At 32.5% G+C, this 115970-nt stretch overlaps 12 protein-coding genes, 1 non-coding gene and 2 pseudogenes across 24 annotated transcripts; 9 read left to right on the top strand and 6 right to left on the bottom strand.

Annotated features, from left to right (window-relative positions):
* Positions 1-9980: 9980 nt before the first annotated feature.
* LOC114410477 (transcription factor TGA3-like) lies at positions 9981-14851 on the top strand. 6 transcript variants are annotated; one of them, XM_028374435.1, is made up of 10 exons: positions 9990-10085; positions 10363-10455; positions 10784-10945; positions 11049-11129; positions 11344-11403; positions 11480-11557; positions 11670-11736; positions 12706-12977; positions 13467-13694; positions 14448-14851. In XM_028374435.1, the coding sequence occupies exons 3-10, from the start codon at positions 10820-10822 to the stop codon at positions 14598-14600; spliced, it is 1065 nt and encodes a 354-aa protein (XP_028230236.1). In that variant the 5' UTR covers positions 9990-10085; positions 10363-10455; positions 10784-10819; the 3' UTR covers positions 14601-14851. The 6 variants fall into 6 exon arrangements, with proteins under 6 accessions (XP_028230234.1, XP_028230238.1, XP_028230237.1 ...); XM_028374433.1 differs by lacking the exon at positions 10363-10455 and having other exon boundaries at positions 9981-10085; XM_028374437.1 differs by lacking the exon at positions 10363-10455 and having other exon boundaries at positions 9981-10085; positions 11025-11129.
* A 512-nt stretch (positions 14852-15363) lies between these two features.
* Positions 15364-18478, top strand: LOC114410475 (pre-mRNA-splicing factor cwf23-like). Of its 2 annotated transcripts, none has more exons than XR_003666302.1 (5): positions 15364-15743; positions 16147-16221; positions 16618-16757; positions 17370-17639; positions 18029-18144. XR_003666302.1 is itself a non-coding variant. In XM_028374432.1 (5 exons), the coding sequence occupies exons 1-5, from the start codon at positions 15503-15505 to the stop codon at positions 18239-18241; spliced, it is 807 nt and encodes a 268-aa protein (XP_028230233.1). In that variant the 5' UTR covers positions 15368-15502; the 3' UTR covers positions 18242-18478. The 2 variants fall into 2 exon arrangements, 1 of the variants encoding a protein (XP_028230233.1); XM_028374432.1 differs by having other exon boundaries at positions 15368-15743; positions 17370-17507; positions 18029-18478.
* Positions 18479-19181: 703 nt separating this feature from the next.
* LOC114410474 (phosphopantothenate--cysteine ligase 2-like) lies at positions 19182-23587 on the bottom strand. Of its 2 annotated transcripts, none has more exons than XM_028374431.1 (10): positions 23462-23587; positions 23121-23271; positions 22930-23041; positions 22791-22835; positions 22629-22714; positions 22297-22349; positions 22100-22159; positions 21725-21826; positions 21001-21123; positions 19182-19926 (listed from the first exon to the last, which is right to left on the bottom strand). In XM_028374431.1, exons 2-10 carry the CDS (start codon positions 23260-23262, stop codon positions 19687-19689), a joined length of 963 nt encoding a protein of 320 aa, XP_028230232.1. In that variant the 5' UTR covers positions 23263-23271; positions 23462-23587; the 3' UTR covers positions 19182-19686. The 2 variants fall into 2 exon arrangements, with proteins under 2 accessions (XP_028230232.1, XP_028230231.1); XM_028374430.1 differs by having other exon boundaries at positions 23121-23268; positions 23462-23581.
* Positions 23588-24102: 515 nt separating this feature from the next.
* Positions 24103-24174, bottom strand: TRNAW-CCA. Its single transcript has one exon. It is a non-coding gene; the product is annotated as a tRNA-Trp (tRNA).
* Positions 24175-24275: 101 nt separating this feature from the next.
* LOC114410473 (RHOMBOID-like protein 8) lies at positions 24276-27156 on the top strand. Its single transcript, XM_028374429.1, has 6 exons — positions 24276-24562; positions 24655-24818; positions 25492-25655; positions 25737-26008; positions 26134-26260; positions 26726-27156. The coding sequence occupies exons 1-6, from the start codon at positions 24303-24305 to the stop codon at positions 26843-26845; spliced, it is 1107 nt and encodes a 368-aa protein (XP_028230230.1). The 5' UTR covers positions 24276-24302; the 3' UTR covers positions 26846-27156.
* An 11336-nt stretch (positions 27157-38492) lies between these two features.
* Positions 38493-40311, top strand: LOC114410472. Of its 2 annotated transcripts, XR_003666301.1 has the most exons (3): positions 38493-39087; positions 39158-39841; positions 39980-40311. XR_003666301.1 is itself a non-coding variant. In XM_028374428.1 (2 exons), exons 1-2 carry the CDS (start codon positions 38740-38742, stop codon positions 39776-39778), a joined length of 969 nt encoding a protein of 322 aa, XP_028230229.1. In that variant the 5' UTR covers positions 38493-38739; the 3' UTR covers positions 39779-40311. The 2 variants fall into 2 exon arrangements, 1 of the variants encoding a protein (XP_028230229.1); XM_028374428.1 differs by having other exon boundaries at positions 39158-40311.
* Positions 40312-40965: 654 nt separating this feature from the next.
* On the bottom strand, positions 40966-46163 carry LOC114410471 (annotated as a pseudogene).
* A 2415-nt stretch (positions 46164-48578) lies between these two features.
* On the bottom strand, positions 48579-52890 carry LOC114410470 (auxin response factor 17-like). Its single transcript, XM_028374427.1, has 3 exons — positions 51663-52890; positions 50115-50777; positions 48579-49041 (listed from the first exon to the last, which is right to left on the bottom strand). The coding sequence occupies exons 1-2, from the start codon at positions 52752-52754 to the stop codon at positions 50172-50174; spliced, it is 1698 nt and encodes a 565-aa protein (XP_028230228.1). The 5' UTR covers positions 52755-52890; the 3' UTR covers positions 48579-49041; positions 50115-50171.
* Positions 52891-56980: 4090 nt separating this feature from the next.
* LOC114410469 (beta-1,3-galactosyltransferase 7-like) lies at positions 56981-62312 on the top strand. 2 transcript variants are annotated; one of them, XM_028374424.1, is made up of 11 exons: positions 56981-57280; positions 57430-57529; positions 57638-57690; positions 57794-58011; positions 58158-58221; positions 60247-60319; positions 60416-60536; positions 60662-60749; positions 60841-60966; positions 61330-61439; positions 61739-62312. In XM_028374424.1, exons 1-11 carry the CDS (start codon positions 57189-57191, stop codon positions 61885-61887), a joined length of 1194 nt encoding a protein of 397 aa, XP_028230225.1. In that variant the 5' UTR covers positions 56981-57188; the 3' UTR covers positions 61888-62312. The 2 variants fall into 2 exon arrangements, with proteins under 2 accessions (XP_028230225.1, XP_028230226.1); XM_028374425.1 differs by having other exon boundaries at positions 56987-57280; positions 57803-58011.
* Positions 62313-63570: 1258 nt separating this feature from the next.
* Positions 63571-68131, top strand: LOC114410468 (vacuolar protein sorting-associated protein 9A-like). Its single transcript, XM_028374423.1, has 5 exons — positions 63571-63750; positions 63853-64000; positions 65107-65277; positions 65802-65981; positions 66993-68131. Exons 1-5 carry the CDS (start codon positions 63659-63661, stop codon positions 67797-67799), a joined length of 1398 nt encoding a protein of 465 aa, XP_028230224.1. The 5' UTR covers positions 63571-63658; the 3' UTR covers positions 67800-68131.
* Positions 68132-72722: 4591 nt separating this feature from the next.
* Positions 72723-74194, top strand: LOC114410467. Its single transcript, XM_028374422.1, has one exon. It carries the CDS (start codon positions 73281-73283, stop codon positions 73902-73904), a length of 624 nt encoding a protein of 207 aa, XP_028230223.1. The 5' UTR covers positions 72723-73280; the 3' UTR covers positions 73905-74194.
* Positions 74195-80352: 6158 nt separating this feature from the next.
* Positions 80353-91864, bottom strand: LOC114410465. The gene is made up of 19 exons (XM_028374421.1): positions 90306-91864; positions 89155-89240; positions 88583-88954; positions 88384-88467; positions 87902-88285; positions 85888-85927; positions 85494-85611; positions 85257-85348; positions 84742-84987; positions 84363-84604; positions 84056-84286; positions 83762-83974; positions 83608-83661; positions 83429-83494; positions 83181-83321; positions 83045-83098; positions 81784-81843; positions 81145-81546; positions 80353-81006 (listed from the first exon to the last, which is right to left on the bottom strand). Exons 1-19 carry the CDS (start codon positions 91603-91605, stop codon positions 80839-80841), a joined length of 4353 nt encoding a protein of 1450 aa, XP_028230222.1. The 5' UTR covers positions 91606-91864; the 3' UTR covers positions 80353-80838.
* Positions 91865-97365: 5501 nt separating this feature from the next.
* LOC114410464 (transmembrane protein 50 homolog) lies at positions 97366-100074 on the top strand. The gene is made up of 4 exons (XM_028374420.1): positions 97366-97552; positions 97641-97728; positions 98874-99026; positions 99595-100074. Exons 1-4 carry the CDS (start codon positions 97420-97422, stop codon positions 99626-99628), a joined length of 408 nt encoding a protein of 135 aa, XP_028230221.1. The 5' UTR covers positions 97366-97419; the 3' UTR covers positions 99629-100074.
* A 3523-nt stretch (positions 100075-103597) lies between these two features.
* Positions 103598-105187, top strand: LOC114410929 (annotated as a pseudogene).
* Positions 105188-108477: 3290 nt separating this feature from the next.
* Positions 108478-113919, bottom strand: LOC114410463. 3 transcript variants are annotated; one of them, XM_028374418.1, is made up of 6 exons: positions 113507-113919; positions 112512-113394; positions 111555-112306; positions 111367-111456; positions 109538-110287; positions 108478-109206 (listed from the first exon to the last, which is right to left on the bottom strand). In XM_028374418.1, exons 2-6 carry the CDS (start codon positions 112639-112641, stop codon positions 109066-109068), a joined length of 1863 nt encoding a protein of 620 aa, XP_028230219.1. In that variant the 5' UTR covers positions 112642-113394; positions 113507-113919; the 3' UTR covers positions 108478-109065. The 3 variants fall into 3 exon arrangements, with proteins under 3 accessions (XP_028230219.1, XP_028230218.1, XP_028230220.1); XM_028374417.1 differs by having other exon boundaries at positions 112512-113919; XM_028374419.1 differs by having other exon boundaries at positions 112533-113916.
* Between the last annotated feature and the right edge of the window lie 2051 nt (positions 113920-115970).

The following is a 115970-nucleotide window of genomic DNA, read 5'->3' as shown; positions in this document are numbered from 1 at the left end:
GGTATTTATAGAATTGGAACATTGTAGAGGACTTTAAAATAATATTTTAAATTTGATGGTTTAACTGTGATTAAGTTAAATATTTAATATTCTTTCACAAGCTAAACATGGGGACATAAAATTAAAAGCCATGCCAAGGTTAAAATCAACTCCTAATAACTCTCTCCTTGTGAGAGTTCTCTCCTCCCTGTGGGAGTTTCATCCATCCCACGAGTTTTGAGCCAAAACTTTCCTTTCATTTCTTAGTGTTACCCAAATCTTTCCTTTCCTTTCTGAATGTAACCTAGAATCCCTATTGACATGGAAGAACCTAAACACTAATATTAATGTTGATACTGAGATCGAGTTTAATCTGGATCCTCTCATGAAGAAGAAAATAGCAACTACTCCTTGTGCTTAATTGGCAGATTCTTGACTGATAAAAGCATAAGGGTGCTATCATGAAGGAGCGCATTGCAAGTGTTTGGAGGCCACTGCAAGGAGTAACCATATCTGAATTCAAGCCAAATTTGTACCTGTTCAGATTTCCAGAGGCTCCTGAGAGACGGTCCTTGGAATTTCGACAAACACCTCTTGATCTTGGGTCCAATCAACGACAACGAAGATCCAGTAGTGCAAGTGTCGTTGTTCCACATTCCTTTATGGGTGCAAAAAGTAGGCGAAGGACTAGGGAATTATGTTGCAAAGTTCCGAGAGTATGATGATAAAGGAAACTTGAATTTTCTACGCGCGTTTATGAGGATCAGAGTTATGCTGGATGTGACAAAGCCAGTCATCAAATCTAAGAATGTGAAGAAGATTGAAGGTAAGGTCAGAGAAGTGAATTTCAAGTATGAAAGTATGGGATCCTTTTGCTATATTTCTATGTGGATTGATGGGCCACAATGATGAGTTTTGCCCTAATTAAACTAATTAATATGGGTAAAGATGATAGCTCAAGAGGGTGGAGCCCTGATCTGCGTGCAGAAAATCGCTCGACAGGAGGCTATGGAGGGTCAAGATGGCTGAGAGACGGCGGAGACACCAGTGCATGGAGGAGCCCAATAGCTTCCGGCGACATTAATGGAGGCAATTATGGTGAATTCAATGCCAACATCAATAACGGATTGCATGTTAATGAGGAGGATCTCATTAAAAGGTCTGAAATAATGGTTGATTTATTTAGGAAATCAAAGCAAATAGTTCCTAAATTTAATAATCACCAATCATTATCAGTTACAGATGGGTGATTGATAATTCTGGAGTCAACCTTTTGATTGTCACCTTCTAAATTTCTCCTCCAACTTCATAAATGTTAAATGTTCATCAAAATGGCTACCCTGAACTCTGAAGGATGATCTCATGGGATCTTCTCAGATTTCTATCCTTAGACACATCCCTCCCATGGTGCATCTTTGGTGACTTCGATGACCTAATGTCAAATGACGAGAAGATTGGTGCTATATGATCAACCTTCCTGGCTTATGAATGGTTTTCGTGAAGCTATCACAGATTGCAATCTTCATGATATTCCTATGGAAGGATACCAATACACATGAGCTAGACGGAGAGAAAAACATGATGCAACTAAGAAGAATCTTGATCGAGGTCTTGCAACATGCATGGTACTAGTTCAAAATGTTTCCAAATTTCAGAATGGAAAACGACATAGCCTCCAAATCTGATCACTCTCCCATCTTGATCAGATTAGATGTCAAGAAAAAGAGACACTACTGCAAAATTTTCAGGTTTGAGATTTCTTGGCTCCCTTGATCCAGATCTTGTTGATGTTGCTACTAATGGATGGACTAGAGCTACCCCAATCTAACATATATTTTAATTTATTTTTATTCTATTTCTATTCATATTATTTCTTTTTTCTCTACCAAACATAGCCTCAAGGAAAGAGGACAAGACCACATTATTTATGTCCTTTCTACCAAATAGAGCCTTCAAGGAAGAAGGAAAAGACCACTTAGTAGATTATCAATCAGATAATTAAAAAATAATAAATCATATTTATATTAAAATTCAACTAAAATCTATTAAATTTTTATGATAAATCTACTACTCACGTAGATTAAATATATAGTCATTTGAATATGTTTTTTACGAACTTAGTAGATATTGTGAGAAAATAAGTCACATGTATATATTTTCTAGTAATTCATGTTTTGAATGGTTTAGATGGAAAAAGTGCATGGATATACTAATTTTCTCAGACTTTTAATGTAGGAAAAATTATCAATGTAAAAAGCTTCAGATTTTGAATTCGAGCTTCAACACTTCCTTTTTATTTAGTTCACAAATCATACTCTAGGAATGTGATAGAGGTGATTTTGGCTTCTATAGTAAAGCTTAAACATAGACCTATACTTTTCATGGAGAGTATGTCTTATCATATTAAAAGTATATCGTACGGAAAAATTTGGATTTTAAGTTGAAGTGGACGTGTTGTCATGACATAAATGCAGTGTATACTATATCTCTAGCTGTAGACATATAAATGAGAAGGAAAATAGATCAATTTTTTAAGGATAAAATCATCTACAAGTTTTATTAAGTCATCAAATTGAAAGTCATAGAGCGCATGGTGGATGAAAAATCAAGAACAACAAATATTGCACGCACGTACTCCTACTGGAGGACTGGAGGCGAGAAAGAGCTTGAGAGTCATTTTTCATCAATGAAGATTAAAGGAATTAACAACAATTCTTGAAGATTTATGGCCCAATCCCTATTCTTCTCACGTTTTGCATCTGCATTGTTAATAAAACATTCAAATCAACTAACTTAATAGACACATTAGGTTATAAATAAATAATATAGTTATATATAATACTAAAATTTCTAATTTACATTTAATGTACATGTAAATTTATATAATAAATTTTGTGATGATTATTTTTTATTTAATAATTAATTTATTTATATATATAAATTATAAATAAAAATCATAGATTTAATAAGTGTTTATATATGTAAAAAAATATCAAATTTATTTAATTATCAATTATTATAAAAAATATCTAAATACATCATTCAATTAAATATCATATTTATTTAATTTTTAATCATTATAATAAATATCTAAATACATCATTCAATTAAATATGATATTTAATTGAATGATATATTTAGATTTTTTTATAGCAATTAATAATTAAATAAATTTAATATTTTTTTACATATATAAATACTTATTAAACCTATGATTTTTATTTATAATTTATATATCTAAAAAAATTAATTATTAAATAGAAAATAATCATCATAAAATTTATTATGTAAATTTATATGTATATTAAATATAAATTAAAAATTTTAATGTTATATATAACAATAATATTTATTTATAACATAATATAATTATTAGCTTAATTTGTTTAAGTGTTTTATTAATAATTAATCTAGGAGACACAAATTTGATTCATACTTGAACCATTAATTTTAAATTAAGTAGTAAATTATATTTTTCTTAAAAAAAAAATTATCCGCATTGGTAATCCGTAGGCACAACGAATCCACAATCATATTGTGTTTTATTTTATGATATGCCTGACTCCACAATTCACAACCTCTCCTTTGTGGCGCTATGTGAATTTGTGACAACACTAATAGACTAATAGTACGTGCTTTTTACACACTTTTTTTCTTTTGCAACACGCGTTTTGCATAATTTGTTATTACGATATGATATACGTGTGACACATATGTTAGCTACGCAACACACGTGTTCAAACCATTCCAAGCCAATTATATGTTTTTATTAGCATTTTAATTAATTATATAAATTTGGTAACCTTTGTCTTTTCACCAAGGTTCAGGAAGCTACGTTTACTTATTTTATAAGTTATCCCAGTTTTGAGAGTAATGGAGAGACACCTCAGTAAGTGGGGATAGTAAGCCACTCGTCCAGAGAACAAATGGATAAAATAAAGTGCAATAGCAAAGTAAAAGTTCCGCAGAACGACCTACCTAGTTTTATCATATGTTCATGTTCCCCAACATAGATCTTTTCGTTTGCACACTCATATATGATTCAAACAAAGGTTTTGATATTACCAAGTGCATCAATAAAATGATAGTAGTTTTGACTTTCTATTTATATTAAATATATTTTTTACGGCTATAATAATTTTACTTCACTCCAAATATATTTTTTTATTATTATTATTTTCCAAATAAAAAAGATATCTATAGTCTTTTTTTTTTTGCATTACTCGTATTATGGACGGATATTGCCTAAAACATCGAGTTATTAAATTTTATCTATTTAAAGTTTGATAGTTTTTTTGGCATATTTTGTTTATATATATATATATATATATATATATATATATATATATATATATATATATATTGAATATAAAATATTAATAGTATAATATCTTTAACTATTTTAATATATTTTTAGTATAAAAAATGTCTTTCGAAAATAGTCATTTGTTTTTCGTTTTAAATCCATTTATTTAATAAAAATAACATGTTTTTAGTATCTACCAAAAAAAATTTATAAGGGCTAAAAATAATAAAGATGGATTAATAAAAAAAACCGCACAGTTTCAGCAATACAATATATATCTAAATCATTTTTCAAAATACAACATTTTAAATAAATTAAATAAAGGTAAAAGTGAAATTATTATTTTTAATTTAAAATAAAAGTCTTGTAAGAAATTGAAAGAAAGGGAAAAAAAAGAGAGTACTGGGGATGAACAATGACACAACCACTGTGAAGGGGACGTTGACTTCTTTTCTTTTAAGTTTTAAAGCTAATAGATATACTTTGGAGTACAGCATGGACTTTCAGGCATTACGATTTATTTAATCATATCAGGTTTAGCTTCCTCACAAAGAAATTATTGTGTTCCTAAATAAATTGGCCAAGTAACCTGAGCAACCCACAAGCTACATTGCCTTCTCATAGTGGAGAATTTTTTAAAGTGCTTCTGTAACCATAAAAGATTAATTAGCATTAATTGTCAAGGACATGCATAATATAATTAAGAATTAATTAACTTACAAATTTGTAACTACTGATGATAAAATTAAAGATTTATAATTTTTAAAATATTAGCATTAACATAACCCACTACCGAACTGTGATACTGATTACTGATACATTTAATATTTTTCATCAGAAATTATATAATTATATATACTTTATTGTTCTCTAAATTGATACTACTATATATACTGTAGTCACTTTACACCATAAATCCGGTTAGCACATGACCAGGTATCATATATGCAGTACCACTTGAAAAGAAGTTATTACTTTTCCTTTTTAATCTTTAAAGAGTGTTTGATGCAATCCTTCCTTTTCCTTGTGTCAGCTGTTTACACATCCTACAATATTATATATACACTTGGATTTGTCTAGAAAGTTTGTAAATTAACACGAACTTTATTTATATGTGTCTATGCATATGTTTGTTACTACATTCATTTTCTTAAAAAAAATATTTTAATAAGCTATATTTTAAGTATATTTTTTTAAAAATAAAATTGTAACTAATATTTTATTATATGTACTGCACTGAATAAATATTTATTTTCATATAATCAAATTCTATAATAAATAAATATTTTAAATGTAGAAATTATATTATAATTAACATTAATAAAACCAACATTTTTTAATATATAAATTATATTTTAGAAATACAATGCCAATAAAAAAGAGTTATTATTCCATACCAATAAACAGATATTCCTACTCGATGTCAAAAAACTTCGTCAAAAATTATTAGATATGTCATTTTACAAAATTTGATACTTGATATATAAACATTAAATTTCATTAATTATTGATTCGGATATATTAAATTAAAATGTGAAATAAGGTAAGTCTATATATATATATATATATATATGAAGAATAGTTATACCACTTACGGTATCATTCTTACTGAAAATTCACACTTATCAGTTATCACATATGAAACTCTCTTAACCTCAGTAAAGATATTTTGGAGATAATATAATTAAATAAAGTGAAATTAGTCGATACTTGTTAGTATTAGCCCAGAAAACATGATTTTTGTGTGTGTAATTCAGTGAAGTTGATGAAAACAAAACTCTAAAAACATGCATAAGTGTCAGCATTAAGGCTACGTGAGGGAGGGGTCACAAATTCAAACTTGTTGTTCTTCGCGGTGGTTGTCTATGCATGCAGGGCTTTTGGTAGCAGAATAATAAAAGGTGGGTAAGCAATATAAAAATAAATAAATAATAAAAGGTGGGTAGGCTAGCTAGCTAGTAGAAAAAAAAATGTAAATCCACATGAAATGCCGATGAAATACGAGCTTGATAATTGATATCATAGTTGAAGCCAAGGGAAATTATTGGTTAAAGTTGAACACTATAATCGCTTTTTTTTTCGGTGATGGAAAAGGGAGAAAAGTAAGGACAAAAAAGGGAAGAAGATGGAAACTGCTTACTTTTGGAAAATCGTCGTTTATCTTCTCTCCTTTATAAAAGCATAATGTGGATGTCGTTTATGAAGTGTCATACCTTTCCCTATGAGGTCGGAAGTGGTAATCTTGAACGAATATACGTGTTGATCAATTGGAATGATCAACTAGGCTATTATATTTATATAGGACTTCTTATTATCAAGGTTGAGGTGTAACTGTGTAAGGTATCTGATACAGGCATGCTTTTTTTTGTTAAACAACGTATTAGCTATAACTAGAACTTCTTTTGGGGAGACAAAACAAGATAAGGTTCATTGGTTTTTCCTTTTCCGAGTTAGAGGATAAATATGATTAGGAGAATGAAAATCAGATTAAGTTGACATTTTTTATAAAATTTGATCGATGTATATATATATGCTTCCATCTTAATTAGTTCAGAGTGAAGGGACAGACCATATTTATAATTAGATTACGTATAAATTACTATAGTGAAGGATTCTTGGATTCAAACCTTATACACGTACACACATGTCATGAGAGGAAAGTTAACCGATAGAGCCAACTCCTGTCAGCATTTTGCTTTAGTCTACTACTATATATATATATATATATAGCTAATTAAGGATGAAGTTTTCTTATTTTAAAATCTTTATAAACCATTAATCTAAGAATTTACCGTTCGGGTTAGATATCATGTTCCGGATTAAACTTTATTGGACCAATCTATAAGTTTAAATTATTTTGATGAACAAAATCTTGTAGTCAATATGGGCCAATATCTAGCAGAAGTAACTTAAATTACAAGGCAAATTCGCTTCATCCTACAATAAGAGGCATATATACTTTATAGGTAGGAATAAACTAATAGCATATTACTACTTCCAAACAGGTAAAAAATTTCTACAAAGGCCTCTTGATCCTTACAGCATTTGTCTCTCCTCATCTTAAGGCACCCTTATATACAATCTCTCATTGATCGACTAAGAGTAAAGTCATGTCAAGCGTCTTTAAGGTAAAAATATAAGATAGGTTACATACTTAATTAAGGAAGAATGAAAAGGGGAAAAAATCATGAAAAGGGGAAAAAATCATGAGCTCGATTCTCCATATATACTAACAATTGATAACTAATATTGGTCGATATAGAAAAAAGCGTCTTTAGATACTTCAATTTACTCAATCGTGTCTAAAAAGAGAACTATTGCAAAAATATCTCAAATATAAAAAGAAAAATAAGACATCTCAAACCATGTAACTTTAGATTGTAATGACTCTTCAATAGAAAGTTGATCGCTAGAGTTATCATTTATCAACTCCCCATTGTTATGACTACATGTTTGATTAGAAATTCAGTTGAATGCAACATAAATCAGTATGAGAACTCAAAATAATTATAAAAAAAATAAGTATGGGTCTCAATAATAGATTTTTTAATAACATTCCTGATTGTTGATTTTTCGGTAGTTCTCACATTATGACATTTCACATGGTGACACTTTAGTCAACATCCTTGTTGATCAAAATCCTCTGTATGTAGCCATTTGTAAAACTTCGACAACCAACTTTGATACCGCTTGACTGCTCTCAAGATCATTAACTATCTCCACAAACCACAATGTATTTTGGCCTCACTCACACACTTTCTAAGAAATTTCCCAAAAAGTCATTCATCTTATAACTACTCAAAGTCAAACATGCTTAACTATGAAGTTCTTAAATGATAAATTACTAAAAGTAAATGCATCTTAGTGGTATAGATGATACCAATTAATTTCTTTAAGTCATCATCAACTATACATCTCATAACTGTATAGTCTTTGAATCTCTCTCATTCCAGTGTGATTTGTTCGGGATGTTACATGTTCATTAGCTTCTACCTGATTTGTCCTCGAACCATACTCTACTAGAAAAAATGTTAGCTCTAACATCATTTGTAGCATCCCTGATTATTGACTACTCGACGACTCTCACACTATAACACTTTACACATGACATCTCACTCAATATTTTTGTTAGTCAAAACCATTTACTGATAAAATCCTTCATTGGTAGTCCTTTTTAAGACCTCGACAACAAGCTCCAACACTGCTCAACTACCGTCAACATCATTAGCTGTCTCCATAAACCAATATGAGACTTTTCAGATTGTTTTGTCCTCACTCACACACTTTTTAGGAAATTTCTTGGAAGATAATCACTCATCTCATAATTACTTCAAGTCAAACACGCTTAATTGTGGAGTTCTTAAGTGATAAACTACAAAAAATTATATGCATCTTGTTGGTATAGGTAATACCAATTAATTTCTTTAAATCATCCTCACTTATACATCCCATATATGTATAACCTCTAAATTCCTCTCTGTGTGATTCGTTAGGGGTGTTACACTAGTAAAAACCTAAACTTTTTTTTTCCCAAAAGTTTCTATTTACTTGTCATTTATAAAGTTTAATATTACATCAATTACTCTTTTATCAATTATATCCTTATTTATTTTATAATAGTTAGTTATTTTACACATATATTTATTGTAGATTGAGAAGAAAAGAAGATAAAAAAATAAATCCATAACTATTTTATTATAATCAAGAAAAATTATTATTTTTCTCGATTTCTATGTAGTAACCTTAAACACATAAAAATGAAATGGAAGAAGTATTACAGTTGATTTTACTTTTATGATAAAAAAATTAAATACTGTTTCAAAAAAGAATTTAATAACTATACAATGTTAATATAAAAACTTTTACATTATAAGCTAATTACTATTATTATAGTAATCCCTGTTGGTATAATTTGTATAATTGTTATTATAAAAGTTAATAAATTTATCATATTAGATGATAATATATATAAAATTATTTCTAGTACATAAAGTATTTTCTTTTTTATAAAAAAACTGAAATAACATTACTTATATTTTTCAGAAAACAAATAGACGTTTATATATTCATTGTATATATTGGCACAATCTTAAAAAATTATTAAAAAAAAACTAACTCTCACTAAGTCGCAGGCAAGACCAGGAATGAATCACAATCATGTTAAGAAAAGAGGGACTTGTGAGCTAATAAAGTTCTTTCTTTCTTCTCCCTTAAAAAAAAAAAGTTCCTTCTTCTGTGTAACCCTTTTCATATGTCGTAGAGAGTAACGTTATTTTTACATTATATTTTTTACAATAATTGTTATAATAAAGAAAGAAATGAAAAAAAAAATGAGATAAAATAAATGATGTGACAAAAAAAAGTTGTCGTAAGAATAGAACAGAGATAACATTATTTTATTTGTAATGCATTATACTGATTTTTTTAATGCTGTCGTCGCACTCACTATTTGTGTTGGAGACTTGGAGAGGGAACGTAACGAAGTAAGCAAGTTGACGGTTCAAAGAGTTTTTTCTATACAAAGAATGAAAGAAGAAAAAAAAAAGTAAAAGTTGTGATTAGTTTTATTTACTGTAGCTTTTAAATTTCATTTTGTTATCTTTGGCCCAGCATTGCTTTTATAATTTGTTTGCATGCGGGCGAAGAAAAATGATATTATTAATCAGACAACTTAGCTAGTGAGTTTTCAGATGTATATATAAATATATTCAATATTCAATTCTGAGCATCAACAGAGGGACTCTCGTGGACTAATAACCAAATTCCAAGTGACAGATTCTATCAAGCTAGCTACCTATAGGTTAGTTTTCTTCCATCTGTAGCAGTAGCAGTAGCAGTATCAGTTTCAGTGTTTCGTTTGGTTCCAAGCTTGGACTACAGTGTGTCAAACACTATTACTTTGGCTGATTTCTGTTTATGTCTAGAAAATTTTTCAAGTCATGCATGACGTTGAATTTCCCTTTGACTGAATGAATATGACGGTTTTCATTATTTGAGTTGAAACTTTATTTTCATTATCTTTTTATTATGTGGTTGTTCCTGTTGATCTTTTTTTCTATTTTGGCCTGCTGGAACAGATGTTGAGAGCTTTATTTTACTTGCAAGATTTTAGTGCCATTCCTGCAAAGGGAGGCTTTGCAATTCATCCTGCAGATAAGAACAAATATGCGGTATATGTTGCTGCAAACAGCTGATACTGGCTATTAGTCAATTACCTTCATTTCTTTTCTTTAGTTTTTTAGGCAGAGTGGCCGAGACTAATCTTCACATTCTTTCTCCTAAGTTGTAAAATTTAAGTATGTACTATATAAACATTGGTTAGGGCCATGGATAGGCCGTGGTTTAGGATCACCAAATAATTATTTTTTGGGGGGGAGGATTTGAACTTTTTGAGCTATTGGAATCAGAATTAGGACTACAGCAATAGCAGAAAGTCTCTTGTTTGGTGATCAGTGGCATCAAATTAATGTTGTGTTTTTTAATATTGTTATTATGTAGAAAACTCTTTTATTATTTGGGCGTTGCAAGAGATAAATGAAAATGGACATATACGAGCCATTTCAGCAAGTTAGCATGTGGGGGGGCAACTTTAAAGTTGATGGCGGTCTGAATTCAATTGCTTCCCCAATGTTAATGGTTGGCACTAATGTGGAGAACAAGGTGAGAAAGTGTGATTTCTAGTTTTTTGTTGGGTCAACTTCATTTTTATTTGGAAACTAAACTATAAGTCCTATAATAGTATTTTCTAATTTGAATTCTCCAGTCAGAGTATATTCCTCGGGAACCAAGAGAGCCTTCTGGTTCTGGAGCCGATCAAGAAACTACAAATAAAGATGTTAATAAGGTGTTGAAATTTCTTCAGGACATACCTCTTCTATGCATAGCTATTGAAATGTTTTCTTATCTCTTGTTTCATTGTAAATTATTGTTAGTATTAAGAAGTCTGAAGTGTGACCTTTTGTCAGCGACATTGAAGATTTTTCTCAAACATGAATGATTTTGTTGTAGTATATTTGTCTGTGTCGCTGACAGTATGGCTGCTAAATATTCATGTGTAGATGCTAAGACGCCTAGCTCAGAATCGAGAGGCTGCCCGGAAAAGTAGGCTGCGGAAAAAGGTAGGACAAGTGAACTTACAACTTACAAGAAGGTAGTCAGTATCTGTCATCTGATTTGTACTTTTGTTATACATAGGCTTATGTTAAACAATTAGAATCAAGCCGTTTGAAGCTCATGCAATTGGAGCTGGAAATTGGGAAAGCAAGAAAGCAGGTGAACCAAAACTCAGAAATTATCACCTTTAATTTTGCTTTTTATTGTGAACTTTTGATTTATATTCCTTCTTCTGTCATGTTTAAGTATATACCAAAATATCTAATTGCAGGGTCTATATATGGGCACTGCATTAGATGCCGGCTATATAGGATCAACATCAGAAACAATAAATCCAGGTTTGTGATTCTTTTTCAAGTTTTAATCTTTCTTAAGATTTGTTCTTCTTCTGTTAATTTATATATCACTTATTTGTTCTTCTCTCCATGCATTCGAAAATCTTGAACTATGTTATTTTTCCTTTTATGTTTCTATATTGGATGTAAATGCATATTTTTCTTGTATTATGCAGTAATGAATATATCAGGCATCTGTTTGTGATTACCCTTATAACGAATCTACATCTCATTTAACTGTGTCAGATTGTTTTTGCAGCTGAAAGGTCTCAGTGATTTAATAGAAATACATCAATTAATCAATGGAAATTTCTTTTCTATTTTACTGAATGTCATGCTTGATTAACTATAGTTTTAGACCTCTGTTGAAAGAAAGGTGTTTCATTTCTTCCTAGCCCTTTTGTGAATCAGAGAGTTGAGGAGAAGATCCCAAAAGATTTATGTGCAACGGCTTGAGATGATCTTGCTTTGTGATTCCTCGGCCTACCCTCTTATGGAATTATGATTCTTTTTTTTAACTTCATGTCTTAGAGCAAGATATTGTCAATTATCCTCCCTTGCAAGTCCTTTTTTTATTTCAAGTGCATAATTCACCTTCATTAGTTCCTTTTTTCCCCCTTATGTTTTACCTTTTCCAAGTGATAGAATTTGTTGATTTATATACGTCTACATTTTTACGCAACAGATTATTTACAACTTTGTTTCTTCAACAGTAATTAAAAATCCCTGCATCTAATATTGCAACATGTATTTTGTCATATATTCTATCAACTGTTTTTCCCATGCTTCAAATAGGAGAATGTTTAGTAGCAAGTGTTTAGTTTCATGACGAACAATTTTAATGACAACATGGTATCATAATTATCAATGTTTGTTTAGATGTTAATTTTTGTGCCACACTAGTACCTTTGGGTAAGAAGCATTGTGCTTATAGCTTGTTGCATTCTTCTAATGTCCTGTTATATGAAGCAGGGATTGTTGCTTTTGAAATTGAATATGGGCAATGGGTTGAAGAGCAAGAAAGGCGGAATGAAGAACTTAGACATGCATTTCAAACACAAGCACCTGATGTACAGCTCAACGTAGTGGTTCAGAGTGTCTTAAATCATTACTCAAATCTTTTCAGAATGAAAGCAGAGGCTGTAAAGGCTGATGTCCTCTATTTACTCTCTGGTGCGTGGAAACCATCAGTGGAGCGAATTTTCCTTTGGATTGGAGGCTCCCGTCCATCGCAGCTTCTAAACGTACATACTACATACCATAGACTAAATCTGATTCTGATAACTGCTAACACTTTCTCTTTACTTTTTTATTTTATTTTTTATCGGCAAATGTTAATTGTTAGATTGCTAGTTTTTGTTAACAGGAGGGATCGAACCCGCGACCTTTTCTTCCTTCCCTTCCTTCTTAACCACCCAACCAATCTTATATCTTCACACTTTCTCTTCACTGATTGCGAAGAATGAGAGTTCTATATCAATTTTGATTTTTCTCAAACTATTATCTATTTGAATTTCAGTTAAATTTATTTCATAACAAGAGTTCAGTTGGTATGTTTTCACTATGATGTTTAGAACAAAAATATAATATTTTTACGGAACAAATAACATCTTTTCATCAGGATTTGTTGCTCGAATTGCTTGCTGATAAGACTAGTATTTTTCATGTTATTGTCATGGTACATTTTACATAATGACTCAAAATAAAACCAATCACTTGACCTTTTCTTACAGATCATCGTGCCTCAACTTGAGCCTTTGACTGATCAACAAATTGTTAGTATTAACAACCTCCGCCTATCGTCTCAGCAAGCTGAAGATGCTCTTTCACAAGGATTGGAAAAACTTCAGCAGAGTTTGGTCCACGACATGGCAGTTGATCCATTGGGTGTAGGAAACTTGGGACTTCAGATGGCTCGTACTATGGAAAAATTTGAGGCACTAGAAGGTTTTGTAAACCAGGTAACATAACACCAGATATTGGTATTCAGGATTTGATCTTATTCCCATTTATAATCTGAGAGCCTTGGAACATTCAGCGTGTCTATACAGTCGAGAAAAGTTTTTTTTTGCAAACTACAAATAGAAATGCATGCCTTTTGTTTTTTTCTTTTAATTATTTTGATCAATGCCTTTTGTTTTTTTATAATTCTATTTAAGATAGTATCGTCATTTGAGAAATCAATTAATTAAGGATAAAACTTAAATGTAGTTCTTTAGGTAGGTGTTTTTAATGTTATTCTTCAATCAAAATTAGAGTTTCGCCTTGATGATCCGTGTTATGTATAGGCTTGCATTAAAAATTAGTATAGACTACCAAAATCAAACTCAAATTTTGATTGGAGAACAACACAATAAACATCTAATAATCTGTGGAAAATTTTGCCATTAGTTAATTCACTTACCTGAAAGACTGAAATCCTATTAAACTTCAACTGGACCAATTCTCATTATCAGGATGCCACTATACATTCAAAGTACTTTTTTATCATCCATATTCAGTATTACATTATTTAATTTGGTACATTAATACATTGGAAATTGTTAGCACAACTGAAAGTTTAGCATTTCTACTCAAATTTCCACCCCTGAGCACCTCAGCTACACCAAGTGGCTTCATCATTTCATGCTAGAAAACCGTACTTGCAAAATGCAATATATTTGCTCCTTTGTAACAACACTGTTAACAAGTCAAATGCACTCTCCTCTTCACAGGCAGATCACCTTAGGCAACAAACTCTGCTGCACATGTCACGCATCCTGTCAATTCACCAAGCTGCTCGCGGCTTGCTGGCTCTCGGGGAATACTTTCATCGTCTTCGTACCCTTTGCTCTCTCTGGTCTGCTCGTTCATGTGAACTTGCCTAGGCTCCTTAGAGGAAGAGACCTAGCTGCTCTGCTTCAACTGAATCATCTCTTCTGTGCTTTTCAAAACAGTTACTCGATTTTGGATATGAATGAGTTAATGCCGTGTACCAGCATGAAGCAAAATTATGTGATTTGCTGCTCTTGTGAGTGTGCTTGTACATAAACAGTGTATCATCTTTAGTACTATATTATATATTATGTAAAACTTTCTAGTATCTTTCGGAATAAAATGTCCATTATGTTACTTTAAACTGGTTACTTTGAGTTTATTGTCAATGAAAAGAGAGGGGAAAAAATCATAAATTAAAAATAAATTTGTCTATGCTCACAAAAAGAGAGACATGCAGTGGAAATTTCATGTTATAAGTTATTGGTTGATTTGGCACAACAATGTAAATTGATAAAGAAAGTAGTGTATACATACTGTAAAGCATATTTACACTTAGTCGCCTAATTTTAAGTTCTCATGGTAGGTTTGTTTATTTTCATACAACTAGCTTAAAAAGTTATACTTATTATTATTATTTACTGTGTGACAGTATATAAAAATTAAACTTAATTCATAAACGCAAAAACATTAAAATTCTCAATGAGTATGCCTATATATATATTTAAAAAAAAATATTAAGAAAATTCAAATGAGTTATTTTAGCTTATAAAAAAAAACAGTTATTTTGGGAGATGGACAAGAGCATAACGTAAACACCAATCAGTGTGATGACTCATGACACAGGGAAAAAAAGATTCGCGGCTCTTATTCATCAAAAAAATGAAAGATTCTGTGAGATTGATGGTGTTAGTTATCGTTGAGGGGCCCACCCAGAAGCTCTTCTCTCCGTTCACAAGGAAGGGTTTGGTACTTTTGTAACTCTCGAATTGGCTTCAAAAATCAGAGGGAAACTATGAGCAATCTGAGAACCCTATGTAGACCTCAGACGGTGTTCTCTTTCATTACTTGCAGACACCAATTTCTTTCTAGGGTTTCGTTTCGAAACCCTAATTGCAAGCCCCGTTTGCCATCTTCGTTTCTTTATTCTACAATCGGTTCCTGGGTTTTGAATCCCTGGTTTCGCGTGAAGCAGAGGAGAACCGTGGCCAAGGCAACAAACTGGGCTGAACAAAAATCCCCATATGAAACTCTTGGTAATTTTTACTTTCAACTTTGTTGACAACTCTCGTTACTAAGAAAATATGTAAAAGAAGAACCCACTTTTAGGTGAAATGATGGGTAATGCTGAAATTGAAAATTGCTAAGGTCCTAATCAAATTAACTTCTTTATAAGGAGGTAAAATGACTTAAGCTTCTTCTATAAGCTAAAATCAACTTATGCACCTCAGCTTTTGGAGAAGTTAAGTGCATAATTTGGTTTTAGCTTACAGGAAAATCTCAAACTTATTTTCTTCTCCTATAAGTGCTAAGGGGGATCCAAGCCTTAGAAGGAGAGGAAATGAATGTCCTGTTTTGTTGGAAGTGAATAGAGATGGAAAATTCCCCTGCATACTTGTTTTGACAGTTCCTTCTTCAATTGTCTGCACTGAACAACAGAATTGGAAGGAGATGCTGATGAGGAGCAGATAAAGAATGCTTACAGACGCTTGGCCAAATTCTATCATCCAGATGGTGTGTATCTCCATCTTAGCTACTTGCTTTCTTAAAGTGTCATTTGGATTGTGTCTGTCAACTTGATATTTAACTATGATGGTTGTGGTGGCCTGATGCTATATCTAGCAGCAATATATTATTATGTTCATTGAAGATGAAGCCAAGCAATTCCAACTACTTTTCAGTTAGGATTTTGAGTTTTTACATCTTGTTTTAAATGCTAGTCTGCTGGAACGTGGGAGATGTTTTGTTTTTCTTTACAAGAATGTTCGTATGAAGCAGTTCATGGCTAGTGAGTGTTTCTTTAACTGTGTGCCATACAACTTAGTTGTGATACAGCTCTTCTGTGGTGGTATTGTTTGTTAAAGATGAATATAACCTCTCAATACATATTAACTCTGTTTACTCTTCAAGTCTATGATGGCAGAGGAACACTTGAAGAAGGTGAAACAGCAGAAGCTAGATTCATCAAGATTCAAGCTGCTTATGAATTGCTTATAGATGGAGAGAGGCGAAGACAGTATGATATGGATAACTGGGTCAACCCCATGAAGGTAATATTTTCATGTTTTTGATTATCAGTAGTTGACTGACCATTCTTGTTGTTCTAATTTACATTTATTTTTACTTTAACATGTAATTTGTCATATGAGATTTTAAGTGGATCATTATATGCTGTTTTTACTAGTATCAAGTGTGAACAAATTCTTTCCAGAAATGGTGTTGTAGTATCACTTTATATTTCTTCTATTTTGAAGGTGGTCAGTAAAACAAATATCTACTATATGAACTGTTCGGCAAACATAATGTTAAGATGGTAATTGATGCTAGGACAATGAGCAATCAAACCACTTCATTTTCCAGTCCTGTAGGAAGAAACGAAATAGTAGGAAGAAACGAAATACTAGGATTTTCTATGCATTGTATAAACATGGCAAACTGAAGAACTTCATCAAACAACTGATGTTTCATCTTTGTGCAGAGAATACATTTTGCATGTTCTACTTTCCAATTTCTCGTCAGTGTTACAGCCTAAAACAAAAGTGCCTATAAGCATTGTTTTGTAAACTTTTAAAATGGATAATAACGAATTTATACTTCTGCTGTAATTATAATACTTGTATTTTTCTTATTCTTGACCAATGTGCTGCTTTTGTTTCCTTCAGGCATCTCAGGCATGGATGGAGTGGCTTATAAAAAAGCGAAAAGCTTTCGATCAGCGGGGTGATATGGCAATTGCTGCTTGGGCTGAGCAGCAACAGCGCGAGCTAAATCTTCGCGTGCGTCAACTTTCTCGTTCAAAGGTATTGCGGTATGCTTGAAAATGTTGCCAGCTTACTGTAGGCTTGAATGGTTGTGTCAAGAAGAATAGGTCATAGTTTTGTCAAATTTTCTTCCAACAATGATCAACATGACAACCTGGTTTTCTTGCTAGAGTAAGTCTTTGTCACTTCCATGTTTGAGTGAATTTCAAAAAGAGAAATACTAGGGTCACACACATTCTTTTGAACACGTCTTCTCTCATTGGTTAAAATTTATTGGAAATCACAAAATTCAATGAGTCTCATATCTAATTTAATGACTCTCTCCTGATTTTGTAGTTTTCAATACATTTTAACCAATAAGAGAGAAAGTGTGTGGAAGAGTGTGTTGCTAGCACTTATCTTTCAAAAAATACATGATCCTTCATATATAGCATCACACAGTTATTTTTCACCCAAGAATGGGTGTTGGAAAGAGTCAGTATCACATATTTCATCTTGTCTCTGAGTCGTGTTCCATTTTTTCCCTTGCATCTGATTGGAATTATTTTACGAAATCTCAGATTGATCCAGATGAAGCAAGAAGGATTCTGGCAAGAGAAAAAAAGGCTTCGGCTGAATATTACTCGAATACCCTTAAAAGGCACACCCTTGTACTGAAGAAAAGAGATTTGATGCGAAGAAAGGCTGAGGAAGAAAAGAAGAAGACTATCAGCCGGCTCTTGGCAGCAGAAGGTCTTGAGCTTGATGATTCAGATAGTGATGAGGCACTGTAGTCAACATGGGGCTTTGTTTCCACATACCAATACCAATACCTAATATTTGATCAATACCTTGATGTCTTCCTCAGCGAATCTAATTATTTTTTATTATTATTTACAAAAGATATATGTACATATATTTTGTTATTTCCATTCTCAAATGAGATTTTAGATTTTCAGTTATGGCTCAATACAATGATGATCTGAAATTTGGAGAAGCCTGAGATAAAAGATCTAGTAACGTCCACGTAATTTCTGCGGCGCGATACTTATGGGACAATTTCTTGTTGAATATTGTGCAAGCTAAAAAGGTTAACCTATTTTGTAAGGGTGTTTTGGGGGGAAGAAAATGAAACGGTGAAGGATTTTCTTTTTGTGCCGACAATAGTATTTACTGAAGTGACTAATAGCATTTTTATGAATTGTTCTTTAATTTATTTAAATAAATTCCAAACTTTGACCCCCTTGTGCCAAGTTTGGTCCTTAATAATAATTCTTATTTGCCTATAAAAAAAGTATTTAAACAAATTCTATAGAGAAATTTATTTAAAAAATTAATCCATTTCTATCTAGCAATCAAGTTTTCGTTTACAAGTTTTTTATTTAATAAATTCTGTAAAGAACCTTGCTAAAAACTATTTTATACAGTCAACACAAAATGAACAAGGTTTTCTTTACAAAGAGCTTATCAAATAAATATTTATTAAAAAAGTATTTAATTAAACTATTTATTCAAAAGCAATAATAGATTAGTTTGTTTTATTCTTTAACCCCAAAATCCCAATACTAAAGATACATTATGAGGGAATCCACGAGTGGTAGACATCTGCCTCCCTGGGCTTGAGAAAATTGTATATACTCATATCTTGATCCATTCGAAATATGTAGTAATTACATATGAACAAACTGTATAGTAAAATAACTTTCATAGCCAGAAGTGTCAACACGCATCATGTATTCGGTGACAGCACATTCCAGTGATCAATAAAGTAATAAAATTCTTCTGTGGTTTTAACCTTACAAATTACAATACATTACAACTTTGTGTTCATAATGGTAAATTACACATCTCAGACCCTGGGTTAATATTTCACTATACATCATCCTTTTGCTGTTGATTAATGGTATCTGTTCATCTTAAACTACCAATTCCAGTAAAACCAAAAAAACGTACCAAAGTTTCACCACACACATCTTAACTTCGATATTATAAATTAATATGACAAACGGGGTATCCCAATTAACAATGATAAGAAGGACAAGTGAAATACAACATTCATATATGGCCTAAGTCTGTCAAAGGTATGGTTAGAACTGTCGTCTCTGCTCATTTCATTTCTTCTACAGCCCTGTGTCCATACTGTCTAATTCTTCTCCTTTTTATTCATGATCATGACTTATTGATGCAATTAGTTGCAGTGTCCAAAACTGCAACGAGAAGCCAAATCCATTCCCTAGATTCATCTACCAGAATCCTCAATGTAAGTGGCATGTTTCTCCGAAAGAAGTTTAATCAGGGGATTCTCTACATCATTATCAGACAGACTCTTATCACGCTGAACAGTAACCTTCTCAGCACTAGTGACAACCACCACTTGCTCCTTGCGAGTTGAGAGTTCATTTGCAACAACTGCATGCATCTTGTACTTTTCAAGAGCTGCACCAGCTTTATTTAGAAGAATGTTTGAATCTGTCTCTAACTGCCAGTCAAGGAGGAAAGGTAAATCTTAGTCAACCCGGTTACTATTTGTCATTACATCATTTAATTTTATATTTGGACGCCTGTTGGCAAAAAAACAACAAAATAACCTCTCACTAACTTGAATACCTAATCACTATCAATAAGTATTTTGATACTCTCACCAGGGATGATATCTCAGATCTCCAACAGCTTATATTCATTTCTACAAATTCTTTAGTGAAAAACATAGAAAATGCAGTTCCTTTATAAAATTAGTACTCCCTCTGTCCCTAAATATAAGACTCTTTTAACTAATTCACACTCTTTAAGAAAGTTTGTTAATATAATTAGTAACATTAAATTTGATAACAATTTGTACTATTTTACCAAAATTACCCTTAAGTTTATTGGGACTGAATTTCTCTTTTTTCAATTAATTGCTTTCACACCTAATTAATTAATGTATGCTATGCTTCTTATCCTATCCTTATAAGAGAGATAATGTATTTATCTTTTAAACATATAGGATTTATTGTAAAATAATAAAAGGGTATTTGAGTCAAAAAATAATTAATGTAAAAGACAACTTGAAAAGAGTCTTTCTATAAAAAGGGACAAATAAAACTGAAAAAAGAGTCTTATATTTAGGGACAAAGAGAGTATTAATTGTGTTAGTGTATTTTCTACATCTTCCAAAAGGACACTTGCTGATATGCAAGGTATCATCCCATGCACAGTTAGACTAAAGTCATTTTAACCCATGTTTTTTGAGCAAAACTCTAAACTTTCCCACATCAAGACATTGTTGCCATGTTAGTAATCACTACAATTTAGTCAAAATGGTATAGGTCCATATAGATTTTTTAACCGATTTGTTAACCACTACCTAAAGAATAAAAAATGGAAATTACAACTTTCAAGTCAAGAGCAAAGTTTTTCAAGTTTCCATGCATTAGATGTTGTACTTTGTACTTGAAATCCCATTTCTTGATTCCTTAACTATCCAGGGCAATGATTAGCAGAACTGTTTTTCAAAATCAAAAGGAAATAAAAAAGTTTTTTATCCTTTTAATTTTTCTAAATATATCAATACCTTGAAAGATATGCAGAAAGCCAGAGGAGCCCAATCTTTCCTAAGCACTGACAACATTTTTGGCACTTGAACTAGTTTCACATCCAAAAGGTGAGATGATCCTGACTGAATTTTGTGCTCTACCTGCAGGACTAATATATATCAAGATGACATTGCCTGCTTAAGTAAATATTTTCATTGAAATGTTATAGCTACAACCTCATAGCATTATAGTGCAACTTTTACATTTACAATCAACCATATGAAAAACTTCTATTTTTTTAATAAATGTATGCCTGCCTATTTTGACATCTCTCCGCTGTATTTATCAATCCAAAGCCTCAAGAATTTTAAAGTTCCATACACTTTTGGTACATGAAAACAGTTCCACACATTTTGGTACTTGAAAAAGAACCCAATAGCATCTAGAAAATGCTTCCAGTTCTAGGGCATTGCAAGCTATTGCCTTAAAAGTTGTACTACTAGTGTAGAACATGGCCACCAGATGGAGCCTTACTGACATAGAAGCAAGAATAGTGATGTGACATTTTTTATGTTTAGTTGTTCACACATGAAGCTACAGGCAAATTCTCTAAATATATTTGATGCAAGCAGCAGTGGAAAATTATTCATAAACCCTTTCCCCTTAGCCAATTGCACAACCAAGTAAACCAATTTTAAAGACAATACAGCATTAAAACTTTCATGAAATGAAGAACTAAGGAAGCATATTTTGTATTTATACCATTTCCTTCCAAGGAACATAATAGTCAGACACTGCAGCAGCAAGATAGAACATTGCACGGGGACCAATACACCTCATTGACATTGCAATTGTTTGTAACATCTGCAAAAACAAAAGGCAATTAACCATGACTAATCAGCACTGACAAATCTACTAATTAAACACCTAAAAGTTACAATAAAACAAGAAGTGGCTCAACATCTTGCAATCAACGAATACATGAAAATCAGGAGATACAATAATTTTATCCACCTCCATGGTCAATTACCAGTAAACACCCAGACAGACAGAATGAGAACATATGCAGTATAAGATATTTCAGTATTTGTTGCATCAAATGAATACATACAATTACACACATCGACTAAAGCCAACCTGGAGATACTCAAATATGGTGTTGAATGGAAGTTTCAACAAGAGACCACCTGCCACTGCCTGCAGTAGAATGAAAACCCCAATGAGACTATAACTATATCCAAATATAACTAATGTTCCATTAATTAAAAAAGACAATGAAATCACAGAAAGAGTAAGATAAATGTAGAGCACAAAATCCAATTTATAGATCATACAGTATGATGATCAACGATAGCCCTCTTCACTGTTTCAGAATAAGCCTCGCAAACTGAAGTATAGAACAAAATTCGTCAAAATCAAGACAAGTTTAGGTGTTTGCATAAAATAGCAACCCAAGAAAAAAAATGAAGTAGGCATGTTAATTAACAATGTCAGTATGTCACAAAAAATAGCCAATTAAATAAAAATCTGAGTAGTCAGAGGACTAGCAAAGAAAATAGCAAGCGCATACTTTATAAGGAAAATATACTTTTGTTAGCCTTCATGAATCATTATTTTATATTTTTTTTTAATGGTGTGAGAAGAGAAGAAAACAGAAACTTAAAACCTTGAATGTTGGACTCATGGTTGGGCTTGAAGCATTCAAGTAAGGGATCATCAGGAAGGGATCTACAAAATGGCTGGAAACTTCTCCTGTACAAATTATTTATAGTTAATCACCACATAAATAAAGCATAAGACAAGGCTACATTGCAGGTCCAGAACTCACTTCCGGTACAGAAAGATAACAGCATATCCAGCCTTCAGAAAATACCTACGACAGAACCACCAAACTATTCTTCACAAGAGAATTAAAATAAAGATTTGCAGAAGTTTTATTCAACATTAACAAGGCAAGTGCAACATACTCGGTGGATGTGGCCCCTCTGTGACCTGAACTGAAATTGTCAACATAGCGAACGCATCGTTGTTCCAATGGCGCGGTGGTGCCACCAGAAGTCACACAAACAATTCTCCTAGCTGGGAAACCAAAACCAACCAACCAACATCATTTATAAAAAGTGAAAAGCAAAATTGAATGTTGTAGGAGGAAAATTACCTGAAGAATTGCGTTGAATGAACTGATTCAACTTCTGAGTTATCTCATCACTGTTCTGCAAAGGAGGAGCAGAATCGAAAAAGGTTTTCACTTCTGCACGAAGGGTCTCCCCAGAAGCTTCCAATCCCTTTGCTGCATCCATCAAAATCTACTAAATTCACAAGTCACTTATCAGAAACACGTGCATCAACATAAACCTATCCATGCAGAGATTATCATTTATGACACATTCCCCATCATCCAAAAATCTTAAATTGAGTCTAACAAAATAAGAATGAAGTTGGGAAAAGGGGTGCGTGATTATCATTTTGAAAAGTTCGGAGTTGGGATAGATAACTCACCTAAAAGAGTGAAGGTGAAGAGTTCACAGAACGTGGACCAGCATCTTGTAGTTGTGGCATTTGCGTGGTGTTTATTAATCACAAAAAGAATCCAAGCTATAAATTATAGATTGATTTGTGGGCTAATAAATACATCAAGATTAATTCAAGTTTTCTCTATTAATAGCATTTTTTAGGGCTCACCCTACCCTATATTATTTAGTTTTCATTAAAAACATATAAGTATTTACAAATTAAGAAAAACACTGGTAGGAAAAAATTATTTTACAGATTAAGAAAATTTTGAATCCAATTATAATGATAGAAAATAAATATTTAGCATTTCACTCTTAATTTAACTAATAATAAAGGAAATACCCCCATTTATTATCCACATTTCATTATATAATTTTATTTTTAAATCACTTTTTAAACTTTTCTTCTAACCTACAATCACTACTTCTATATTGTTAGTTTTCTATTCTGTTACTTTTTTTATGAATGGTACTTAAATTCTGTTTTATTTATTTATTATTTAGAGAGGTTGGTGACTTTCTTTCCCCTAATAATAAAAACATGGGTAAAATAATACTAAGACTTTAGAATTTGTTTATTTGTTAGGACTACTATAGCCCAAAAGATTAGAAAAATAATGATCCATTTGAACCCGACGTGAATCGAACACGCAACCTTCTGATCTGGAGTCAGACGCGCTACCATTGCGCCACGGATCCAGTTGCTAGTAAGCATAGAAAGTATACTATTAATAGCATTAAAGAGAAGGAAAAAAAAGAATTGATTTCCCGCCAAAGTGAACGAACTAATCTGGGGCGCCTTGGAGAGAGAATCTTGAATTTCAGCGATGGCGGAATGCATTGACGTGAAGCTCTCTCCTGCACCGGACCAAAGGATTCCGTTGATGAGATCAAGAAGAGGACGGCGGCGCGGCGACACGTGGGTGGTGTCGGTGTTCGTCATAATCCAAATCGGTGTTTTCATCGCCACCATGCTCGTCAACGATTGCTGGAACAATTCTCACGGCGATTGCGTTCTCCAACCCCTCGGAAGGTTCTCCTTCCAGCCTCTTCCCGAGAATCCTCTCTTGGGCCCTTCTCAGTCCAAGTCAGTCACTCCCACGCTAATTTCTTTCTCTTCTCCTTAATCCTTGCTTCTAGTGTGTAGGATCGATGGTTAACGTGGAGTTGTTAGTGCAGGTTAGATGAAATGGGAGCTCTTCGATGGAACCTTTTGACAGAGCATCATCAAACATGGCGCCTTTTCACATTTCCATTTCTGCATGCTGGACTCTTCCACCTGCTCCTCAATCTCTCCAGTGTCATCTATGTGGGAGTTAACCTAGAGCACCACTTTGGACCCAGTAATTCCTTATTTTCCTTTCTAGTTTAGAAATTTAATTAACACATTCAACACTATATCCACTTCTATGCTCTAACCAATTACAAATCGCGTCCTGCATAATACTGTTATTCAATCAAAATCATACCAGTATTATTTCTAGTTAGTAGAAAGTGTAAAAACTTTTATAACAGAGAAATTAATCTCTAATTAGAAGAACTCATTTACACTTTTATCTCATCATAAATTGACATTTGACATGTACGGTAAGATGATTCACTTTTATAATACTTTAAAACTCATTTAAGATGTTTTCTAATTTTTGGTTGTTGGTGTAAAATTTTTTATACAAACATTGTCTAAAAAATTCAACTCGTATCGTGGTTATTAATTCTTAAATTTTAGTTTTAATTCTTATATTTCAAAACTTAATTGTAAGTATATATACTTTTACAATTGTTAAAAATTAATCCCAATCATCGTGGTTGCATTGATTTTATTTGCTACAGGTATCAATTCTTAATTTATAGTTCTGAAACTACAGAGACTCTAAACCAGAGGTTTAAAATGTACCGAGTAAAACCAAAATCAAGAACAATTGTAGAAATTAAAAAATGTATTTAAAAAAAAAAAAAAAGATTTCTGAAATGGTTTCATTATGTTCTAATTTGTGAACGTTTCCTTTTGTTTTACAGTAAGGATTGGTATAATCTATGCATTGTCTGCCTTTGTGGGTTCCTTGGTGGCTTCTCTTTTTCTCCAAAACATCCCCGCTGTTGGTGCTTCCGGTGCTTTATATGGATTACTGGGAACATTGCTTTCGGAACTTGTTTGGAACTGGAAATTCCATTCCAATAAGGTGCATCTCTTCTTCCTCTTGTTGCCTTTTCTCACTGTTCTGCTTGAGTATTGATTAATTTTCTTGGTTAATTGGATGCAGATTTCAGCAATAGCATCATTAGTCTTTGTCTTTGTGTGCAACTTCGTCCTTGGTTTTCTGCCTTATGTAGACAATTTTGCAAGCATGGGAGGTTTCATATCAGGATTCCTTCTTGGATCTGTTTTTTTACTATGCCCTCAGATCCAACCTGTAGCTCCAAATAAAGGAGGCCTGATTGATTATGGGGTCAAAAGTTACGTCAAGTTAAAGTTGAAGGAAAAGCTGGACAGACCAGTTCTCAGGATTGTTTCTCTTATCCTCTTCAGCCTTTTGTATGTTGTTTTTTCCTCTTGTTTTTATTCATTAATTTATTTTAATTTGCATGGCTAGCTGTCTTCTATAACTCGTGCTTTATGGCATGCGTCAAATCTTTAGATGATAACCCTTCTTTTCGTAGATTGGCTGGTTGTCTTGTGGCTGTTCTTCATGGAATCAACATCAGCAGTTATTGCACATGGTGTCCATATGTCGACTGTATCCCTTTTACAAGCTGGCACTGCAAAGACACAGAAACCTCTTGTGAGGTATATACAGCTTACTTCTGGCATTTCTCAAATTAAAAATTCACAAATAAAATATCTATCACTTAGATGAATTCTCTGTTACAACTTCGTATCAACAATAATATGAATATGAATTCTTATAAACGGAATTCCGAAATAATTTTGGCATTATTTGCCAATTTCTTACTGTGAAGACAAGTCAATTGTTGGTTTGTTTACATTATTGCTAGGTGATCACATACTGCAAAAAAGTTAGTTAAATAGAATTAAACCAAAAGGGAATGCCAACTCACTAACATAGACTTGCTGAGTCGAACTTTTGGCAATGAACTAGCTATTTATTATTTACCGGTGACCCAATATTAAATATAAAAGTCACCGCCCAATGGGCATTGACCGTATTAAGTTTAATTGAAGCTATTATTATTTCCTGAAAAGTAATGCTTCATAGTTCATACTAATGCTGGCTATGTGCTATAACTGCAGACAATGGTGAGCAATGCTCAGCTGACAATGACCTGTATTGGGAATGGCAATTTCCGAGTATTTCCTTTTACCAACATCTCTCGGGCAAGGTTTAATGATTTGTGCAATCTGATATGCTGATGAGACTAGTTGTTTCAATGATTCTTTTAGCACCAAATTACCAGGAAATTTGGATAGCTGATTTAGCTTTATGTCTTACCAAGCTGTTGTTTCTTTTTTTCTGAATGTAAAGAAATTGGAGCTCAGTGAGAAGCTCAAGGAAACTGATTAGACCCAAATTGATGAGTCTGTGGACCATGTCTTTGGTTGTAAATACTCTACTACCTGGGTGTAACATTTCTTGTTCCTGGGCAAGATGAATCCTTTTCATGCTTGTAGAAAATTGAAGTTGTGGAAAATAACAAGTGATTTCATGTCTTTGGTTTTTCTTACTTTTCCTATTACTGGGATATTGTCATTTTCATCCTACTAGTATTTTATTAAATAAATCTGAGTGACAGCTGTGACACTTGGAACCACTTTTCCAGCCCCTGAATTTCGGCTTCGTCTGTTATATACTATAACTGCTCAGTATCTAACTTCCGCCGTAACAGCATAATTACATCTGTGACCAGTGAGCTGTTATTGAGTATGCATGCCCTCGCCGCCGCAGCCACCGCATTTACAGTTAAAGGCCATCAAGCCAGAGATGAGTGCACTGACACTTAACAATCCACAGTGTGGGTCTATGCCTGCCAAATATGCATTGGGTTCAAAGTTACTGTACATTAAAATGCCAAAATCTTCTGAGCAAATTGGAGTATGCCTGTACATCGTACTCATTGCCAAACCAACCAAGCAAGATGAATCCAACTTAAAAGAGACGTGTAGAAAATGTGGGAAAGAAAGCAAGCTGCCTCTTTCTTTCTTTCTTTCTTTCTTTTTTAGGTAGTTCTAAATTTTGGAATATAAAACAGTCACAGGGCTCCACTTTAAAAAAATAAAATTGAAAATTTCAAGTCTTTTTCATTGGTCCGTGGTACTGTCGGCTAGGGAAATATACAAACTGGACTAGTGTACCTCAGGCAAAATCCATTAATATCCCCCACAAATACTTTAACTGTGCATTTATATATGTGGTCTATACTTGAACTGTGCATTATATGGTGGCAGCAGTCCTAGCCCACTTATTGCCCACTTTTTATCTTATGCACTGAACCAGCTGGTTGCATCTCCTTTTCAATTGATCCGTTAAATTTTAAGTGGAAAATCCAAACAAGAGAAACAAGCTTGATGGGTCTAAACTCCAAACTAACTTACAAGTTATCACTGGGACAAATACAATTTTGTCTAGAAGTACTTGTGCCGAAGTAAGAAAAGGTCAAAAAATCAGGCACATAAAAAAGGCAATATTGTAAGTTCTATTGTCCAAGAAATCGTTGGGTCCCTGCATGTCAAGATCAACTGCAGTGTGATCTATCCAAGTTGACCCTGATAACTGAAGCACCTCCACAAGTCACAACCTCGTGCTTCATCACCATTCGGTGCAACCATTAGTTTTTGGCGACATGTGGCATCTTCTCATCACGGTGAGGTAAAGGAAGTTGAAGGTAAGTAAAATCACATTCTATCAGAATCACAATCATGAAAAGGGTAGTTCCAACACCCTCGCCTTGCCTCCTATGTTGCCGCATTCACAGAACCTATGAGCACTAGCATTCCTTTGCATTACCATAAAGAGAAATGCTAGTTGATGGTTTTAAGCTTTTCCCAAAAATTTAAATAATTATAGAACCCTCCCCTTTTTAGGGGATGACAAAATATAACAATAGTGGGAGGGAATCCTGAAGTGGGTGAACGTCTACTACTCCTGTTGAAAAAAAAAAGTATTAATCTATGGTTTTAAATATATAATTATGTTAAATATTTTGAAGTGAGAATTTTATCATATTTATAATAATTTTATCCAATTCTAATAAGATTCTTTCGAATACAAAATATATGTCATCTAAACCACCAAAAGAAAAAATCATCTGACAAATAAAATTAAAAAAATAAAGAAAGCCTCCTTACATAACCTTTGGCCATCATTGTTAGTCAAACATGGCAATAGGTTTTATATCATCATATACCCTAACCTATGGTATACACTAAAAAACTTGATCATTGGGTCCTTTCCTCTCATATAATAATTTCAAACCCTTTTACTTGTTTCTTAACAAGTAATATGCTAATTCGTTGACCCTTAACGAGTTCCATTCCCTTTTGCTTCTCTTGTGTCTCACACGCGTTCTCAAGCACACAGGCAAAACTAGTCCCACATACACAAAGTGACCCATAGATATCAACTAGATGCTACTTGAAAGGTGTGGAAATGATGGATTTTTACGTATATGCTTAGGAAGCCATGAGAGGTAGATGATAGTGGACGTGTTTGCGCACAGTTACTTATCCTTCTCTTTAATCTTCTCTAATCTATATGCCTCCCACTGTGTCCTTCATAAGTATTCAAGTAATTAGACACAAAGATGTTGGACCAAAAAAAATTATTCTGAGTACATCATAAATTGTGATTAATAATAATAAATAAAGTATATGGTAACTTTTATTATATATCAAGCGTATATCTTTCACGCTATATCTCACTTCTTTTTTTACCACTCCAAAATAAAAATACGAAATAGATCAAGTTTTCTAATTTCTTAACTATTTACAAATTTTATAAATTATTATAACGATTAACAATTTTGGCCTGAAGAAGAAAAGATCTTTCAAATAATTGCACTACATGATTGGCTGCAGAATATTTATTTTGTTTTCATTAATTTTAAACTGTTTCGTGAATGAAATATGAAGTGAAGTGAAGTTTTTTATAATAGGCCCAGGCGAAAAGAAATCTGTAACTTTAGAAGGTTGAGAATATAATTATCATCCAGTTGTTTAGTTTGTGGATCCCACTTGCCCCATAATGCTAGATACATATTACACTTTTACCTTAGCTTTAGAATACTTTTTCCCTTTTCTCAAACCGAGCAGGGAATAAGTTGCTCATGTTAGTGGTGGGAACATCTTCATCCTACAAATACAAAAGTGCCCTTTTATGAATTATGATTAATTAATTGAAAAAAATAAGTCTAGTAAATATTTTCATTTAATTTCGTAATTTAATAGCTATATTAAAATGAGTCATGATATGCATAAATGTTCTAAGTACATGTGGAACACTTTGGCTCGGAGTTCGAAATTCGAATCTTATTCGAAGTACATGTGTCTAAAATTAATCATGCTACCTGATGTCCCATAACACAGATTGAAAAAAAAAAAAAAATCAGACTCATCAATTCAACTGAAAAATTGATAAAAACTACTTAAGTGTTCGATCAAATTAATTTAAAAAATCAAGTAATCCAAAATCAATATAAACTTAGATATAAAGAACTAGTTTAAAGAGGGTTATTTATTTATTTTTTCTTTTGTAATTTTTTATATTTTTATTTTATCAGAAAATATTTTCAACCAATGAGACAATATAAAAGTTCACATATGAGACTCGCTTATAAATTATAATTATTTAGTTTAATATTATTAAAAATTATTTTATAAGGCATATAATATGATAGTTTTATTCTAATTTAACATTTTACCTTTCTTAATTTTATCTTAATTTATTATTAATATTATATGATATTGAAATATATTGAATTATTTCATGTTTGATCACAATTTAATTACAGCTAAATTAATAAAAACGTAATTTAAATTCCTTAACAATTCAACAATATATCTGTTCTAAAAAATACCTTGTAGCTTGAGAAAATTTTGTGGTAGGCAAAATGAAATATAAAGTGACCGTTGTGAAGAGAAAATGAATAAGTTGGTATATTATGACCCAATAGATATGCTCCCGCTTTTAGGTACCGGTTGGTGCCATTGTGCAAAAGAAAGCGGTTAAACAGATACTATTGTTGAAAATGTTATTCTGATTCTACAATTTAATAGTAGAAATAAAATAAAATGTTAAACTTAAACTGATATAAACTATATACCCCTATTCCAGCTAAAGTATAATCTCATGAAGTAGGTTTAGAGGTGTTGTGTTTTTTTTAAGGGTATTTCAAAAGGTAAAGTCTTATATTGTCTAAAATAATTTTGATTTAAGTGTTTATATATCATCTTGCCTAAAAAATTAATATACTAAAGAAATTATTTTAACTAACAGTTTATATAAAAATATAATAAATATATAAAATATTTTGGTTCATGTTACCTTTTTTATTAATGTGAAATTTTGGTCCATGTAACTAATATAAATAAATTAAAATTAGAGTTAATCATAACAACAAATTCCTTATTTTTATTTATTTACATGTTCTAGAATATACTAATTAATCTACGCATTAATTTGTTTACCTTTGTAAAAGCAACATTTTTCAGTTGCATATGTAGCTTTACTCCAAAGTTAACAATCATGTAAAGAAAGAGTGTATATAAATACATGATTTGTCATAATACATAAGTACAGCTTAATTAATTTCTTCAAGCAACGTACTAATTCATGGGAAGAAAAAAGGGTAATCAGAGTAGCATGATGATTTCATGGTGTCAAGCTCTCCTATCCTATCATCAGTTGCCTGTTGAATCTATTTTCCTCTCAAGTAATTTTGGCTTTAGACTGACCTGAAGAAAAATAAGTTTAAAGAGAAGCAGAAATCATTAACAATCATGAACACAATTGTTCGACTAAGCTTCAGCATGAGTGCATAAGAAGCTATTATAATTTTTTTATGGGTAATATTAGTTATTAATTTTTATTAAACCAACTTATAAGTTATAACTCCTGAGTCTACTAATATTTTAATTTGTATTGCAACGTCTTGTGACTGAATTTCGATTCTTATAATCTCTTGCTATTATTATTTTTTTCCTAATAAGTGTCGATATTCCTACATGTAAGCACATTAAAACATGTGTCACAAGATTTTAATTGAGATTTCGACGGTCCCAATGAATATTTTGCTTCTTGTCTTGATGTTGAACTCTACATTTTCATGGAATTTAGACTTTATATTTATTTCAATAGTCATTTTTTTTAAATTCCTGCCAAATATAAAATCTCTATAATTGTTAAATTAGCTAAGATTTCTTAAAAGATTTACAACAAAATCTATATGCATATTTATATAAAGAGAATGACTAGTAATTAAGACACTCATTTAAACATATTTTTTATTGATTAAAATTTATTAAAAACTATAAAATAAGAAGAGAAAAATATTAAATGAGATGTGAAACTTATAGAATTTTATAACTTTTAACAAATTTTAACCAATAAGATGAAATATGTTTAGAAGAATGTGTCGGGTATTGTTAGCATTTTTCTATCTTTAAATTGTATAATTTTATTAATCAATTAACAACAAACAATACAATATAATTTATGGTCTAATAATTTAACAATAAATTTTTTAAGGGCTTAAAATAATTTTAGGAATTTTAGATGATTGCGTGTCATAGGCATAGGTGACCAACTAATTTGCCTTGAGAGACAGCCATGGCTTGTGCTGACTAATAAATTTAGGTCTACTAACTTATTTTAGAAATACTTTTTTTAATTTATTCAATAAATCTTACTATTAAGTAGATTTTTAAGTTAAACCAATTTTTTTTTAAAAAAAAGGGTAAAATTGGACCTTGAAAAAATTTGTAATACTTAAATAGGTAAATTCAAGTTAATTAAACCAATTAGATCTAAGTCTTAATTCAAAAGGCAAGTTAGATTTAAATCTTTTAAAATTTAACCTATAACTCAATTCATTTCTATCCTAAACATAGGTTAATCCACTAGTCCAAATCGAAATCACAGTCACATTAATAACGATATCCCCTCAAGCATGCATTTACACGGAAAACCAAAAAGAAAATTGGTAAGAGATTTACCACAAACTCTAGCTACATTAATGAACAGCCACATTAAGCTATGCCTATCAACATAGTTGAAAGTGATGCACAAGCACAAATTAGCAAGCATTTTAGGGTTGCTTTGCTGCACCCTTTAGAATTGTCCTAAACGAAAGTGGGCTTTAGTAGAAATTCTCTTGTCGGAATTTAAGGCCAAGAAGAATGAAAGAAGTGTCAAGTGGTCCCCTAGAAACCCATTTAAATTGAGAATTAACCTGATAGATTGGAAATTGAAAAAGATAAAGATCATATAAATTTATATCAATAAGTAATGATTCAAGTGAATTTAATATTATATTTTAACTTAAAACTTTGGCTCAAGATTTATAAATCTTATTCTTACTTATATGATTATCAGCATTTTCATTTTTATTTGACGTGGGTTTTATCTCATACTTTATTCTAACAACAAGAAATCAAGGTTAGACTTACCAAGTTAAAGCACAACCTAAGTGGCTGAAATGATTGGATGTATTTTATGCTCTTATCCCTTTGTTGTTTTTATCAATAAATATAATTTATTAGTTTTGTTAGAAATATGAGTAAAAGAAATTTAAATTCATAATTTCTCTCATCTCTCTGAATTATTTTCAATCACTAAATCAATTTTATATCTTCTTATATGATATCTTTTTGTTAAATTTTCCCACTGAATTTTCTACTATGTAAACAATCATTCCTCTGTATCATTTTCGATTCTTTGAAGCTGTGGACCATCCAGTTGTATCCATCTAAGAAGAGCATTAAGGGCCAAATGAAAATATTCTTCTAGAGAGAGACTTTTCTAGGTAAAAATCATGATGAGGATGAAAGAGATTTTGACACCCAAATCCATCCGTTCAATGTGTTTACTTTGGGTCAATGAATGGACCCACATGAGGATCGCCAACGTTTATTACATTTGATTGGCTATTCCTTCCACCATGGGATATTTAAAGCAATTCCAATAACTTTTGCTTATTTTCATTGATTCCCACATGCCTCTTATCTCGTTGAGGAAATGGAACCTTTACCCTAGACGAACAAACAAGCCCTTGCCCACAACTACTGCTTTTGACTAAGCAACGTTTGGATTCTCATCCCTGCTTTTGTTTCACACGCAAGAATGGGAGCCTTCTTTAATTTTTGGTTTAGTATCAAAATGGTAGCCTTCATATTTGCTGTTTGTAGGACTACTACCACTAGTTTGTTTTCTTTTTCATTTTAGGGAGGTTAAATGTGACTAGTTGCAAAGCCCATATTTCATTCCTATAACGTGGAAAACAGTGTGAATTAATGAATTTTCCACCTTGTTAAGGTACTCCGTATTAGTTATTTTGAAATAATGATTTGTTAAGAAATTGGATATCCAACCGTCAATATATAAACGTATTTTTTTTAAAAAAAAAAGATAAATTTCTATCAAGTTTTTTTTTTATAATTTATAATGAAAAACATTCCATCTAGTTTCTTAAAATAAACATGTCATTATAGTAACCTTTATCAATTGTCAACAACATCAAATTGATCATTCATTCAATGTCAAGCGAATCTAATTCATTTAATTGAGTAAGTACCTGTGAATTATTGTAAATCTTCTGTCAATTCTAACAAATAAAAAAAATTGATCCTTCAACAATACTGTAATTATTTTCATCAATTATATTTTTAAATAACCAATTTAATATAATTTTAAAAACTAATTTATATGGCAAAAATGTGCATTTATTAAAAGCTATTTTTTTAATTTCTTTTATTGTCAAAACAACATCATATAATCGTTTTTTTACTAAACCAAAAATATATATAATCGTTTTTTTAAAAAAAAAACTATTTCGAACAAAGCCATTTAATTAAAAAGAGTTCAATGGAAGACTCAACTGCAATTAGGCTGAGATCAGCCATTTCACATAAATTTGGCCTCATCATAAGGATCTTAACTATAAAAGAATCACAATTTCTACGCTGATTTTTTTAATATTTTGGTTAAATGTTATTGGCAAAGGATTCCCTTTAAAGTGTAAGCAACCAAATCAAGTCTTTATTTAGAAGATTTTTCTCTTGAGCTTGTTTTCTTGTTCAAGGACTCGAACAGCTTCTGAAGTGAAGACGTATTCTTATTATATGGTTGACAATATTATCTTTATATATATTAAAGTTTATACAAATTATGTTAGTTGAAAGTTAAATTCGTTGCCTACTCTGATAAAAAAAAAACAAATTTGTTGCATACATTATGCATGTAGTTCTATTAAATTTTTCTTTATCTTTTTGTCTTTGATGAACACTCCTTAAACAAATTAATATTCTGGCAATGGCCTGCATGCATCTCCTTGCTCCACCGTTTTAAGTCATAGGAAAAGAATTGGATCACTCATTACGATGGAGTCCGACATGCAAATGGAATGTGAAACGATGAATACTTTCATCATACCTTCAATTAATTTGATTCACCAAATTAAAGTATGCATTCCCGTAAAATAGTGGACTATATTTTGATGGGTTTTTTTTTTGGAGAAAAAATTACTTTCAATGAAAAAACACTTTTTTATGATTAAATGTCCACTCACTCCATCCTGACATCATTATTTTTATAGCAAAATTATCACATTGATATTATTCGGATTTCTTGCAGACATGTTTTGGACATTCTTAGGGATGATTTTGTTGATTTGAATGCACAACGTTACTTACGCATGAGAATTTGCAAGTGGCAAATTCATCTTCATAAATGAAAAAGCTCAAGTAGCTTTGAGGGTTTTAGCAATATGCGGTGATTTATGCTTAATATTCAAAGATGTATAATGATAAAAAAGGAAATGACTCGTGTCATACATGTAAAAACATTTTTAATTTTAATGTAAAAAATTCAAAAACATCAATTGTTTGGAGAAAAAATAAATGACTATAACATAAAAGTAAAAAGAGATAATATAAGCTAACGTTAGTTCACACAAACAATTGAAAATCTTGCGTTAACTTCATTGTATTTAATTAATAACATAAAAGTTTTACTGTAACTATTTGTTTTTGAAATGACGTCTTCAACTCACATATACCATATTTACGCGTAAATTAGAAAAAATTTAATAACTATATAGAATAGCTTCACTGTTTAATGTTTACACAAAAAATCATATCCAAATCAAAATAGTAAATATAAGTTAATGCGCTGGTTGACACAATAATTAAAAATACATAATTAAGTTAACTCTCGTTTTTTAAATGAACACGGATTTCAATTTCTCTTTAGACCGCTAAAATTTCACTTGTTAAGAAATCCTTCTCCAGAAAACTATTCATTCACAAGTGATAATTTATTTGGTGGTTACAATTGAACATGATTATGTGTGATTTAGGTCTATGCAATAATCTTTTGAGTAAGCTTTATTGTAAGTCCAACATGTTATTAGTACTCTATCTAGTAATACTAAGGTGTACTAATTTTTATTAAAAAAATATTAAACAGGCACACAGTTTATATACATATTACCCTCCATGATAATAAACCAAGAAAAATCAAATACATTTTTCTACTTCAGTTTCTCTTCGCATTTCGTTCCCCCTCCCCCTAACAAGCTCAAGTTAAGTACCATAATACTCCTAATTCATAAGAGCGTATAGCTTTTACTTAGAAAATTAGATTACTTATTTTCTTCAACACAGGTGCTTACTGGTGAAATATAATTTCCGACATGAATAAGAAAAAAAAAAGCGAAAAGACTGATTTACGGTAATTTTTTTTCTAAATTATCAAATGAGAATAAATTTTAAATAAATACCCGAAAGAGATAAGTCGTAAGATAATTTATGACTTCTGAGTTTAAAATCGGAAATCATGTTACGAGTCTTGCTTTTTTTTTTCTTTTGTACTTCTTAACTTTTTTTAAATACAACTTCAAAGTCATTTTTATATATTTTTGATAGAATTACGACTATAAATTTGTATATATTTTTATTTAAATTAATGTTTTTATTTTTAGTTTTAATTATTATTTTTGTATATTTTTTATAAATGAAACACTAATAAAATGAAATTATGATCATACGTACGACTCTAAAGTCAAACTTGTTGGAATGTTCTATAATTAGGAAAAAATCCATAACATTAGAAAAAAATAGAAAATATTAAATAAAAAAAATATACAAAAATATAAAAATATTAAATAAAATTAAAAATACTAATTTAAATAAAATTATTTATGACTTTAAAGTCATAAATAATTTACTACTTCTATAAAAAATATATATATAAAAAATTTAGAACTTCAAAGTATTGTTTAAAAAAAATTAACAAGTTGTATTTTTTTTATAATTTCAGTAGAAAAAAATAAAAATCATGATTTACAATTTTAAACTTAGAAATTGTAGAATACTACAGGATTTAACTCTTTTGGGGTATTTATTTAAAATTTATCTCATTTGATAATTTTTTTTAAAAAAAATACCCCTAACACAAACAGTTGTTTTGGAAAAAAAAAAAAGAAAAAAGTAAAAGAAAGGCACCCTTTGTGACCTCATCTTTTTGTAAGCTACCTTTGTTGTGACGGGTGCCCGTATTAATGCTCTTGTGCAATCTCTTCTTTACCTATGTCCAATTCACTATTTACTTTCCAATGAAATCTTTGAAGACCAACATACTTCTAAGATGTCCCATTCTCCGAAAACCCACGAGCACTCGTTTCAACCAAAATTTAATAAGATGTTACATTACCCAATGCATAATTTAGATTGTTCGGTAATGGTCCCCCATTCCCCTCTCTTCCATCTACGAAAAAAAAAAATAAAGTCATCCATATAAATAGCAATTAGAGTGTCCTAGTTAGTATATATGTAGGAAAAGGGAGGGAAATACATACATTACATATACTTTTGCGAATAGAATAAAGGAAAGAAAACATTTCGTGGCATTCAATTAGTGACTTGAAACGATCAATCAATTAAAACTCATTCAGTATGATGCACATATTATGGGACCCAGTTGCAATACTGAGCAATGATGAAACTATGCAGCTCAAAATCTTTTTCCTTTTTTCTACAAATATATCTGTTGCTTGATGGGTAGTAAGGTCTTTTCAATCAATGGCATGGATAGTATAATTTAGTTTGCTAATGGCTTGAACAATATATGCAATTAAAATTATAATACTTCAGATTTGGATTATGCAACTTTGGAGTTAGTGGTCGAAATTAAATATACTCGATAGAGGGGATTGAGAGGAAGGTATGAGGAAGCATCATTCTTTTTTGTCCAAAACCTAAGGTAATGAAATACTATTGTAGTTATAATAAAAGAGGTAAAAGAGCATATATATATATATATATATATGACCTCAAAAAGACTGATTGATTATATGTATGGTAGAGGATTACGAAACACATAAGTAGAAGCAGCCTCGTCATTCCATTCCACCAGTTCCTCCTTTTGGGAAAAACCAACAGAACAATACCATAGTCTAGGAAAAACAAAACCGCAAATTTCAATAGAAAAGAGTTGAACAAGAGCCAGCACATTTCAGTAGCTCGAGGAAGAATTTGAGGATAGAAGAAGCCAAAACAAAAGCGTGACCAGCTGCATCATGAAACGAAAAACTTATGTTTATACAAACAACCCAGTCAAACCTTGCATCACCCTACCCACCAAAATCTCAACCTTTTTTAAATGAAAAATATCAAAATCTATCTTACTTGCTGCCTCTTCCACGGTTTCTCCCCTTTTATATTATACAAAAAATGAAAGTAATTTTAAAGGTTTTGGAAAATTGTTCAATTAAAGGTTGACCGAAAACACAAATTGACCAGACTATTATTATTTATTTATAATAGGGAAAGGTCTTTAATATAGATTTGATACATGATTTTTAACTTGGTGTGTTGCTTTGTGTCCATTAAACAATGAAAATGGCATATTACCAATCATGGTTTCCCCTCTGTAGGAAACACCCCATCATTGCTCCCAACAATCCTTTTCAACCTTAGAAACCTGAGCTTCCAAGATATTCCATTCTTCCATTCTTTTCACTTTTTGGGTCCTCTTCTTCTCTCTCTCTCAATTTAAATATCACTCTCCTCTCCCCTCCACCACGACTGGTAAATAAATGGATCCCTCGTCCGTGAACGGCTTCTACTCGTTCCTGACGCTGGGAATCGACGATCTAGAGAGAGTGTTCCTGAGCACAAACTTCATGTCAATCCAATTCCTCCAAAGAGTAGTCTCTGTTCTAAGATCGTTCCACACCCAATTGACCCTCCTGGTCCAGAAACTCCAGCTCCCAGTGGGCGACAAGTGGCTGGACGAGTACATGGACGAAAGCTCCAAACTCTGGGACGCCTGCCACCTCATCAAGTCCGGCATTTCGGCCATGGATAGCTACTACTCCGCCGCCCTCAACATCACCTCCTCCCTCGACTCCCATCGCCACATCACCCCCCAAGTCTCTCGCCAGGTCACCAATTTCCATTCTTTCTTTCTTTTCTTACATGAATATTAAAGTTGGAGACTTTTGTTGGAAGCAGGTAATAAGGGCCATTGCCGGGTGCCGTCGGGAGGCGGTGGGGCTGGAGGAGGAGAACAGGGCGCTGATGGAGGCGCGGATTGAGGCCTTGTCGCTTCGGTTCCAAGAGAGGCTGTCCATCGAGTCCAAGCTGAACGGCTTCAACGGCTTCAGAGGGGTGCTGTACGCAATGAGGAACGTGAGTTCGTTGCTGCTCATGGTACTTCTGTACGGACTCGTGTACTGCTATGGGGACTCCTCGGACTTCGTGTTGGGCGGTTGCGGGTACGAGGGGTGCCTGTTCCTGGGATCGGCGTTCATGATGTCGACGGCCAGGTTGCAGCAGCGGGTGGCGGCGGAGATCGGGCACATGGGCGGCTCGCCGGGGATGCTTCTGCACGAGTTTCGGAGGTCGAAGGTGGCCATGGAGGAGCTGAGAGGGGAGTTAGAGAGAAGAGGGTCAGGGTCTCAGGGAGTGGAGTGGGAGAGTGAGGTTGCTATTAGAGAGAGAGTGGAGAATCTCAGAACGTGTTTTGGGGTTCTCAGATCTGGGGCAGACAACATTGTTGCTCAGCTTGATGATTTCTTTGACGAGATTGTGGAAGGGAGGAAGAGGCTTTTGGACTTTTGCAGTCATAGGTGACTCAGCCAATTCAAAATGAAATAGGTGTCTTGGCTGCCTACAAAAAATAGAAACAAAGACAAGGTAGAAGAATAGTTGATGGGGTTGTTGTACCTTTTATTAACCCTTTCTTTAATTATTATTATTGTTATTATCACTTGGTGTCTCTCTTTTTTTGGTTTTCCACAGTTTACCACTACCAAGCCTTTTTCTTCCCTGCAGAAGCATGGTTCTCTCGAATTGAATGTGGTTCTGGGTTTGAAAGCAACATTGACAATGGATTAATGAATGAAATGAAATTACCTTCTTGCATGAGAGCTAAGTTAAACTAAGTTCTTTGGGAAAGAAAGAAACTTCGATTCTTCCTCTAATTGCAGCCAGGGAAGAAAAGGACAAAAGTGTACAAGAAAAGTTAAAAAGGAACTTATGACTGCACACAGTGTGACAGTGTGTATGCTATGGGGGGTTAATTTTAAATTGGTTTTCTTTGGAAGTGATTGATTATTATTTATTCTCTTTATTAAGAATGAATTTGAAAGGAGTTTTGGTTGGCACGGAAAATGACTAATCATTCGTTATAGTCCTGAAAAGGGCTTAGGACTGTAGAGAAAAGAAGCACTCTGAGATTCCTGAACTGCTTTAACGTCAAAGGCAGCTTCTTTTGCTCTTGGGAAGCTTTTGTCTGATTCGGTTTTCACTTTGAAAGCAATGGAGATGATGAAAACTTCATCTCACCACATTCTTCCTTTGCCTGACAACAAACACTCTTTCTCTCTCACAATTTTGTTCTGTTTCAAAAAAATTCGACTTCCCCTTTTTGTTGGGGTTTTGGGATGTTTAAATTATTATGCCACAAAAAATTTCAGCGGTCACTTTCTCACTTCTAACCGTATCTCATGCTTTTTGTCCCTCGCCGCAAATTCATGCTTTGCCTCCTCATAAGGGTTCCACCGTTCCACATGAATGATGCTTTAAAATCAAACAATAAAATAAACATTGAAAGTGCGCGCGCACACACAGACAAAAAAACAAAACAAGAGTAATATATTGGATATCATCCAGCATGCCTCATGCCAGATGGGCAGAATTTGTGTTTAAAGCAATGGTTAAAAGTACAGTGGTTAATGTACAAACAATGACAGCTTCTCAATAAACTTTGGTTGAACATGAAGATGCCTATATGATAGGAACAAGCACAGAAAAACATATCCAATGACAGACTGTAAAATAATTTCATGGTCACTTCAAATTACATGAAATAGTAACATTTGTATTACTGGAGTTTCTTCAAAAGTTGTGGTTGAAGAAAAAAGTATCAAGCTTGAACAATTTCTACAATCTCAAGGTCATCAATATGCCAAGTGTTGCTAAGTATGGTGTATAGCCACCGCATGATGGTTTGACTATACCATTTTCATTCGTAATTTACACATAAGCTAAACTAGTAACTTGATAAGTATAAGACCAAGGGGAAAAAACCTATGGGTTACTATGCTAAAATAATTCAAATGATGGTAAGCCAAGACGCATCATAATGATGCAATAGAAGTTTTACACTTTCAAATCAAATATCGAAGCCTGGCATTGCAAACTGGGAACTGAATGTCTCAACCCGATTTCTGAGCTCAGAAATATCTTTGTTATTCTGAAGACCCTTGAGGAAATCTTTGCATGATTTCCCATGTTCTCTTTGCACAATGCTGGTAATCTGAGCTGCCCTACGAAGAAAATCAGCTATGGTTTCAAAATCTTCCTCTAAACAGCCTCTAGATGTCATTGCAGGAGTACCTGAATACCAATGAAATACAGCAACGTGAGAACAAGAACAAAACATAATGGAGAAGACTCCACAGTAATTTGATTTAACATGGAATACAATTGGCTTGAAGTGCACAAGAATATAAATGTGACTTAAAAAATACACAATCGTTTATGTTCAACTGCACAAGGAAATGGTAGTCTGTAAGCATGATAAATACACATTTATTTCTTTCCACCAATCAATTCTCTAGAAAATAGGACTTTTGAGGACCATTTGTTAAATATGTGGAAGTTGGAGCTAACATGAATTGATGATAATTAAGACTTGCTGCTTAAAAACAATCACAAGACAAGGAACAAGCACGGACGCTTAAATGTTAAACTAAAGGGTAATGCAAACATAAGATATTTGCTGCACTAGCAATCATATTCAACAGGAGAAATTAAGTAGATTGAAATTGAAGCTTTTTTTTTTTTAAATTGAAGCTTTAATACTATACTAATAGTCTAATAGTAATACCATACTTCAGTCGTACTATATGAGAGGTACTCACCAATTCTCACTCCTCCAGGAGAAATCGAACCATAAATGGCACATTTATTGAGAGTGATGCGACACGCCTCACAGACCTTTTCATAGTTTCTGTCTGTAATACACAACAAAATTATAGAGAGCATGTTCATGTCAATTTCAAGGACATAATTTATAAGAGAAGGGAAAAGGGGTGTGCAAAATCATGAGTAGCACACACAGCACATGCCTAATGGTGTTTAAAATTTCAAATAACCATTAAAACTATATACAGTGCCATCTTTACCATCTAATACTTCATATCTATTTTTTGTTTTGTTTTCTTTTTCTCTGCCCCTTACTAGGAATGGATACTCTCACATACATAGCAAGTCATGTTAAAATATTGTTTTTATACAGATACAGTTACAGTGGGGGAATTTCAAAACTTCCCATATTAAATTCAAGCTTGAATTTCATGCAACATATGCTAAATCTAACCATGATTTATTATTTAATAAAGACAACTTCAAGTTTATATATTTTAGTGTTGGAAAGTCCCTCGTCACCGGCCTCAATTCCCAGGGTGCAACTTATAAGTTTACAGGGGTACTTTAATACAAATTAACAGTGTAAACATCTTTATTTTCTTAACTTTACACATCTATTCACTATATGGGGGGGGGGGGGGGGGGTTGGTCAAATCTATGCATGGGCTTCTGCTCACAGCCCATAGATTCTCTTGATTAGAGCCAACCAGAAAAAATATACAAGGATGGCTGATTATCAAAGCAGATGATCTAGCAAACCATGCATACCCCATAGCATTTTTAAATGAACAAAATTTTTACACAACCATTTTAACCTTGGCCAGTTTAGATATGTTATGCATGAACATCATTAAACTTCTGATTTTAAACTTTTTTTATCCACCCAAGTCTCTTAGCCTTAACTTATCCATAATTTTTAAATCTTATACTAATCTCTTGAATCATAGTTGCTGTCAGAGAACAACTAAGGATTAGGAAACACCTAACAAAAGGAACCAAGTATGCAATCAAATTATCCAAAATACAAATGAAGTTTGATGTCCAGCTCAACATGATATTGCCTTGTCCCACTAAAACTTGGTGGGGCGTGTTTTACTTTGTCTTTCATGTTCAAAATTTTGAATGAACCTATGATCAAACTTGGTTTATGTGCTAGAAAAAAATCCTCAAGGGGTGAAGTGTGATACTGATATGTTTAAACCACATGGTAGCAAAATGAAAATAGGCCAAATCAAAAGAAGTTTACATCAAAGTTATTTTCTCCATTTATTTTTATAGTAATTATTAAAGCCTACCTGGTGTGGGACAAGGACTGGTAGTTGTTGTTATATAGTATATATATGGCTTTTTCTAAACACGAGTGTTGAGGTCCATATTTTACATAAGCTCTCTGTCTATATATTTCACAAAATTTGGAAATTATGTAATTACTTGTCTAATCAAATACTAAATAGTAAATAGTATTTTTGTGATTTACTCAATTGAATGATAAAAGGTAATTAAACTAAAAGCATTTGATTTTACATCTTCTGTGATTTTATAGAAAAAATAGTTTGAAATTAAGCTTAACTTGCATAGAAATGCATAACAAGTTCAATTAGAATGAGCATAAAATTTTAATTTGTTACGGACAAAATCATAAAATTTAAGCCACTTCTGTACTAGAATCATTTCCCATCTTCAGACACCAGTACACCAAATAATAACTCGTTACTATTAACAGGAAGAAAAAAAAGCATATTCATTTCAAATCCAGTTGTAATTTTAACATATATTAGCAAAAAACAAAAAATGAGGCTGACTGAGGAAATTACCAATTAAGCCAAGTGCTGTTAGATCCCATAGCAAAAGATGATTGTCGGTCCCATCAGTCACCAATCTGAAATTTCTTCTCAACAAGGCAGATGCTAATGCCTGCGCATTTCTCTTCACCTGCTGCATGTATGCTTTGTACTCTGGAGTTGCAACTTGTTTTAAAGCTATGGCAAGAGCAGCAATATGATTATTGTGGGGGCCTCCTTGTAACGATGGATATAAAGCAAAGTTTATTTTCTCCTCGAAATCATAATTACTATCATCTCCATGATTATGAACGAAACCTTGCTTCCTTGGTTTTGCCCCCCTTCTATAAAAGATGATACCTCCCCTTGGACCTCGGAGACTTTTGTGAGTGGTTGAGGTGACAATATCACAGTAATCAAATGGACTAGCTACTTCCTGTAAAAACCACCGTTAATATAGTTAAAAGCATATTTATACAGTCAAAGGAAAATCGAAACCTTTTTGCAAAGGGCCAAACAGATAAAGGGGACAGTACAGTTTTGGCATTCCTTCATTTCTAAATGATAAAGCAAGATTACAATCGTTTAATTTTGCTTTTGGTGTTTCCTAATCCCTACAACTAAACAGAAATCTGTATCCTTGTCTCCATAGATCACATTACTAGTGGATTTAGCTCCCTGTAAAGTGAGGATGATGCACTCTAAATGATAAAGCAAGATTACAATTGTTTAATTAAAAATTCCAACGACCGAGATTTTAACAGCATCATAGTCATTATATTAGCATGCATTTTATCACAATCTCAATTGTTGATTTTCTAAACAACACTTACAACTGCTCTTTATCTTCTAAACTACACTCCCTCGCTATAGAAGAGTCAAACCCATTATTGGTAAAAAAAAAATTGTACTAAGGCCCTGTTTGGGTAAGCTTCTCCATAAACACTTATAGGAGAAAAATATCCAAAGGCCTAAATCCATTACTAGTATTTTCTATAGCTAAAGGTTAAATTATTTTCACTTTCCTCGAACACACGATAAGACAGGAATAAGTCTGAAGATGTTGGTTCATGGTACAGGCACCTAAATTGTTCTATCAACTCCATCTTTACTAGTTCTAAAGCATACAATACAACTGCCTCTACACTCCAAAGAAAACTAAATCAGATGCATAAACAACCATAAAATCGATAACATAATTCAAACAGAAACAAGAGAAAAGACAGAAAAATCAAATCACCTTAGCCGCTACAAGACCACTGATATGAGCCATATCACACATCAACACTGCCCCACACTTATCAGCAATCTGTCTGAACCTCGCATAGTCCCATTCCCTTGGATACGAACTCCCACCACAGATAAGTATCTTAGGCCTAAAATCCAGCGCTTTTTCCTCAAGCTTATCATAGTCTATGTAACCACTCTGCGGATTAACCTTATAAGGCAAAGTCTCAAAGAAAATAGAAGCAGCTGAAACCTTCTTTCCCCCAAAAGTATAATAACCATGACTCAAATGCCCCCCAGAAGGCGAATCAAGACCCATAATCCTATCCCCGGGATGCAAAATCCCAGTGTACACAGCGAAATTAGCAGAAGTACAAGAATAAGGTTGAACATTAACACCCCAATTGTTGGGGTGAAGATCAAAAGCCAACAACGCACGCTGGCAACAGAGAAACTCAATCTCATCAATGTATTGATTACCAGTGTAGTACTTAGCACCAGGCATTCCCTCAGAGTACTTGTTGCTTAGATGGCTTCCCAAAGCTTCCATCACTGCTCTGCACACGAAATTTTCCGAAGCAATTAACTCAATTCCCTTAAACTGTCTTTGTTTTTCCTTCCCCATGATATAAAAAATCTCGGGGTCCGCAACGCCCAGTGGCTGGTTCCACCACCCCACTGAGGAAATCCACTGCCACGCGCTTCGAAGGGAAACAGGGTTGTTGGTGTCCCTCTATCTTCCTCTTCACGCTCTGGTCCATGAAGTTAATCGTTTCACCATAGTCTTCGTCTTCTTCTTCTTCCTCCTTTATGGGGTGTCTTTTGTTAAATAAACGCCACAGAACAGAGGTAGTATCACAGAGTGGAGCCGCGGGTGAAGAGAGAGGGACGCTTAACCCAAGAGAGAGACCCGGTTGGGAGTCCATGGGTTGAACCAGAAATGGGAAATGGGAAAGTGTGCGTTTTGACGGGAACTGGGGAACAGAGAAACAGAGAGAACAGGGGAATGAAAGAAAGGTAGATAATGATTAAGGAGAGAGCAGAGTGTAGATATGTATGAATCTTCTTCAACGTGGAAAAAGGAAAGTTGGTGCTATAAAACACACATTAACCTTAAATTAATTGTCTACTAATTATGGGAATATGTCATACGACCACCTGGATGGAATCAGGTCTAGGTTCACTTTGAGTTTCTTGTTGCAAATCGTGGTCAACCATTTACTACTTATTTTTTTGTCTAATGAAATGTGAACCATTGGCTTTAAAGTATCTTATTATGCCTAGCTGTCCATGCAAATCACATCTGTTTAGGGAACAATTCTAATACAGTAACTTGCCTATGTTCAAGTTCATTTAGTTAAATGATGTATAACTAGTGCTTAAAAGAATATTTTATTTAGCCTTTCAAAAAAATGAAAATAAGTAGTATTCTATAAAAAAATTATTATTATTTGATATATATTTTAAATGTATCAAATATACTTTTTAGTAAATATATTTATGTTTATTTTCTTAACTAATACTATCTTAAAGACATTTATTGGTATTTAATTAATATCCACCTGAAAATATCCTTATCATTTTTAGTTTTTCAAAAAGTTACTAATCGGGTCTTGTCTTTGTTTCTGGTGCATATTATTTTGCCTTTGTTATTAAATGATTTGGTTGAGTGAAAATGTGAAAATCACACGAAAATTATGTAGCTTGTTATATAGTCTTTTAAGTCAAGTTTGAAAATATTTTGTTTACATTCTTATATAATGTTAATTATTTTTGTTTTAATATTTTGATTCATAAAAAAAAAACTCTGATTAATTGGTAATTCAGTAACTAAAGTTTGATAAAAAATTATTTCGATCAAAGAATGAATTCTGATAATGCTCAAATAATTTAACATTAACTTTAACATATTATTTATTTATGTTTAATTAGTTACTTATATATAATGTCAATTAATGTGAGACAAAATAAATAAAAGAATACACACTATATTGATCATTTTGGGATATCTCACCTAAAAACTAAACCCAATAAGAAAAACACTGACCAAGTTTTCCTTGTTAAAATTGACATTATACAATAGTGAAAAAAGATTTTCCTTAGAACACGTTAACACCAAAGAAATTTAAGATATTGTTCTTGATATTAGTACAAATTTCTGTGTGTTTGGAGTAAAGTTATGAACGCACATATATCTTGTTTTTTACGTCAAATTAACTAAAAAACGTGAAACTATGCATAGTAGCTTTTGGTTAGACGCGAATCTACTATGGTAAAACATGGAACTAAACACCCACTTTATAGATGTGGATCTATTATTGTATAGCGTGTGGAACTATAAGACTTGAGAGTATTCAACCTGCTATACTATTTTGGCTCGCTCTTTTAACCCGCTAACCCTTTAAAAAAAACTAGGTAAAGGACAATAAAAGATTAGTATAAGGTTTCGGATTTTCATTTCATTTTAGAATAAAAGTGGTATTGAGCTTAGAACTCAAAGCTTTTAGGTTAGAAGATTCTTAATGAAGATAAATGCGCTTATCTTCTATTTTTTATTGTTGCTGCTAATATTGAAAACAAAGCAGTTAGGTTAGTTAAATTAATTAATCTAATTAGTCGGGTTTTTTCTGTACCAAAATAAAAAAATTCTGGTGCTTTCAAGACATTGTCCAAAAGTAGTACTTGTGGTTTCATTGTGAAGGCGTCCTTGTCGTTCTGGTGCTTTCATTGTTAATATCTATCTCTGGATCACATTTTTGAATCCATCCAATTTCCATCACTGTGTTAGCATCCATACATTTGTAATGTGAAAATACGAATCGCGGCATTCGATATGTGTGTGGCATGCAAGCCTGCCCTACTTCACGTGCGTCAAAATCAAGTAGCTTCTGCGTTTCGTATGCGCAATTTTGCATGCAGAACCAAACAACCAAACCAATTCATGCTGCCTATAAAATTCCATTTACATTTTTGTTACCCCAACACGATGATTGCTCCTCATTCTCCCGAAAATCTATCCCTAATAAATGCCCTGTTTATATTACATGAGGAGACAAAACTATAACTTCATAGTATTTCGTTATAATCAATACAATACCACAAAAGACACAACTTGCAGTAAGTTACTTATATGCCTGCTATCAAGCTCTCCATTCAAAATTGAGATACACGAAGATTATTTATTATTAAAAAAATAAAAAATTACACGGAACTCCTGAAATTTTCACTTATTATTTTGACATTTCCCATTTAATAATCCTTGTAAAAAAAACCTTTGATTACCTCTGACAAACCCCCTTCCCTCTAGTCGGATCCTTTGCGTTTTATGTGAATTACACTTGATACCTATTTGTTAGTGTTATTTTGTTTTTGTTTTAATCTTTGTTCTCAAATAAGTATGACAAGATAATCACGTATAATTTTTTTGACTGGCGTCATCAACTATTCTCTTAACATATAAGAAATTTAAACACAATTTATCCAAAAAAAAATAACATAAGAAAACTATTATCCGCACTTCACCTTTTGGTTTGTAAAACAGTTACACAAGAAAAAAAAAATCCTTTGCAACATCCTCCCTCTTAACCAATATGGCAATAAAGTGCAGAAATGATGCCAAAAATAAGATACTAGGGGATACTAGGGCCTGTTTGGATACAAGGCTAGAAGTATTTGACCGGAAAAGACTCTATTTAGAGTAGAGAAGCTCCCAAAAACACTTCTGACTTGTATTCAAAAAAACCTTAGTAAAATTAAGACAGCAAAATATGCATTAAACCAACAATGGCACAGTCATACACTTGACCAAATAAAAGAAGTTGCATTTAGAAATATCATAAATTGTCTGGCCCAAATATTGCGGAGTTGGTTTAGATCCAAGTTTCATGAAACAAAAAAGAAAACGGCACAAACTACTGGGTCAAAAGGGTGGTCAGCCTCCAGCCTGTTTGAAACCTGCAAGAAAGGCAATCAAAGTTAATCAAAACATGAAATTTAGTCGCATAAGCATGAAATGCCTTTAAATCAAACAGCAAATCAAACAAATCAAGCTAACCAATGCAAGCTGTTCAAATAATATAAAGACACTCCCTTGAGGGACAAGAATTACAAATTCCCCTTTTTAGCCATTAAATTTTCATGCTATAAGAAGGAGCACCTTTTATACTCCCCAACAAAGTTCTGGATAATCAAAACAAACATTCATCTATTGTTTTGTATCTATGCTAGTTTCGAAAAGATAATCCTACTCACACAAGCATAACTTTAAGTGTCCACCTAGTCAGTTCGTCATCAATTTATGGAATAATAATTATGGCTGTGAGATGCATTATTCTCATAAATGATTTAGGCAAGTCAATCTTAAAATGATTTAGACAAGTCAATCCTAAACATATGGAATAATAATTTTGGCTGTGAGATGCATTATTCTCATAAATGATTTAGATAAGTCAATCTTAACTTCAACATGGATTAAAAGCTTCTTTTCAACTCAGACAATCAGCAAACAGGTCAACAATGAACATATGTTTAGGAATTTAGATCACTTAACGGCCTGCCATGGCCCATGATGCAATAACATCTGATCATCTAAATTAAATATGATGTAATGCCATAAATTTAAGTAAGAAAGACAAAATTCACATCATGGTTTCCCACTTTACTGTATTACAAATAAAGCAAGAATTATGATTTTGGCTCTGTACATTAGGTGTGAATGTTGCAAGAGTCCATCCTCAATCAAAATACACTAGAAATAGCAAAACTATAAATGTATCACATTGGGGGAGGGGAGGGGAGGGGGGGACTAAATCTATGTGGGAATCAAATCTACCTGGCACTTGGTCAGAACAATCCCTCAAAAAATACAAGTCATGCATTCAAACAATATTATAAACAGAGCAATAAATGTAATTGAGCTAGCATGATCCATCTTTTCCGTATAAAATTGGTTAATAAAGCATCAGTAGCTGATTTTATAATTGATTTGTTTCTAGGAAGAAATTCAATTTACTCAGATATAAGCATACCTGTACAGCTACTTATATGCATGACATAGTCACAGCTACTTTCACAAGTAAGAATCCTCAGCTGTTGAGGGCTCTTTGACATTGGCATTCATCTCCCGTGCAAGTGCAACCAGTACCTTGCAAACCATTTTCAACAGGCTGTTCTGTCTGAATGACTGCACCAAATAGTTGAAATGAAACAGACCCAAGTTTTCTTGAGTTGCCAACAAGGTCTGTGCCACAGGATTGGAGACTACCACGGCTATCAGGTGACAATTCATCAGATTGAGAGCTGCCAACATTTACCTCTGTTTCCAAAGTTTTCAGCCATGGAAATGTGCTCTTCCCAAAGGAATTACCCATACACAGACGAGACATGTCAGTTGGATAATTGCAAAATCTTGATGCAGAAAATGCATCATGCCTGGCTCCCTGCATGCCAGCAGGAAAAGTACCATAACTCAACAATGCCTGATTCAGTTGTCCCATTGTTGAATTAGTGAATCCTGTCATAGGAAAGGGGTCTCTCTCTCCATTAGTAAACACCCCAGAATCATGAGCAGCTTTAATCCTTTTTATTGGGGGGAATGCTGAATGAAGTGCAGGTGTGGTTGAAACAAGTTCCACCTGCCAAGGGCTGACCCATTTTGCTATCTGCAAACCTTCAGGTTCATCCCATGTAACCTATGATGTTAAGATCAGAAGTGATAAATGGCCAGTATCAGTCATTTGAGAGAGAAAATAACTTCTTGAAGTACAATTTCTGACATAAAGTTTCTTTCAATAAAAAGAACATTGGCTCAAAAGACATAATACTGAGACTCAAACAAAAGAAATTAAGGGCAGGCAATAGATCCTCTAATTAAGAATTTCCCTAGCAAAAGTGCAAAACACAAACACAGATAGAGACATGCATGAAGAAGAGAGAGCATCCCAGTAAAACTTGTTGAGAATTTGACATGGCAAGTATAAGCAAGACTGACACACAGTAACCCAAAAAAGAAAACACATTAAGTGATCTTCTGATAAAGATTGTGATGAAGACTTTATTTGGTAGACTTCATTTCCACATTAAATTTGAAATATCACTCAAACTGAAAACAGATTACAAACAAAAATAGTATGCATTGGTTTGATAAAATTTTGCTAATCATAAATTACCTCTTCTAACCCACACCCATGACTCATGAATTAAACAAAGAAGAAAGAACGACTCGGTGTGATCTCATACAAAAGTTTTATTTCACCACCACCAGTATCTGACTTTAAATCTGACTCACTTATCATTAAAATAAAACTTATGCAACCAAGCAAAATTCATAGAGAAAATAGCCTATGCACTCACTCATTATTAAAGTAAAACTAATCCAATCAAGCAAAATTCATAGAGAAAAATAGCCTATGCACTTTCCTCTGTCATCCAATCACCCATTACCATATATTGAAAAAGTCATTCCAAAGATGATTTCTAATTAATTTGACAATACATGGCTGTTGAACTAAATTGACAAATTTAAAATACACATAACAGACAAACAAAAGAAACGTGGAGTTATATGTATATTATACCTGAAGCATACGCCAAAGAGAACCGCGCCATTGGCCATTACCGTGAAGAGCGACAGAAGAGACCGTACCCTGACACCACGACACCCTGGACGAATCATCTGTCTCCGCAGCGATCTTCACTCTCATTCCGGGACTCCACGCGACCTTCATTGCTTCATTAACCGCTTCAGTCTTCACCACAAACTCCGACCACCTTTCCTTCGGATAATAAACAACCTCGAACGGCATGTTCCGCGCCGCCAGCTCCGCCGCCTCGGCAACCACCTTCGCCGACAGCTTCCCCCTCCCGTCCCTCGAGAAAACCTCCCTCACCTCCTCTTCCTCTTCCTCTTCCTCCTCCTCCTCCTCCTCCTCCTCCTCCTCATCCACCCTGATCCTCATTCCGCCTCTATCACCACCCTTCCCCATAGAGAAGCGCGTGGCGCGGCGAATTCCGACGAACAACCCTCCCCTGGAGTTCTTCATGAACACGACGACGTCACCGGCCACGAGCTTCTTGTTGTTGACGAACGTGCTCCAGCCGGTGGTCAGCAGGTGCCGCCGCGGGGTCCCGCGGTAAATGTGGCGGAACTCCCAGACGAAACCGTGCACGTCGGTGACGAGGAGGTTCTGCACCGGCGGGTCCGCCTGGAAGTTCAGCGGCGGGAAGATAGAGTCCGCGCAGAACCTCGGAACAGAAAACCCCCCACCGTTATTAGCATCAGAAGCAGTGAGAACCTTCGAGAAAGAAACGACGTTATTCTCACCGGTTTGAGCCGAAGCAGAAGCAGCAGCAGGAGCAACAGCGGAAGGTCCCGAAGCGAAGCAATCAGCGACAGGGTGAAGAATCAGCTTCGCGAAAACCTCGTCGGTGAGAGGATCGGCGAGGAATTGAACCGATTCGACGCGGCAGAGAACGGCGGGTTTCGAAAGAAGGAGAGGGGAGAGGTTTCTTGGAGCGGAAGAGGCTTGATCGAAGTGTCCCTGAGGGAAGTAGTAAACCCTAGAATGGAGGGTGGGGATCTCCACGGTGGTTCCGGCGCAGACAAGCCAGAGTGCAGGGTCGAGAACACCAGGCTGAGACGGAGGTGAAGGCGGAGGTTGGCGAGGCATCACGGAAATTGAATTCGTTACACAAGAGAGAATGCTGAGAGGGTTTGGTTAGGGTTTTGAAACATAGCAACGGAATGGAATGGAATGGAATGGAATGGAATGAGAATGAGAGTGTGTGAGACTGAGTGAAAGTTTGTTGTGTCCTACTCAAGTCATATATAGGGGTCGGAGAGAACTCATATCGTAACAATAACAGAATCTTTTCGTCAAAAAATATTATTTAAGAGATACTCTAATATTTTATTTAACCAATTCTCCGACTTTATCTGCTAGAAAAACTCTGTTTAAATTTGTTGCTCTCCCTGCATTAATTACTTCATTTAATATGGTACGGTTCATAAGTTGGTGACCATTTATTTTACTTTATTACTATTAATAACGTGTGTACCAAATATTTAATTTAATTTAACCAGGGGAAAGGTCTCCAAATTCTGTTTTTTTGCCTGTACTTTGAACTGATAATTACTTTAAAAAAGTAAGAATATGAAATGTTTTATTTCTTTTATTCAATTTGTCCTTTAAGAAAAATGTTTTGTTTGAATAATACTACTAACAAACAGAGTAACAAACCATGAGTGAAGGTTCTGTTAAATAAGAACATGTTTTGAATCACTCTCAGCCAACACGTCAACCTGCAATTTGCAAATTGCACTGTGTCAATATACCAGGACTTGAACTCCGCGTGTCTCATAACGAGTGTCGTTGTTAAAGTTTTTTAATTTTATTAAATTATTAAACTAATTTAATGATAAGGAAGTTTATTTTAGTAGTGTATCATGTTTTGGTAATGTTTTTCTAAAATTCTTCTTCACTCAGTGTTAGTCTGAGCTTATAAATTTATAGTTTGTCTTTCCCATTTTTATTTGTACTGGTTTATCATAAATTCTTTCTTTAATATAACTTTACTTGTCTATTAGTTTAAGAGCCAATAATATTAATTCAATCCACTAACTTGTCAAATTACAATCATTTACTAGATTTTATTGGTTGTGGTTTTTTTTATCTCCCTGTGCTACTTCATTTAATATGTATAGTTTTAAAATAGTTTTTTCTGACAAAAAAAGAAACAGTTATTTTATTCATGCAACAATAATGTTTTCTTTACGGGCATGCAAATGTAATTTTTTATACAACAATGTCTATTTCTCTTTTTGCACAATATTCATTACATCTCGTATTGCTCTCTTCCTCTTTTTTAACTGCATAATTTGTTGCAAGAGTTGTGAAAAATATATTTCTCTTATAAAAAATTGTCACGAAGTTGATATATATTTTTTATATAAACCACTATATTGTATAAGGAAGGGAGGGAGGTAACACATAGAAAATTTAACCAATAAATAAAATATGTAAATGAATTTAATATGATACTTTAATCCAAAATTTTAAGGCTATTATTTATAGTCTTATCTTTACTTATATGATATTTAATTTTCTTATTCTTATTCTATCTGATGTGAAATTTCATTTCATATTGTACTCCAATCATTTTTATTTTAAGTTTCTTTCATTTACTCATTTGAGTGTTGAATAATGGACTCTTGATACTAATTTATTGAGCAATAGAGAGAGTAAATATCAAAAAATTTATACCAATAGACTATGAGTAACCATAAATGAACTTAACACTATACTTTAATTCAAAATTTTAATGAACATACTTATATTATAATTCTTATTTATATAATATTTAATCTTTTTATTTCTATCTAAGGTGTAATTTCATCTCATTTGATGTTTTATAGGGTGAAATTGATGATGGTTTAAATTTATTTTAGTATTAGTATAAACACATTTGTGATTTAATTGCATTAAGGTTTTTATAACGTAATATAAAAGAAGTGCCGAATACTTTTTTCTATCTATATTTGACAATGAAAAAAAAAACATATACTCTTTCTTGCACTTCAAAATTCGAACCGGTATTTATTAATTACTACAAAAACAAGTGTAGTGTGAACTGTGAAATATTTTGTTTGAATAATACTGACAAACTGTGAGAATGTGAGAGGAATTAACATTTTGTGTTACAAGATATTTTCTGAATCACAAAAATGTCCTCAGCTAATACGTAGTTGTGGGCATATATTACTTTAGTGCAGATGGCACTTGCAACATGCATTATGTATTGTTATAGAGACTCGATCACTAAAATCCCTATAAGATCTGACTTAGAAGATAAGAAACAGTGTGATTAGTTTTTAGATAAACCGATGGAGCAAAACATTTTTTCACTTGAAGTTTTAAATCACAAATAACATTATTTACTAACAGGATCGACTGTCAATCGAATAAGTGTCATGGTTGTATAGTATTAAGTTTAGAATATTAATCTTAAAGTGGACAATATTAACAACACTTGTAGTATTAAATTTACCAATTATGATTTTATAATTATAAAAAAAATGGACCAATGAAATTTGAATCCTTCACTCCCACATGTGTACAGTGTATCCTCTATTTTTGTTTGAAAATATCAGACTATTCTTTTATTGTTATAAAACATTTATTTTGAAACTAATTTTACTTTTATGAAATGTCTATGCTGAAAGTTATTTTTTATTGTTATAGAATATCTATTTTAAAAAGATAATTTTTTTTTTATTGTTATGAAAGACTTATTTTGAAAGTTATTTTTTTTATTTCAAAAGTTATTTTTTACTGTTATATAACACTTATTCTGAAAAAGAAATTATTTTTTATTGTTATAGAATATTTATTTTATAAGTTATTGTTATGAAATGCTTATTTTAAAATAATATAATATGAAAAGAATAATTTGAAATTTTTAAAAATTTGGGAGGTGGAGGATTCAAATTAACCCGATTTATCATGACCCATCCCAACTTGAGCCAACAAAAATGTAGGCCGGTCCAAACCAAAACAAACTCAAAATTAGAACCAGACCAATTCATGTATCAAGCTAATCATCCCAACCCATAAATTGAGCCCATTTTAATTTTAATGCCCCTATTCACAAATCATAGTCACTGTTGGTAACAAAATGCTTTTGTAAGTTGTTTCTTATTATCGTCTTTGAGTTAGCACAGCAGGATTTTACTTGTAAGATTTATTCACCGATTTGTAAAATTGCTTGTTTGCTTTCAGGCTGATAGGATCAATGCTTTCATCTCTCTCTTTTTGAATATGTAATGAGAATGCCTGTGGTATGAGAATATAGTCAATTATTAGGGACCCATATAAAATTTCTGAATGTTTGAGAGTTATCACGTGCTTTCGGAAAATAGTCAATTATCAGGTACCCTGTGGTATGGGAATATAAGATCACTGAATATGTTTTAAATGTATGCCACCGTACTTTGATGTAAAATTATTTTCTTAACATATGTGCATTAGTTTAAATGACAGATAAAACGAGACAGTAATTTTATTTCTATATTTTCATGTTTTATAAAGAATAACTAATGCGGAAGAATAATTTTGTTTCTATATGTGTTCAATATATAAAATTTTCTTATATCTAATGATAGTCTGACATTATGATAAATTAGTTGTTAATTTTTAAAAATAATTATCTGAAAAGTCATATTAATAATATTTTTTTATTAGTTGATGGTGTAATTTTTTATAGTAACAATGAATGCATATTTAACTCTTTTATGATTACTAACTGTTAAAATTTGGAACAATAATAATTAAAAAATAAAGTCCGAACGCATCTTGCTAACGGAAGGAACAGCTAAAAAAACCCAGCAATTATTCTTACAATAAATTATTAGAAATACTACTCAGTATTATTTAATCAAATAATGGTATTTGGCAGCACTTGCTCTTAGGTGACTCTATAAGAGTCTCTACTTTTGCCGTTGAATGCAAAAAAAGATAAAAATGTTACAGATGATTTATGACCATACATGAGCAATAAAAGTTTCAAATATACGATAGCATTTATCATTTTATTTAAGGAACCATATATCATTTTTTAAAGAGTTATCATTCTTGTTTTTCAATAAAAATCAAACGCATCTAATTATGAGTATGTAGATAATTATTTAAAGAAATAACTTTTCCTTGTTTCGTTTGGAAAATGATTGTTTTTCTTAACACTCCAATCAAAATGATAAACAGGAAACCGAACACTTAATTCTGTGACATTTCATCTTGGTCCAAAAGGCACACAAATCTAAATTGAAGGAGACGCCGTTTCTTACGAGACACGCACATCGTAACATAGTAATTTGCCAAACCGTACACGACACAGACGAGCATAACCGGCACCGTAACTGGTTTAACAGTCACCCTTTATTAAGAAGTAAAATTCCAAATCTTGTAACCTTTCTATTTATTAAGAAGTTAAAAATAAACGTATCTGCATTGCGTTGCTAGTTCCGAGTTCTTGCACTCGTTAGACCAATTCCTCGTCTTGACAACTTTTCCACGCACACCTTCATCTTCCAATCCTCCACCACAAACATGAAGACTCGTACCTCGACCAAAATCTCTGCAACGTGGATTCCAATTTTCTCTGTCTTTTCCTTCATTATTGGTATGCTCGTCACAAGCAGGTTTCTCTCTCTCCTCTATATCTTAACTTCTTCAACTATTGTGTTTTTTTTTTTGAGCTGTGAAGTTGGAAACTTGGGTTTATGGGTTTTGATTTTGAGAGAATTTAAAACATTGTGGTCCGATCCTGGGAATTTTCTTTTGGGTGAAGGATGTGGGACCCACCGGAATCAAACGGGTTGCTTACTGCGCAGCATCAGCGGGACCAACAACAGCTACAAGTGATCTCAGGGGATTGTGCAACCAAGAAGGTAATGTTTGCTTTATCTTCCTATTCTGTTTTTCACAAAGTGTTTCAATTTTTTATTTTTTATTTTTTGCTTTGGTTTTTTGAAATCTCTTTGCTTTTTCTCCATCAGATGCAGCCCAAGGATGCAGTGAGCGAATTGCAGAAAACCCATGAAGCCATTCAGTGAGTGCCACATAGAATCTGTTTCAATTTCTCTAGATTTGTTTGCAATTTAAGTTTTTTTTTTTTAAAAAAATTATTGATGTTTGTTTTAATTTCTTGGGAGGCATGCCAGAGCTTTAGATAAACAAGTTTCGATGCTTCAGATGGAACTAGCAGCAGCTAGGAGTTCTCGTGAAAGTGGGATCTCGGATTCAAATGCTTCAACCACCACTTCTGGGGAAGGTGCTCCAAGGAAGAAGGCTTTTATAGTGATTGGCATAAACACAGCTTTCAGTAGCAGGAAGAGGCGTGATTCCGTTAGAGAGACTTGGATGCCTCAAGGTAAAAAGAAAGAAATAAATAAATTTAAGAGTCAACCATAACGGCACAGAAATTTCTAAAAATACACCAGAATTTTTTCATCCCTATTTTTAAGGGGATAGTGGCCCTAATTGATTTCTAAAATGTTGTGTTGGCGTTTTGATCAGGTGAACAACTTCTTCAATTGGAACGGGAGAAGGGAATTGTTATCAGATTCATGATTGGTCACAGGTAATTCCAGTTAGGTCAACTGCTTAAAATTATCAAGACAAAATTTGGTGTGAATCAGGACAGAATTATAGCATCACCTTGAAAAAATAGTGTAGGGGAACACTAGTGTTATTATTTGAGTTAATATGACGACACAAAAAGATCGTTCCTGTTTGTTTACCAGAACTAAATTGTCTATGTTATGTTAATACTACTTATCTAACTGCTAGATAAAAAAAATGGTCGGCTTTCAAATGGTCATGTATTAATCAACTAAAGATTGGTTACTCCTCTCTTTACCCTGGATTATCGTGGCACTTGAATGCTTACCTTAATGAACTATGATTGACCACAAAAGTGGCTTCTAATGTCAGTTGGATCTCTCTGCAGCCCTTTGTTAATCAAAGACTCTTACAGTATATCTATTTCATGTTCTCCCTTCCTTTCAAGTTTGAAAGCATATTGCTTAATTTCTCTCTTAGCATCAATACTCATTTAAGATATATAATTACTTGTTTTCTTCAGTCATTTTTCCTATTCCGTTTCCTTTATAGCCTATATTGTGCCTAAAGAATAAACATTTTCAAACTTAGCAGTTAAATTGATATTAGAATATTAGGGAGCATTTTTTAAAATATTGTGTTAATTATAAATGGTTTGACCATCCTAAAGCTAGAGGTATGAAGTTTACTATGGGTGCTTATTGCATTATGATTTTCATGAAGCAATTTAATTCTTCTCCCAGGAGTTTATCTTTATGGACTTAGGAGTGTGTGCTGTATTCTTTCTCTGTGAAAATTGTGATATAGGATGAGGATAGGATGATCACATGTCTGGATACAAGAAGTGGCCAGCAGTGATGCTCCCCAACGCAAATTGAAATTAGAGAATAAAGATTTATACACTGGGAGTTCATAAAAAGAAAACTTAACATATTAAGATTGTATAGACTTGATATGCTATGATGTGTTATATGTTGATAAAACATAAAAACACTTATCCTTATTTATACTAATTATAACCTTAACTAAATAAGGAGACAAATCATGAGATAATAAGAATTAATCCTAAGAGATAATCTAAGATACTCTAAGATAAAATATTAATATTATGGGATATTTTTCATACACTCTAACTGTCTGTACTCTTCCTAACTTGTGAGACTGAGTTAGAAAGTTGGGTTTTTCCCAAATGGAAAAACTAATATTAATTTCCAAGTTCCGTCATTGTGGGCATATTCAAAACTTTTATCTATTTTACTATAATGTATTAGTATATAGCCTAAAAAGTGTTTCATAATATTTTATCTATGAGTGTTAACAACACACTCTCTAACATACTTCTTACACATATCTCCTATTGATAAAAAAAACTATTGGAAACTTCAAAATCATGAATGAAGGCTCATTAAATAAGGAGTGAGACCTACACAATTTGGTAATTTTCCATATATTTCAATTAATAATGAAGAGTGTGTTTAAAAGAGTATGTTGGATAGTACATTTCTCTTGTATTTTTTGCCCTCCTCAACCTTTCAATCCTGCGTATGTCCTTGTATGGTTGTGTTTTGCTTATTACAATTACAATGGTCCATGCACTAAGATATCCATGCCTTATTTACTTCTTGTCTTCTAAGTAACTTGATTGTGCACTGCATGCTTCATCTATTTTATACTTGAATATGAAAAGCAAGGGATCAAAATCTTAGAAGTTAAAACATCATATGATCAATTGTCTATTTGTAATTTTGTTAGATTGAGGTCTGTGTTTTTATTATTTATATGGCTCTAAGTATGAGATTTTATATTTTAACCTAGCAAGATCTGAAGGCAAAGGGGTACTATTGTAATTTAATGTCTTTCCCTTAAACTGCACATGCTCCTTAGCCATGTAACTCTGCACTGTTTGTGGAGGGATGGCTATTATTACCTGTGCCATTAAACTTTTTAATTAATGTGTATATTATCCCATCTGAAAGATGAAGTGTATATATGAGTTGCTATGGTGACAAAATTAACATGGGTGATATTGTCATTGTCATCACAGTGCAACTTCCAACAGCATTCTAGATCGAGCTATTGACTCAGAAGAAGCTCAGCACAAAGACTTCCTTCGCCTAGTAAGGCAGATCTTTGTTAATAATAAAAAAAATGTGTGAGAAAGACATTGGATAATCTGACAGGAGTGTCATATTTGATTTTACTTTAACTTGTAGGAACATGTAGAAGGGTATCATGAGCTGTCTGCAAAGACAAAGATTTTCTTTTCCACTGCAGTTTCAATGTGGGATGCTGATTTCTATGTCAAGGTGGATGATGATGTCCATGTCAATTTAGGTACATGCTATCTCAAGATCCTTGATTTCTCTCTTGTTTCCTTCCCATTTCTTCCTTTACCACCTTCCTCTATCCCATTTCTCACCCAAAGATGCTTAAATATTCTGACATGTGTTGCTTTTTAGGTGTCCTGGCAACAACCCTTGCTCGTCATCGATCAAAACCCAGGGTCTACATTGGGTGTATGAAATCTGGACCTGTCCTTTCTAGAAAGTAAGTCCACTAGACTTCTATGTGTGTGCATAAAATATTAGTAAAGAGGCCACTCCTCTTCTATGTTCCTCATTGTGACTTTGTATTTTAGGGATGTCAAATACCATGAACCTGAGTTTTGGAAGTTTGGAGAAGAGGGGAACAAATACTTCCGACATGCAACTGGGCAGATATATGCAATCTCAAAGGATCTGGCCACTTACATTTCCATCAACCAGTATGTATATCATTTTTCGTGCAACACTTAACTGGCTATCTTCTGATCTTGGCACCACAACTGTGTATTTTGTACAGGGATTACCAGATGAGCAATTGTTTTCTGTATTTTCTGCCAAAGAAAATCTTTTAATATTGAATTAAGCCTTAAACTAAATTTGTCTTTGAGCAGAATGATAGTTCTGCATATTTTACTCAAAGCAAAATACTCATTTTGCAAGATTTGATTAAAATAAGAAACTTTTTTTTTCATAAACTTAAAATTTTCCTAATAGGAAATCTCAGTTCGGGGATCAGTCCATGTTTCTCATAGAATATTCTCTTACATATAGAAATTTCATGTGGAGTCTAATTATGATTGCAGGCCGATTTTGCATAAATATGCTAATGAAGATGTCTCACTTGGTGCATGGTTCATTGGTCTTGAAGTTGAGCATATTGATGACCGCAATATGTGTTGTGGAACTCCTCCAGGTATATAACCTGAAAATATGTAACCAGCAAACACTCGCTACTGCAATATGTTCTGCAACTTAGTACTAGTATTTGTGACTTTGTTATGCTGTCACTAGATGACCGACTTACTATACATTTCAACAATTGAAATTTCTTCTAATATAGCTCTTCAAGTTGTTCTAGATAGAAGTTGCTTTGGTTTGATAAGTTTGAAGAAATCACTACTAAAATTTAAAGATGATCTGAAGTTCAACCAAGTTTCTCAGTCCCCTTTTTTCTTTTGGCCATGTTCTTATTTACGTTTAATGTTTTTGTAGACTGTGAGTGGAAGGCGCAGGCCGGTAACATATGTGTTGCATCTTTTGATTGGAGCTGCAGTGGAATCTGTAAGTCAGTGGAGAAGATTAAATATGTCCACTCAAAGTGTGGTGAAGGAAATGGAGCAGTTTGGAGTGCTTTATTTTAGATTGTTTTTAAAAGGGAGATGGTTTTTTCTGGTTGGGAGAGGATATAATTGCAGCTGGGACAAAGACAAAGACAGTTTTCAGATTTGAGATTGAGCAAATAGGTATAACATGGAAGATCTCGTAAACTATTCAAAGCTGTGGAAGCTGAAGTTGGCAATTGCATGGATGTGGATTTGAGGATACCTTCCAGTCTGTTCTGTTTTGTTTTTAGTCTGGGAGGTATGACAACTATTCTCGGTGTTATGTAACAAAGTCTGTTCTATTTTTGTAATTCTTTTTTTATACGCCGTTTTTGTTCTTAGTTGGGTCGAGATCGGTTATTATGCCCTTTGTAATGAAAAACAATGTATTCATAGTTCTGCTAATATGTTAAGTGTGATTACTATTTTGATGTAATTAAAGGACAAACTTTAGAAGCGGTCGATATTCAAGTTTGATTATTGCTTAGATAGAAGGATGGCTTTAAAAATTATTTCCAACATCATAAATCTCTAAATCTCCAAGCCACTAACGAAAAATAAAATGAAATAAATATTGACATCAACAAAAAGAAACAACTTTAACTATTTTCACAAACATATAGAGACCATAAGCTCGTATTTTTTTATATGACTTAATTAAGTTTTTTCTTCCGTGTGATAATGTGACATTTTTATATTATCATATCTTAAAAAATAATATAAAAGAGCAATGCTTGCTGCAAACAAAACAAAATGTGTAGCAGCATTGTCATTAGTCTGATTTTCATGAGTACATGAAAGCCACCACCACAACACTCTGTTTTACTGCTCGCACATAAAGAGTTTCTGATTCTTTAAGTTTTTTAGTTCCATTACCACTGATATCCATAATATAATACTTTTGAATGTGATATGTGTGATACCAATTTGTTTTTTATATTATAAAAAGTAACTCGAGATTTACTGTTCTCTCTTCTCATCATAAAATATGTTTATCGGTAAGTGGTTACCGTGAAAAAAATTATCATCAATAACTTTGCAAATAATATTTTTTCAGCCTTGATTTAACGTCCTCAATAATATACTCATTTTATTTTTTAATATATTTTCCTTCTTAGAATTTATTAGAAATTACAGAGACTTGTTAACTAAGAAATAAGACCTCAATTTATAATTTCTCAAAAATTTAGTTAATAATAAAGAGTATTTAAAAGAATGTATTAGAAAGTATAATACTGATATTTTTCTAAACAAATAAAAGTTCACATATGCATGTTATTTTTTTATTACAACATTATTATTTTTTCCTAAATTTTATCAATTTGATAATTTGTTTTGCCTCATTTTTTTTCATTTTAAAAATAATAAGCACATCCATCCACACACTCATTTTAAAAATCATTTGATTGACAAAGGACCATTTCACAAATAAACTTTGAAAACATAAAAAATTAAAACAAAATAATACAAAAATATAATGGGCTAAAATAATATTTTTGTTTATAATTATAGGTTAATTTAATTAATATTATAAAAAAAATAAGTAATGCACCATTGATAATAATATAAATTATAATTATTATCATTAAAATCATAAATCATTATAATAATTATCCTAAAATTCATAACGAAAAATTTATACTTATATTATAATATATACACAAAAAATACTTCCATTATAATAAATAATAGTAGTAATTAAGAGGAGGAAGTATTGAATAAAATGTTTGGATTTTGGGTGAAAATGAGATAGTAATCTTCGTGTTGGATCGCGTCCTCCGTCTTACCGGTTTCAACGAGGCGGCGGAGAATGGAAAACGCCGACGTTTTCTTGGGCTTACACGACTTCCTCGAGCGCATGCGGCAACCCTCCGCCGCTGAATTCGTCAAAGCAATCAAAAGGTTTTTTAGTTTTCGCCTTTCTCTTAGCTCTTAATATGCTTTAAGTTGCGATCGGTTAGGAGTGAATGGGAACCCTAACTAACGAGGTGTGATTTTCCGCAGTTTTATCGTTTCGTTTTCGAACAATGCTCCTGATCCCGGTAGGGACAGTGCCACGGTTCAAGCTTTCCTCGCGAAAATGGAAGCGGATTTCAGTGCTCATCCACTTTGGGCTGGTTGCTCCGAAGAGGAACTCGCAAGTGCCGGTGAAGTCAGTTTCTGCTTAACTCATAACACTGGTTGCTCTTCATAAATGTAGATATTTCAGTTTTTACACTAACTAATCAATTGCTACCTGAGTAACTCTACTGTCACCTCACATTGAACTTCCTAGTCTGACTTATATTGTTATGATTTATTATATTTACTCTGTAGTGAACTGGATCTTGGGATGATTGAATTGGCCTATTGGGTTATTCATACCATACAGTCTCTACAACCCGCTTATTCTTTCATGTCCGATTTCTAGGTTTTTTTGTTTTTCCGTAATGGTGAATTCTGTAAAGCACAAATGAAGATTCAAAGTTTAATAAATAAAAATTAGAATTGAAGACACTAGGCAGAAGACGTAAATGTTAAGGAAGACTAGCGAGCCTGCCAATAGCAGCAGTATTATAGCACTTATTTATGAATTGCAGTGCTGGGATCGTGTCTGATAATCTGAGATGATTCTAGCATTTTTCATTCATAAAACCATTGAATTTGAGTGAGATGTTCATGAGCACCAGAAAGCTAGTGGAAATGAACTAATGAATTCTCACCTTAAGGCCTGTTTGTTTGTGTCTTTTTAAAGAAAAAAAAGTGTTTTAGTGATTTGAAAAACTTGTTTAAGATTTTTATTATAATTGGATACGTGTTTTGAGGAAAGCAATAAAAGCATAAAAGTTTCTTCTAGTGTTTTAGTCAGAAGTTAAAAAAAAGTAGTTTTTGAGGGAAAAAGCCTCTGAATAAAGCATTATAATGAAAACACTTTTTTTTCAAAGCTTATTCAAACGGACCTCCAGTCACTCAATCTGCCAACCTAAACACCCATCCCTACCATTTTTATTATGAAAGTAATTTTAGGAAAACTCATACTTTTTTGGTTTAATTAAACCATGGTGGTTATAGACAGGTTAAATAAGTTTCAATAGTTCATGTAGTTTCTTCTGAAATACAACATGAATTCTTTCAACTAGGGAATTGAATGCTAGCTCCTGCACCTATGTACTTTGTTACTCATAGAAAACATTGTTCTGTATTTTTCTGGTAAATTCTGTTAGGATATAGTGTTTCCTATTTGTCTGATTGCTTTACCTGTGTTTTGTTCATATACAGGGACTTGAGAAGTATGTTATGACAAAGTTATTTGCTCGTGTATTTGCTTCACTTCCAGATGATGTAAAATTTGATGACCAACTTTCTGAGAAGATGGCTTTGATTCAACAATTTATTCGACCTGAAAATTTGGATATCAAGCCAGCATTTCAGAATGAATCATCATGGTTGGTGAGTCGCATTCAAAACTAATTTTACCTAGCTCTCTGTATACAATTGTCAGCTAAGCTCATTTCCTCATGTTAGCAGCATTTTGTCACTTAAAAAGGGACACTAAGTGTAATTTTTGTTTAATGAATTCTTCTATTGTTTACCACTGTTGCTAAAACATCAATCACAAATGCTTCTTAATTCTTCCCATGTCTCTTGTTTGGTTTTTAATTTAATTGTAAATCCTTTGGTGTTGCTCATAAACCAGGTTTGATGGATAATATTCTTGATTGCCCAAATTTTTCTTAAATTTTTTTTTTCTGTTTGATGTATCTGTGGGCTCTTACTAGTCATTATATCCATTTGTAAAAACAGAATTTGTTAATTGCTGGCAGAAACAGTGGAAGAATTCTTCCTAATTTGTATACTTCTGTTCTTATGATGTTTTGGCTACTAAATATTACAAGTTTGACTTCTTCGTGGTTTTCTGTATATACTCCTGTTTTCAATAAATCTTATATGTTGTATCATTCTTATGATGGCAGCTTGCACAGAAAGAATTGCAGAAGATCAACATGTACAAGGCACCCAGGGATAAACTTGTCTGTATTCTGAATTGTTGCAGGGTTATTAGCAACTTGCTGCTTAATGCTTCGGTTGCTTCCAGAGAGAATCCTCCAGGAGCTGATGAATTTCTTCCTGTGCTTATTTATGTAACCATAAAGGTAATCCAATGTTCCATTACAAATAATACATGCATAATTTTCGAGTAGAAATAATTTGGCTTGATAGAATGAAGTTATTACTTCCTGCACTTTCTTTAAAATTATGGGTATGACTTGTGAATGTGCACTTCTATATTTATTTTTTCCTTTTTTCTATTATTTCATTTTGCTCTGTTTTTCTCACTTGTATTTGTACAAATAAAGCTTGTAATTCTTTGATGTTATGTAAAGTCACGTGTGACTTATTTCACAAGACAATGGGCAAGTTGGTTACAGATTAAAAAAAAATGATTCTGATGTGGAATAATTTAGTGATTATTTTAGAAATTTTTAAAAAGCAGAAGCTAGTTTATATTTGTTTACACTCATAAAAATCACATTTCTTTTAGAAGAAAGATGCAACTGATTTTATGATAAGCTATTCAAAATAGCTTCTGATTTAATGAAACTTTAGATTCTTTTCAGCATCTGATTATTTGAAAAGTTGAAGCAAATACATGAAAAACAAAAAAAAAAGTTATTATTTGTTACAAAAGAAGTAATTCTTTTACGAAAAAGCTGTAATGAACAGACCCAATATTTGATGTGGTTTTTGAAATATCATCTTGCATCCACTGGTCCAGTTATCATGGCATGACCATATTGCCCATTAGTCATCATGGCAAATGATTCATTGAGCCGCCCATGGTGCTGAGCCATATGACCTTTTCTTCTGAAATTTGCTATCAAATTTATTTGATTTTAGTTTTTGCTCAAAACTGAAGAATGATGAAGCTACACAAGTCAGACCTCTGTGAGAGACTATATATACAGTTGTATATGGTGTTAGTGCATCCTAGAAAGATGGAATTTGTCTTTATACATGGCTTACCAGAACTTAGAAAAAAAGAATGTTAATTATGAAGAACAACTATATATTCTCATAAAAACTATTGTTAAGTTCCATTTTAATGTAATATACATTTTTCATTTTACAGTTTAACGATATCTTCTAAATGATATACTATGCAGGCAAACCCTCCACAACTGCACTCAAATCTACTGTACATACAAAGGTTTAGACATCAATCTCGATTGGTTGCAGAAGCAGCATATTATTTTACAAACATGCTCTCTGCTGAGTCATTCATCTCTAACATCGATGCAAAAGCCATTTCAATGGATGAAGCTGAGTTTGAGGGAAACATGGAATTTGCTCGTGCTATGCTTTCAGGTATTTCGGCTGATACACAAGATCCTGGTTCACCATATCAAAATAATGGACATCATACAAGAGCAGAACCCACTAAGCACAAAGCTTTGATTGATCATAACGACCCTGCACTACGAACTCCATCATCTGTTGTGAAATCAGAAAGCAAGAAAGTGACTTTTGCAGATGAATCATTGATCACAAAAGTTCCATCCCTCTCAGATTTGGAGAATAAAGGGGCAAGTATGATTTTAAAGGAGGACAAGTTGAATGCAGTTTTCGGGGAGTTTCCATATTTGTTTGCTAGTGTAGGTGACCTAACAGTAGGTGATGTTGAAGACCTGCTAAATAATTACAAACAACTTGTTTTCAAGTATGTCTCTCTTTCCAAAGGGTTAGGAATCTCTCCTACATCTCTTCCACCATCCAATTCCCAAGATAATTCTGAAGGCCATGCTGAAGTAGATTCTTCAGACGGTGGACCTCTAGATGACAATAATAAATCAGAAGAATCTATTGATACAACAGAGGATAGTTCAGATAAAGTTTCACTTGAGGAGAGGAAAATTGAATCTGGTCTGCCCAAGGATGAGCCAGTTGCTCCTGAGGGTGATGCCCCCCCTTAACTAATCGAAACTTGCTTCAACCGTTTTCTCCCACACTATATACCCCATTTTTTTCACCTATTTTTCCTGTAAAATTATTTTTATGTTGTCCGTTGTGTGGTAACTACGCTCTTTCCTTATGTTAGGGATGGCTATACCATGACCACTATGCCTTTGTAACATTGTTCTTTAATAGATTTTAGAACTGCCACAAATAGTTACATTTGCTTTTGCGATGGAAAAAGAATGCGAAGATGCAAATCTGGTTTTGTTCGATTAACCCCATGTACATTGAATATTGATTAACTGATATTAGCTGGGTCGGATATGTATTAATATACTCCTTACCTCGTTATGCAAGTTTTGTTGGAATGTTGGATGTGAAAACTCAACATAAATGGTGGTTCTGTCTATCTCACAGACGTTTGGTTAATGTCTTTAAGTTGAGGTTTCACCATCTGTTCATGATGGTCTTTTATTGTTGCAATCCTATTTCCGTTCCAAAGTGACTGTAATATGCAAGAAAACTTGTACCTACAGCCCAGATGGGGGACATGCTGGATCTTAACTTGTACAGGATTGCAAGTTTACTATCTTGAACGGGTAAATAGCCAAGCCTATGCCCTTTAATTATATGTCTCCTACAGTTTCCAGGGCTCAGTTGCAAGGAATGGATTGACGGTTGATTTAGTAAATTATTTCATTTGCCTTTTTACTTAGTTCTATATTTCGTTTCCTCAAGAGTAAACTGCAAAATACGTGAAGAGCCTACGAATCACGGAAATTGGGCCTCAGGGCTGGAAACCAAGATCACCCTCCCCTGATAGGCTTTGACTTCCTGCACTCCCAAATTTTATATTGTCCCCCATTATCTCGCACCGACTAGCTCTAATCCATATAGAAAGGAAGAAAATTAAATAAATATGAGTGAAAGGACATAAAGCATATACAGTTAATAGTTTCTTTTCCATGTTTAAAATGAAGGGGGCTTGATTGGAAATTTGGAGGAGATACGTGAAATCTTGCCCACCATATCAACAGAATAGCGTATGCTTCATTTGACTACGCTGGATAGCACCATTACCTTGTCTCTTTCTCTTATATTCTTATAATAAGTTTTATTCCTTTAATAATGCAAGTATTATATAAGGTATACCACATGCACATTAACTAATAGTTGTGGCCAAATTGTGTGAGTGAGATCGATTCTTGAATAAATAATCCTATTCCTAACCTATAGTTGAGTTTCACTGTTCTATAATATTGTTCAGGGTCAAATAAACTTCTTCTAATTCGTACAGCATGCCAAATGAATTTCTTCGGTAAACGAGAAATTAATTGGACTTTTTGAATAATAATCAATCACCAAGTACGTGTGGTGTGGCAGAGAGATCGCAGTTCAAAGACATATATGTCCTCTTCTTTAAAGACAATCTTTGGTAATAGCTATGCTTAGGTGTTTACGAGTAGGTTCACTTTCACTAGCAGGTTACATGCATGTTTCACTTTACTATTGTACTATCATGAATAATTGTTTGTTATTTTTTCGAGTTTCGTTTCGTTTTCCCCTTTATTTTGGGACACAATCTACTAAGTTTTTGGTCTCTTAACACACCTTCAATTTCTCGATTCCAAAAGCACGGTAGTTATGATTTTTGATTGATAACAGTGAAAGTTGATTCCAAAAGCAATTTCCCTTGCTTCTCTTCCAAGTTATTCAGCCATGATAATACAAAGCAAAATAATATTATGAGGAAGGAAAGTGACATGATCACATGACCAAACTAACATTGATAGGAAAGTATGGGAAACAAAGCAACTGCAAATAGCCTCCAACTTTCCACAATTCTAAGCTCTTGGTTACGTCTGTTCTCCACAACCACAAGTAAATTAATTATATAACAGATGATTCTCTACTCCGTTGAATGTTGTCAATATATTTTACAGGATTTTCAGTTAAATATTAAAGCGCTTAAGAATTAAGATATTCATCAGATACAAAAATAAATAATTGGAATTAGTGTCAAAAACCTGAAAGTTTCTTTACTTTTTTTAGTATAAAAAAGTTTGCTTATATTTTATAATACAACCATAACCCCACAAGATATCAAAGGTGTGCGATCACGTGCTTCACACATGTAGACATTCATGGCATGTCGGCCGCAAACAGCTGCATCAAGTCTTCAACCAACGTTCCCAATCAAATTTCTCTCCACGTGATTGGTTTCCCGTTTTAATTCTTTCTATTAGTTTAATTTGTTCCATTCTGATTTTGTATGTGTTTGAGAAATGGATAAATTAGTCAAAACAAGATGAAAGTTCCAAAATTAGGGAAAAGTTAATTAATTGAATCAAGGTATTAAATAGAATTCGTTGTTGAATTAGCTGATAAATTAGTTCTTGAGTGATTAGTAATCTACCCATTTCGAAAATAATAGATGTTGTTTCAACTTTAATTTTTTAATTTTTGCAAAGTGTTTATTCCTTTCACCAAAAATACTGAAATTTAATTAAATAAGATTTATTTCTCCAAAATTATTATACTTGTTTTTTACTTTTTGATCAAATAAAATTTGTTTGAAACGGTAATTTTTTCTTTTACAATTTTGAATTTTAGTAATAAAGATAAACATATTTTACTAAAAAAAAATGCTTCATATTAAAACAATAATCCAAAAAAGTAGTTTGATAGTGACAATGATGGCATAGTTGGATGAAAGACTACTTGGATCCTCTCTTTTAGGCACATATATAAGTAGAAAATGTCTCAAACAATTTTTATTGATCAGCATCAATAAATGGCAAAAGTGCCGATTGAGATTATACCTTAAACTTATCATGATCTCTATGTATACATGGCACATGATTCAAAATGGCATCAAGCACTTAGACCATTTAATGAAGTGTGTATCTCATTTTCGTAGTGACTTTAAAAAGCGCATGAATGGGCTCAAAGAGAAAGAACAACTTAAGGATGGTTGGAGAACCCTCCTTACAAATTATAATGTTCAAGAAAGTACTTAGTTGCAAATAATATATATTGTGAAGGCAAAACGAGCATGTTGCGACATTAACTTCAAAATTTACCTTTTAAAGTCTTCTCACATGTCTATCAATATCAAAACAAACACGTACACAAAAAGTTACAGCAACATGATAATGGCAAATGAAGTTCATGAACACAAATATGAATAATGAATTAGAATGCTTAACTAAAAAACATTGTTATATGTGTACTGTTATATCTTACCTCCTTAGAAACATCTCATATCCTATTGGCTGTGTGCCTACTTATGCTTAAATCCAATTGATAACTTGACACTTTCTTAAAAAGATATTGAACAAGCGAATTCATGTTACCAAAGATAAAGATTAATGTGATTTTTTATTTTGGTAGTTTGATTTATAATCATGATACCATATTGGCATGGGACCAATATGGAAAAAAGTTCAATATATTGTTATTAGCTTCGCGATTCAAAAGAATTGAAGCTTTCAAAATGAGTTTTGAGAAATAATAGTATGTTTTATTATCGATACACATCACTGTTTTCTATCACTTTTGTTAACAAAAATGGTGATGTGGTGCTTGAAAGTGAACACGTGTAAAAGGCTGATAGTACCATGTCACCACTTTTTATAATTTTTGTTAACGTTCCAGATATTAAAAACATAAATATAATTATTTTAGTAGCTTGATTTGTGTGAAGCATTAGATACAACATATGATGGAAAATGTGGTAGTAAATAAGCGGGGGTGATGAGAAGGTAGGACCACACCCCGCAAAACACGCGAACAAGATTACCACAGTTTGACTGCGTAATATAAAGTCAAATCTCAAATTTAGAATTCATCTAATCTACTACCCCCCCTCACCGACCAGGTGCACTTTAAATTTAATGACCATTCAATAGTTTATATTTATTTACATTTTTTACTAGTATTACTTTCTCAACCAAACAATTGATGTTTTAAAGTCTAATTAATACTTTTTTAAAATAACACTATTTTAGTTTAAATATAATAATATTTTATTTCTACTAAATTTTGGTTGATCGCTAGTAGTAAAATTATCTTTCTCAATTATATATATATATATATATATATATATATTTTTCATTTATAATGTTCAAATATAAGATTTTGTTTAGAGAAACTAAGTCCAATTCTATCAAAAGATATAAAAAAATAATAATATTTAATAATACTAATTTCAAAACTTAAGTTTAATCATCATTTAATGACTTTAGTTTGTGACTGTATTTACTGTAGTATTGAAATTTTGACTACAATAAATGTCTGTTTGTTTTATTGTATAAACTAATGCTTTGCATTGACCTATATTTCAATTTAAAATATAATATTTAAATACTTTAATTTTAAAAAAGTTTAAAAATCAACAAAAATATTTTAATTGTATTTTAAATCATTATCATATTTTATATATTAAACAATTTTATTTCGTTAAATAGTTTATATTTTTATTTTTAATTATTAATTAAATATCATACATAAATTATTATAAATTTATTATATCTATTTAATTTGTATGATAAAAAAAATCTCATCTTATAATACTTGTCACTATTACTAACATTATCAATAGGTATTGAATTATAAAAATCAGAAAAAAAATCTTTGCAAACACCGAGAATCCTTATTAAATGCTGGGTTTGAAAATTTCTTATATAAATCAAATTGCAGGCATGCAGTAGAGTAACACCAGTAATTATTCCAAATTTTCGACGGGTTTTGGTGGAAGGGACTGAATAATGATGATAAATCAGCGTTGTAATTATCTAAGTTTCACACTGTCCAAATTATTCCACGTTTGTATTATGTTCAGAGTACTCAGTCAGCAAAATAATAACATATTACCCATGCATATCCTAATACTTTCCAAGTCAAAAAAATAAGCAACCATTAAGTAATAATTACCTAGAGTGGACCATAAAGGAGGGGGACAAGTGGTAGCTCAACCTATGATTCTACCACTAGAGCAGTGTGTGTACCTTACTCCCATCCCATTATCAAATAGGTTAGGATTCAGATCTCACCAGAGAGAGGAGAAGAGATGCAATTGCAAGCTGGAATCATTAGCCTCTTCAAGACATAAATCTGTATTGAAGGGTTTAATCAGAGAGACAAAACCTGATCTTGAGCTAAATTCCAAAGAAAACACCAATATACAATTCTAGAGTAGTGGTCCTGTCCCTTTGATGCTTCTTGTACCAGTCTTCCATGAGGCTCCTTCTTTGCAATGATCCCTTTCATTCTCTTTTGTCTCGTTGCTCATTGTGCTTCCATTTCTTTACTCCCAGTAAAAAGGGTTGTCACAAAAAAACACACATGAGCTTGCACATATTTGACAAGCTCAAACTCTCAAGACCTGGCCAAAGCCAATTGCTTTGAAATTTTCCTAATTTTTTCTTCTCTCACTTTGATCTTCTCTCTCTCTCTCTCTCTCTCTCTCTCTTTATATACAAAATTGGTCCTCTAAGATGGGTAATGAAAACCATTACCACCATCAGTTTTACTATCAGAAAAGCACATTCCTTCCAATGCTTTGTTCAAGGCCTTCCATCAAAGAGGTGACTCTTCCTCGATTCAGAGACCCTTCTGCTTCTTCTGGCAACGACCCTTTGTCCCCAAGAATCAGTTGTATGGGTCAGGTCAAGAGAAACAACAAAATAAGCGGCATTCCACCCTCACATAGACTCACTTTCACAACCAAAACCGACAACACCAACAGAAACACTACCTCCTCCCCTATTGTCAAATACTCCAAGCTCAAAAAACTCTTCTCTGGCAAGAACTTTATTATTAGCACCCCAAAAACCACCACAGCCACCACCACCTTCTCAAGCTGCAGATCAAGGCATCAAGAAGTTTCAGATATGCCCAAAAACCAAAAGTGTCTTAGCAACAATGTTGTTTTCAACAAAAGCATTGAGGAAATGGATCCTCCTTTGCCTGTGGTCAAAAGAGTGTGCAAATTGGAAGAACCAAAAGAATTGGATAGTCTCTGGAAAAGAAGATCAGGTACGGATAGGCCTGCACTCAAAAGTTTGCAGCTTCAACAGATTAACCATCCAAGGATTTGTGTTCAGCCTCCAACTGTTTGATAGCTACTATGGGAACACAATCAAATCAACAGATCCAGAATTGTACTTTTTTATAATTTTATTTCTTATTCAGATTTTGTTAGTTACATTAGATACAATGTAAATGGTTTTCTTTTCTCTTTTTCATTCTTATGGCTTCCAGTTTCCTAGTGTTGCTTGATTGATTGATTTCTTGAGGGCATCTCACATGGCGGCGATGCAGAGTTTCAGGGTCATGTTTGTGTGGATACATCAGTGAATTGGTCAAAGTCAAACGGTCAAAATTTTAAATATTTAATGCGTTTAATTAATTTGTTTTGTGTTTCAAATGGTTTACACTTTACAGTATCATTTATGATTAAAATTTAATTAGGACTGGGGGGTGGGGGTTAAACTATTTTGGAAAAATAATCAAAATTCAAGCATGGACTTGTGTATTTAATGATAAAAAAAATAGGTTTGTGTAAAAGTAATAACGAGAGTTTTATGTGTAATGAGAAAGGAGAAATATTCGTAATGCATATTACTGAATGAAATTTATGAATTTCTGAATGATTTCAGTGTTAGTGTTTGTTTCTTTGATAGTATTAAGAAATACTCGTAACTTTTTATGACCAAAAAAAAATTATAATATAAATACAGTAAAATTAACTTAAACAGACGTCACAATCTTCTATTCACTTAATTTCAAAATAAGCATACCTCAATCTTTCTTGAAGGAATAGAAAAGAGTGCGGTATATAAGAACAACTCCAATGATATATATCTCTTATCTTTGGCTTTGAATTGATTTTTGGAGGATTTTATTATGTCACGTTAGAACTTATCATTGTTAAATAATATAGATTTTTGTTATTTCTCTTATATGTAAGAGTATTTTTTTTTTTTTTACTTTATATTTCTTCTGCCTCTTATTTTTTATTTTTTTTAACTTTTGTTGAATAGAGTTCAACCTCTTTATTTTCCTTTTGCGCTCTTTTTTGTTTTCCTTCCACTTTGTTTATATTTGTATTGTTCACATGGTATATAGAGCAAATTCAATTCAAGCCACAATTTTCACAAATCAAACTATCAGTCATCTATAGTGTCATTCATGCAATTTGCACTCCACTGGACAACAGTTTTTCGATTTGAAACTGCAATTAGATTTGAAATTACTTTTAAAAAAATTAAAAAAAAAGTCTTAAATATCATCTCATATTTTTATATTTCATGCATGTAAGGCCGAAGGCTGTTTGTTTTGTTTTATTGTTCTGAATGATTAAAAAAATATTTTTATATTTTATGTTAAAAAATATTTTTATATTAAAAAATAATATTGTTTAAAAACCATTCTTACATCATTATTTCTAATTGGAACTGAATCCGTTCGCTTAATGCCAATAAAAGCTGTAGTTGGAAATGGTCTAAGAGCATTCCTCTTGCAAGAAAATTATAATAACGTTTTGCTCTATGCATGAAAAAGAAATTATAAGAAGGAACTTGCATTGTGCACATAAAAATAACTCCTACAAAGATTGATCATAACGTAACAATAACATAATACAGGGCAGTTGGTGGGGGTCACTGTTCCATTGATAGGACGGCCGTTTGTCTAGTTTGGACTTGGGTCAATTTGATGCTTCCCGCGAATGCCAAACTCTGTAAAATTTGTGCAAACCCATTAGGTTTTGTTTGGTAAGATAAAAGCATAAAGAAGAAGGAATATAGTAGAAAAAAGTGAAAGAGCTATCATTTATCCTTTTTCTTATTCCTTCTTAATCATCGGATGGGAAATTATAAGATCCCACATATTATTCATTTCTCCTAATTTTACTCTCTCTCTCCCTTCACATCAAACAAAAAACTAATTTTTCATTCTCCTTGCTTTCCTTATCACTCAATTTCTATACCAAACGCAATATTTGAATTAAAGGCCTGTCATAAGGAACTATATATGGTTGGGAATACGAAGTCAGCATTCCACACTGTGAAAGCGAAATGCGTATAAATAAATCCCCCAAAAAAGAGATGATGATCATATATTTAACTAATGATTTGTGAAGCTGAAGAATTGTTCAAGTCAACAACATCAGGCCATAGTATGAATAATTGAATAGTATATAATTAATGGACAAATATGGTCAGCTAACTGGTGCGAAAATTTTCAAATTGGAATATTGAATATGTATATCTTTAGGAATGGGGTAGATAAAGTGCTTTAAACAAGAAATGATGAATTCATAGTTTGTGCTTCCAATTTCTAGCAGCAATGCATCACAATATTGTTGAATGTCTCCCATTATGGGTTTATGTCATCGTTGACAATTGAAACAGCTAAAAACAAGTGAAGAGAAATATGAGGGCATGCAGCGAAACTGTGTACTTACCTTAAGTTGACAAAATTAAACTTATAATCCCGAGAATATATAATCTCTTGTTTTTTCTTTCTAAATTGTTTATATATATATCGCCACGGCAACGGGACGCCATACAACAATGACTAAACCAATAGTGTTTTTTCTGAAGTAATTAACAATGAAGACAGAAATACATAAATGTATAACGGTTGTGATAATTTGACACTTCTTGCTTTCATTTCACACCTTTTTTTAAATCACATGTTATTTCATAACTTTGAAATACAAATACGACTTATTTTACATAAGTGTAAAATAAGGCATACCTTAAAAGAAGTGTGAAACACAAATCATTCTCTAAATGCAAATACCAAAAGATTCAACAACTCAATGGGTTCATTAGTTATTTATTGAGTTGAAACCCTTCTCTTTTACCCCTCAAAATATACTCAAGTCATTTGAAAGTCATCTTGCAGCAATCAAAGCCATGGTCCATGGAGATCCAAACAAATGATAGTTTATATGGATATTAACCTTGTAGCCATAAGTTGAGAGGAGCAAATCATATAGTATTTACTAGCCAAATCATAACTAACTTGTAAACAATCGTAGGAAATCCATATTGGTCATTGGTCAACAGTAAAATGTAAGTTTAATAGAAAAAAAAAATTCTCTATTAACATGTAATCTTAATTTCTCAACATCTTTATACTTAAACTTAGTCTCAATACAGCCAAACATTTCTATCTCTTTTCTTTTTATAAAATTCTCAAATCCTGTTTTCTTACTCATATAATTTAGAGGCTTAAAATGGATTTGAGATTGAAAATGGTTTTAAAGGTCAAATTTTTTTTTTATAAAATTTGATAGATTTTGTAAGGTAGATGTTAAGGTTTTGAGGAAGGAAATTTTCGAATTCTTTTAATTTTTAGTGAATGTGACATTTTGATTAGTGAATTTAGAGTAGAAAAGAGTTCAAAGCAATTTAATGAGTATAGTTCATAGAAATATTAAAAGGAAAAGAATTTTAGGAGTCTTTAAGTGTAACTATTAAAAGAACAAAATATTAGATTATAAAAAATTTAAATTGAAGTATTCAATTTGAGTAAAAGAGGGATGTTAAGTGCATTCTCTCTTATCCTCTTTCTGTATGATTGGCTAAAATTTATTAGAATTTATCAATTTTAATAATTTTATTTCTCATTTAATGATTGTATTTTCTTATTTATAATTTATAAGTATGATTCACATTGATGAATTCTAGTAAATTTTAATCAATCATAAATAAAGTTAGAAATATAATATTACTAACATTTTTCTTAAAATAAAATTACTCGACAACTAAAGTTGTATATTAGTTATAGTATAAAAAAAGTTCAATTTAATCTAATGTAAACTAGCAAATAGTTAATAAGAAATTTAGGATATCTGCTTACAAGGCTTTATGATAGGATCACCTAACGATACATGTAAGGTAATCAATAAATCACTTCAGACTACATAACTTTAATGCTTAAATATATAGCTTTTGTTCCAAAAAATATAAAGTTGAATTAGGCTCGACTTGTCCGGGAACTATATTGAATAAATTATTTAATTAATTTATTTTATAGATTAGCATTAATCAATTATTAGAAATTATTATTAGTTATCAATTATCAATAGTTATTATTATATCACCAAAATAATTGATGAATGGTTATCAATTATCAATAGTTATTATTTACAGATGTGAATGTCAACATACTTAAGATGTATCCTCAATTTTGATGCCTAAACCCTCCTTTGTCGAAAAAAATAAAAATTATATTATAACATTTCCAATAAAAGATCTCATTTTAAAATTTAGTTATCTTTTTGGTGAACCTTAGAGTGTTACATTACTCTCAAGATCTCCTCCACTTTTTACTCAAATAGTAAGTCTTATTTTAAGATTTTAAACCATCTTTTTATGTCTTTCAAGAATTGGATACAAATAAATTTTGTGAAGAAGGAGTAAAAAAATCATTTTTTTTAAATGAATGCAAATCTTGACAGATTTTCTACAATAACTAGATATCTACATGGAGATCAAATGTCCTACTCTAATAATGAATCTTAGTAAGATCAAATTTTAACACTAAGATCTCCTTACAAGATCAGTTATTGGAGATGCTCTTAGCTATTTATATTTACCGTGGTACATTTTATGTGATCTAATTAAGTCTATTAGACCAACAAAAGGATTTGATATGGGCTTAATGAGTGGATACCTTTGATGGCCCACTTTGGCATAATGAAAACCCTAGCAGTGTCAATAAATAAGGAGTTTGGTTATGGTCCCCAAAGTATTAAGATACACAATTATCTTTCTTCTCTCCCATTTGAAGAGTTACTATGACCTTATTGAGGAATCAAGAAAGGTTTAGGAAGAGGGAGAACCTAAAACCATCTGTTCTCTTGTTTGTGACTTTGATTAGTACAAGTCTTCTATATCACTTAAGTGATTGTTCGCCATAAATTGAGGTATTTGCTTTTACATTTAACAAAGCATGTTGTCGATCTTCGAATTTTGATGTATTGTTTTGGATTGTGAGAATTTGAGGCTTTCTAGTAACAATTATTCCATTAATCTTAGTGTTTTATTAATTCAATTTCCTTTTACTTAGTTGGAAGTTATCAAAATGCACTCATCCATTAGAGAGAATCAATTAGGTTGTTCTTGAAGGGCCATTTCCATCATGTTTTAATATTTGGATGAGAACTCAATTTTACATAAATGATATACCTAATTCATATAGGGTTTGTCTTGCTCATCTTTTAGCAATCAAACCCCTAAAATTTCATGCATATTCATTTAGTCACTAAAGAGGATTTAGCGAGACAAAATTCGAAAGGTTCACAAAACCCATTTGAAGACTTGTTTATTCGTTTTGCATCTCTGCATTTATGCGAAGATCTCAAAATTCTCATATTTTTATCTTCAATTGATTTAGGGGTTCTCTTTATTGCTTCCAAGCGACCATAAGCTTACTATTTCATGCGGTTTTATTGGATAAATTGAGATAATTAATTGTATTTACAAAAAACACTAATGCCAAAATTTGAAGGGTGACCACAATCCAATGGTTCCAAAAAAGTGTCTAGATTGTTTTATTTTGGATTTGGTATTATAAATTTAATTGATAAAATTTTGGACTTTCATAGGAAAAAATGGTTTTGCATCACATGAGTAGTATTTGTTGGTCCATATTAGTTATAATTCTACTAAACTTAGAGTTGGAATCTAAAGTATTAGGCCTTATTAAGAGAGTACATATGTTAGAAAATGAAGAAAAAAAAATTATTTGTGGGGAGGGCCTGATTTAAGCCCATAAAATATTTCAAGTAATAATCCAAGATTATTTAATAATTTTCAATTCTATAATATTAGTTCTTCAACTTGATTTCTTTATTACGTGAGTATCAGTCATCTATATTATTCTCTCTCAGTTAAGAAAATTATCTGAGTTGATTGAATAAGATGTAAATTATTATAAATCTCCTAATAACATCTTTGATCCCTACCGATAAAAAAATATTATTCTGTCTCAAAGTGTTATGAATATTGCAAAATCAGTTTAGGCTCATTTGAATTATTAATTATTGTTGTTTTAGCCAATTTTTTATTTTGATTTATTGGAGCATTATATAATTTTGGCATAACTCTTTGAAGTAAATTATAGTAACTACTCTTAAAATTTTGTGAAATCACAACCCTTACTTTTATCTACTTGTACACCTTAATTATTTTTAAAAAAATTACATCGTGCACTCCTGTAAGCTTATTTTAAATGTTAAAAGGTATGAATAATTGTGTAATTTAACAAAACCTTTTGGAGTGGTTAATATATTTTACTCGTTTTTTTATTATGTAGTATATTGTTTATTCATTATGTTTTTTATTATGTGGTTATCGTTTATTCATATTCACACTCGGGTGTCTTTTTAATCTCATAAGAAACTAAAATATAATTAGTTATACAAGTAGAGGAGGTTCACAGAACTAGAAGTGACATTGCAGGGAAAAAGATGATGGTTTATCGACATTAACATATGCCATAGGTTCAATTATCACTAACTACATCTACATTATAATAAGGGAATTCAAAGGTCGCAAGAATCATCATAATAGAAATGCAGGATAAAGGGGGAAATACAAATTTATGAGGTGGGAGTTAAGTATAATTTGTATGCTCGGTGGATCTGATATCGAGCACGATCCCTTTCAGAATTACTACGACTGCCATAAAATATGTACACATCAACTTTACAGAAAAACAGGTGATTCCCCGATCTTCCCTTGTATGATTACAAGGAATGCTTCCGTTTAGTCCTTCCCACAAATGTGTCAATAAAACGGAATGCATACCCTTCTAATACAAGTAAATGCAAGAAATGCTCATCCACTGTACAGTTTACTCTCATAAGGAATGTACAATGCTAACAAAACTAGCCCCCGCCAGAGCAAAAAGCCTATCTTTACATTTTGCCATATTCTCAAATAAAACTTCCCCACGAGAAAAATAGCATGGCATTCAATATTATGGATGTCAGCCTCGAAGGAAAAATAAAGAACCAGGCTGAGATCCAACACTCTACCTATCATGCTCCACTGGTTCACTAGCATATACGTCCTCGTTAGAGTGCTTCTCATTTGACAAGCAATCAGCAGGAACATATGCATATCCTTTAGGTAGCATTGAATTCTTCATAGATGCTTCATCTGACGTCATAACAAGCTCTTTTCCGAATGTCTCCGAATGCTGTAATTACAAATAAGTATGACCACATTAGAACTTGTCCCACACAATCCACAGTTCACTCACCCCACAAACTAGATATTTCAGAGTGAAAAATGAACACAACGAAAATTGGACATTGAAGTTTTTGCCATTACTCACCTTTCTAGATTTGGATCTCCATCCACCTTCATCGGAAATATTGCGTGATGCAGCGGCTCTCTGAGGAACCTTCTTGCCAGAAAATTGTGATCTATCAAGAATCTTGTGGTTGTATCGACTTTGAGAGGTTGAGCAGTCATCGTCCAATTTTGGGTCTGTGTCCATAGATATGGCGACTCTGACACGGCGCTTGGCAGAAACTGAACTGTCCACAGTAACATCATCCGATCTTTGGAGTGGTTCACTGCATGATCTGTAACCCTCTGTGTTCCCTTTAAGGGACGTTGTAGCTGATTCTGAACTACCATCCGGAAGGATGAAATGGCTACGAGCCAGCACCGACCTAGCAACATGATCTCTTTTAAAGGCCAGTATGTCATGTGAAGATATTACCAATTCCCTCTGTAGATGCCCACAAGACCAGAAGTTAATAATCAAAATGGTTATGCAGGACAATTTGTATGAAAATCAAGACATGAGAATCTACAACCTAACTGAAAATGCTATATAGAGATTCCATATATCACTCTGGAAAGTCGAAATGACACAATTGAATGTCATCAATAATACAGTGTCGAATGGAAGAAAGCCACTTGTGGGCCTTGATTTTGTTGAGTATTAGAAGAACAGTGAGATTACCTTTATTTTTTCACGTTTGACAATTCTTTCACAAAGGAGACGTAATCTCTCTAGTTCAACCTGTTTCAAAAAGATAGAGAAAGAATCAAGTTATTTGATAAAGTTCGAAAAAGAGCTAGTGTCACTTACAACTAGCAGAGATTTCAAAACAGAAGTGATCTCATGCACAAATTAATATAATACAACTGTCATCTTGGTAACACAATTGTCCACAAAGCACTTATTAATATAAGAGTGTGACTGTTCTCAATATTTTGTAGGACTTACTAAATAAAGATAAATGATACACAAGTTCAGACTTCAAACACCAAAAAAATACAACTTTAGTCTGTTCCATCAAAAAAATTGTATGATAATTTTAAGGGTAAAATATGTTTGTAGTCATCAGAAATATGGAAATGTTTGATTTCCGTCCCTGCAAAATTTTATGTATGCTTTTCGTCCTCATATTTTATAAATGTGTCATTTTTTGGCTCAGAGCCAGGTTCAATTATCTCCAATCCTAAGTGGCATTATTTTTTATTTTAAAATTTAAAATATGAATGGAAAACAGTGTCGTATCAGAAGAAGGTGAAGCCCAAAAATTTCGCAGGGACGGAAACAGAACATTTCCATATATCTGAGGACTACAAACATATTTTAGCCTAATATTAATGCATTCTATTCGCTTCTAGATATCAAAACATAGCCTTATGGGAGAGGCACCATTAAAGTGTAAAAAAAGACATTTAGGTACATAGAGGCAGTTACTAATCATTTCAGTTCTGCAGAACCATGGAGTGACCTATATATCAGAAGACACTACATCAAAAAGTTAAAAATTTTAGACTGGAAATTTTTATGTTCTCCAGTCTATTATTTCTTTAATGCCAAGTACTTTCATGCTCAACAAGCTTGTCATTTGTTACAAAACTATGCCACCGTATCCTATGCCCACGACAATCATTTGAAAAGATACCTCCAACCCCATAAAATTTTCAATTCCCTCACCAAGGAGAAACTCAACAATCTCATTATTTGGTTTAACTCAAGATTAAAAGATGCAAGAAATGACACCACCACACCATTACATTATATTTAGGCTGACCTACCAATCCAAAATTAAGACCAACCCAAAATCATTATCAAACAGAATTTAGACAACTCAATATTTTAAGCAAACTTAGAAGTCTACAAATAAAACATTCCAATTTCCAAAGAAAATGAATTGTATTATCAAGCCATGCAAAAAATGAGAAAGTGGGTTAAAAAATGGTCTCACCCTAATCTGCCTGATACTTTTTAACTCTTCAATTCCATGTTTTTGAGTTTCAGCCTGACAAATGAGGAGCACAAACTTAAGATACCATTATGGTAGACAAACAAAGCACATTTTATTACAAGAGACAAAATCAAACCTTTGCCTTCTGCTCCAAACTATGTTTTTCACAGTAAGCTTTGTGTTGAGCCTTGCCACCAGTAGGCCTCACATTCATGTACAAACCAGCTCTTCTAGCACAGGATGGATGGAATGTGGTCTGACAATGACCGTAGCAACACTGCATTCACCATTAACATTAACTAGTCAATCAGAAATGTTAAATCCAAAAGCTAGTTGATTGATCCAAGGGGTAGAGAAGAAAAATCATTTTTTATGTTAAATTACCTTCATGCATACACCATGCTTGTGGTGGCAGATGCAACAAATGTCAACTCCTTTTTGCAAAGTTTCCTGGCATTCAATAATATACACAGATAGGTGGTAGAAAAGAAAGATAATCCTTCTTTTAAAGTAGATATGCATGAGCAAGGAGGTTGGAACCAAAATAAGGAATTAGTACATACCATTCCTTCAACAGCATCTATTTGTCCTCTTTTGAATGTAGACTCAAAAACCCACTGGTACATAATGCAAATACAAGCAAGTTAACACTTAGCCAAACTTAGGTATCAAAGGAAGAAAGAACAATCCCACAGTAATCAAAGTAGAATAATTAACCTCAGCACAGAAGGCATGAACCCATTGACCATCAGAAGACTTTCTAAAAGCACCAGTAGTACCACCACAGAGAGCACATTCTACAACAGACTTCTCCCAGAAATTGATAGCAGCTGCCCCAGAGCTTCTAGAGGACAAATCTTCACATAACTCACAGTACCACGGACCTGTTGTTTCTTTCACACTACGATAACAATCCAAGTGCACCGAAACCTGCAATATGAAAAGAATTACAATGGAACATAAATCAGAAAAACAAAAACATGAAAAGAGACAAGGGCTGAGTCCTGAAACCTTGCAACCAGAGCACACTAGGATAGGGTTTAAAATAAACTCTGATCGTCTGCAAATATCACATGATTTACATTGCTCCTTAGACAAATCTGAGGTTGGCATGCAAAATTCTGAATATTTCTCGGACGAAGTTCTTGTCACAGCTACTCTTGAAAGTGTCTCTTTGGCTCGAGGCATTGGCTGAGAACAAGCACCGGTTCTTCCATTTAGAGTATCCAATTTTAACAAATTCTGGAAAAAGATCGTATTCTGATGTCAATACAATTAGCTAATTATTAGAGAGAGAAAAAAACAATGCATCTATTACCTCTTGTTGCATTGATTCATCTAAGTTGTCTTTCCGGAGAGCCCTAGTAGATGCTGCTGCAGCAGCAGTTGCAGCAGCCAACACTGCCTGTGCTTCTTTGTGCTTTCTTTCTTTTCTGCCTTGCTTTTTTGCCTCTCTAAGATCACGCAGATATTGATTAACAATAACTTCATCCCATCTTTGTTGATGTGCCTTATCAATCTCATGTGGCAAACTCTTGGCAACACTATAGATTAAGTTATCTGAGATTACAAAACCAAGAACAGTTAGTGATTGCTCTGAGTTATGAATGTGGGATACAAGACAAACAATATTACCAACTTCAAATTAATTTTAAAAAACAAGTGCGATGAAAATTTAGGAAAGAATGAGGAAATACCAATATGCCTCTTTTTTGCAACTGCATTCTGCAATAATCTATGCTGAAAATAAACAAGTTCCCCCTCCAATTCATCTTGTGGAGAAAATTCAAAAAGTCCCATTTTTATAGCCCTAACCAACTGCTCCATATTTACTTCATCAGGCTTTGAAAAATCAACTTGAGTTAAGTTCTGATTTTGGGTACTTGAGCAGGCACTACCCCCAAAGGATTCAACCAAAGAAGAATTTCCCTCATCACTTGAACCTGCTCAAAGGAATTTATTAGACTATTCCAAAGAACATTAAAGAAAACACAAAGGATCCCTTATGAGGTCATTCTAATTTTCCAAACACATAAAAACCTATTTATTTTATATTTAGGTATAATACCATCCCAACATTGGTTTGCCATATTCTGAGAATGGATTTTTTCACATATCTTATAGCCAAATATTATATAAGCAGGTTATACATATTCAGGAAATTAAAACGACCATGCCAAACACCTCTTAAAAATATTCAAATCTATCTTACATATAATGTCCTCCAAGGGCACCCCATCACGAATCTGCAGCAATTTCTTGTTGATGTATGGATGAATGTAACTAGAGATTGCATCCTTCTTTCTGCATTTCAAATAAGTGAAACTTGGTTTTAACGGAGAATACCAACCTATGTAAGTCATATCAAAGGATGTCCACTAACACATAATAAGAGACAGAAAGCAGTACATGCTGCAAATAACAAAAATATCCACTTTGAAAAGCTCACATGAAACCAAAATCAGGTGGTTCTGAAGCAGAATGGACAACACAGTGATCAGAAAGCACAGAAGCATTTTGCAAACAAGCAGTAGACTTGTCTTCTGAGACACATCCAGAAGCATTGCCTGCAAAATGAAGCTACACACTTTAAAAAACACTAAATAGCAAGAGAAAAAAACACAATAACTCAATATAGGAATAAGAGATTCCATAAGTACTCATAGAAGTAGCTCAGACAAATTTAATCAAAATCCTTAAAAACTATGCTTTTCACCATACAAAAACCATGCTCTTTCTTTTAAAAGAGAAAGAATAGATGGGGGAAGGGATTTTCGAAAGAAATTGTCATATAATAGTAACTATTGAATTCTTAAAAAGACAGTTTTAAAATGAAACCATACCTTGAACTTCATGAAAAATATCCTCAGACTTGGTTAAGTTCTGCATGAAATAAAACAAGGTTAAACAAAATGATATTTTTTACAAATTCCGGTTTCTGTGGAGCAGATGGAGAAGGTAAGCCATCAAATTTGTAATTAAAAGACAAACTAAAAATTTTATCGAGCAACTTGGTTGCCAAAAGTATTTAATCAGGGGGGACCAGTAGATTGAGAATATAAGTATATTTTTTTACCATTCCATTTATTTTATCAATAAGCTGCCAAATGGTAAAAAAAAACTCCATTCCATCAAGTTCATCCAAAACATCCAAACACAGCCTTATTAAGGAGGATATTTTGTTATCAGCCTATTTCATAATATTTCTCTTCATTGAATAGTTTCTTTTTTATTCACTGATCATGTCCTTGCATCACACATATCCAATTGGAAATCAAATTATTGGACCATAAAGAAGCACAAAAATATTGGAATTTGGAAACATGAAGCTCATCAACACCCACATAAATCAAATTTAAAATCAAATCACCATACAATATCATGAAGATAGAGTATGTCACTAGTCAGGCAAATCGACATTCTTGAAAGTAGACAGGTCATGAAAAAGGAACAAACACACACAGAAGAAAAGCATGCTTCTATGGAACTTATAAACTGAATGTTGAACATATTAATATTGTCTCTGACATTTGGCAACAGTGCTTTTCCAGTTAAGCATCACACTTCACGCATAAGTCCTAGACCCAAAAAATAATTACAAAAAGCAGATGTTGATATGATCATATATATATATATATAACCCATGCAATGAAGGAGAGTAAAATCTCTATTAAAATCAAAGAATGTTACTTCAAGGATATCATTTTCCAAATGAGACCCCACTGACAGAAACTGTAAAATGAAACTGGATCAAAACTGGATCTAGAAACTGGACTCTCCTACAACAATCTGAATTTCCTCTCAAATCAAAAGATAAAACCTCCCTCTCAACCCCCCCCCCTCCCCCCTTTTTATTATTTATAGGCATGCCTTGTTTCTCTAGTTATCCCAGCCCCCAACCCTCAAACTAACTACTTATTCTACCAACGATGGGATTTACCTATCACCCACATATGATATTGGCCTTTTTTTGGTTGGTGGGAAAAAAATACTCCTCCAATGGGCAAAGGAGAGTTGTGATCAGTAGCCAACGTAAAACTCATTGATATATAGCACATGGGAAAGAAATTTAAAAGAACTTATCTGACAACACATGTTGGAAAGAAAGAAAAAGGACAGCCGAGATGGATGAAATTTCACAAAATATATTAAAATGTAATTGGCAACTTATATAACGAGTGCAAACATCACCGAGATTTCTCAAGACAGAAGCAGAGCAGCAGAAAAAATAACACAGCATTTGGACTTAGGGCATAACTCAACCCCAAAAACCGGCTCATGAAGTTAGGACTGTCCAAGCTTTATAAACACCAGCCATGAGGCTTAAATTAAGGCATCCCCCAAAGAGGAAGCAACTAAAGCAGGTTAAAGGTGACCACAATTAAGGTAGCTTTTTGACACTAACCAGCTTGTAAACAACAATTGAGCCTCAAAACACTAGCCATTAGGAAATGTAAAAAAAATGAAAGAAGCTGCTCCCCATGAAATTGTAATGAACTATATCGTGTATTTGAAGAATCCTTGCAAAAATGATAACAATGTTCTTGGAGAGGGTTAACAAAAATCAGAAGGAAAGAAAAGAAGAAAACAACATTAGTCATGTTGTTCAAGGTTGACAAAGAAACAAATGGGAACAGGCAAATATACATAGCATGGATAGTATTGAGTCGTTAATTAGGTATCAAACTTATATGATCAGGTAAAATTTAGCCTATCTAATCTAAATACCAAATCCCAAAACAAACTTCAGACCCTTTGTAATACACTTAAAACATTCAATCATCCAGAATTAGGTATTAGAATACTATTTAATCACTCAAAGAATCAAAGGAAAATAGATTTCAGAAATAAAATTACCATTTCAGTTGCATTGGGAATGGATGCTTCATTATAATTTGTTGGATTGTCACAGTCAGACTGACCTACTCGGCACATGTCCACCGGCATCCCATTCTCACCAGTAACCCCTTCAGATGAACATAACACATTATTATCCTTCAAAATTCTAATGTTATTGGTGGTTCTTCTCCTGGGCGGAACTGACTTAACAGCAACAGGATCCAACAAACCCGAATCTGACATTGGTAAAGTATCAGAACCATCTGTGGCTCCACTATCATTTTTGGATGCATTGGCTGGTTTGATTTTAACTTTTAAACCCTTCTGAAATGCATTAGTATATACATGGGCTTTTAGCCAATTGACTATTTTGTGTTGGACATCAGGGGCCATATAAGCTTCCTGCAAGGATTAAGTTTGGGATATAAGACTAAGAAACAAATATTATGCTAAGAATAACCATTTTCCACAAAGTGCACACGACAAATTTTATGCATTACATTGGTATTTGCAGTTAATGTATCTGGTGAAATGCCAATCTCCAATGCTACATCTTTTACATCAACTTTTCCTCGATCAATCAACTGCCAATTTTGTAAGAGTGAATGCAAATTTAAAACAAGCAGAGAATAAGATCAATTGTTTACAAAATTATAGTTTTACCCAAAACAAATACACATATTTTATAATGCAGAATACCTTCTTCAAAACAAGCGCAAAACTGAGAGAGTCAGATGCATCAATATTCTCATTGGCTCTCCCTACCACTCCAACATTTTGTTGGGGCACAGCACCACATCCCAACATGTCATCATGAGCACTTATCCTGCAACCAGATAATCCTCCATCTGGTGGTTCATCATTATGGTTCAGTTTGTCAGGACTACTATCAGAGGCTAATTCTCGATTCCTGCAATCTTTCAAGTTCTGTTCACCACTCAATGGCAATGTCACTGGAAAGCCTTTGGCTTCTGAGATATCATTCCTAACTGCGATAGAGCCTTCCAATGGAAAGATGCTTCTGTTTTCTGGTAGATCTGAGTGTTTCAAGCAAAAAGCCCGCAACTCAACCTGACAAAGCATGACACATAACAATCACTCCAGTAGCACTACAGTTGAAACACTTGTGACTTAAAAAAACCAGGGACCATTGGCAAATTAGAAACTGTTCCGACATTGATATTCAACATCTTGTTTAACTTTTTTTTCTTTTTACTTTCTTCCCGGAAAGGGAAGCAAGGATTTTGCCCAGAAAAATACAGATTACTCACATTATCATTACCATACTTAGCCCAAACCTCCATCCTATGTCTAGCTTCCCTTGCACATAAAGGATGGAAAGAAGCTCTGCAGCTTCCTGAAAATACCACACAGAAGAAATGACTTGCAAGTTACAAGAATTTGAGGAGCGTGATATACTTAAGAATACAAACTAATACAACTAATACAGGATCAAAAGGAGCACATCAATTGAAATATTTACTATTGAGAAACAGTAGCAGCAGCACATCACACAAAATAAGGTTGGGCTACAAGGATAGCACAGTGCCATTGGGCTGAATTAAAGATCGCTTTCTCAAATATATTATTCACAATAAGATTCCTCTTAATAACTCCCTCCAACATTCTTCTTGGTCTCCCTATATCCCTTTTCACTTAGCTAAAAACTATGCAATCTACTCTCCACACCTATGATCTCATAGCCAGTCTCAAAGCTAGGAAAAGAAGGAGTATTGTGTTCGACCCTCAGCAACCAATGAAAAACTTGTCAAAATCCCAAACATGGATCATTCACAACACTTAAAAATAGACATTAAATTCATGTTCCCTGTTCAGAGATTCAGAGAATACTATGTTAACAAAACTGAATCCCAGATCCTATATTGCAATAGATCAAAACATCAACTTATGAAACACCTGTCTGCAGTAGTTAATATAATCATTTTAAAGGCCTGGTCAACTAGCTTTCAAGAACAACACTAGTAGGCCCCCATGGTTTATATATCACGTAGTTGATTTTATATGGGTTTGCTGTCACAAAAGCAGTGATTGAGACTAGTATCTATTCAAAATAAAATCTGAACAGTAATTGAACTCTTTCTCACCAGCAAATACAAGACAATCAATGCTCTCTCTTGCCACAGAATAACAAGCCAAAGTATAATCAGGTTGGCAAAAAACCTTGAAGCTGCTGAAGATTTGTCTTTTTAAATAGAGAATTTCATTATCTTATTTTTTGTTAGAGCAGATGCACTACAAATTGTTATTAATGAAAAAAAATACCAACTACACAAAAGTAATTTCAAAATCTTCCCTAGCATATTTCAATTACAGAATAGACACACATTCCATAGTTTCAAAACAATGCAATACTGGCCTAAGAAATGAAAAATGCATAGTACAGTGATGCAATGAAACATACCATGACTACACCGAACACATGCACCACACTTTGCTTTGCAAACACTACACACTAATTTCTTCCGGGTTTCCTTGATTTCTCCCACATTCATAACAGGTTCCATCTTCTTCAAATCATCTATATAAACCTCAGGCATCCACAGAGAGCAAAACAAGTGCACAAATGGGACTGACCCCACACCTTCCGCGCTGCTATTAACTGGTTTTAATGCACCACCCTTCATTGGGCAAAGAACACAAGGATTCACCGACTCATCAACATCAACCTTTTGCTTGCACCAGGAGCACAGCCAAGCCTCATCTATATCATCATGCACACCATAGCACTTTCGGTGAACTGCCACTTTACAAGAAGCACAGACAATTAACCTATTGGAATCCCTGCCAGTGTCTCCCCTGCCACAATAATGGCAAAACAGCTGGCCCTCATCAAAAGGACAAGTCATTACAACTTTCTCCAAACCAGCTTCAACACCCAAAAGCCTTCTTTTCTTGGTAGGGCGCTCAGAAGTCAAAGAAACCCTATTCCTACAACCTAAAAACCACTCTAGACTAACAGAAGAATCAGAAATGTCCTGACTCTTGTCGTCCTGGGGAGGAGCTTGTTCAACAGCAACATCGTCAATTGCCTCAATTACCAACAATTCATCCTCACTTTCCACCGCTTCACCATCCTTGTTTTCATCCTCACCCTTTTCTCCATCCTCACTACTAACTACTACATTGAATTTTGGAACAGGCTCCATTTCATTCCCACTATTACTAGTAACTGCATTGTGCCTAGGAGCATTTCCCAAACACGGGATGGTGAAACAGTCCTGAGACACTAAACTAGAAGTGCGAGAGGCCTCAAACAAGGTGTCAATATCAGCCAAGGTCAAGTCCCTAAAGTACTCCTCCGTCTCAGTCCAAATGTTAGAATCCTCTGGCTTCTTCTGGTTTGCCCTATTCGACGATTTCCTCTTATTCGCGCCAGAATGAGACTTCTTGAGACGCCTCCGGTTATCACCCTGCCGGTTCAGCAAACTAGCCAAGCCACCGGGGAGAGTAACCGCAGCGGCAGAAGTCGACGTCTCTTCAGCAACATCGAAAGGCGAACGCTCCGCAAGCGCTTTCCTAGCCTGGGACAAGTAATCAATTTCACGCACGGCGGCAGAGTTGCGAGGAATTTCAGCCGGAAAATTAGCCTCGCACCGCCTCTCCACGGCGGCAGCATCACCAACCTCCACCATGCCCTCCCACGGGTGACATCGGTCCCCGGTCATCGCCGGCAACAACAACGTACACAGGAAGCAGAGCATTCCATCATATAAACCCAAACCCTAGTTTAACGATGTAACCTAATAACCCTATCGCGCACCAGAGAAGGTAAAGCGACAAACCCTAACGTAAATTGTTCGATTTCGGAGCGAATGAACGGACGCAGAGGGGAGGAAGAGGATAAGCCCCGCTTTCTAGGGTTAGGGTTCAGTTATCGATTGGGATCCGTTTTTTAAGACTTCGTTTCGTGCAGTTCTCTCCAAGGGCAATGCAAGAGTGAGAATAAAAAAAAAAAAAACAATAAAAAGGGAGAAACTAGCGTTTTATGCTCTCATAGTCGTAGATATTTTTATAATAGGTTATAGTAGGTCACAATTTCACTCACTCTACAAAAATACAAATGTGCATCTCACCGGTCACCTACTGTGTCAATCAGATGCTATTGGACTGAACTCACTCATATAAACAATAAACTAATACATAAAACAAAATGTTTATCTTTGTTTATTACTACATAGGATTCAAGAATCAGTTTTTTTATAAATAAAATTACTAATATTTTAATTTATATATTATACAAATACAATTTTATAATAAATAAATATTTAAATGTATAAGTGATGGTATAATTAAATTCATTATTTTTTTTATAAATATCTTTGAAATAACACTTTAGCTACATTATATCTATTTTACAAATAAATTTGAAAATTTTAATTTAAAGGTTGAAATAATAAAGAAATGCAATTGAGATGATCAAACGTACAAGTAAAAAAAGTGATTTGAGACGGATGAAAAATAAGATAGATAATATTAAAAACGTCCAATTAAGAGATAAAAGAATGAGATTTAGCAATAAAAAAAATGAGGCCTCCGCTCATTTAAGTATGTTTTCTAATTTATTATATAACATTAGATATAAAACTCATTTTATATTTGCAGTGAATAATTTAAATTGTAATATTAAGTTCTTTTTAACTATATATTAATAATTTAAAAAATGAAAAAACAATTTCGAGATGGAAATAAAAATAAAAGAGTGTAGTTTTGTATGCTCAAGAGAGAAAAATATTTGAATAATATTTGAACAGTTACATGGATTGTTCATGAAATACATATCTGGAGAAAAGAAAAATAAATAAATTGAAAATATTTAATTGAGAAAGTGAAAATCTTGTTTGATTATATTCTGTTTTTTAGTTTTTTAAACTATTTTGTAAATCAATTTTAAAAAATCTATCTTGAGAAGAAAACTTACAAAAAATATCCATTTGGTAATTATGTTTTGAAATTTGTTTTCACGATGAGAGAGAAAAAATTGTTTGTGAAATAGATTTTTTTATGAAATATAGTATATTGTAGAAAAAATTAACCTGGAATTTAGAGGAATGCGGAGATATTTAAAGTTAGTCATATCACAATCACACTAAATTTGGTTATGGCATACTATTAATGTTTTATTAGATGGACATCGTCTCATGTTAGTAGCATAACTTTACGTTTCATATTTATACTAAATTTGTCTACTAACATCTCATAGTCATACACAATTTGGATTATAGTATCCTAACTTCTTTTGATCATCCATCCTTCTTCATCTATGGGGAAATTTCCTAGGCTAAACCATTCCCTAGAGTTGGCATGTTTGTTAAATTGTTCCCCAAAATCATTTTTAAAAAAGTATATCTTAACAAGTTTCTCGTTTGCTTTCTTAACTACTTCTCTCACTTTAGTGTTTTGCGAATGTTTCATATGGAAGGACCACAAATGGAGAATCATGCATATGATAAACCTAACCCAATATGTGTGCATATGTTATGTTCTCACATTTAGACTTTCTCACATTTGAAGGGAACACAGATGGAGAACCTTGCTACTTTTCATTATTGTGTTTTCTTTGCTTTTACTAAAAAGGCGTATGTAATAATTGTACAATATCTCAGTACCATGTCTCTAATATATTTAGAAATATGTACTTAAATCATGTTTATTTGAGTGTTATTTATGTTGTTACCGGTGAGGTAAACTTCAACAATTGAAGTTTGTCATTTTATTATGATACGAAACTTTAAACCTTCAAGTGTTAAATATTGCATAACAAATGTTACATGGAATAAAGTATGGTTAAATGTATGACTCAGTGAGCCAATACGAAAGTAATACATATTCCAACATTAGTATTAGCGAAAAATGTTAAACACGAAATATAACAACATTCAGGTTAGCAAATCATCCAAAAGTGGGATTACACACTACAATAAATGAAAAGGAAATTCTCAACAAATTGCAACAAGTGCCAGTGATATGTATATTAGAGTCCTCTTCTCATCTATGTGGCTCTATTGCTGAACATCTCAAAGCCTTCCTAAGTTTTTAATAACCTTGTATGAACATTTTCTTTGAGCTAAGGTTACATACATAGTCTGTTCTCATAGTTCATGAAGTGCATAATTTACATAGAAGCAACAAGCAAAATAACGTTGACTTTTTTATCACGTCCTATGCCCATAAGTTAAAGAACACAACTTAGATGCAACTTAAGTATTTAAGGTTTTGTTTTCTAATTAAAATTAGAGTTTTACCTGTGTAACCCATGTTTCTTTTAATGCACGCCTTTATTATACGGAATATTGAAATAATACTTAAATTTCATGATCAATTGAATGATAACACCAAAGACATCTAGAGAATTATATTTAAAACATAAGTAGTTTTACACACTTTCAATTACTTAAGAAGAAAAGATCATTGAGTGGTTTTTATACGTCCAACGTAAAATAAAATAAAATAGTTAGATTGTATTCCTTAGCCTCAGAACATGGTACAAGAGATTACAAAAAATGACATAATAGTTTTTTTGTTTACAAAATACACAACTATTCTAAAAGTAAAGAGACAATGGGTAGAATATCACGTCATTCAAAGTTGCAATGGCATATTCCATCTTTGCTTTTATTGAATAGCTAACAGGGTCATAATTATATGTGACCCTCTAATTTCCCCATTATATATGAGAAATAGCACGGACATACTTTTCAACATATTTCTTTTAACACACACTCTTTAATTGAGAGAGAGAAATATTAAAAATAATATAGGACTCACAAAAATATCACGAGATTCTACATCAAAATTAATGTGAAGCTTGTTTGCAAACTTCAACATGCAAAAGGGTACGAGCATGAGAGACCAATTGAACATAGCATTAAGGAAGAGTTTTGGATAAAGGAATAATGATCATTACTTTTTCGTCAAGGTTTATTATAATCACGATGCATTTTTCAATACAATTCATTAACATAAATGCAAAGTCTATATTTTTTCCAAATTCCCCATTGTAAGAATATATATATATATATATATATATATATATATATATATTAACATTATTGAAAATTAAGAAATGCATATCATCCACACGATATCAAAATCATAAAATACAACTTGAATTCCAATGGGTTTCAAGACTCAGGAATGTATATTAGCAAATTCTCCCTCCGTTCCTTTTTAATTTTTGGATTTTTTGAGAATTTTTATTCTTATTTATCTATTATTTATAAAATTAAAGATTACATTAATTACTCTTTCATTAGTTATATTCTTATTAGTTTTTATCTTTAATTAATTTATACGTGAAGTGAAAAGAAAAAAATAATGAAATAGATAATTCTATAATTATTTCATTAAAATTAAGAAAATTTATTATATTTATGCAAAACAATCTTAAAAGACAAAATAAGAAATAATGAACATACCAATTACTCTATGAAGTTACAATATGCAATTTATTATGGATGGAAAAAAAAACATTTGTTTACCCATTTTTTCACATCACTTACTAAATTGATAATATGGCTAACAAATTAATTTCTCTTACTGTTGCAAATACCTTATCTGTAAACATTATCAAAGCTTCAATACAAAAATACCTTCCTAAAATTTAAATTAAGTTACATTATTACATGTTTCACTTGTCATTATTATATGTAACACTTTATAAAGAGGGAGTGTAAATGTGATTAGAAAAAGCTCCCAAGAAATAAACAAAGTCCTTATTTACAAGGAGGGTGAGACCTATGAGACATGTGCAAAATTAAGAAATAGAAAATATGAAGAGCCACTAAAAAAGAAAATCAAATAAAAAAAATAAAAAATTTAGAAAAGAGAAGAGCAAAAAAAATAATAAATTTGAGGCTACATAAACAACAAGAATTAAAAACAAAAACGAGCAACACTTGAGAAGGATAAGAACTTGGAACTTTTGATGGGCAATGGAGCTTTACGTGTGTTTGTTTCAATGTGATAGCTATTTAACCTTAGTACTATTTGTGAAAATACTTTCTCATTCTTAATTTTATTAATTTTTAGAGTGAAAACTAAAAATAATAAACAGGTAAATATTGTTTTCTATTTTATACTTTTGAAATCACAAAATGATTTTTCAAAATTTACCAATTAATTTTTTTAAAAAAAAATTAAAACTATTTTTGAAAAAAAGTCATTAAAAATTTGCATTGTATTTCATTTCACTTAAGCATATCAATGCAAGGGTGTCAACATGAGAATAAATCTTTCCAATATACATTATCAATTAATTGATGAAAGAGAGTCAAAATACTTTTTTTTTAATATATAAGAGATTCATTATAATGAAAATTTTATTAAAAACTCAAAATAAAAATTGATCATTTATTAGGGATTTTAAATATATTTAAGCTTAAAAACAATTATATAAAATGATAAAATAAATGCTTACAAGAACAAGGAAAAATCAATTGATTGAAAGAACCCAAATATAAATCCATGAGAAACGAAATATGAAATGAAGTCCTGTATTATAATTCATACCCTTGTAATGATGGAGAAAAAATCTAGATAAACTTTATTTTGAATTGGTGAATAAAGTATGATATTGATAACCACTAACAAGTTTTTAAATTTGAGAATATGATCATATGTGTAATAATTTATTAACTATATCAATATGAGATCTTGGTATGTACATTTTATTTGACATTTTAACCTCAACAATTCTACAATTAATGAGAACATGTAAATAATATGATTGCAACCTCGCCCTATAAAATATAAATACACATGCAACTGCGCAGTCCCCATGTTTCAATGGGTAAAATATTCTTAATCATGAATAATTTATTTTAAAAATAAAAATAAAAATGATAGATGGAAAGAGATAAATAATTAAGAAAATTAAGCATATAAAAAAGATAAAATAAGAGTGTTTTGACTTTTGAGATAAGATGACTGCTGGAAAAATATTTTTTTAGATTAATTGTTATATTAGATTAAATTTAAATTTTAAAATAATTAATATTTCCAAAATAAAAAAATTAACGATGATCAATATATAAGATTATAATAAGATTGGTGACAGAATCTGGAATGATAATATAAGAGTGAATATATATATATATAATAATTAAAATGTTGAGCTTATCTTTTTCATATAAAATAATGTTAAATGTAAGAATCAAAATTTAGTGATATTTAGTTAAAAAAGGATTTAAAAATTTAATTTTAAAATAAATAAATTATATATTACAATATAAAATTATAGTCATTTAATAAAAAATTATTATGAATGACAAATTTTTTATTTTTATGATAATTATTTTAAAATTGTTATTAATAATAAATTATAAATGAATAATATTGTAAAGTTAGTGGTTGCATGACAATTAGTCTCGTACTTATTTTATCTGATGAAATTAACTGTGTATGAAATAAATGTTACGGATACTCTTCTTTTCCCTTTATATCGAACGATAGTGAAATGCCCAATGCATATAATAAACTTAACAGTGTGACAGAACATAATAGCAGAAGGGAACAAGATGGACTTACTGGAGTTATGGGCAATTTTCGGCCCCGGCGTCGCCGGCGCCGTCTTCGGCGCCGGATGGTGGATCTGGCTTGACGCCGTCGTCTGCAGTACCGTCACCGTTCCCTTCCTTCATTACCTTCCCGGTAAGTGCTCAATTTCTCATTTCATCTCTCTCTCTCTCTCTTTTAGGTTTAGGGTTTATATTAATCTGGTTGTGTTTTTTTATTAAAGGAATTTTCGCATCTCTTGCGGCTTTGATGTTCAATTGCGTTAGAAAAGAAGACATCGATTATTCTCCCTACGACGAAGGCGAGTGGAGGTACTTAATTAGTTGCCTTTTTCTGTTATCTACCTTTAATCAATTTCAAATTCAAATCAACCATTCGATTTTCGAAGCTCTTAATTGCTGAAATTAATCAACCATCGGTAGGGTTTGCTTCCTTGGTCATATATTGGGGAAGAAATTATAGATTGACGATTCATCAAGTTAATGTACCGTAAGGTATAAGTTTTCTTAAGGTTGGACATGATCGTGGAGTGTTAGTGACTGGAGGAGTATTTTGAATTAATTTACATGAGTCATGAACTTATTAGAAGTTAGTTAGAAGCGAAGGAATGTGATCATTCGCCAGATGATGGGTTTGCTCAACATATTGTCTATCTCTGTTTCTGTGAACTATATAACTTTTGCAGTGAATTTATGTTTCCTCAACTCGTTGGCTGAGGTCTCCAGTAATATTTAGAATAATTTTGTAAGGAATGTTGATGTTAATGTACTTGTATGTCTGGAGTGTGTTTGTGCATGTATGTGTCCAAATTATCAAGTTCAAAGAACAATTGAGTAGTAGCATGATTTGTCTTTGAACGTTTATCTGGTTCTTTGTTTTTTTATTTGCTATACTCTGTACTTTGAAGGTGCTATTTTTCTCTTAACATACTGACCACTAATTAAGTGCTTTTAGTGGTAATGCATGTTTGGCATTGTCACCCTTCCTCTAAACTTCTATCAATGAGAATAGGAATACAATGTAGTTTTGTGCTTCCTAATAGTAATACACACTCAATTTGAATTTTGAAGTGCCAGTGTTGAATTGTGAGGAGATATATGTTAATCATGTTACTAGCTTAGGCTGTGCATGCAAATAACGGACAACAACAATGATAACAAACCCTAGTTCTACTAGGAAACTGATAAACAGACATGTTATATAAAGTTATGTGTGTCAGGCATCACTACTTTATCTGATAGAGGGATATTAACATGCAAGAAGGGATAAAAGTGAAGCATGTCTTTGTCATTGGTGCTTGTTGCACAGTTGCACCTTGCATCAAGTTAACAACACAAAGTGACTTGTGATAGTTGTATTATTTTTCTTCCCATTAGCTTAAGGCCTCAAGTGATAAGAGTCACTTCCTCTTTAGCTGTCTTGTGAATTTATTTTAATCACTTCCTTTTGTTGACAGACTGAAGCTGTGGCTCTTCATTGCATATGTTGTATCCTTTGTTTCTTTAGCTGGATCAGCAGGCCTGCTGATCCAAGATTCACTTGATAAATCCGCCCCTTCAGTTTGGACTGGAGTTGCAGGTGTTTTGCAGTGTGTTTTTGTCTTGATCTGGTAAGTGGTGTTTGAACATTTAATCATTCATCTATGCCTCTTCGTCTCTTGTGCTTCTCTTGAAAGTTGATGATATCACACAAAGTTATTTATTACTGTCTGAGAATTTCTTGTTGCCTCCAGTTGTGATGCAAAAGTACTTTGTCTTTGTAATTGAATAAATTATGTGTTGAAAACCTCAAAACTGAAAATGTTGAAGAAATTAACAGAAGTGGATATTTAGAAAGCTCTTTCAAAATGATTTTCAAACAGCTAGCATTTCATTGGAAATTTGAACCTAATTTTTATTTTAATGGTCTATTTAGGATAACACTTTCTAGAGTCCTGATTTTAAATAATTTTTCCCCAAAAACAGCTTGAAAATGCAATTAAAAATACTCCCTATCAAGGTCCTTCTCTGAAACTGAAACTTGAAAGCATAATTGTGTCTCCCTTCTGATTCCATCTGTTAAAGATTGAAAAAAGGATCAATTTTTATGTTTATTTCAATTTTAAAAATGGTATAGATTCTTCACTTTTTTATTTCTTGTTCATTACTTATATTCTAATTTGAATTCATTGCATACAGTGGACTGGTATATTGGACTTCTCATCCTGAATAAGGTGCACCAAGATATGACTTGGAGCTTCAAACTATACCAGGTTATGTCCACCCATGTATTATCTTGTTTGTTTTATGTGACGGGAAATAGCTGGCTTCATCTAAATCAGTAAATGTAAATTGTGCTAACAATCTTGAGCCTCTGGGTAGATTCATATCTCTTGTTTCATATAGTTGATCAGGACCTGTTACCAATTTCAGTCTTGGTATTGGTTCTATGAAGATTCCCCCCCTCGTTTTCTCAGTATTTTGCACTCACAGCATACAGGAAAGGAAACTCTTAGTGGTTATTATAACTGAGAATAACTCTGTTGACTGCATCTATGTTTGACAAGAAAAACTTGCTCGATGATTCAGATTGGTTATATACGAAAGTTTGTGTAAGTACTGTGAACATCTAAGGTGGTTCTTGGCAGTGATTTCCCGACACAATTATGCCGTCCTTCATTTGTACTCTCAACAGCAAAGTCGGTCCAACGGTAAGAAAGTTTAAGAGAAAATTTTATACTTTAAAATGAGAGAGCTACATCTTAGGTTTTTTTTTTTTCCTAACATGTGGCTTTTTTTATTTTATAAAGACTACAAAATCTGGAAATAGAAAAAAATAATCTAAAGGTTATTGGTGCTGCAAAATAAATAAATAAAAGAAAAATAAGCGAGGATACAGCAAATGGCAAATGCAAAAAGGTTTATTAACTATGGGTTTGATTAGTTATTTTTAATAGGATTTTTTTATATCACAAGACTCTAATTTAATATTTTACTTAACAACATCAAATTTAATATCATTTAGACTAACCACTTATTGTTGTTTAGGACTGGAAGTTGATTATGTATGAATCAGGAATGAATTTATTTTGATTAAACATGATTGTGGTTTACGCTCACCGGTGAGGTGAGGGTAAGTTCGGAAAAAATGAAACAACTTTAAAAGTTTAATATTTTGAAGTAAATAGTGGACAAGTGTCATTTTTAGGTGTGTAGGAGGAAAAATCAGCTTCTTTGATTCGACGGGAATAACATTACTACTTTTATTTCTTGTGTTTGATGCTTGATATAGTTACCCAAAAAGTAGTATAAAGACAATTTTCACTTTTTCATTTAATTTACGCTTATGTGATAGTCAATCATTCAGTTTATGTACTCCAAAAAATTACACACGTATTTTTATTTCTTAGAATCCTTTCTTTTCATTTCTTTCTTTTTCATCACAACTTCTATTACATCTTACATTTTCTCCCTCTCCTCTTTCTACCTCTCTTTCCACTCAAGATGGATATACCTTCAAAAAAAGTAAACCGCCATAATTTTCAATAATCTTTTAAGGTCTCTATTTTTATTTTTCTCTAAATGTTTCTTAATATATATATTTTTTTAAATATCATTATTTCAGTGTTTGAAGCATAAAGTATATTGTTCTTATTATTCTCAGGTTAAAATTAAATTTTGCTTTAACAAAATTTTGAGAGTCAATTATGTTTTTTTTAAAATGAACAATGGTGACAATGAGAAGTTCTTGTACATACATAAATTTTTCCACCACTAGACCAACTTTAATAGGTCAATTACTTTAAATATGATATTTAAATATAATAAAGATTTCCTATCATTAGAATTTCATCTATAAAGTATAATAATTGGACTAAAAACAAACTATCATGATATATATATATATATATATATGCTACAACGTTGCAGTCTTATATTTTTTGTTAAATTTAGTTTATTTTGATTTTCATGATATGTGGTTAATTATGATAAATCTTTTAAGTTTTTATTAAATTTAATTATTGATTTTCAAATTACAATTTAATGTGTTATAATTGTTTTATTCATACAACAATTTGTATAATAATACATTTTTATCTATCTTTCTCTATCGTATCATTTATCATATTCATAATTATCTCTCCTCTCAATTATAAAATTTGTTGAATGAATTGTTATACAAATAATATTTTTCTAAATTTTTATATTTCCTTCAAAGAAAATGTTCTAGTTTCGCCCCTATCGTCCATCCGTCAATGTTAAAAACGCTCTAATTTATTTATACAAATTTGTCATTTTGTTATAAATCTTAAAGATACTTTTTTTCTTGTTATAGTGACCGTTTCTGTTGCTTGTAGTTGTAATCGATGCCAGATTTTCTCTTACTTTCAATCTTATTAAATAATTAATTAATTAATGAATTGAATACATTTGGAATTGAATTATAATAAATGGATTGGAAATAAACCATTAATCAACTTTCGAGCTTTTAAAAAGTTCAATACTTCCGTTAATCATTTAACTAAAAATCGTCTAACTTGTTCATTAACAATTTTTAATGAATATTTTTAAATATTTTTTATAAAATAAACTTCAATAATTATACGCATTCTTTACTGAACCATCAAAGAGTTAATGAATCATCTCTTAAACACCTGGTGTCTTTAACCAATAAACTTCAATATTTATACACATTCTCAGATTGTCACCGTTTACGTCCACTTGTAACCCATGCCAGATTTTCACCTACTTTAACTCTTATGAAATAAATGAATAATGTAAAATAATGGATTAAATAAATATGGAATCACAATTATAATAAATACGTAGAAGATAACGCATTAATACATCCATAAATCATTAAACAAATAATTATCTAAATCAATTAAGGGAAAACGTAGTTGAAAGATTTTTTTTGTTTAACAGGCAAACGTACTTGAAAGATGAGACTATTAGATATAGTCAGTCGAATTCTACTTTAAAGATTTGTTATGGAAAAAAATAGTGAATACTTTACATGAAATAAAGTTCAATATTTATATACATTCTTGCATCGAATCATCATACCGTCATTGAGTTCACGACTTATATCTTAAACACTTGTGTCTAACCAATAAAATTTGGACTACTTGATCGAATGAATTGCAAAATACGTTAGATGGTTTATTATCAATTTAATCACAAATGGTGATTCAACTCAACCAATCTATTAATTTTTATTTTTATAATTAGATGAGCTGGTTAGATTTTATTTTTTTTATGCTGGTTAGATTTATAAATAGGTAGATTAGATAATTAATGGATAAATGAATTGAATTGTCACTCATATGAAAATGTGAAAGAAAAAAAAGAAAAATCAAAAGCGAAATCCTTTTATTTCATTTTCTTAAAGAATTGCCATTTTGTTATAAATCTGCATGAGGTATATTTGTCTACCTATTATTATTTTGACCGTTTCTGTTTATTTGTAATTATTGTCAAATTTTTTCCCACTTTCAATCTTCTAAAACAAATGAATGTGTGAAAAAAGTGAGGAAAGAAATTCATTTGTGTGATAAAAAGGAAAGAAATCGAAAGTAAATCCATGTGTATAAGGAATATTTGTTTTCTTAAAAAAAATACTTTCATTTCCCGAATACCTCAATCTTTCGAACTAATTAAATGCCCCCCCTTCATTTATACTATAGAGGTATCTTTTTTTTTTTGTGGGTATTTGTTTAGAAATACTAGTATCTTACATTCTCAAGCAATCTATAAAAGTGAAGCTTTTATAAATGTGAACCAGAGATTATCACTACATATATGTATAAGAGTGTTCATTTCAATTATCAATCACTTATCTTTTTTCTGTTCCTATTTCCCTCTTGGTACTTACAGCAAAAGAGTTGTCCTCAAAAACTTTCCTAAGCCAGTGAACAACAACATGGACTCCAAGTCTGGAAGAACACTGTTGGTTATGACAATGATTTTACTAATTCAACAGTTGTAAGTTGCACACAATTCTATGTCTGTGTTGATTTCAGTTTACTACGCTCCAGTTTGCTTGAAAAATCGCTGCTTGCACCTTTTTTTTTGATAAAAATAGAATACCCTTGATTTTATAAATTAATTTATACATACATCCAAATTAGGTTTCATAGTACAAAATTAATCCTATTTAAAACAAACAAAATTTACATCCTCAAGAGGAAATAAAGTTAGAATGTTTGTGGATGAATGCTTACAAACTTATCTTATTGGTATGATTTTTTTTTATTTTTTTAAGATAATTATTTTAAAATTCAATAAATTTATTATGCATTACAATTTATATTGAATAATGTCTATGCACAAATTATATTTTCTCGCAAGATACTATAATTATTTGTATCTCACATTCTTCGGGACAAAGTGTGTTTATTTTGTTGATCAAAATGCTCAATGGCTAAATGAATCCAATCTACCATGTGTGTTTGGCTTAACTTTAAATTGAAGAAGCAAGCACACATTTTCTTATAAGTTTTGTGAGAAGTATGAATTCATAGCATTTAACTTAACATAGTTTAGAGACTTTACAACAATAAACCAAACACGTACCAAGACATTATTTTTCGTTTCTGTTTGAGTGCATTGAAAGTTGTAAAACGTTAGAACCAAAGACACACTTTATTATGACACTGGTGTTAAAAAAAAAATTATTATCCTTACTTTTATTTTGTGATATATATATATATATATATATATATATATATATATATATATATATTCATTAATTAAATTGTAGGTGCTCAATCAATCGGTGTGAATCTTGGCTTAACTGGAGACAACCTTCCTTCCCCAAAAGAAATTGTGGAACGTAACTCTAAGAAAAATATCATATCAAATTCATCAGAATCTTTGAGCCAAGGCATGACATTCTTGAAGCTCTTCGAGGTAAACCTTTGATGCTTGCAATTGGCACAAAAGATGAAGACGTACAAACCATGGCACAAGACCAAAACGCAGCCAACACATGGGTCCAAACCAATGTCATTCCATACATAAAGGACGTTAATTTTGGGTACATAATCATAGGTGACGAGATAACACCGGGGCCTGTAGCACCCTACGTTGCAAAGGGTATTCAAAACATGATCAATGCACTTACCAATGCCGGCATACACAAAGACATATAGGTATCTGCAGTTCTTAAAGGTATTGTCTTAGCATCTTCTTATCCACCTTCAGCTGGAACATTCATCAATGAAACAACAAACATTATCAAACAGATTGCAACAATTTTGTTGCAACATGGTTCACCCGTGATGATTAACTCGTACCCTTACCTTGCATATTCCTCTGATCCCCAACACGTTTCTCTAGACTATGCACTGTTTAAGTCAACAAGTCCTGTGGTCACTGATGATGGGGGTTACAAGTACTACAATTTGTTTGATGCCATGCTTGATGCTTATCATGCTGCTTTTTGGCTTGTCGAACCTCATTTTTGTTTTGTGTCTGAAATTGGTTGACCTAGTGCGCGCTATGAGCCTTACACAAGCAAATTGAATGCTCAGGTTTACAACAAAAACTCTGTACAACGTGTGATAGGAGGAAAAGGGAATTCAAGGAGGCCAGGGGTTGAGTTAATCTATTGGATATTAGTACAAATGATAAAATTGATTTAGTTAATCTATTGGATATTGGTCTGCTTTATTCATTATATGGGTTGAGTTTAAAATGGGTTCAACTTAGTGCAATCCATTTTTAAACAAGTTAAGGGCGAATTAAGTGATCTTCCATATTTGTTTCAAATAATCAATAAGTTATTTATAAAAATGAGTTTTTTTTTTGTTACTTTATTTTTTATTTTATGTCTTTGTTGCTAAATTCGTCCAATTCCCTCTTTTATAGCTACCATATGCTATGGAAGGGTTTTCTTATATTTTCACCCTTATACATGTTACACATTATTATGGTAGTGGTGAGAATTTTTCTTGTAGCTCGATTTCTTCCTCTTTTCATTGTTCTAAACATAATAACAAATAAAATAGCTTTTATAGGTATAATAATAGTAGTATTAGAAGCTACTTTAGCTATTTCTCAAAAAGATATTAAAAAAATTTGGTCTTTTCCACAATTATCTTGTATTAGTTCATGTTACGGGATCTTATCGAATCACTTTAGTCTATTTGACTACCTATGCTTATTAAAAAACATTGCTATTAATTTTTAGTAATTGGATCCATTATTCCTTTGACATGCATTTTCATTAAAAAATTATTATTTATTACAACCCACCAAGACTTATTTATAACTATAGATTCATTTGTATTAATGAACTAAAGTATTAATGTTTTTAGTGTTGGACTTTTAAATTCATTGGAGGATGTATTTAGTGTTTCAAGTATTTAGATGTTTTATCGGACTAATTGATATCTATTGTGAATATTTTTGCATGTTTTATATATAATCACATAAAAATGGATATAAGAACAATGGATGCAACAAGGGGAAGGTTTGCAAGAGTGTGTGTGGAAAGCATCTTGTAGTAGTAGGAAAAGTGTGATCCAAAAATCGTTGGTTTAATGTAGAGTATAGTGTGTGTTTGAATTATATTCATGGTGGGAAATAATTAATTAAATTTTCATGGTGAAGACAAAGCAACAAATAGTTATTTCTATTTTTTCATGGTGTCACAATGATTTTATGGAGTAAAATTAATTTTTGTGTGTTATCTAAACACGCTATGAATGTTGGCACTTGCTTCGCAAGAAGTGTGGTTTCTATGGCCATACAATGAGGAGTTGTGCAAAGCATATGGCGGTGCAATAGGTGACGACAACTGAGCACATGCAATTCTATGACTGAAGGATGTCAACTAAAAAACGAAAGTACTAGCCATGCAAACCCTAAGGCTGGTTTGGTGGCTACGTAGTTGATTTGTCAGCTGGTGACTGATTGGTGGTTTCTGAAGGGAAACGTCAAATGAAAGTAACACAAAATTAATAGAGTGAATAAAAGAGTCATTGACGAAGAACGCAATAAAGAGAAACCGATTAAGGATGGCAATAAATACAATGCCTTAATTACGTCTAATAGGGCTCTTACAATCATTCTCGAATAATGATAAAGGTGCTGCAACAAAAACCAAATGGATTAGGATTAAGAAAAAAATGGAATTAGTGATAATTAATGATACCCCTAAAGTTATTATTTTGTCCCTTTCTATAGTCAAACACATGATCAACAAAAGCAAAAAGAAAGTTCAATATGGTAGGGTTTTGGCAATACATGACTAAGCAATATGGATAAACGTATTACACACACAAAAGAAAACTATATAAGTTGAATGCATGAAAAACTTTGGCATCAAAATGACTATGAATATCAAGAATTTGAGCCCCAATAAAATGAATTTGTTGGGGGATTCTGAACCTCCATATCCTTTGGTTGAGGTATAGGTGGAAACATCTAATGCACCATTTAAACAAATGGTGGTTGAAACACCAGTGACATAGGTTTTTTTGGCTCTGTTTCCAGGAAATCTTTAATGATTAGGTGTAAAGATTTCTCCATCTTATCTTTGAACGACATAGGGTTTACTAATAGGTGAAGCCATCGACATATACATGAGTTAATGCAAAGATATATGCCAGAACTAATTTTTATCTATGAAACGCACATTGTTCTCCGCAACCAAAATTTATAGATAGGATGGGGAAGTTTATAATTTATTGGGAGTTTAAGAAGTGCATGGATATGCTGGAGGAATCTGGATATTTTCTTTTATTAGATCATTGAATTGACTACTTTCCTCAAGTCACCATTGTGTCACTATCCTTGAGGAGAACTAGAGCTAGGTTTGCTCTGGTATTTATGTTTGTCTTGCTTATTTTGTGCGTTGTCACCTATGGAAATATTTAGATCATCTAAGACGTAGGATTTTTAGCCCTGGGTTCTAGTTGGAGATTTCAATGAAATTATCTCTCATCTTAAAATTGTGCGGGTATTTTTTTTCTTCAGAATTTGCTTCGTTTGATTTTGTTTTTAGCGGTTGCAACCTTCTGATATGGATTTCCTTGGTACAAAATTCACTTGGCAGAGAAATTATAAAAGGGGACATTTGATTTCACAAAGGTTGGATAAAGGAATGTGTGATCAAACTTGGAGAATGAGGTTGCTTGAAACATTAGTGTAGCATTTAGTGAAGAGGCACTCCAATCATAACCCATTTTGGTACATTGTAGTAACCTTATGACTACGAGAGATGGAAGACCTTTGTTTCCAAGCAGCTTGTAGTACGCATGAAGAGTATGGTACTTTGGTGAAATAAACTTGGACGACGAAACCACCGTGTAACTTGTTACTCAGATTTTATGTAAGTTATTACACTGATAGAGGAGGATGTGTCTATTCACCATCATTATGATAATAATTTAAATGTTACCTATCAAGAGAGTGGACTTCTGAATTAAAGCGTACTTTAAGAAAGGAAAATCATTGTGCAAACTTGTTAGTCAAACTTGGAGCTACGTCATATGAAAGTTTGGTAATTCTCCACGAGTCCCCACATAATTTGAGCACATTACTAGTTAGCTACTGTTTTCTTGTATTTTTTCTTATTTTCTCTTGTAACAAAAAAAATCACATATTTTTCAAAGTTTTCAAACTAAAGACCAATTTCATTAATATAAAAGCACAAACACCTTGACTACATTTTAAAAAAAAACGTAGGAACTAATAACATTTTTTTGATTAAAAAATGATAAAAGAAAAACTTCAAGTTATATATGTATTTTTCCATTATAAATTTAGATTTTCATTAACGAGTGAAAATGTTTTCTTCTTCATTAAATTACACAACTTGATATTCAGCATTTAATTTAGTACATTCTCCTTTTATGCATATTAAAATTTAAAATTTAAACATAATCAAATAATTTAACTTTAAACATGATTTTTAAATTCTAAAATTTAACACCGTTAAGGAGTAATTCATCTATATAAATTTTACTCTAATTTCAAACGTAAATATCGAATGTGTAAAGAAAAGGTCGAATGAACAAATAACATTAAACAGTACTGAATTTACTATGAAATGCTTTCAATAAAATAAATTTGTTTTTTGATATAACAAGTACTTATTCTCTACTTTTGTTTTTTTCTTAATGCCGGCTTGCATTTGCCTAATCTCGACTTATTCATCTCAACTACATATGCGAGACAGGTCCCAGCATGGAAAGAAAGATCACACTACCAAGAATAGCAATATCAACATACTCTAAAATTAGAAGCTTTTAATTTCCTTTTTTTTTTTGTAAAATTGACCAAAAACATCATAAACTTTATCATGTAGAATCAAACCCTCTTGAAAGAAAAAAAGGATCAAAATACCCCAAAAGATGCAATTGCCCAGCACCTTCCACTGCAGACAAAAGAGCCCCTAGCCTACCCCTACCCATACCCAACCACCAACCTATAACTTTTAACCCAAAAGAAAATAAGAAAAAAAAATTCCCTGTTAAGCAGGCGGGATTGAGACACCTGTAACTTATTGCAATATTTGCAAAATGCAGGGTTCCGACCAAAACCCACCCACTTCTTTCACTCCCAAGTGATCAGCCTTCTTTAAAAACAAAAGGGAAGAATGTTACTAGCCATTTGCCATAAAAAAATGAAACTTGGATCTATCCATGACAGAACCGGGCATCAAGCTTCAGATCTCGAGTCAGAACTCAATTCAGCAGAAGCTCCATGCAAGTTAGTCGTAGCATAAGATTCAGAAAACTTGGACAACTTTGGCTGCATGCCCTGGCATAGCTTTAATCTGGTGGTGCCCAACTTCATACACTACAAAACCAAGTCAACAAAGAATAAGCAAACCTTTTGCCAAAATGAATTGATAATTCCATAAAATTTACCCAACCAAGTTGCAAGTTCCTTCAAAATTTCCAAACTCAACCATGTAATTTGGTACAACATATTACAAAGAAATTCAGCCGTGATTAACAGAAGGGAACTTTTGAACCCATTTGATTCAATAAAGCAATACTTTTAACTACAATGGTTAAAATCACATGATACATTAAATCAATTTAAAAGAAAAACAGAAAATTTCAATTCATAACAAATCAATTCAATAAAACAATGCTTTTGACTTTAATGCTTTTTAGATGCTCACCTCCTGATAGAAGGCATTGATCTCCTCTTCTGTAAGGCCTTCCTCATCCTCACCAGAATCCTCCACCCAGCCAAGTGAACGAAGGAATGCAGCCTCTTCCTCATCAAGAATTGTATCATTCCGGTCATAATCGGGTTTGTTAAGCTCTACATGGGCATTACCATGGCAAATCACTTCAGCATCATTTCGAAGATCTTGAGGACTTGCAGGAGAGCCAAGAGCTTCTGTATTCACTTCACCAGATTTGCCCATTGTGGGAGATGAAACCACCGGGCTAGAATCTGGAAGAACTGAGGAGTTCATCAGAGTTTTCTTCTTAATGAGATTGAAGAAATCATTCCGGCTCTGCACTTGAGAAATAGAATGTTTCTTATCCATAGTGGACCCTAGTTTCTGATCCAAAGAAGTTGGCTTTCGCTCTGTGGGAGATTTGATGTTGTTGGTCTTCTTCAAAGGTGTAGAAGCAGCTGCTGAAGCAACAGCAAGATTATTTCCAGTTCTACTGTTAGTGTGATTTGTTTGGCTTGAAGGATCCTTAGGTGTAGGGGAAACACCATTTTCCCACACCACTGATTTGAGATCAGTAAATTTTCCAGATGTTTTCGGAGCATCACCTTTGGCATTTCCACTGCGAACAGAATGATTAACAATGTGCAAAACAGAGGGTTGTTGCGGCATGTTCTTGACGGCCATATTCATCTCAGCATTTCTGACTGCTGTCTTGGGTTTTGATTTCTCAGAATTATTAACCTGACCAGAAAGCCATCAGAAATTTGCCAAGAATTTAATTAAGAAACTACCATTTATCAAATAGAAGACATAAACAAGCATGATGCTATAATAAAGCAATTTTCAGTATTTCTGGTGTATGAATAAAACCTAAGAAATATTATCCAATTTTGATATAACAAAAGGAAAAATTTACATAATCTAAATCAAGCATCCTCCACAGATTTACATACATAATAGATGCACAGACCAATATAAGCTGAAAGTCAATTATAAAGTAATGAAGGATTGCAATGAGACTTGTACATTTCACAAAAACAAATAAACTGTCCTTCACAGTCAATTTTAAAAAAGTCAGATCAACAAGCCATCATCAGTGCCACCAGTGGTGCAGGAACCAGAATTAGCATGCCAAAGAAAAACCAATTTTAAGTGATCACATAATGTTGATGTAGTAAAACAGAAGAAACAATATAGTACTTCTAAAATTAACTATTTGTTCAATCAAAGATTTTTTTTTAAAAAAAAAAAACTTTTGAATCTGAATCCTATCAGCAGGCTATTTGCCTTTCGTTAAAAGAGAGCACAGAATCATAAAGTTCAATGCATTAGTTGGACTATAATTTTTGTTACTTATTCCTTTGTTATCTAAAACAACTATAAATAGAATAAATATGAATTCATAATAAATCACAAATTTCATAGAAAAAAAGTAAAAATCATTACAGAAAATCAGTTTGTAATAATAATAGATTAACAACAACACAACAATTAATTTGTAGTTATGCACTAATTCCTGATCAATTCTGATGCTCTTGAAATGATAAAAACATGATACAAGAAAATTAGGTAAGAACTTTTCTGCTGAAATTTCTCTCTTTCTAAGTCTAATGCCTTCTCTATAATCCCACCCTTGCTAAGGCACATTCCAGGTTGTAATATAACAACTTTGAAATTCAAAATTCTCAACTTCAACTCACTGTTTACTACTATAAAAACCCCATCAAATTAAGAAATCAAATTCCTGATGATATCTAAAACAAACCAAATTTTGCAATATATGACTAATAAAAAAATATTAAAAAAGGCAATTTTCTTACCAAAGCCTTAGGCATTGATGGTGTTACTGGAATCAACTGCCTTGACTGCTTAATAGCCAGTTCCTCAAGCCTTTGGGTTTTGACAGACACCTGGAAAATGATTAAGGCCTTGTTAACTGGTCATGAAAATAAACAAAATCATTATAATTATAAGAATGAAGATAGTGACAGAAAACCAACTAAACTACCTGGGGAGTCGAACGAGCTCGAGATGGAGTCTGTGCCAAAGCTTCAGCCATGTTAAGACCAGATGATGTACTTGTATGTACAGACCCAGAAGTTGGAGAAACAGTTTGTTGCAACGTTAGAGATCCGGTACTACTGCTTCCAATTAAAGTTGGTACCTCAGCTAGAGCAGATGTCCATCCCTCCCCACCAATCAAAGTTGAACTGCCAACAGGTAGAGTTTGACTAGCAGTAGCACCCAAACCAAGAGATGAAACTCTCCCTATTTCAGTAATGCCCTGCCTCTCTTCAGCTCCAAGTGATGGAAAATCCTTATTAAAAACAGCTTTCCGAACACTAATACCAATACTACTGCCAGAAAGTAAGTCATTACTGCTTTTCTGGTTGCTATTGCCACCAGATTTGGTATCTACTGCAACTCGGGGGGTCAAAATCTCATTCTGTTTCCTGGAAACCATTGAATGAGAACGCCGTAAAGTGTCTCTCTCTATCCTTCCAGGAAAGATGTCAGAAAATGGTTCAGAACAATCACGATCCCGGTGGTCTACAAAATTTGATCTATCTTTCTCTCTATCACGGTCCTTATCACGGTGACTTCTGTTGAAACTACTATAGGCATGCTTGGCAGAACCATTGATACTCCTCCAAGAATTTGCAGAAAATGTTCGTTCCAGAAACACAGAACGAGGGCTATCAAAATCATTAGTGGACTTAGATGATCTATTCCTTGTGTGATGGGCAACATTAGAAGAATCTACACAACAATGATAGGAATTGTTAACTTATGAATTACGATTCTATTCCCCTATTTTAAGGAGATAACCCTATCATAAACTTATAAGCTAAAAAAAAGTGTTTCTTAAATATATTAATGCACCCAAAAAAGAAACAACATTTTATTCTACTTAAAAACATAATATTCTGAATTGATTAAACTAAGGCATTAAAAAGACGTATACATTTCAGGGCAGTGAAAATACCGGAGTGATTAGATTGAGCTGCAAAATGGTGGGCTGAACTGCCACCCCCAGCAACACTTCCAGCACTTCTCAACCATTCTGGGACTAATGTAGGTTCACTTTTGGCCATAACTAACACTGAACATCATCAGACTTCACTAAAAAAAAAGCAAGTGCACCTTCTTCACCAGTCCTTCCCCTAAAACAATACTGTTGCACTCAAATTCGAAACTACCGACTCTAACTCACATCTGTCATCCTTCTTTCAATCTTATAGATACCAAAAACTAGTCAAGAATAACTTGCCTAAACAGAAAACTGTTCCAAGTGAAACTTGGAGCGATTCCACCAAGAAATTAGGTTAATCCACAAACCGGTATCTTCCAGCAATTCAGTAACAGCAGGTTATCTTCACAGAAGCAACAGCCCCCAATCTTTTTGGCCCTTTTTCGACGCAAAAAAACAGAATACCGGTAACTTCTCCAACAATAATAAACTGAAATGGAACCACAAACAGACACTGTTTCCTCTATTCCCCAATCAATGAAAGCGCCTAAACATCAGATACCGTCACGGGGACCACGTGACTTGAAACAAAAGACAATGCCGTGTGGGAAAACCTTATCTACGCCTCCATCTTAAGCAGAAAAAAGAAGAAGATGGATTCGCATAAAACCTCAAAAATTCAGAGTCGCACCATCAACACAGGGTAAAAATCTCGAAAAGAAATCGATCCCCGCACCAAAAGCACAACTACGGAGACAATGGTACAACTCTAAAAATCAAACCATCAAACAGTTCACGACCAAGAATCGAAGCAACGCCCAAAATTAAAAAAGGACAGTGTGGAACCCCGAAAAAAGGCGTCGAGAGAAAAGAAGCCCTAAAAAGACACGCACGTGAGGGGAAAAAATCCTCCCGAAGCTAGGGTTACAGATAGAGGGGAAATTTTCGGGGAATTAGAAAGCGAAAGAAAGAGAGGGGAAGAAACTAACCCTAGAAGCGGTATTGGCAAGTGATTGACGAGGATACCGAGACGCAACCGTTTCAATAACCGCCTCAACGTAGCAGCGGTATAGGCAATTGTGCGAATGCGGAGCAGAGAGAAAACGGAAGACGAAGAGTTTAGGGGCAAATAGAGGAGTGTGATTTTGGAGAAAAACGGAATGGCGTTGATTGAGAGAGACAGACAGAGAGAGTGTGGAAATAGAAAAAATAGGGTTTTGTTGTTTGTGCGGGTGAAGACTGCGATGTGGTGTGGTGTGAGAGAACGAGAACGCGAGAGAGGAGCTATAATTTCAGTTTGTTTGGGATACTCAGGATCAAACGTATGAACAACACCCTCTTCTCCTTAATGCTATAACAAATCAAATTAAGGATATTAAACATTAATGCGATAAATAAATTGTTTATTGTCTCTCTCTCTCTCTCTTAAATCAAATTAAGGTATAATTTCTTCGTACGTTTCCTTCTCCCCAATAAATTTCCAACCCTGTACCTAAATGTTCATCTTCTTTCAATCTGTTTTTTTATTTTTATTTTTATTTTTGGTAAATGTACTTTTTTTTATTTGTGTTTCTCTTTTCATTAATTATCAATCTGATTATGAAATTTTTTTAAATGATTCAATTTAGTTCCTAAATTTTAAAAAAATCAATTTAATTATCAAATTTTTTAAAATAAATCAATTTAGTATCTAAATTTTTAAAACATTTAGTTTGATTATCAAATTATGAAAAAATAAATCAATTTGATTATCAAAATATTAAAAATTTAAGCATCAAATTGATTTACTTTTAAAATTTTAAAGGTTAAATTAAAATTTGTAAAGATTTTAAGATCAAATTGATTTATTCTTAAAAATTTGTAAAATTAAATTAAATCATTTAAAATAATTTTGAGATGAAATTAATAATTAAGCTATTTTCTTTATTTGAATTGGTATGATTTGATGAATGGTCTTGACCAAAGACGAACGGTGTACAACACCTCTGATTCTTCCATTGGATTTGGATGTTTTGAAAATTGGTTTTTTGAGCTTGCCGAAAAACAAGAAAGAGATTGCGAAATCCACCAAGACAGGCACACCGCAATCAACAGGTAATCCCACATCTGAGAGACACCGGTCTATCTTTATTTCCTTATATATATCGTTTTATAAATGATATGAATATTACAGTATCACAAGAATATTATGTGTGCAAGAGAAAAGGAATTTTTTATTCGTAAGTATTTTCAAATTTCATAATTACTGAATAAAATATTTTGGAAAAGTTAAAATTATTAATAAACTACGCATTCTTTTAAATCATACTATTAAACATATAAATTTAAAATGCATAACATTAGTATACTTAGTTTAAAAAATAAATTGAAAGCAAAAATAAATAAATAAAAAATGACACATGTAACTATTTTGAAAAAAGATAATTGATAGACTGAAATGAAAAATATTCCAATTTAACATATGAAAAAATCTTATGGTGTGTTTGATTTGTATTTTCATTTTCCGTTTTCATTTCTTGAAAACTGTTTTCATTTTTAAAAGATTAAAATTCTGAAAACATGTTTGGTTTGACTTTTTATTTTCTATTTTCATGAAATAAAAATACTGAAAATTTATGATATATTGACTTCTTGTCTTTTTGTATTTTAAAATTTGCTTAAAATTATATTCATTGCCACCGCAATTTCATGTTACCTGAAATAAGATTTATGTTCTCAACTGAAAACACTAAAACGAAAATTTATTGTCTTCATTCTCTGGTTGTTTCCTGTTTTCATTTTTACTGTTTTCAGAAATTCAACCAAACACATTTTCATCATCATTTTCTGTTTTTAGTGAAAATGAAAATAGAAAACAACCAAACCAAACACCCCCTTAAATTTTGTTGTGATTAATGACAAATATTTGTTACATCAAATATTATCTAATCAAATATTTGTCATAAAATTTTGGTTCTCATAAAATTAAAATATTAGAATTTAGCTTATGCAAAAAATTTATTACATTTTTTGTCATCGTAGAATTGAAATGTGTCAAATTTTGGTCCAACGAAAAATAGTTACAAATCGCAAAACAAAAGTAATAAAAAAATATATAGTTTTGATAATTTTCTATGATTTATAATAGTTTTTTGTCATTTGCGATGGTTTTTCTATAATTTATAATGATTTTTAACCTCCATAATTCTCACTGCCACAAATTGTAGGAAAAAAAATGTCACAAACAACAAAATGTAGGTTTGGATATCATGCCAAAATTTATCAAAATCCAATTTTACAATGACAAAAAACATACTTAAAAAATGTACGTGAGTAATAATCATGGGATAAACTAGCGACATGTTTACCGATCTTTACCCTCATCCCTACAAAAGATGAGGGACGAGTTTGAGTTTGAGTTTATAAACGATAAAAATAAATAAATGGAACCAAATTTTGTCTCTATTAGGTTTG

The sequence above is a fragment of the Glycine soja genome, chromosome 4 (assembly GCF_004193775.1).
Source record: "Glycine soja cultivar W05 chromosome 4, ASM419377v2, whole genome shotgun sequence".
Lineage (NCBI taxonomy): Eukaryota > Viridiplantae > Streptophyta > Magnoliopsida > Fabales > Fabaceae > Glycine > Glycine soja.
Note: the sequence above shows the minus strand (reverse complement) of the source record. Positions and strands in the feature narration are given on the sequence as shown.

What these genes read in the sequence shown, in the direction of transcription:
- LOC114410477 (XM_028374433.1), top strand. Translation starts at nt 10,820, where the DNA reads ATGAAAATGGACATATACGAGCCATTTCAGCAAGTTAGCATGTGGGGG. An exon ending in CAAATAAAGATGTTAATAAG is followed by an intron (nt 11,130 to 11,343) that starts GTGTTGAAATTT and finishes ATTCATGTGTAG; the next exon opens with ATGCTAAGACGCCTAGCTCA. An exon ending in GTCCATCGCAGCTTCTAAAC is followed by an intron (nt 12,978 to 13,466) that starts GTACATACTACA and finishes CTTTTCTTACAG; the next exon opens with ATCATCGTGCCTCAACTTGA.
- LOC114410475 (XM_028374432.1), top strand. Translation starts at nt 15,503, where the DNA reads ATGAGCAATCTGAGAACCCTATGTAGACCTCAGACGGTGTTCTCTTTC. An exon ending in ATCCCCATATGAAACTCTTG is followed by an intron (nt 15,744 to 16,146) that starts GTAATTTTTACT and finishes ACTGAACAACAG; the next exon opens with AATTGGAAGGAGATGCTGAT. An exon ending in ACTGGGTCAACCCCATGAAG is followed by an intron (nt 16,758 to 17,369) that starts GTAATATTTTCA and finishes TGTTTCCTTCAG; the next exon opens with GCATCTCAGGCATGGATGGA.
- LOC114410474 (XM_028374431.1), bottom strand. Translation starts at nt 23,262, where the DNA reads ATGGATGCAGCAAAGGGATTGGAAGCTTCTGGGGAGACCCTTCGTGCA. An exon ending in GTTATCTTTCTGTACCGGAA is followed by an intron (nt 22,715 to 22,790) that starts GTGAGTTCTGGA and finishes TAATTTGTACAG; the next exon opens with GAGAAGTTTCCAGCCATTTT. An exon ending in CTTTCTGCATATCTTTCAAG is followed by an intron (nt 19,927 to 21,000) that starts GTATTGATATAT and finishes CTTGACTGGCAG; the next exon opens with TTAGAGACAGATTCAAACAT.
- LOC114410473 (XM_028374429.1), top strand. Translation starts at nt 24,303, where the DNA reads ATGGCGGAATGCATTGACGTGAAGCTCTCTCCTGCACCGGACCAAAGG. An exon ending in CTTATCCTCTTCAGCCTTTT is followed by an intron (nt 26,009 to 26,133) that starts GTATGTTGTTTT and finishes TTCTTTTCGTAG; the next exon opens with ATTGGCTGGTTGTCTTGTGG. An exon ending in ACACAGAAACCTCTTGTGAG is followed by an intron (nt 26,261 to 26,725) that starts GTATATACAGCT and finishes CTATAACTGCAG; the next exon opens with ACAATGGTGAGCAATGCTCA.
- LOC114410472 (XM_028374428.1), top strand. Translation starts at nt 38,740, where the DNA reads ATGGATCCCTCGTCCGTGAACGGCTTCTACTCGTTCCTGACGCTGGGA. An exon ending in CCCCCCAAGTCTCTCGCCAG is followed by an intron (nt 39,088 to 39,157) that starts GTCACCAATTTC and finishes TGTTGGAAGCAG; the next exon opens with GTAATAAGGGCCATTGCCGG.
- LOC114410470 (XM_028374427.1), bottom strand. Translation starts at nt 52,754, where the DNA reads ATGCCTCGCCAACCTCCGCCTTCACCTCCGTCTCAGCCTGGTGTTCTC. An exon ending in CTCTTTGGCGTATGCTTCAG is followed by an intron (nt 50,778 to 51,662) that starts GTATAATATACA and finishes TTAACATCATAG; the next exon opens with GTTACATGGGATGAACCTGA.
- LOC114410469 (XM_028374424.1), top strand. Translation starts at nt 57,189, where the DNA reads ATGAAGACTCGTACCTCGACCAAAATCTCTGCAACGTGGATTCCAATT. An exon ending in TGATGTCCATGTCAATTTAG is followed by an intron (nt 60,537 to 60,661) that starts GTACATGCTATC and finishes GTTGCTTTTTAG; the next exon opens with GTGTCCTGGCAACAACCCTT. An exon ending in GTGTTGTGGAACTCCTCCAG is followed by an intron (nt 61,440 to 61,738) that starts GTATATAACCTG and finishes ATGTTTTTGTAG; the next exon opens with ACTGTGAGTGGAAGGCGCAG.
- LOC114410468 (XM_028374423.1), top strand. Translation starts at nt 63,659, where the DNA reads ATGGAAAACGCCGACGTTTTCTTGGGCTTACACGACTTCCTCGAGCGC. An exon ending in TTCGTCAAAGCAATCAAAAG is followed by an intron (nt 63,751 to 63,852) that starts GTTTTTTAGTTT and finishes GATTTTCCGCAG; the next exon opens with TTTTATCGTTTCGTTTTCGA. An exon ending in TTATTTATGTAACCATAAAG is followed by an intron (nt 65,982 to 66,992) that starts GTAATCCAATGT and finishes TATACTATGCAG; the next exon opens with GCAAACCCTCCACAACTGCA.
- LOC114410467 (XM_028374422.1), top strand. Translation starts at nt 73,281, where the DNA reads ATGGGTAATGAAAACCATTACCACCATCAGTTTTACTATCAGAAAAGC.
- LOC114410465 (XM_028374421.1), bottom strand. Translation starts at nt 91,605, where the DNA reads ATGCTCTGCTTCCTGTGTACGTTGTTGTTGCCGGCGATGACCGGGGAC. An exon ending in ATGAATCAATGCAACAAGAG is followed by an intron (nt 84,287 to 84,362) that starts GTAATAGATGCA and finishes ATCTTTTTCCAG; the next exon opens with AATTTGTTAAAATTGGATAC. An exon ending in TAGATGCTGTTGAAGGAATG is followed by an intron (nt 83,495 to 83,607) that starts GTATGTACTAAT and finishes ATTGAATGCCAG; the next exon opens with GAAACTTTGCAAAAAGGAGT.
- LOC114410464 (XM_028374420.1), top strand. Translation starts at nt 97,420, where the DNA reads ATGGACTTACTGGAGTTATGGGCAATTTTCGGCCCCGGCGTCGCCGGC. An exon ending in CTTCCTTCATTACCTTCCCG is followed by an intron (nt 97,553 to 97,640) that starts GTAAGTGCTCAA and finishes TTTTTATTAAAG; the next exon opens with GAATTTTCGCATCTCTTGCG. An exon ending in TACGACGAAGGCGAGTGGAG is followed by an intron (nt 97,729 to 98,873) that starts GTACTTAATTAG and finishes TTTTGTTGACAG; the next exon opens with ACTGAAGCTGTGGCTCTTCA.
- LOC114410463 (XM_028374417.1), bottom strand. Translation starts at nt 112,641, where the DNA reads ATGGCCAAAAGTGAACCTACATTAGTCCCAGAATGGTTGAGAAGTGCT. An exon ending in GAGCTCGTTCGACTCCCCAG is followed by an intron (nt 111,457 to 111,554) that starts GTAGTTTAGTTG and finishes ATCATTTTCCAG; the next exon opens with GTGTCTGTCAAAACCCAAAG. An exon ending in TCAATGCCTTCTATCAGGAG is followed by an intron (nt 109,207 to 109,537) that starts GTGAGCATCTAA and finishes TTGGTTTTGTAG; the next exon opens with TGTATGAAGTTGGGCACCAC.